The sequence below is a fragment of the Phyllostomus hastatus genome, unplaced genomic scaffold (assembly GCF_019186645.2).
Source record: "Phyllostomus hastatus isolate PE091 unplaced genomic scaffold, TTU_PhHast_1.1 phas_contig_159, whole genome shotgun sequence".
NCBI classification, from domain to species: Eukaryota; Metazoa; Chordata; class Mammalia; order Chiroptera; family Phyllostomidae; genus Phyllostomus; species Phyllostomus hastatus.
In genome coordinates, this window is record NW_025333640.1 from 7,691,205 (window position 1) to 7,816,854 (window position 125,650).

The window sequence follows — 125,650 nt, forward strand, 5'->3', positions numbered from 1 at the left end:
AAAAAATTAAAAGGCAAAAAATACGGTTCATATGTTAATGATTTAAGAAATATCATGTCCCCCTGGTTGGTGTGGCTCATGTGGTTGGAGTATCAGGGCATGTACCTAGGTTGTGGGTTCGATCCCCCAGTCAAGGAGTCTTTGAGAGTCAACCAATTAATGTTTCTCTCTCTGTAAACCCTTCCCCTCTTTCTAAAAAAGCAGTGAAAAAATGTCCTCAGGTGAGAGTAAAAAAAGAAAAAAGAAATATGTCTAAGAAATGAAACTTGGAAGTATATTTATTTTGTTGTTCTAACTCCCACTTAAATCCAAAAAACTCAGTGGCCTACAGAAGAGACACCTGGGAAAACAAAAGCAGCAGATTTCTAGTGAAGATTAAGCTGCCATGTCCTTCAAAGCAAATGGTCACACTGTCTGCTCTTTGCTGGGCACGTACTTTTTTCTCAAGCTACCCTCATCTTCCTAATATCAGGAATTCTTTCTGCGGCCCATTAAAATAATAAAAATCACAGACTACAGGTTCTATTTAGCTGCACCTAAATAATCTTGCAGTGCTTCCCTGGTGCCTTGGAATCCCCAACTTCAAGAACTTCCCTCCAGCACCTCCCTACACTGGTCCTCCTAGCTGGCCCCTTGCCTCACCTGACCTATACCTCTTGCCTGCTTCCTAAACACTCACTTGCTTCCTTCTCCTGCACACAACTCGGTATATTCTCCTGGCTCTCACTTTGGTAAAAAAAAAAAAGTTGAAGTTAATAAAAGGCAAAAAAAGCCCAAACAAACCCCTATATATATCTACAACACACACACACACACATACACACACACACATACACATGGAGGGAGAGAGGGTGGGGAGAGAGGGAGAGGTTTCACACAATCCCACTGCCTTCTGGAACTCACTTCATATACAAGACAGAACAAGCAGAAGTGACTCGGGCATGTGACTTTTAAAATCTTTGGTGCTCTATTAGACTGGACCTTAGCCTCAGATTCCAAATTCTGGGGGCCTTGATAAAACTCAGGTACTAGGCCTCTGGCTCTGAATTTGTAAGAATTTTCTCTATGGGTTGTATGTGTGATTTTTAAAACAATTCACACCTTTAGAACTCTTAAGAGACTAAAATCAAACATTCTTAATATATTTCTCAATTCTAAGAGGCTTTGGGGCCACGCTTCATATCTATTGTCTGATTCTCCCCACCCCGCCCAGTTAAAACCAGGGCAAAAGGTCATCAGATTGTGTGTGTGTTATCCAGTGCGATCTATAAACCAGTGGAAAAGAGCACCCGCCTGCCACGCCCCCGCAGCTACTGCGGCACGTCCCGCAGAGGCAGGCCAGCCTTCAAGACTGCAGGGCAGGATGGGGAGCGGGCAGCTAGAGAGGGGTTAGAAGACCACTGGAATTGAAAAATAAGGGTGGGGGGCAAGGATGAGGGAATAAATGGACAAAAAGATGGAGAAGAAAAGAAGGAAGAGATAAAGAGAACAAAGAAAGGAAGAGAGGAGAAACGGGCAGAGAGAACAATAGGGCTGGACCTCTAAGTTGTAAGCACACATTTTCTTTCTCGTTCTGTGTCCCAAAGAGGGTGTGAGGGGATCCGGGCAAACAGCACACAGGGAGACGCCAGGGTGTGGCCGAACGCAGCATGAACCCAGTGAGGAGACAGCCTTTGGTTAGAGCAGGGCTGAACCGCATCTTTTACGTTTATGTACTGTTAACATTTTAAAGAACTTTCATGAGTTCCAATCTAGAGAGTGACTCATTTCCAAATACAATTAATTTCCTGACCCTAGACTCCCAATTTTCCTAACCTTCCGAGGACCTTGTGATTGTTATAAAAAAGGCAGAGCCCACTACAGCGGATCTGTGCTCCAGCACCACCAAACTGACAGCCCACTCTCCCTGAGAGCTGGAAGGTTCGACTGTCCGGAGTCAGTTCACGTACACGTCGCAGTCTTGGGGAGAAGGCCTCAGATCATGTGGCTGCCACTGCTTAGTGGAAGAGAGGGCATCAAAACAATTTCCCCATCAAAACGACACCAAACTAAACCAAACCAAACCAACTCTCTGATTTGGAAACGTAATCATATAATACCTACTTGGCAAAAATGTATGGTTGGCTATAGAACAAAAAGAACTATCTGAATCTAAACTATTACCCTTAATCCTTTAATTAGACTAAGTTCTTCAGAAGGAAGTGTACTTCACTGTTATGGAAGGAAACCAAACGCAAATGTAGACTGTGATATACCCACACACACCAGCGCACGCACACGTCACTTGGCGTGTGCACACGGATATGAATGAACACTCGTGGCGAGGGAGTGGGAATCTACAAAGAAATCTGTTTGTGAGAGCCATGATTTGGAACATAGAGAAGCTCTTCTGGGAATACGGTTTGGGAACGCGCGGTGCGAGGGCGAGACCCAGCAGTCCGAGGGCATGTTGAAGGTGTGCACAGGCTCTGCGGGTGAACTCTGCTCTGACTGCGGGCCAAGTGTGTGCCTGGCAGCGCCGACACCTGAGTGGCTGGGAGGCCCTGGCTCGAGAGGCTTTATTTGGAACCTTTCTTCTTTTTCTTCTTCTTTTTCACTGGTGTTTCATCTAGTGTAGCATCCACTGCTGCCTCAACTCGCTTTTGTAGGTTTTTCTTTTCTCTCTTTTTGGGCTTTGGTGGTAAGTCCTGGCCATCCAGCGGGCGCACACAATTCTCCCCACCCTCAGCAGAAACGTCAGAGTTCTCGGCCCACTGAGGGTCCTCGAGCTGCTGTTCAACTTGGTCTCGCTTTTTCTTGATCTTGGGTTGCGTGTAAGTCTCCACGTTTGTATCTCTTGCTTCTTTCTTTCTTTTCCTCCCCCCTTTCCTTTCCATCTGGGTCTCTGGAGGGTCAGGCCCTGAAGCCATGGCCTGTGGCTTGTTCTTCAGCTCTGCCATCCGCTTGGCAAAGTACTCCTGGATGGTGAAGGCACTGGTGGTCGTGGTGGAGGTGTCAATCCCATCTGCAGTAGCGGGGCTGGAATCATCCTAAGGTGTGGGAAAAGAGATAAAATTGGTTAGGCACCAGCTGTTTACTTCTCAGGGCACCCAGAGGACTCCAGCTGGAGCCATTAGCACTCGGCAGTTAGAGACCAGGCTCAGTACCCGGTTTCTGTCAATCCTGTCCCCCCGCCTCCCTGCCCCCTGTAGAGCTGAACTGCAAAGCATAGAACAAGGCAGACACTTTGGTTGAACACTATACGGGGTGGAAGGTTGAAGAGACTGAGCTACCTTCAGAAGTCAGCTGGAAAGTCATCTGAATGGAATTCTGGGCCAACAGCACCTTAGCAGCAATGCTACGAATAGCGATTAAGTTCCCAGAGCATCCCGTGAAGAAGGGGGACACTGAAGTCCTTGTGCTTTGTGATGGTATTAGATACCCATGTCAGCTCAGTTATGGATCACACGGGTCTTTGGGTAATGATGTGGAAACTGAGATGCCGCGTGTATATGTTAATCCTTCTTGTACCAGGAGCCAAATGCCGACCTGGAACCTGGAGTGATGGGAACACCTTCTTTCTCCTCCAAAGGCAAGGCGTGGGCCCTGGCTGCCACTCCAGGAGAGAAGGCACCAGGGCTGGAAATGCACATGCTCCGCCTTCCCCCCAGAAAGAACAGGTTGGCTTGGGAGCCCTCCTCCCCTCAGCTGGGGATGAGGAGAAGGGAGATGCCTCCAGCCCTGCTGACATGGACTGGAGACTCACGGCTATGTTGGTGTTGTTTCTAAACACGAGGAATTACTCACATTTAGTAACAGGGCTCACTCACATTTAGTTACGAGGGCTCACTTGCAACAGCTGGGATTAAGTAAGGTTTACATTTTAATTTTAAATAAATTCATTCCCACTGTAAGGCCTAAGAAGTGAGAGAAAATTTCTACCTTAATAGGCTGGGATAAAAAAGTGAAATCCTGGTATCACTCTATGGGTTGTAGTTGGCTGGCAGTAGGGGGTGAACTTGAGGGTAGAAGGGGAGTCCCTTCCTGCTGAAGAATAGAAGGGCTATGCTTTAAGGAAAGTCACTGTCTAGAATAACTTTGCCCTCATAGACTTTTAAATAATCAACCACTAAACAATAATGCTAAAGTCATAAATACCTGGCTTCTTCCTTCATATTCATGTACGCGCACAGGAAGAGAGGTTGTTGGACCCTCTCACATTGGGAGCGTGGGAAAGAAGTTTTCTGAATGACCCCGTCTCCAAATTAAGACTCTACAAATAGTTCTGAACTTGGCGGGAAAAGCTCTAACTTATTACAAACCAACCCATGTAAATGGCCTGACCACGCATTTTCTTGACAGACCAGCACCTAAACACCGGCTCAGTAGAACCAAAGAGCATCACACTTGAAATTCTGGCAGAATCAACATTATACAGGCGGACGACTGGGTTTTGAGTGGCTGCTGCCCCAGAAAACTCTCACGAAAGGGCACCTTACCATCAACATCACACCTTATCCAATCGACTCACACCGTACTTTACCCAGGCCCCCCAAGAAAAATATCTGTGGTCGAATGTTAAATTTCAAAATGTAAAATGTGGAAAATGTGGAATAAGCCAACTGAGCTCTAGGAAGAAGTTTAAATGTTACCTATTAGCATTCAATTTTGGCTGGATTCCCACCAGGTAATTCTGAGAAAAATATAAAAAGAGCTGTCCCAGGAGACAAAAACACGGTCACTTTTTTTGTTCCTCAGATGTTGAAAAAGGGCTGAAATTTTGCGCAGAAGGATGGAAAATCTTCCCAGGCTGTGCTGGTGCGCTGATCTCAGTTTACTGGACAAGAAAGGTCTTGCCTCCCATTTCAGGGCACGCAGCCACACACAGTCTCTGTGACGGTGGCCTGTTTATGTAAAACAGGGCTCGTTTGGTTTCATGGGATTAAAAGGAGTTTGTCTTCCGTGGGTTAACTCTTCTGGAGTATATCTGTGTCTTAGGAACTCACATTCAAGTGATATCCTGTGGCTCCTAACCTTGCTCACCTATTATTACCTTCTGAATTCCTGCTTTTCAGAAATCATGGGAACTAATTGCTGGTGTTAATCACACTTTAATTATTAGGAAATAATAAGACCATTTGTGAGTCACTTGTTGAATTCAGAAGGCCTCTCTAATCCCAGAAAATAACTACGCTCATAAGCAACTCCTCCGGTGGTAAAGATTTAATAACCATGGACCACTGCACACCGAGCTTAGCAGGGCATGGCGACAAGCAAGAGAGGTGCCAGCACCCGAATCCGATGCACTCCGAGGGAAGAGTAGGCAGAACAATGACTTGCTGGGGAGAGCCCTTTTCTTGGTGGCTTGCCAGGGCGGCCGCCCTCTGACACTGCAGGCCTGTATCTGGGTTAAGAACCACAGAAACGGAGGGGGAACAGCTTGCAAATCCAACAATGCCTGGGACTTACATTTTACAAGCTCATAATTTATGAATTTATAAATCATAAACCCAGTTTCACTACAGCAATTATAATTCCTGTTTCTATATTCTTGGCCATGAATATGAAAACATGTATACCTTTTCAAGAAAACTAATATTTTTTGTATCTGGTCTCAACTTCAAAGTGAATAAGCCTTGAGAAAATCACCAGTTACTTTTTAGTATTTTGAAACAGACAACTTGCATCTTCCCATGTTTTCATTCAACCCATAATACAACCTCAAAAAAATCCATAATACCAAACATGATTTTTACTACTTCATAAGCTTTGAGACTGTTCTAATTTGCTAACGGTGTTTTAAAAACAAGTAAAATAAATTTACAATTATATGTCCAGGACCAAGCAGTATACCTAAGATGAAGCTTTTCAAAGAGAGAGTTCAGTGGATGAGGGGAAATGGTTAGAGAAATTAGTGAAACAGTTTTAAAGATCTCCCCCTGGATTTGTAATAATTCACTGTTCTACCTCCCCTATCATTAATTAATGATTAATTATTAGACTCTTGAAATATTTTCAATGTACTAGAGAAGCTACTCTTTTAAACATACAGACAGAACCAGTTTCTTGTGTTATAAAAAATGGTTTCACAGGTTCATCTTGTCTGTTCTCAGCAACCCCTGCTATCTGCTCATTTCTTCCAGAGTTGATGAGTGTAACATATGCATTAAAAATTTTTTTTGATACTCGATTTTCCCGAACGATAGCTAGGGCCTTAATTTCTACCCCATCAGTAAACGTTCTGTGCAGCAGTGCTCAGGAGGACCTGGTCCCCACTTCGCAGAACCTCAGGTTGAAAGTGCTCAGAGCCCTGCAAGATTGGCCCACTCATCACAGGAGGAAACTTCGCCCCAAGTGGCCGCAGCTGTCACTTCTTAGATGTCTTCCACATGCCAGCCACTTACCACGCGTCATCTCACGCGGCCCCCACAGCAGCCATCTGAGCAGAGGCATGCTGTCCCTTTCCCAGAGACAGAAGCAGAGACAAGGCCTCCCTTCCTCGGTTACAGCGTCCGAGCTCCTGGCCTGCGGCGCGCAGACTCACCCGTCCCTGTGTCTCTGTGTAATTGGTCCTGTAGTCCAGGGACAGGTCTGCATTCTACATTATGAGAGCACAAGTTAAAGCTTCATGTAGAAGAAAAAATGTCACCAGAAATTGATACTATTTTCTAAACAGAACAGCCTCTATTACCTAGCTTGTAGTTCATATAAATAAAAAATAGTCTAAAGTCAGGATTAAGAGTTTTATAATTTGCCAAATTAGCATGTAAATCCCTTAGCATGCCAAAGTGTGAGTGTTTTAAAGCAGGAAGTAAAACCCAAGGCTGACCATCCACCTAAGGACTCTGCGGGACAGATGCTGGGCAGCTTCCACCTGGACACTTCCACTACAGACAGTGGTTACATGGTGTGGCAGGCAGTTCACTCCACCGTGAACTTGCCTGGTCTGCTTCCTCCTTTGTAATAGGCAGACCCAAGTGGTTTATGACAGTATACTGTATGCTGTGAATAGAGCTGGAAAATCTGAAAGCCTAACCCTATCTCTGGCCACACCGAATCACCACTGGGCAGGGCTGTGGGAAGAGTGGATGCAAAGGACGCAAGACCTGGCAGAGAGACATCCTTAAGATATTAATTATAATCACTACAATCATGCCGGGTGCCTGAAAGATGCCCCAAACTATGCATGGCAGCTTTTCTCAAGTGTCTACAGAATTATGAGTTTGTTCTTTGTTTCGATGAGGAATTCTCCATAGAGGCTCTGCAGCTCAATGAGCTATCTGCTCAACCTGTTCTTGGGTTCCTCCATGTCATTCAAACACATGTACTGAGATGGATTAATAGTAAAACACCCAAATAAAGAGGACTCCTTTTTTTGTTATTCTCATTAGAATGCTGTTAGTATCTTTTGGAGAGAGAATTGAGTGAGCTGTTGGGGCACACGCAGCGTAACTATAAAAGCTCCCTACTTATGATAAGCATACCAGTCCAGGGATGGGGTTCAAAGGCAAAACCTTTCATCTCAAAGCCTTTATCATCTGTCACTGCTGATCTTAAGTGACAAGATGATTGAAGCCTTTTGATTTTCATGTTAAGTCACAGAGATCATGTTGCAAAAGTAATTCTTCAATGAACTTTTCTCATCAAAACAAAACAAAACAAAACTCCAGAGTAATAGATTTAGCAACTGGGGTTATTAGCTCTGCTAGCTCTCGCTTGTGATGAACAAACACGCACCCATCCCAGCCTGTCTGTTGTCAGCTTGTATTAGATCAATCCGCGAACAGTTAAGAAAGCTTGGCAACTGAGTTAGTTTGAAAGAATGTTTTGTGTTTTTTCCAAACTTTATAGCAGGATGGTTATGTCCTGACATATTCCTGGGAGATAGAACTTATTACACCCATCCACTTTGGACGGAGGTAAATTCAGGAACAGAGTGACTTCACGACCCATCACGATGAAGCGAGTGTTGCACTAAACCCTGTGCCAACAGAGGGAACAGAACAGGCCGAAGCATTCACCCCTGTGCTACACTGTGGTGTTCTTCCGGACCCTTCATATGTAGTCATGCGCATCACCTTTTTTAAAAATTTAATCTTTATTGTAGTTTTTTCCATTACCATTTAGTCGCCTTATACTCCCCTTGCCCACATAACCTTCTGGAAGATCAAGTACAAAACTGTCTCAGTCAACAAGTCTGATCCCCTGCGGAACATCCTCATGTTCACTTCCTATGGCTGGCAATTAGTTACGTCTCTTTTCTGATTTTGTATAATTTGCTTTTTTGTAAGCATCTTCCCAAAGAGATTTTAAGTTCCTTGAGGACAGAGATCATTTCTGTTTCATTTGTATCAAGCACATCCTCTCTACTGAGGGACAGACATACGGTGAATGCTCGGGGACAGGACAGAAGACACCAGGCCCAACAGATCAAGGCTGGGAAGTGCTCCCCTGGAATGATAAGCCTTGCATTTGCTGGCGTAGGCTGGTCTGCACGCCAGGCAGGACTAATGACTAGAAGGGGTTTGGAAGTGTAGGAAGGAAAGAGAGAGTCAGCATTTTACAGTCTATATTCTTCCCATCCAGATAAAACCATTCCCTTCTAATCAGATGCCTCCTTCCTTATGGTGCCAACTGTTTAACTCCTGCCAGTACATCGGAGTGCCTTTTAGTGTTATCAGCCAATTATAGTTCCCTGTGGCTTTAGTGGTGCACAGGAACCCAGGCAGACACTTCATCCATTTCTTCTCTATTATTCCATGTTACCACAGTTACCTTCTGGGAGGTAAGCAAACAGAAACAAGTGAGGTGCTGTGATGTGTGGGAACTGCCACACTCCTCCTGTGGCGCTGGCTGAGCATGGCAGTAAAATAGCCTGCATGGGGTGGACTGCTCTTGCCATCAAGAGGAAAGGCTGGGAAGCGAGAGGGTCCTAGGGCACATCAGAGGCAAAGGCAGGAGCTCACGGTGAGAAACAGGGGGGATGAGAGTTCTGCCAGAAGCTCCCAGTAGCAAGTTGTTAAGGTGCAGTGGACATTGGGTCCTGAGCTGAAAATATACCTGGGAAAGCTTCTGAGTCTAAGGAGCCACTAGATGGGTTTGCCTCCAAAGCTGGGCTAAAGCAGGGATCTACACTGTCAGCTAGAAAGCAGGAACTGTGCCACTTATGTGGGCATTTCTTCCCCTGCCTTCTATGGCACCTTTTTGGGTTCCAAATAATTGAAAACATTTGGTGTTTTACTGACAGGGAGCTATTTTTGCACTCATAAAAACTTTATGCAAGTGTTAAATCTTATGTGGTTTTCTTTTCTAAGATATCTATCACTCACATCTGGAGTTAGACTAAACACTCTCAGTAATGACCAGCTTTAGACAATCTCCCTGGAAAACACAATCACTGCTAGTAACAGTAAGCATCAAGAGTTAAAAACAAATACAAAACTCTACTGAAGGAAATTTTGATTTGAAGTGGGAGGGAAAATAAAAAATATAGTAACAGAACTAGAATTGTGCAGCCACTCAGATGGAAAATACCTACAGGAACTGTGTGGATATGTGATGTGTGGATGCTTTTGCAAGCAGGTTCGAGGAACCCACGTTACACACAGAAGCCCAGTTGGCTGGCATTCCCGGAAGGTTCGCTCTAGAACAAGGTCGGTAAACTATGGTCCACAGGCCATGTCCCCCCATCTTTGTGTGACTCCTTGTCAGCTAAGAATGGTTTTTACATTTAAATGGCTGGGGGGGAAATCAGAAGAATATTTCATGACATGTGAAAGTCATGTGAATTTCAAATATCAATGTTCATAAATAAAGTTGAATTCATCAGTAAAAATGTATGGAAATCTGGTTTTTTTTTTGGTCTAGTATGTAAGTAAGCATAAAAGGTGTAAAGTAAATATTTGCTGGATGACTAAATTTATTATGAAATGTGATTTCTTTTTTGGAAATGCTAGGGTGCACATACAGAACTGGAGCACTTGGGGTTTCGATGAAGTTTTCTAGCTCAGCGTCTCAGTATCTTAACGAGCTATGCTAGTAAATGGCAGAAAGGCCGCTAACTGCTGCCTGTTTTCAAGCAGGGAAGGATGACAGACAAGCACGAAGTTTGGTTATGAAGCGATCTGGCATCGAAGAGAACTCCCAACACCCTGTAAGCCTGCAGAGACACCTTTCTGATGATTTGGCATTAGAACTCGGTTTGGAATTTCTGAACTCCAATGAACTGGACACCTCAAGAGATGATAAAGGGGAAGGGACAGGATATCTTGTTTTTCACTGGACACTAGTAGAAAAATACAAATAATGCCAAATTCCTTATATGAGGGCCAATGCTAACAAAGCTCTCCATTTTTTTTCCCACTTGCCTAGTCAGCTGCTCAAACTAGCACTCGTTAAGAAAAGCCAACGTAAACATGTTTTAGGAGGATGGTTCTCTACGGCAACAACTTCTCAAGTAACTGCCATCAGAACTACAGGCAAGAGCCACACAGCCTCTGGGGGAAGGGGGGGTAGTGGAAAGGAGCTGGTTTCCTGCCCTCTTGAAAGGCCCCACCACTTGGAAAGATGCAGTGGCTCGTGTGACAACATTTCACAACGCACTGGCCATTGTAAGATAAACGAGGCTCCTCCAAAGCTAGAAATGATCAATGTGACATAGGTACCAACTTCTCTGAATGAAGTCTAAAAATAATCCAAATTGACTACACTTTATAATTCTAGGTCAACTGGTTCCCGCCCCCGCTATCTGGAGGCAGCACAAATAGCTTTCCTAAGTAGCTGAAGGCTAGTATCAAATCTCGAAAAACAGAGAGGGGCTAATGGAGGTCTGTCTCTTCCATCTCACTCCACGGGAGGACTTGAAAATTGCTTAAGAATCCTGACGAGTCCAATTTAGGCTCCTTATTATATAAAGCATAGCACTTTTGGAAGATTTTAAGAACTTTGTATTGTGAAACTAGGAATAGAGTATGAATCACTTAGAATCATTTGTAAGAGAAAAATATATTAATTTAGGCAAATAAAGTAATAAACAAAAAGTCCCCTCTCTCAGTTACTGTATATTATATAAGATTAATCTTTACATACTTAAAAAATAAAATTATTCACATATTTTTAGAGACAGGGAAAGGGAGGGAGAAAGAGAGGGTGAGAAACATCACTGTGAGAGGGAAACATCGTATCGGTTGCCTCTCGTATGTGCCCCAACCGGGAACCAAATCCACAATCCAGCATGTGCCCTGACCAGGGATCGAACCTGCGACCTTTTGCTTTGCGGGACGATGCCCAACCCACCAATTAGGGCTAGACTCTTTTTAATTGAGTAGAAATCAAAGTAGTAAATAAAGTACTTCAAAAATATTTTTAAGAGTAAAATTGATAGGGCAAAATATTTCTATGTTAAAGGATATGCCAGTTGGTAAGAATAAATTAAATTCTGAACTCATTGAGTCATTAATTAAAGTAAATTATATAATAATAAGATCTTGCGATGGCTGAGGTCCAAAAAGATTTGGCCATCTAGTCCTTCATTAACATCCCCTGAGCAGTTACTGTTTTACTGACTGGGGCGGGGGCCCAGACAAAAACTCCCATCCTGGGAGAGACAGACTATACAGAATACAATCAAAAATAAGATCTGGGTGGATCTCATGTAAGTGTTCTTACCACAGTAAGAAAATTAAAGTACACTGGGCAAATTTATTTTTGAATAGATAGAAACTAAACAAGATAACCAACTATAAAACAACTCCATTCAACGGAACCCCTAACCAATTAAATTGAGATTACAATTCCAAAGAGCTCATAAAAAGAACATTATTACCACTATTAAATATATAATCCTGCTTATATATTATTATATATTAAATACATAACCTCTTAGTTTTACAGAGCTATAATTTTTTTATTTTATAAGAAAGATATTAAAAGCAAAAAAGAACAAGTAATACCCCTCTATGTGCTCAGAATCCAAAAGGTCCCTTAAAGCAAGACCTGCCTCTTGTCTGTAGACCCTCACCGGCTCATCCTCTGCGGAAACTCAATGCCCGACATCACAGTGCTTCTCTGACTACCAGGGATTAAGTGCCAAATTTTTTCTTTTGAAAATCTATAATCCACTGGGGGCAAGATTTTTACAAAATACAATTTTTTTAATTACTAGGAAAATAAAATTTAAAACGACATAAAATACAAGTTTCCATTTATAAAAATTACTATCAAACTACTATAAAAGTTTCTAAATGCTTACCATCCATTTCTGTCCTGGTGTGTGGACCATACCTTGAGTGGTACTGGCATAAAATATTAGCTACTCAGGGAAAGTGAGAAAGGTACTAAAGGAAAGTGAGAAAGGTGTGGTAGAAGTGACAATGACCTGGGTGTCAAAGAAATCCAACTCACACTTGACAGAATGTATGATCTTAGATAAGCTACTGGTCTTTCTGAGCCTCAAAATATGGTGGGAAAGTCTCAAGCTTGGTTGCCTCAACACTGTAAAGTCTTAGCTTGCAAACTGGGTCCTCACTGATCCAGGTGACTGAGGGTGATATCGAGGTTGGCTGACTCTTCTAGCTTTGCCTGCTGGGGCTCTGAGGAGGACCTAGACAGGAGATGGTAACACCCAAACCCATGTCACAGGTTCTGCACCACGTCTCGGCCCCTTCGAGCTGCAGCACAAGAAACAGAGCATTGCCTTCTGACCAACGTGGCTGTGCTCTCCCCTAAGGGAAGGCTCCTCTTCATCCTATTTCATTACGTCACAGGGTGGACATCTGGGAGAGAATGTTATTTTTGCTTTCCTGGCAGGACAGCGGGGCAGAAGGAAAAATGAGCCAGTATTTCACTCTTCTCCTCCAACACTGGGTCATTTGTGTATCAATTTCTTATTATCACAGAAGCTGTTAAAACCATTTGCTTGATCTGTCAACAAACAAAAAGCCAAATCTAATCCTTTCAGGCCAAACCTACGTGCTGGCAAAAGTCTAACCAAACAGAACAGCCCACTGAGTTCGAACTCGTGGGTTGTTTCGGTTGTCCTCCCCACCCCTCTTTTTTCCTTCTTTTTAAATGAGTGTCTTATTATGAGGTCAGGCTTGCTGATCTAGAAGACAAGACATTTTTACTGGTACTAAAACAAAAATGCAATGACCCACTTTCTCCTTTTTGGCTCTTACAGAAAGTAGAGGTGGGCGCCCGAACCCTGTTTAGAGTCCTTGCTGCCAGGAGATGGTCGGTTTATGTCTCTCGTCCCAGGACAGGAAAAGGATGCACTCTCGGCACCGCGTGCGAGGGAGAGATAAGGCCAGAGATTTCTGTCCTCAGTGCCTTATCGGCTTTTCCTGCTACTTTCCAGAGCAGACAGCACCATGACTGGCAATAAACTAAACTAGCCAAAGGGGGGCTGCATGTGTGAGCAGCTTGGCGATTGGAGGGACTGAGGTCAGGAGGGGTGCAGAATGAGGAAAAGAGATGAGGCTTTTAACGTATCTTAAAATGGTCTGCCCCAAATAAAACTGCCTTTAAAAAGAAAACACATTTTATATCTCCTTTTGTTACAACTGCAGCAACAAGGATAGAAGTTTTTATAAGAACTTCCTTTCTGGTTGGAATGCACCACCACTTTCCTCTCTTTGGGCCCTGCCCCTAACTGCCTTGTGCTACTGGCTCCTGAGCACGTAGCCCAAGACCAATCTGCTGTGGGTGCTCCAACGGGAGGCCTATAAGCCACAGAATGCAGAGGGAATGCTTTCTATGGGCACATGCGCCTCCATTCAGACAGCCAGTGTCTGGGGGGGCCAGGACACTCACAATCCCACTTCCACACTGTACAGGAATGAGCAAGGCTAGGAGATACTCCTCCGAATAGAAAGGATGTCACCGATGACCTCTCACTCTGCAACAAACCACACCCGTGAGTCCAATTAGAATTATACTCATACACTGTAGAAATCTGGTCTTGGGGAGGTGAGGAACACAGCTGCTGAAGAATCTAGCCTAAGCAGGACAATTTTAAATTAATTATGGCCTCAGTTACTCTAATGAATTCATGTGAAAGCAATACAAATTTGGCAGTCCTCCTTAAAACTTTTATCATGAAACATTTCAAACAAACAAACAAAAAGCAGAGAAAATAATACAATGAACCCAATGTACCCTTACCCAGCTTCAACAATTATCAACACATACTCCTTACCAACTCTACTCCCATTCATTTAAAGCAAATCAAAGACACCATGTACTTTCATCTTAGTATTCCAGTATGTATCTCTACAAAGATAACAGTTCTAAGGAAAATCCATAACTATAGTAACATTACCACATGAAAAGATTAACAGAAATTTCTTAACATCGCTAAACTATAATAACATCTAGACTCTGTTCACATTGCCTATATTGTTTTTTAAGTTATTTCTTATTATAATTTATTGGAATCAGGTGCAAATACTGTGAATAATCACTTATATCTCTTGCTCCTTTTGGGGTACAGGTTTCCATCCCCTCTCTCTCTTATTTCAATTTCCTGTTGATGTAACCAAGCCATTTGACCTACAGAGTTCTCTCAGGATCTGAGTTCTGCTGAATGGATGGATCCTTGTAATCAGGGCTAACACGTTCCTCTGTCCCACGTATGTTCTGTAAAGTGTAACCTAGAGGCAGCCTTATCTCCTAGTGCAGTACTTTTCCAATGCAGTATATCACTTTATGAAAAATTGGGATGGGTTCATGGTTAAGTATGCTTGGGAAATACACCTGTGCTCTTCCTCCCTTTGATTTATAAGATATATGACCATCTGAGAGAACTGGTAGTTGTTACACTTCAGAAACATTTTTTGGTATAACATCCATTGACATGGAAATAGCGTTCTGTTGAACCTACTTTGAGGACTATTCATACAGATATTTCCATGACCTGGATAAAACAAGCAACTTTCTTAATTAAGTCTTGCAGCTAAACCTTTGATTGACCTTGATCTTTCTAAGTGGATGGGCTTTTACCAATGGACCACGCATTTTATGCAACAATAGCAGATACCTGGTAGGGAACTGAAAAGAGGGCCAGGCAAGTACTCGGTTATGAACAACCTTGCTGGGTGGCTTTGAGAGAAGAGGCCAGCTCTTCCCTAGATCTCCCACTATCGACAGGGGAGTATCTGTTTGCAGGCTTAGTCAGAAAAATCACTCTTCCACCTTGGAAGGGAAGGTGGCAGCAGATAACATATCCTAAATCATGTCAAGTGCGTATGGCTCACGTTTTAAGACTTCCTACAACCTGACCACATTTTCTTTTTAGGGTGCATGCAAGCAGGAAGGGCCTTGCAGTCTGACCAGTCAGACAACCGCGGTGAAGAAGGAAGATCTTGATGCTGAGTTCCCCTTAGAAGTCTGTAAAAGTTTCAAACTACAGAATAGTGAGTAATTTGAAACATAATCAAGTGAACAAAAACAGAGAACATAATCAGGAATCAATGGACATATAACAACATTAAAATTAAAGAAGTCAATTCATAAAAATAAAAAGACACTAATAAATCTGATTGTGTGACCAACTGGTTGAATACCTACATAGAATGAAATTGCCAATTCCTGTAAAACATTGTACTTTGCACATAACCTGATCGACAGACCCTATGGACAAAAAGAAATGGCCAACCCCTACCCACCAGACTCACTCTCTTTTTTTGATTATTAAGTTAGTGGTGTTATTCTGTGACAATTAGGTATATAGTAGAGAATAAGCAAATGAGTAATGTGATATTTTAATGCTTTTAGTATGAGTCAAGAAAAAGATTCATGAGGTTAAGTCCTTGTAGTTCTGAATTCTAATTGGCAATATGCATATAAACTTGTATTTTTAAAAAAATATTTTATTTATTTTTACAGAGGGAAGAGAGGGAGATAGAGAGAGAGAGAGAAACATCAATGTGTAGTTGCTGGGGGTCATGGCCTGCAACCCAGGCAGGTACCCTGACTGGGAATCGAACCTGCGACACTTTGGTTTGCAGCCCACGCTCAATCCACTGAGCTACACCAGCCAGGGCCATATAAACTCATATTTTATCATTAAAAAAATTATAGTTCTCTCCACAGAGCAAGGCCTAGAAACAAAAAGCAACCTGGTGACAATAAGTAACTCTACTGCCCAGACTGTGGTCCCTAAACACCATCTACCACCAAAGGAATCAGGGAGAAGTTGGAGACGTGGAGTCTGGGTGGCGAGTGTCAAAGGTGGGCCTGGAAAATCTTACACCTGGTAGGACGGAGGGATCAAAAACCACTTAGCGTCATATCAGAAGAATTCAGGAACCAGCTTCAAGAAGCTTCTATTGGGCAAAGGTGGAAAATTTGATCATCGATAAAGACAATAAACACAACACACTGAAACAAAGCAAATATATTTCAACCCATTAGTGATTTAAAAAAAAAGGAAAACTCATTAGTCTCTTTCAAAGAATGCTAGATAACCTCCTCCATTTGAAAACTGGTAAATAAACGAAACAAATAAAACATTTATTATTTATGTATTACCACCTTAGGGTAATCAAATAGTAGATATGTGGAAATTTCTATTCTAAATTTCATTCTAAAAATAAAAAAAGAAAAGAAAGAAATATGGAAAGGAAACCCATAGATTGAAAGAAACTTAAAAAGATGTATCAACCAATCGTTATGTGTGACCCTTATGTGAATCCTCATTCAAACAAAGATACAGTAAAGAAAACCAACATTTAGGACACTCATAAGAACTGAGACACTGAACACGTACTGAGATGACAGTATGTAATAATTACCCATCTGTATACAATAATGGTCTTGGAGTTATACACTTAAAAACAACCCTTTAACTTTACAGGATGTACACGAAAGTACCAAAATATTTATGGATAAAAAGTTATGATTTCTGGAATTTATTTCAAAGTAACACAAAGGGGAGAAGTGTCCGGGGCACTTGCCCCTCTCTATCCACCTTTATGGTCTAACAACATCCCCAAAAGGCCCTTGGCTTCTTCAAGGATTTGTGACTTTTCCTTGTAAGGCCTTCGCACCTGGCTGAGTGCTACTCCTCTGAGGCGCTGCACCTCTGCCACCACCTCCTTTACTCTCCTCCGTCAGCTGAATTCATGAGTACATCCTAATGACCCAGACCTCCAGCCCAGCATGGGAGGCCTTGGCCCCATTGACTGTGTACATCTCTGACCTTTCAACTAGATTGCAAGTAGTGAATGTTCATTTGTCATGCAATGATGCTACGGGATGACAAGGACACACATCAAAATTGAGTAGAAAAAGGATTGGAAGGGTCTGGATTAGGGAACTAGACAGAAAGAAATGATTACAATGATACTACTTAGAAGAAGAATGACGAAATAAGAGATCCCACTGAACGGAGTCCCGACCGAGACTCTGGCCTCGTGAAAACACCGACCCAGCCCAGCCGGGCCCTGTGGTTCCAGCCCTCCTTCAGATGACAGATGACGACAGAGCAGGCTCGGTTCTGGCTCACCTAGAACTTCAGTTCACAGGCAGCTGGATTTACCCACTAATTTCAAGAACCTAGGTATCAGCTCTCAATTCTAGATCTGCATAGGACAGGAGTCTAAAGGAAACTGTGACTTATGATGATAATGTGTCAGGCATCATGATTAATCCACTTTTGAGTGACTGGGGTCCATTTTAAAACAAAATAGTGAACGCTATGCTTTTGTTTCTCTAATAATGTATTTATCATCTTACTAGGGAGAAAGGGATGGGATGAGTTGTGAGGATGATAAGCTAAAATGACTGATTTAACTGAATGAATGTCACTGTTTGACTTTATAAACTGTATCATAAATGGTTTTTTTAGAAGATTTTCTTAGGATCATAAAGTAGGCAGAAACATAATTTTCAATCTGGAACTTTTATAATTTTGGAATATGAGATAAATATCTAAAGCTGCTATTCTACTTACAGATTTCAATCATACATAGAAACAAAACTAAGTCTACTGATTTCCAGAGTCTACTCAACAATTCCCTGTGGAAGCTAGCTTCCTTTAAGAAAGGGTGCTGCCATGAATGTTCAGATTTTACTTAGGTAAAGTAGCTTCCCCAGGTCAGCTTTTCTGTTGAAAGGAGGGGAAACTCCACCCAATCTAGATTACTGAAATCAAGACGTAAACTAAGTTAAGCCCTTGAAGCTATCTGGAGTGCAGGCTCACAGAACGCTTCAAAACCAGGCAAGTAAAACTTAGAGCCTCCATATCATTCAAGAGTCAGAACGAGAATTACAAAAGGGTCCTGGACAAATGTCAGGGGACCAGAGTGACTGGAGGCTGCTCGTCATAATTGCTATTTTGCTGAAAACAACTCGTCCTGATACAGAAAAGATAAACTTGTCAACAGAACAGAAGACAAATAAAATTCCAACCACTTCAGCCGCGTGCTGTTTGCAGAGACTGAGAGCTGTCTGAGGGAATCAAACTCTGAGTGAACCTCCTTGAGTCTCAGCTGGTCCCAGATAAGGATCAACAGAACCTTGAGAAACAGAATGATGTACCAGCACTCTGATGCCTAACAAACACAGGACATATGTTTTAAATCTTATGGAAGAAAAAAAAATTTTGTAAAATTCTTGTAAAGTTTTAGGTTAAAGATTGAGGTTTAAAAATGTTTTTGTTGTTATAAGGTAGTTCAATGGAATTACATAAAATTATAATTTAATGACTGATAAGCATCAAAAAAGTATATTAAACTACACTTAGAGATATTAGTGAAATTCTACTAATCTAGGGGTGGGTTTAAACTATTTCTCACATTACTTCTATAGAAGGATTAAACTAGCAAATTAACAGATCAGAATTCTCAACACTTCACTTTAGAACCAGTCTACAAAAGACAAAATTCTTAAATTCCATCTAATAGTGTTCTGGTGATCCAAATGACTTAATTATAAAATAGTTTGAATTATGAAGAACTGCTAAGGTTAAGGAAAGTACTTATTTAAATTACTTAAGTAATTCAGTCAGGTAGCTTGAAGCAATTTAGCAATGCTCATTTATATACAAACATTTGCTGTACTAATCACAATTAGTTCTTATCAAAGCAATCCCATTGTGACAGCTTAAAGAATAAGCTGCGGTTGAAGCTGTTCTTCTCTGTGCAACAAAGGTTCTTAAACCCCAATCTTAAATGAGAAATGAAAGAAAATCTTGAATTCAAATAACTTTCATAGCACTGAACACATAAGTGTTGAAAGAGCAATTCTGAAGTACAGTGATCCCTCACTTATCGCAGGAGTTATGTTCCAGAGACCCCCGAGATAGATGAAAATCCGAAAAGTAGCGGCGTTATAGTTATTTTATTATTTATATATGTACTTTAAGGCTTTATAAACCCTTCCCACACTCCTATAAACCTTTCCCACACTCTTATAAACAAACACTTCATATGCTCTTAAACACTTTCTACACTCTTAAACCTATGTAATTTTAACAACATATAAAATTCTATGTGGGTACTCACCCACGAAGTATACAGTCGTCCCTGGCTATATCGAGGTTCACTCATTGCGACTTCACTGTATCTCGGGTTTTAAGCCACAATTAGTGAACCACGATACAGCGGGGGATGACTGTACCCACTTTATAAATGTGTTTGCTTGTATTTGTTTATCTACATCTATCTGTCTATCTATCTATCTATCTATCTATCTACAGTGGTGGGCAAAAATAGGTTTATAATTGTTAGTATAGGAAACACAGAGTTGACTCCTGTATTATTTATTAATTATTCTATTATTTTCCCTAGGAACAATAGTAAGCCTACTTTGGCTCACTCCTGGATCTATCCATGAGTACACACTCTCTGTGTTAGGATGAAGTAATGCATACTATAAAGGAACACACACAATGTACTGGTGAGTAGTTCTTTCCTCTCTAGCTAGATAAACCTTTAGATTTGTTGCCAGGCAAATCAAATTAATGATGGTAGGATTAGTTACCTACAGATTCTGGGCTGGGTAGATCACTAGGAGATTAAGGGATTTTATATTGCTATTATGGCAGAACTAGGACTCGGGGAGTAGCGAGATGAGACTATCCATTTTATCACTGAAGGTGCACAGATTCTGTGTGACATGAAATGTTTCGATTTGACTTAGGCAAAGTAGCTTCACAGGTCAACTTCTCTGTTGTAGAAATAGAAACGACAGCAAATTGAGGTTACTAAAGTCAAGACACACGCAGCTTGAGTAATTGTTCAAAAGCCATTTGGAGTTCACGATCCTAGTCACTTTTTTCACATTTTCATTAATCAACACTGCCTGGAAGATTACCCTTCAACATTTGCTTGTTTCCTTGTCAATACACTTAAAGTGGTTAAAAGGAATTAGCCAGCTGAGTTTTCTGACAGCCAGAGAAATCTATTATTTTCGTGGGTTCTCTGTTGTTTTGTGGTCTATAACCGTGTGACTGTGTGACAGTGTGGTGAGAGAGGAGGAATAAGTTAGAGGAGGAGTAAGTGCCATCATGGGAAAGCCTTACATTTTAGGTGAGTTTCTTATGGACAACTACACCCGATAATTAACTGCCAAGGCCAAGTCTGGGAGTGGCTTCACCAGTCTGAAGTCAGCGAAAGAGGCCCTGTGAAGGGCCCAGTGAAGAGGCCCCGATGTTACTCCTCACTCATCTCTCCCAGTTTGTTCTGTGCCAACCTCTGTTTCTGCAACACCAAGCAGCTCACCTGTCACTGGTAGAGAGGGGAGCAGTGACAGTCGAGTGTGGAAGTTGTGTGATTTTCCCAGGCCAAGGGAGCCAGGAAGCTAAGAAAAAACACCCCAAACCTCTCAGCTTGGCTACTGCTCAGGCAGGACACTTTTGCTCTATTTCCAGACAATTAAAATGAGCGGTGGTAACACTTCATCCCCATTCACTGTGCATTCACTTGCCCAGATTTCATGGCCATTACTGTTAACTAAACTACTTTTTTATCATTTCACCTGATGCTGTGAAGTCCTTACTTAACCTTTTCCATGGACCTATCCATGTCTGCCAAAGCCCCTTTGCTTAGTCTTGGGCAAAAAGAGAATGCTGTGCTGCAGCCCCAGATGCGCCCTTCTGAACCAAAGGGTCTGCTCCCGCAGGGGCTAACAGCCCTCAGTTCTCAGTTCCTCTCTGGGAATAGCCATCTGCCTAAGGTCACCCTCCCATTCCTGGGGAACAGGGGACTGGCCCAGTGACTGGTCAATGCAGCTTCCTAAAGGCCCGCCCCCTCCAAAGGTCTGGGGCAGTTCTGAAGAGGTCCTGCGGAGTCCGCTGAGGACATGTGACTACATCACGGCAGCCCAGCTTCTGCCCAATCCTGCTTCATCTCCTTACGTCCCCCTCCCAGCCAGCAACCCCGAGAGCACCTCCGATGCACTTCCTACATGCCACTTGGTGTCCCTCTTAGAGTCTGCTTCCCGAGGAACCCAAAAGCAACAGCGTTTTCATCGGGGCTCCTTCCCCACAGAGCTCTCAGCTGGCACAGACTGCATGCCCTGTGTTCACCTTAGGTGGCCCCGCAGCTCAGGGGTCTGTCTACTCTGGTCCTCAGGAACTCAGCACCTGCAAGCCAGTGGGTTCACTCCATCGTTTTTGAGCATTTTTAAGATCCCCTAAGTAGTCTCCCTGGTATGAGTGAATTATATCATGAGCAACAAGTGTAGGGGTGTATGTGTTCATGGTTGCAAACATGCATAGATTTTAGCGATGTACCTCTTACCTGGTTTCCCCCACAAGCTCTGTTATTTTTAACAGGAATTCTGAAAAAATGTAACATTTTTCATGAACACATATATTCTGTTACAGCAGGAATACCCATATTTGACATATTTTATTATATTTATATTCTGTATTTGATATTAATACTTCAGAAGAGCTGAAAATAGGAACTACTGTCTTGTTCCGATTATGCTGTAAGTTCCAGGAACTATTTACATGGTAAAGAGCCTTGCAAGGAAAAGTAATGATCAAAGGGAACCCGGCAGGGGCAGTAACTACGTTATAAAAAGATTCTGTCTAGGGTTTCTTTAAAAAGTGAGTGCACTAAAGGACGCTACGAAGACGAACTCAACAAAATTCAGAATATGAAAAATTCAAGGTTCCTTCAACGATAACACGTGGGGGAAAAAGGAAGACAGAATTGGAACCTATAGGTTGAGAGTCTAAAACACATGACAATTAACTGCAGTACGCAGACCACGCTGGATTCTGACTCAGACAAACATACAGGCAAACTATGAGACGACTGGGGCAATCTGAACACGGACTAGGTTTGACGATTTTGTGTAAGAAGTTGTGTTTCACTTTTTTAGGTGTGATCATGGTACTGTGATTTTGTGTTTTAAGAGTCCTTATCTTCTAGAGACATATAATGAAATGCTAAATAAGATAAAAAATATGTGAGAGCTAGGAATTGCTTTAATGATTGGGGCGAGCATGGGTGGAGTAGAGTTAACACAAGCATTGACCACTGTTAAGCTGGGAATGAGTGGCCAGGGACTCTTATTATTCTCTCTACTTATATCACATTTTAAGCTTTCCTAATAAAAAGTTTTAAAAAGTGAGTGAACATCTGCTACTATATAGTTTTCCTGGAGAGCAGTAACTAACCCAAGGCATCTGTGCACAAGTGAAAGTGACCATGAACTGGCCTAACCAAAGCTGACGTTCCATTATCATAAGAAAAACCACCCTGGACTCCCACAAAAGAAATAAGGCGGAGGAGAACCCAGCCGAGACAGAAAGGTAATCCCATCTGTGCGCTGACTCAGACGGGAACAGGGCAGCCAGCAAAGCGGTGTGTTTCCCATATGAGATCATGGATTGGCCACCAGCAGCTGCTACTAATGTTAGAACAGGGATTTTCCCTGAAAGGGTCACAATTCCTCTCGATAGCAAAACAGGAACTGATCCTAACGGGAGTATTATGTAATACCAGGGAACTGGAGGTTGGGAAAAGCAGGATGAGGGGTAAGGAGAGCTCCAGGATGACAGGATGACTGTGGGGGCAGGAATGGAAAAGTCGCCCACAGGCCCTTAAAGGGACCAAGCCCAGGACAACTTCCTGCTAGCCTCACCCCTTCCCGCCAGTTTTCTTTCTTTCCCTCGATTACCAGGCAGCTCTTAGGCCATCAGAACATGACTAGGGAATAAAAACTCATCTTCTCCATAGTTACCAAGCAGAACTGAGGGGACCCCAGGTCAAAGGAAAAAGGGGCCAACGAGACGGGAGGCACCCCGGACTGCCGAGAGCAGTGGTCAGGCAAGGAAACACTGTCCATTGGCACAAGGTCCGTAAGCAGCAACTTCACAGGCTCAGTGGCGGGGCCGAAAATGCTAGCTCCTAAAGAGACAGGGTGTGTGAATTTTTCAGAAGTTACAACACAGCATGTACATTGGGATCCTGCTTTTGAGGCTGCCAGGAAACAGAAGACACCAACAACCACTTCTAACACACCCACAGGCCGCCACATGCCATGGCTTTAATTACGGTTCCCTCTAGGTGTCTGGAGCATGGGTATTTTTTTCTTCATGCATGTCCACAGACAATAATTTTTCTACCATGAGTATTTACTGCTTTCATAATAAAAAATCATTTGAAATGAAAACACACACAGAAAAACCCCGAGCTGGAGGCAGAGTGCCCCTCTTCCAGGATAACAATCACCTTTAGGTCAGATTGCTGCTGTGCCAAGCTACAGGTGCTGGCCTTTGTCACTGAGCTAATCACGGGATGTGGCATTTCTCAGTTCCCTCTACCACTCACTCCACACTCCTTCCCTCATCTTTTCCAATGCAAGACAGTCCCGATGTCTCTCTCAGGTTCTTCCTCCCATTAAACAGCACTGGCTGGTGTCTGGAGGGACCCGAGCAAGGCAGACTGAAAAGATCTGTCACGTGGGAGTGACAGGACAAAGCAGTCCCGTTAGAATGACTGAGGCTTATCAGGAAGGCACGACCCCAAGGGAAAGGGACTTTGGCAGATGTGGATGAGTCCATGACACAAATAAGAACTTCATAGCATCAGATGAAATGTGAAAAAAAAAAAAGTTAACAGTAAATAGAAATGGCAATAAAATGACAGGAAAGTAAATGCACAATGAGTGGGAAGGAAGTGATAGGGCTGCGTGGAAGCCTTGGATGACCCTCCCACTTTAACAGTTCACCACTGAACTGATCGGCACCCACAGGTCTGCTCCTCCGTGTACTCCTCACCCCCGTGACCACGCCGTCATGCACCCCGGCAGCTGCCTCAGCCAAGTCAGGACCTCGGCGCTTCCATCTCCAGTTCGACCCCAAGTCCGGGGGCATCTACCACATCACTCGGAGCTGTTCCTTCCTCTCCAGCTCTCTGCCACAGCATTGGCTCAGAATCTCCATGGTTCTCTGGATAATTCTCTGGGACAACGGCCTCTTAACTAGTTCCTAAGTAGGATCGAGTACTTAGTCCTGTCCCCTTCCACCCTCATCCTTATTTTCTTATCCCCAGTAGCCAAAAGGATCGTTCTAAATTGCAAAAATAATCATGCCTCCTCTCCTGGGTTTCAAATCCCTCAGTTGCTCCCAAAGGCAGGCAGAGATCACCATCTAAACTCCTAGCATGTGTCTTAACAGAGCTTTCTGGGAAACCACACCTCCCTCCCCCCACCGCTTTGGGAGTAAATGGGTGGGTGGGTGTTAGGCCCCTCTCTAACACCAACCCCAAAAGTCAAAACTAATTTGTAACAAGACTTTCTTTTCTTTTGATAGCAAACTGCCCCTAAAGTTTGTGAAGCCTCTAGTGGTCTCGAACCCTTTCCAGTGAAGCACACATAGCAAATAATACATGTGCAGCATCCAGGGGTGAATGTCTTGTTGGTAACAGCTGCAGGTGACTAGCTCAGGGACATCAGTTGCCCCAGCCCCGACCTGGTCATTCCAAGGGCTGAGGGATGAATACATTAGCACACCAGCAATCCCTTCATGGTACACGGCTGCTAAACCAACTTTAGAAATGAAGAGGCTGGTCAAACTACGCTTGAATTTAGGCTTTAATGCGGAGCTGGAAACACACTATATTTCATTAGAAGGACAGGTAGGATATTTTTGTGTGGGGAGTCCCGGCCTGCATGTGTGGCTGCCCTTGCTGCCCTTGGGCAATCTCGTGGCTGAATGTGATCTTCTACTATGAGTTGGAGTATGCAGCTGTAAGGAAGGCAAAATGGTGATGGCCCCTCTCCAGTCCTGGCTGAGACAGAAGGACTGGGCACTGGCCTGGGTGCTGCTGTCGTACTTGCTGGGGAACCTGGTGGAAGTGCTCTTCTAGCCTGGCCAGAAAGAATCTAGCTCTTGGAAGTCTTGTGGCTCCCAGGACGACCTCATCCAACCTCAATCTTTGCACAGAGGTGTCCCTAGCCCCATGCCTGTTGTGGTGAGGAACTCTCAACTCCCTGTCTGGCCAGGCTTCCCCTTCCTTCCCTTCTGCCACACTGAGTCTGAGGTTTGGACCGCAGTCTGAGTCTGAGTCTCCTGACTGAGGTCTGGTTATTCACAGACCTAGATGATCAGAGGCTCTAATCACAGCAGTGCAGACCCTGCACAACGACGACATGGATCCCACGTCATTTCCTTACACCCGCTGGGCACACTGTGCCTTCCCAAGCTCTTTCGACTTCATATTTGCACGTGATGCTCCTTTGGCTGCAAAAACTCTCCCTCTTCTCTTTCCTTACTAACTCATTTGTCCTTTATGTTAGGACACCTCCTCCAGGAAGATGAGAGCCCATGTGAGGGGCAGGTGTCCCATCCGGGCTCCCACGGGGCCATGTGCCCACCTCCAGTACTGCGTTACCCAACCACACTGAAGCGATGGGCCATGTCTCTCTTCCATGGCCCTGAGAGTCCCCGGGGGCGGGGCCATGCCCTGTCTTCCCAGCCCGCTGCCTTGAAGAGTGCCTGGCTCACACACACCAGATACTAAACAACCATTCATGGGACTCATGAATGAAATAAAGCAAATTTACAATAAAAAGAAATAATCTTGGTGATTGAATTCATGAGAGATTTCCAAATGGCATGCCATGTGCAGACCACAGGGCTCAGGTAAGGTTTAATGATATACTTAGGATCTTTAGACTAATGGTTGTATTGACAGGTGAATGTAAGAGAAAAAAAGAATGAAAGGAAAGGACTGCTTTACTGTTGCAATGTATGGTGCACTGTCTATGTGACTCTGAATTAGTTACAGAATATATTCCATGTGTGTGCATGTACGGGGGGAGAGGGGCAAAAGTAGGTTTACAGTTGTTTGTATGAAAAATAACACAATAATTGATAAATAATAGCACATGAATAAACTCTGTTTTGTGTACTCACAGCTGTAACCCTATTTTTCCCGACCCTGCGTGTGTATGTATATATGGTCTTGCTACAACCTGTCTAATTACTTACAGCTTAAGGTGCATTATATAGAGTTATAATATATAGAATGTGTGATGATCAAAATAGGCCATTTTATCGTTTGAGACTGTCATCTTAAGCCTAGTCTAGGTCACCGCTCAACCTTTTCCCATTCAGGTGACTCTCATTCCCACGTGGAAGCCGACTCTCCACACCACTACCCTCCCAGCCATGCTCCACACAGACTTCTTCCCACTCCCACGTAGGTGCCAAATCAGCTCCCCAAGTGGGCTTCTTAGTACTCTATTCCGACCCTTGTCAACATCTGTTGAGTGCCTACTATGCACCAATACTTTGCTAGGGGTGGACAGCTTGCCCTTGAGGAGCTTTTAGAAGCACAAGCCTGAGTAGTAGTTCCTGCCCTTACATCTGTATCTACTAGTGTTTGCATTCCCTAAACTATTTTAATGAGCATATTATCTATACAATCCTCTAGTAGTAGGTCTACCCAAAAAAAATCCTCCAACAAAATTATTATTTACGGCACAAAAGTTCTCTGAGCAAAGAGTTGTGTTCCTGAGCTCATTTGTTCAAATGTTTTGACTTAATTATTTCCCTACCCAAGAACTTCAAGCAGGCAGATGCTCACGGAGGAACACACTTGTCCAGTGTGATGCAGGCACTTGTTTTTAAGTTTTACTGGGAAAGCTCATTATTTTCAATAACCAGACAAAAAGGACTCTGTATTCAAAAATAAAAGTACAGTGAGTTTACAAGTCATTTGGCCTCAGGGATCTGTCGGAGCCGCAACCGAATACAGTGAATGAATATTGTTGTAACAGATCATGATAACATGAGTCAGAGCATTTTAGCATATTCCTTATTACCTATCCAGATTTAACTTAAGATAAACTCAAAACAAATATTATTGCAATGAGTATCTATTAACAAATTGAAACAAGAGGCAAAATAAGTTACTTGGGTATATGAAAGCTGTGCCGCCCAGTGTGGCTTTTACATAAGAGGACAACTGCATTCAAAGGTTTAGAAATGGCTTTTGAAATGTTAAAAACAGATCTGGTAATTATTTAGCAGTTATATGCCATTAACATAACTCTGCATTGATTTTTCTCCTCAAAAATGAGAATGTTATGGAAAGGCAATGAAGGGGTATTTCTAGGAATGAGCTAGTAAGAACCAAAGCATTCATGCTCACTCATTGGTAATTTATCACCACTTAAAATTTATCACTACAAATATATCTTAAAATATACAGATCCTATAAAAACATTCACACAAACATGTGCTTTGACCTACAAAGAAAAGTAACTTTTGTTTTCTCACAAAAAGCAGCTTTATTACACATGGTTATTTGCTTAAGGCCAAAACAACATTACAGAAGAAAAAGGTTATTCCTTCTAAAAGAGTGGGAGGAAAATCTATGCCTTCCAATTAGATTTTTGGGACTGGAAACTAGAATCCGAGTGCCTAAGTATTTTTAAGATGGTGTTTTGTTAGTGACATCACATACGAGAAGCGCTGTGAGTGCTTCCCAGGAACAGAAAGACCGTTTATCTCTTGCACACACTCGGGGCAAGCTTCCTCGTCCGTGTCAGACTGGGACACTGAACATCACTAAGGAAGAGAAACAGCAGTACAGTCAGTGGCAGTCAGAAATGAGCAGAACACACACTTCTAAATCATGAAAAAGAGATGAAGTATTATGCCCATCTAGAAAGTGGCTATTTAGAAAATCAGAAAATAAAATTCAAAAGCTTCATGATTTATACGCACACAATTCTGAGATTAATTTACATACATGACGGCAACAACAGAAATCGCTCGGGCTGGATGAAAGTGCTAATATCAAAGAAAGAAAGTTCACCAAACCTACATGGCTACGGGTTATCAGACATCCACTGCGGCCAAGGAAGTTCACAGAATTTCTCTGCCCCGCCACGGACCAAAGACCTGGCTCACTCCCGTGCTCTTTCTTAGCTGCTATAATCAATGGAGCAGAAAGGTCCTTTCTAAAGGTGCCAACAAAAATGTTCAACAATCAATGTCACCTTAAATTATAAAATTATAAGTTATAAAAGCTCAGTCTTTATCTTGTAGCATCGTGACTTACTTTATAGTCACTGTTTATATGGAAAAAAAAACCTCGAGACTCTCAAAGCATACTATGTTGCCTAAAATAGGTGAAGATAAAATGACAGTGATCTCACATTTTTTAAACTAAAATCTACCCTGTGGTAGGTAATTCCAAGTACTATGATAGTCACTCCAAGCAACAAAAAGGCCCTTACTCACGAACATTGTCTGAATCTTTCTCATGCAGCCCCAGTGTCCTTCCCTTTCAACTGAACACAGAAAAATGGAGCTCCTGCTCCAAGTGCTGGAGCTGGTTTAAGAAAAACTCACAGCCCTGACCTGGTGTGGCTGTTTGTTGATCTGTCATCCTGCAAAGAGAAGGGTCCCCGGTTCAATTCCCGGTCAGGGCACATGCCTGGGTTGCGGGCCTGGTCCCCAGATGAGGTATGTGCGAGAGGCAACTGATCCATTTCTCTCACGCATCGAGGTTTCTCTCCCTCTCTTTCTCCCTCTTTTCCCTTCTCCCCCAAAATAAAATTAAAAATTTAAGAAAAACTCACAGGAGAAAGGTAAAGGTATTTCTTAGAGGGAATTGGCTGAAGACTTCAGATGCCAAGTGGTGAAAGTGCCCGGAGGCTTGGGGAGCAGTGGGCTCCGATGAGAACGAGACGGAGGATTTCTGGGGCTGCAGACAACAGCGGGGAGAAGAGCACACCCAGTAACTGCTGCACGCATGGAGGTAGCGTGTCTGCTGGGATAAGAACAGCTGCTAAGGAACTGAGGGCAAAAACTGGGGAGCTGGGTGGCCGGGGGTGGAGTCAAAGACCCCAGGCAGGTGGAAGGCACAGATGTACCTGGGGCCAAATGGAGCTCAGAGAAACTTTAATTCATTTAACTTCAACCAAAATGGAAAGAATCTATAAGCATCTGCTGAGCTGTGTCTTTTTCACCTTGTATTTCAGCCTCCCTCAGAATATTCACTTGGGTATCAGATCACGTTTCCGAGAGTAGAATGGAAAATGGAATGAGAATGATTATCTATTATACTGATGACCCAGCTAGCTAGACACGCCTTCCACATTGCTGTTCTATTTGCTTAGTTTTATTCTGGTAATATATTTTCATCAAAATATAAAATTTTTAGGTCACAGTAAGTCCTTGAAAGCTAGCTTATTGACTTAAGAGGGGTCCACAGTCAAGTAAGTAACAAGCTCTGGAAATATACCATGTTCATTACCACATAAAAGGCTCTAAGAAGCATGCAGTAAATGAAACAAAAACCTCGCGTTATATTATTACTACGTTTTACCTGGTGTTTGTCAGATGTGTTTGAACACAAACACGTGACATGACACCCATCAGCCCCCTCCCATGCCTTTCCCCCAACACCTACCGGCACCACCGATCGTGCCAGGAAGCACTCGTGAGAAGCCTGCGCTGCAGCAATGCTGACAGTGAGAGCTAACCAGAAGGAACCGCACCGTAGCTTGAGCTGAAGCTTATCTGGTCCCTGTCCCCATCCTGGCACAGCTTCCTGCATCAACCTGTGCATGACAGAGCAGTGTGACAGCGAGAGTGCCACTCAGCTGAAGTCAAAAGACCTGGTCTGTGAGCACAGGTAGTGACATTACTAGTGTGAATCTTCAACCAAGTTACTTACTTCACCCTCTCTCAGTCCTCCTCATTTGATACCTGCCTTGCCGACCTCTCAGATGTGTAGTGTCTAATGACCTAGGATGAAACAATGTTGAGACTGTGCTCTCTAAAGGCTTCATAAAAAATAAGGCATTATTATTATTGTTGGACCACTCCGTGTGTAATAAAAAGATTCCAGTTTAACAGTATGGACTTTCTGCATTCCGCTCAAATCTGCCAGGTAGAGCTTTGGACCAGTAAATAGCAATGCTCTACAAATCTCAACTGAAGTTTTGAACACATGGTTATAGAAGGCAATATAGGCCCTGGCCGGGTGATCAGGTGGTTGGAGTGTTGTCCTGTACGTCAAAAGGTTGCAGGTTCGATTCCTGGTTGGGGCATGTATGGGAAGCAACTGATCACTGTTTCTCTCTCACATTGATGTTTCTCTCTCCCTCCCTCCCTCAAATCAATAAAGAAAAAAAGAAAGGCAATATAGTTGTTACAAAAAATAAAACCAAGCAAAACTCTCTAAAGACAAACAGGGTCTAAGTCATGTCTATTACTGATTTTGGGAAGTATTGGTAAATTATTATTATTTTTTTAAAGATTTTACTTATTTTTAGAGAGAGGGGGAAGGAAGGAGAAAGAGCGGGAGAGCAACATGGATGTGAGAGAAACACTGACTGGCTGCCGCTCGTGCCTCAGCTGCGGACCAAACTAATGACCCAGGTGTGTGACCTGACCAGGAACAGAACCAGAGAACTTTTGCTTTGCGAGACCAAACCAGCTACACCAGTCAGGGCAGTGAACCATAATTTTATTTAAAATAAAAAGAGAACTTCTGAATTGAAGATTTAGAAAAAATATCTAGGCATAGATGCCTGGGACCAAGGACACCTGAAATTCACTAGTATTTCTAGTGCTTCCTCCCCATGACAAAAGTTTCCAAGCTGTATTTGGGAATTTTCTAATAATTTGAAGGGGGAAAAACATAATAGCATACTTTGTTACAGAGAGAAATTCATAATTTCTTTAGATATCTGATAATTAGGAAATTGTGCAATAGCAACAAATGCCCTTTCAGTTTCTGAGGAAGAGAAGAAAACTGCACAAATGCAGCAACGTCAGAAGAATCCATCACCGTCCCACTGCACTGAAGGATAAAGTCCTAAAGGGTGAATGAAGTCAAAACAATAACCATGACTTTAATCAGAAATAAAAGCAAGCGTTTTTAAGTCATAGAAATGTAAAGTATGTACCTTGATTTTCCTGGAGTGAGAGCTACACTAGCAATAAGACAGATGATGAGATGGAGTCCATTCTGGGTTTGTCCCATCAACACCTGTGCTTCTGGGATGACCACATGACATGAGCAGGCTTGCTGTGAATAAACGGGTCAGCCGAGCTTCTGGAAAACTTAACTGAACTTTTCTAGAGCGCATCTTACTCAGGTAAAGCTTGCTACATGCCCGCTCAAGTGTGCATGTTGTTGAAATACTGCCTCAAGGAGTCCTGTAGCTGCCTTCCACGCTCTCCCGCATCCATTTGCCTTAAACCTAACTGGAAATGACTCAAAATGAGGTATTGTAGCCATACATTACCAGTTTTTAACTAGAGTATTGTTAAAAAAGAAAGTCAATATAACAGCATACTTGCACTTGATATATACATAAAAGAAAGCCTAAAATGGAAATTATCAAAGAGAAAAAACATAATTTCTTGTTATCACTTATGCTTGCAGTAGAACTCCTGATTAATAAAGTCAACCACATAATTCAAAAGCTATACTGGTGGGCATTTAGGCAAAGTCCTTTGGCAGTAATCTGGTTAAACCTAAATCCTTCCATATCCTTATCAATTGCTTTTGTATTTCTTGAGAAAGGGGAAAGCCATGCTTCCTAACTTCGGAAGAGGTGAATTCTTACAGGCCTAACAGCCTGGTCAGTGTTTCTAAAACTGCATATCACAGTTGTCTGAAGCCTTGTTAAAAACACTTATTTCTAGAGTCCAGCCAGAGCCTACAATATGCATTTTTAACAAACTTACCCAGTCACCTGGTGACTCCTTGGCCTGATAAGAACTGGGGCTGAGAACTGGAGGCAGTGAATAAATTCCTGCTCAGCAGCGCCTCCTAGTGCAGCTTTTCAGAAAATACTGTTTTCCCAAACTGCACAAGCAGCAATTACTTCCTAATAAAACAACCATCACCGCCCAAATCTTCAGTACGGTGGTCAGAGAAGAGGCTCTCTGCTTGCTCCAATGGGGAAAATCCCTTCCCCTCCTCTCAGTTACGTGGTTAGGGATTATTTATGATGTTTGAGTTACATGTTTTGCCTACACATTTTCTGCTCTAGGAAAAGTCCCTTCCATCACATGAATTATAAGAAAGTAAGAGCTTACATCCAAACACACTTTTACAGAAAAGAAATGAGAGATGAGGACCCTTCCTACTTTCTTACAAAACTGATAAATGCAGCATGATATCTTACAATTCCAATAAAATGCAACATTTAGAGAAAGATCTTCTGTTTAAATTTTTTTTATTTCAATGCACTTGGAATCTATTCAACCATATTTGTACAAAAGAAAAAAAAAACTACAGAAAATGGTAGGCTCAGGTAAACGTATGGCAAACCTGCACTTATGTTTTATGCTATTAACTGTATGTGTATCGATATCAATGTATGGCAGTCTTAGTAAATCTGACGAGGCTTTCTCAGGTGTGTTCACACCTGAGTGAAGTGTTTCGGCAGGGCTGATCTTACATCACGAGATAAATGGTCCCCTCCAGGCCCCAGAGGCCTGACAGAGATGACGAACAGTCATGTCTGCTCCTGTTTCATTTTCTCCAGCTTGACTCTCATTCACCTTACTCTGCCTTCTAGAGCTGCCATAAAGAGAGTCCAGTTCATTCCCACTATCCTTCATAGGGTCTGAAATATGCAAGGGAGTGGCCTACCTGGAGAAAGCATGCAGGGAACAGCGCAGCCACTCAGGCCAAAGCCCAGTGGGCAACACCCCACAGGGTCTAAGACCACGTGCTGCCTCGCTCTCAGGTGATGTCTGCATGCCTCTGGGGGAGGGGGCATGGCACGTGAGCAAGTAGCCATGGGCCGTGAGGTAAGGGTAAGCTGTCAGGCGATGGGGACAATGTTTAAGGGTTATGGATTTGAACTTGGATCTTAGGGATTTTAGAAGTAGGAAAAGTAGGCTTTTCCTAAGTTACGGTGATTTACAATGAAGCTAAGCAAGGAACCTGCCCTAGGTTAGTCCTTGTTAGACTATTTGTCAGTAGCGGACTCCCAGGGCTCAAAAAGGTTAAATCCTGCCTCAGGTTGTATGCCTTGTAAGGACCAAATCAAGACTGAGACCCAGGTCTACACAAAGCCTGCACTGTTCCCATTATCCTACACCATTTTTACATTTGTTACTTCTATTCTTTAAAATGTTTGTCCTTCTTAGTTTTGGTTTAAATTACATTTTCTTTTTCTATCTACATTGTCACTTTCACAAAGCGAGATCCTAGATGCAGGGATATTACCTAATGAGAATCTGTTATACAGAACGTGGTGCAAGCCTTAGGGTTTATTCAATGCTGTGTGTGTATAATCACATCAGTCCAATTCAGGGGTGACCCTGTTGCTACACTGCACTGATGCAAGCAGGTGCTGGTACAGGGCTTTGTACAATGTCAATGATAGTCATTCTGTGGTTTTTTTACTGTAAATGCTGTTATAGCTAAATTGGTTTTCTCTTGATCATGGTTAACTAAAACAATAGAATGGACTTTATCTACGTGATTTGGCTGAGACTAAAATACAAATTCATAATGTTACACTAGCCTTAGAAGAAAAAGCATACCACTCTCTTCTCTTTGCGTTTCCATAGCCTTCAGCCAAAGCAATCCACCAAGGCACTTAGTTAGCAGGACCCACGTAACTAAGTGTGCGGACGACAAGTCTGGCCCAAGTCTCCTTTCTGCACGAGCAGACTCTCAATTCATATAGATAGTCACCACCTTGCTGAATCTTTTGCGTAGGTATCACGAGTTCAGCAAGATGGAGACAAAAACATTTTACGTACATATTGCTACTAAAAAACAGAATCCTAAAACATATAAACAGTTAAGTGATTTCTTCCTTGTATGACAGATTAATCATGCCTCATCCTGCAGAGAGAAAGTGAGAATAAATACAGCAATGGGATGGATTTCCATTGATGGCTTGCAAAATTGCACTTCAAACTCTATTTCTTAAATATTAAAGTAGGAAAAAAAAATATGATCCTGGTATTTGCTTGTACTGACTTCCTATCATTTCATGACACTTTTTACATTTGTTTTATGCCTTAAGGAGTCTCAAAGTGCTTTCCCCTGCATCATTTCAGCCATACTTCCCACATGAGGAAGCAGAAGCACAGAGGAGCTGAATGGCCAGACAAGTGGTATGGTGCCCTTGTCCAGAAGTTAAAGACTGGAACTCTCTCAGTCCAGCCCTGTGGTGCTCAACTCAACCTCCACAGACCTCTGCTTTCCTCTTCCGGAGGGAAAGTCAAAGGAAGAACTAGATGGTCTCTTTCAGCTCTAAAATTCTACAACTTTCCCAAAGTCACACTTTGGGTTAAGTGATGGAAACTAGGACTTGTACATAAGTTTTCTGACTTTTAAAACAATTAGTACTCACTGAACTATGCCAAACCAATTCTAATAAAATAGAATTCCTGTTGTCATTCCGGCCTGAGTCCCGGACTCTGTGGCCTTATGATCAGTATTTCAAGAATCCTAACTATTCAGCGAATAAGTTTACCTAAAAGATAGAGGCATGTCTATCACGGACCATCACAGGCCCCCAAGAGACTGCTTGTAGTGGACTGGAGGTGGTAAAGAAAACACACATCACACATAAAAGCCACTGAAACGTGGTCGACTTATAGCTAGTTGTCCCTCCAATGTGAAAGGTAAGTAAAGACATACTCTATGCCTTACGAGTCATGACTGTGTCCTACTGATAAACTAAAAAATGTACAATGAAGATAAAGAAAAGGACCTAAAGAGTTCAAAGAAACAAATAAAAAGACAGCTAGGGGGATGGAGGAACAGAGGAACAAGATAAATCTCATAACATACATCTCCGAGGAACTCCCTACTCCTGAACATACAGAATAACTTCAGGAAGAAGCTCACGGAAATGACAACCTGGGTCACAGTGGCTGGTGAGACAAGCCTCTGTGACTCAGACCCAGGGAGATACTCACACACTAAAAACAATTCCTTCAGAATGCTGCTCTCTACATACGAACTCGAACTTCACTCTAGGAAAACAACTTTCACTCCTGGACCACCAGTCAGATTTGCATATTCCAGATGAAACAGCTTTGCATTCCCTTCCATCATCCCATGATAAACAACCACTTTCTGAGCCTGCTCCCATTCTGGGACTGCTGTCTCTTTGCCAGAACGAAATGATGACAAAAACCTACTGGTTACCCTCCATTCGTAAACCTTCCTTCCTGCTTGCTACTCCAGATCCAGGCTTCCCAGGCTGGGAGGGGTAGACAGGTGACAGTGGGACCGGGAAGGCTCTGGTCCTCTGTTGTTTCTATGCCTCGTGTCTGTCTCATGTGGCCAGGACGGTGAATCATAAGGCATGTGTAGACTTCTAGGTACAGGGGGATTACATCCTGCGAAAGAATCAAAATATCTATTCTCTCATAGCAATTAATTTCATCCACCTTTATCCTTTCTCTCTACAGGCTTCCATCCCTGATTCTGTTAATACTAATGCAGATGACAAGAAAACTCATTGAAAGGATCTAAGAAAAAAATAAACTAGAACATATTAGGACAAAAATAAACTGGGAACTAACAGCTTTTCACTTGAAGGATGCCCATGACATTTTGAACCTACCACATGAAATAATTCAACCATTCTTTTTGAGCAGAGATAATTAATAAAAGAATATTATAATCAGTAGACTCTTTTAACAAATTTTGTATTATGAAAACTTACAAATATATACAAAATTACTGAACCCCCAGCATTCCTATCAATAATTAAGAAGGTTCTGGCACATTATCGCATCATTCCTTGGCTCTTTGCTCATGCATTTTAAGGCAAATTGCAAATATAAATCATTTTACTTTTACTTCATTCAGTACAGACCTCTAAAAATAAGAAAATTTTCATACACAATCACAATGCCATTAGCACAACAACACTGACAATAATTACTTGACAGACACAATCCATAATCAGATTCTTTAACTACCTTAAGTATATCTTCTTATGGTTCAAATCCAGTCTCAAACTCAGACCCATTTAGTATGTGCAGTTTCTTGTATCTCTTAAGGTCTTTCCATCTACAGTTCCCGCCACCCCCCCCGCTGCCCCCGAAATCCGCACCCCCTGCTCTTTTTCATGCCACTGACTTATCGTAGGAATTGGGTTAGGTGTCTTAAACAATGTTTCACATTTGGATTTTTACTTGAGGTCCTTAAGCTGGTATCTATATACCTGTGAATGGAAATTACTTCTAGAGACTTGATTAGATTTAGGTTCAGCTTACAGCAAGAACACTTCACAAGTTCACACTGCACGTGTCTGGTAGGTATATACCATGTCTACTTTCAGCAATGACTAAGGCTGATCTGTGGGATAGCAGGTTCTCTATTAACACTGAAAAATACTTTTTCCTGTTGAAATAGATTTCTATAGATTACCATGAAAGTAAATTTCAGGTAACTCTTAAAAAGTGAGTAATATATATGGTCAGTTGTAGTAATCATAAACTTAAGATTTCTTATACATAGTTATCAATAAAGAAGCTGGGAAATTAACCTGTAGTTAAGACAATACATTTGATTTCCAAGAGCATTAAAAAACAAAATTCAATCTCTCTGTCCACTTAATTCTACCGAATAACCCACAGCTGCCTAGCTTCCCAGTGAGCAGCTATTAAAGACACTGAGCCAGGAAGGGCCTGTGAAGGGATAGTCACTCACCGCCTCTGTCTTATGGGTAGAGTAGTAAGACATACACTATTAAAAGGGTAAAAAAACAGCTCACAAGCTAAGGCAGCACACAGTGATAGCAAGTTCAACACATGCAGAGTCTGGTGAAGGGGAAGACTGCAGCGAGGACTTTCATGAAGGTGTCGCTACGATGCAGGCTCCCTATGGGCAGTGACTCTTGTCCGTTTTGCTCACTGCTCATCACTAGTGCCTAGAACAGTGCCTGGCACAGCGGCATTTTATAAAATGAATGAACCAGGGCTTTAATTAGCAATGCTTGTTCCGTAGAACAACTATGCATTCCTTCTCTTCCTTTCTCAATGGTGGCAAGCAGGACTCGAGCTGCGCTGGAAAGACACAGGCGGCCAGAGCGGATGAGGCGAGGGCAGTGAAAGTGGGGGCAATGCTGTGGGGAACCGATGCTGTGGGAAGACAAGACGTGTGGAGGGGTGAGTCAGCCCCGGTGGAGAGCTGGGTTATGGACCGGTGGGCATGAGCACCTGGGACAGGAGTGTGCGTGTGCGCTTGTTAGACGAAGGGAACTACTAAGGCAGGACGGACTACTACAAAGGAATTTGAGAAAGGAGATAGTAAGGGGATGCTCCAAAGGAGGGAAAAACTGGAGTCAGGAAGACTAGTTAGGAGAGTAATTCAGGGGTAGTAACAATTGGGAGTAACAATGATTTGGGATATCGGTAAAAATGGCAAAGCAGGATGAATGCTGTAAATGTGAAAAATATAAAATCAATAGGAATTGGTAAGGTTTTACTGCATATGATGGCCAAAAAAGAGATTCAAAATCCCACTCAAGTTCATTATCCAACTGCGCTGAGTAAATAAGATACACAGTGAGGAAAAGGCTGCTTAGTGTTTTCACTCCTTTTCCCCACTCCTCTGGGCTGTGTTTAATCCTCACCTCATCTCATTCCCACAGACAGGCCACTTCACCCTGCAAACCAGGGCCGGAGAAGTTAGGGCTGGGCTCGGGGTCAGGAGGGTAGCTACCAACAGATCTGAAATGGAGACCCTCCTGTCACTCAGTGAATCACTCTTTCCACTCCAACATCCTAAGTAGTTTCCATCAATCTCTCCCAACAATGCCACTACAACATCTAAGAAGGGCAAACCTGCAGCAGGTGAGGCCCGTCTCTCCTGGCGGAACACCCTGCATTCTTTCCGTGGGAGAGGAAAATAGGAGCCGGGATAAAACATCTGACCCAGGGTCTCCCGCCACACGTGCTCCAACAAAACCCACAACCGACGCAGCTTGCTGGCTACGGGAATCACACCCCAAAGGCTTCCTTATCAGGGTAACAACAACATCATTCCGGAGGCTCAGAGCATTTTCTGCAATCTACTCACAAATGTCTATAAAATGAATTAAGAATTGTATACTTCCCTGGCTGGCGTAGCTCAGTGGATTGAGCGCGGGCTGCGAACCAAAGTGTCGCAGGTTCCATTCCCAGTCAGGGCACATGCCTAGGTTGCAGGCCACGACCCCCAGCAACCGCACATTGATGTTTCTCTCTCTATCTCCCTCCCTTCTCTCTCTAAAAATAAATAAAATCTAAAAAAAATTTTTTTAAATATAAAAAAAGAGAATAGTATATTTCCATGATATTTCAGACCACTGAGGGCCTTAGCAGGTTACTTGTGCTTAACTCACAGGAGGAATGAACATGAGGGCTAAGGGAGAGAAAGGGTACTGATAAATATATATTCCAGAGATCTGAGTAGGGAAGAGTCATGAGGGTGAGAAGGGGAAAAAGAAAATATGCATGTGTACCAGCAATAATTGAAAATTTAGATGGTTTCTAGGGCAATCCTGTATAAGTACACCTTTTGGGGGAGTAAAGCTGAGTAGCATATAGGGCAAGTTTATATTTTTGTTTTAAAATGGGAATAACACTAGGGCCAGGATTTGAAAACAACAGCTCTCCTCACCCTCAAGACTTTTGAAATAAAACTTACATTGTGGCATCATTGTGGCAATGGATGAGAAAAAGGGTTGTTAAATGTTTAAGTAACAATTTCTTTTGATGTGAAAGGGTTTTATCTTAGTGTTCCATCTAAAATAAAACTGCGGGAGGAGACAAAAGGTTTAATCTCTGGAAAGACTGAATTTGAGAGGCTCTGCTGGGTAAGACCTAAGCTGCAGCTGGCGGGCGGGCGAGATGCCGCCTGAGAAGAGGGAGCCAGCCCAGGCCAGGGTAATGACCTCCCCACCCCATCCTTTACCAGAGTCTAGGCTACATTCCCCAAGCAAGAGTGCCTTTCCGGAGAAAGGGAGCCCTACTGAAGACAAGACTTGCAAATTCCGACATCTGAGGGGTTTCCCAGAGAAAAGCCACCTCACTCAGAACATGCGATCACAAAGCTCACCAGAGGAGCCGTGCCACCCATGCGCCCAACGCTTCTGATCAGGTGTTCACTGATTGACTCTTAAATCCAAAAGAAAGAAGGAGCTCAGACGAAAAAGACAGAAAACAGCCTGTAAATCTCCTAACAATGCATTCAGAGATAAAAGAATATATTGTATTCACAACACAAGAACAAGATGCTACTTTAAAACAGAATGAAGAAACACTTAGATAATGAGAAGTAGCTCTTGGAAATTAAATGAGAGCAAAATTAAAAATTTTAATACAAACTTTAGAAGATAAACTCAAGAAAATCTTCCCCAATGCAGAACAAAGATACAGAAAAATAAAACAAAAAATTTTTTTAAATCTGAGGAATAATCCAAGAAGTCCATCATGTGACTAAGGACTTCCAGAGAAAACAGAGGGGAAAACATTATCAAAGAATGAATAAAAGGTAACTTTCCAGAACTCATGAAAGGCCATGAATCTTCACACTGGAAAGCCGATCAAGTGCCTGGTGAATAAAAACCCAACCAACTCACATTTCCACAAGATTTTAGAAACCCAAAGATAAAAGGTCTTAAAAACTCTTAAAGAAAAGACAAAGAAAACAGATATGTGTAAAGGATCGAAATAAGAACAGCAACAACCAATATCAGAAGACACTAGTGTAACACCTTTAAAATTCTGAAAGAAAATAATTTCCAAGCAGAATTCCCTGCCCACACAATCTGCCATGACATCAGGACAGAGGTTCTCAGACCTGCACCCCGTCCCTGAAAGCTGCTGAGATGAGTGCGGTGACACAGGGTCCAGGCCAGAGGAGGGAACTGGGTGAGGTGGAGGGAAACGTCTAGGAGGACAGGAGTGGAGCGAACCAAACAGCCCGTGTAGAGTGAGCAGGAGGAAGGGGGTCCTAGGAGGGCAGTCTCCCAGGGAAAGACTGATGTGACAGAGCACCCAATGTGTTTGACACTTCAGAAAGCTTTACACCGAGGCTGGTAGAGAAAGTATGGGGAAAATTACACGGCTACACCTCTCATTCCCCACCAGAAAACACAAGTATATGAAAGGAAATGTAATTACAGTTCACTACTTGGCTTAACAGGGAATGGTATGGACATAAAAATATAAACACCAAATACCAAATTAACTAATAATTATAATACATCAGTATGTTGAATGGTAAAAGGCCCAAATCCTGATCTACCAAAAAATATAGGTAATGTTAAAAATGAACACATCGAGAAAGTCAATGTAAGATAACATAAGAAGTCAGAAAAAGTAAAGAATCATATGATTTCACTCATGTGGGATATAAAACTGAAAGCAACAAATGAATAAATAAGAAAAACAAACATCTGGCTGGTGTGGCTCAGTGGATTGAGTGCCAGCCTGTGAACCCAAGTGTCTCTGGTTCGATTCCCAGTCAGGGCACATGCCTGGGTGGCAGGCCAGGTCCCCAGTAGGGTGTGTGTGAGAGGCAACCACACATTGATGTTTCCTCTCCCTCTTTCTCCTTCCCTTCTGCTCTCTCTAGAAATAAATAAATAAAATATTTTTTTAAAGAAAAGAAAAACAAACAAAAACTCATAGACACAGATGACAGAGAGAAGGTGAGTAGGGAGGTGGTCAAGGGAGTCAAATACATGGTGGCGGAAGATAATCCGACTTTGGTTGGTAGGTACACAATATACAGATGATACATCATAGAAATGTACACTTCAAACCTATTTAATCTTGTTAACCAATGTCACCCCAATACATTTAATTTAGAAAAGGAAACAAGAGAAGAAAATACAAATATCACATAATTTAAAGAGAAATGGAGGTGCTATAGGGGACAGCTTGGGAGGTGAAGAGACAAGGGGTATGACTGAAGAATGCCATTTTTCATGCTGTTTAGCAGTTCAATTTTTTAAATCTATGTGCATTTATTACTTTAATTAAAAATAACAATGAGTATTTTTAAAAGTAATCATATGTACCAGGCACTGTTCCAAATGCTAGACTTATGACAATCATTTAATTTTCATGACCACCCTATTAGATGACACCACTGTTACCCCCTTTTAAAGGTGAGGCAGTGACAGCACAGAGAGGCTGAGAGATTTGCCCGGTACCATCCCACTGGGAACTGAAGGGGCCGAGACCCGAACTCAGGCAGTACGGGCCAGAATCCGGGGGTCTTAACTCTAAAGGAAGCCAGGACACTTTAATAATTCATAAATTACTTTGGGAAGAGCTGTTTGAATTCACCTACCGATAAATGCAGACAGTCAAAACCAAACTAACAGACATGAATAAGTAGAAAGCATTTATTCTCTCATATCTAAAATCCTATATTTTTCTATCAACAACAAAAACGCAGCCTAAACAGCAAGAGCAGCAGAAAAGAAAAAGTTGGAAAAAAACTGCAGTCACACAAACTATAGTTAAAAAATGACTAAGTTTCCTTGATATATGAATTTGTTGGAAAACCATTTATCAACAGCCTGTTTCTCTCTAGCAAAGTCCCTCAAGCCTAGAGCCATGTCATTCCCCTTTGACTGATTAATTAGCCAATCAGGGGACATTTTTCATTGTGAGGCATGATGGTTTATTCCAGCTAATGTTTGGTCTCTAATGGCGACATATTAAAGCCAACTCGGCTATTTTAGCCCTGTGGAGTGACCAAAAGGAAAGGATAGAAGATAAATCAAAAGAGCTCCCTTCAGTTTCCCTTCATTCCTTAACAAAACCCCCAAGGAGCAAATGGCTGGAGGAAAGATCCTCTACCAATAAAAAGAAAAAACAAAGAAAAGAAAGGGAGAAATGCCTTCAAGCCAAGGGGATCCCTTCCTGTTTCTGAAGAGCAATAATTTATCCTCTGTTGATTAACAGACCACTGATAGAACAGGCACCAAAAAGTCAATATCCAGCTCTTCTTCCTTTTATCAAAAGCTGTGCTCAATAAAAAATCTAGCTCTGTAATGCTTCTTACTCACTTGGAATGATTTCACCCGCACCCTGGATTAGACAGGCCAGCCAGTAACCTGATCTCGGCACTGTTTACACACCCACCCACCTCACTCCATCAGGGAGTTAGTTGCCCACATGGCACACATTCTCTAAGCCTCTTATCCATCCCTATGCCTTTGACAGCTACCAGAGCACAAGGTGGCAGAAGCTCAAATCTCAGAGGATTGCAAGTTCCTATAGAGGAAAGATGTGGATATTCACATGGCCAGGAGATATAAAGCACATCTTAAATATGTTTCGTATGCTGCCTAGCACACTCAACAAGATGGTTCTAAGCAGCCGGTCTTTGCGGTGCAGTTCCACACAAGAAGATAAAACTACCCAGCTTTCTCACTGTCACGTCAGCCAAAGACGGCAAACCAGCAGTCTGAGTCAGATGAGGCCACAAACATGACTCACTTGCCCTGAAGAGGATTTACCAGCACCAGCATCCTTGTTACTTATGAATCTTGGATACTTTCAGGCAGGAATATCAGTTTCCTGATTCCCTGTTGTCTTCAAGTCAGGCTATTTACACATTTATAGTCACATGCCTGGACCCCATTGGCATTTGAATTTGAGACCTTGGATAAGCTGTTGTTCGTGTTACATCTTCTTTCCTATGGCTGATCCACCCTGAGGCTTCTGCCCTTGGGGCCTAGACCAATGAACGATTCCAGTCTGTAACTTTCCCTCACATCCCCACTGAGAATTACTGGCTCCCTGGGCTGTGTTCCCACAGCATTCAAAGCATTCTTCAACAACTGAATTCAGTTCGACAAAAACTTCACTGAGAATCTGCTAGATGCCAGGCATGATCCCAAATGCTATCAGTACAAGAGAACAAAAATTCCTGCCCACACGAGGGTTCCATTCTGAGGAAGACAGCAAACGAGTAAACTGTTCGGTACATCAGATGGTGGTAACTAGCATAGAGAAAAATAAAGCAACGAAGAGGATACAAAAGGACGGGGTTTACTGTCGTTACAGTTCGCACCTTCCATTATAAACAGGGTGATGGAGGAAGACCAGCTGAGAGGACAACATGGAGGAGGGACGAGCACAACTTCTCACGCAGAGGGGACACCAAGGACCGAGACTTGAGGAGGGAGCAATCCTGAAGCACTGGAGGCACAGCAAGGAATCAGGGTGACCAGAAGGGCAAGACAAAAACAGAAGGTGAGTAAGGGCAGTAACTGTGTGTGTGCGCCTGTGTGAGAGAGAGCAGGAGAGAAAACTGCATGTGATGGGGGTGGGGGTGCAGGAAAGGACCGTGTAGGACTTCAGGCCACTGGAGGAATCGGCCTTTTCTCTGAGCGTGACAGGAAAACTTGGGAGGGTTTGAACAAAGTAGTGGCGTGATTTCAATTACATTTTCAAAAGATCACTCAAGCTGCTGTGGGAAAAATACACCGTTAGACTCTCAGCGAATGTATTACATCATGTTCAGTGTGTTCACATTTCCAGCTTCTCTAGCAGAGGACCGTGAGCTCCGTGAAAGGGGCCAAGGCCTGCTGTCTTTACAGTCTCGGCAATTAGAGTGATAACCGGGACATACTAGGTACTCAACAAACACAGGATGCTTACGTTTTTACAACCTTTGAAGCTTTCCCTGCTTTTCCATTATGACACACGTACAAACAAACTATGCTTACTGAGGAGAAGAAGAAAACAGGACCGTATGCAACCCATGAGAGAGCGTCTTTTAGGTCTGGCTTCAAGGATATTAGTAGAAGTGAAGACTGTACTAGGTACAAAGAGTCATCCTGGTTCGAATTCAGTATCTTTGGTAAACTATTTACTATTTTGTCTCAGTTTTCTTACCTCCAAGGATGTCATGGTGTACAGATGAATTTCAGTGAAAGGAAAGGGCAGAATAATGGCCCTTCTGGTGCCTCCTGAATGAACTGTCCCTCAGTCTCTTAGACGACATTGGATTCTGCTGGTAAATGTCTCCAAAAGTTAACATTTCTGTGACTTCTCTAGGTAATTTGTATTGTCTCCTTCCTCTTTAAATGGGAACATTCTTTATATCTAGCTTCATCCCTGAAGCTCACAGTAAAATCTGTTTTCCCTTCCTACTGACATTTAAATCAGACTAATTTCCAGAATGAGGACAAAAATAGTTTTAGTCCAGTACAGGGCCATAAACTAGGGGCATGTCATTGGGACCCTATTACCTTAATGTAAACAAACAGGCTCTAAGGTTATTAAAACATTGTAAATCTGTCTAGGATTACAGATGGCATAAATTTTATTAAATTCAGTACCATCATCTCCACAGGTACTCAGTAAATGTCGATGATGACAAAGAGCTTCTATCTCAGTTTTCTTTCATTTTTTTTAAAGCAATGAGTTCTTTAAACTCTAAACAAATGCATATACCTCTACACAAGATTGTACAAATGTTGTATTAGAAGGGAGAGCACTGCCTTCATTATTACTAATCTTAAGTATCAAGTAAAACAAATCTGATATGCTAAGGAGTACTGTATCACTGCTCTGAAGGCAATATGAAAAGCCTCTTTACTAGAAGACTTTTGAGAACAGAGAGACCTCACTGGCAATGAGTGAATTCAGTTAGTGTATTTGTGTTGCATTTTGTTCAGCATGTGACTGTGCACACATGGATTAAAGTTTTCTAATGTCTAATCTTCAGCGGAAGTTATTACTCACCACCTTAAACTTGAGTGTGTTAACAATTAGGACAGCGATCTTGGCGGCAACTAAGAGGGATCGGGCAGTTATTACACGCTAGGGACTGTGCTGAGATTCATCTGGCTTATTACTTATCCTAGATATCTTATCATTCCCATTTTATTTTATCATCCCCATTTTATGAATAAAAAAGCTGAGGTTCATAGAGGTTAAATAATTTGCCTCAAATCACATAAACTTCAGACTACTCACGGCCTCAGATGCAGACTCTAAACAACCTCATCAAACTCTGAAGTGCCTGTTCTCAATACTGTATTCCACCAGATGAGCCTCCCAGTAGAAGAAACCAGAGAAATAGGACGTTTCACTAGATGACATCATTTCTTCGACATACCGATTAAGATAGTGACATACACCATGTTCACCATCAGTGTATAAACAGAGAACCATAGAGTGATGGATCCTAGAGAGACATTCAGTGATCTAGGTAACAAGCCACCCCAAAATGTAGTGGCTTAAAGCATTAACAATAATTTCATTATTACTCACTATTTCTATGGCCAGCAAGTCAAAGAAGAGCTGGGTTGAGCAGTTCTGGCTCAGGGTCCCTGTAATGTGCCTGTGGTCAAGAAGTAGTTAGAGCTGCCCTGGCCATTGTCTCATAGACCAAAAGGTCATGGGTTTGATTCCTGGTCAGGCCACATACCCAGATTGCAGGGTTTGGTCCCTGGTCTGGGCGTGTGTGAGGAGACAACCAATTGATGTTTCTCTCTCATATCAATGTTTCTTTACGCCCCTTCCTCTCATTCTAAAAGCAATGAAAAAATGTCCTCCAGTGAGGATTAAAAAAAAAAGTGGTTAGAGTTGGCACAGCAGGGGGCCAGCCAGACATCTGTGTCTCTTCCTGTAGTCTTGAGGCAGCTGCACAACTCTCCGAGTCACGGTCTGTGAACTACTTTGGTCTTTCTCACCACCTGGAGGCCTCAGGCAGCTAGACCGCTAGACCACTTACACGGGCCGGAAGCTTCATGAGCAAGTATTTTAGCCTACTAGGCCCCAGGAGTCTCGGAGCATCCCCACCACTAGATTCTAGTGGCTACAAGCAAGTCATAAACCTGCCCAGATGAAAGGGGAAAGGAATGGGCTCCACCTTCTGATGGAGAAGGGGCAAGGGTCACGCTGGAAGAATATGCAAAGAGGGAGATAACTGAGGCTCTTTGGAAAACAGAATCTGCTACCAGAACATGTAAGTCAACACTCTCACTTTATAGCTAGGAAAACTGAGTTTACATGAACATCCAAGAAAGCTCATTTCACTTTGATACTCAAAATTTCTAGCAACTATTTTAAGTCTTAAATTGTTAAGGCAATTTGCTATTTTACCTCAGGGTTATTAGACTTCTTGTTTGAGCATACCAAAGACTTTTCCCATTCATCTCCTGAATAAGTAACTAAGTAGATAATACAAAACTTCAAGTCAAGTAGCATTTTAAATGTGAGTTTTTCATGTGTTCTCTTTATAGAATTAAAGAGCCTTAGACTTAAAAGAACTCGCATGCATTAGTTCAGACTCCTACCTCTTACAAGAATTCCCTCAAGAAACTAACTACGAGACACTACAGCTGTCCAGCTTCACCATCCCACATTGCTTTCTCTCTGAGTAGAAATAGACACTCTCTGAGTGTCCATTAGTATTCGTTCTTCCTTATGAAGCATACCAAACAAAGCTGTTCTTTTCTATAGGACCATGGAAAGCATCTCAGCCTCAAAGTGAGGATCTCACTGTAGTCCAGGCAGAATGTCCTAACCATCTGTCTGCTAGTTCCTCTGCATAACATTCTTTCTAGGTACCTATGTCCTAAATGCCATTCTCTGAATGCACTCTTTTAAAATAGGGCACCTGGCAATGAACAGAACAGTTTAAATACAGTCACCAGTGCAGAAAACAAGCAAAAATCCTGTTGCTTTCAGCATGTAGGCACAACCCTTCCAAAGCAGCCCAAGACTGTATTCAGGATAGTTGGTATTCTTCATATTTTGGAATAGGTTGAACTCATGGTCAGGTTACAGGCCCTAGCCTCTAATTTAATTCTCATCTAGCTACCATCATATTAGACTTCTTCCTAGGATTAAATGAGACTTTACATATCGTCATAAAATTTTATTTATTTAGTTTTGGTTAAATGTCCCAACTTAGATGATTTGAATCTTGATTCTGTTATCAATGGTCAAAATGATGACAAGAATTATTGAAGACATCATTGTTGACAAAAAATAAACTGTAGACATTAAATGTATTACCTGGCTTGGTTATGAACTTAGCTTCAATTATCTGAAACTAAAAGTTTCTTCACTTGCCCTGACCAGTGTGGCTCAGTTGCTTGGGCATCATACCGCAGAGCGAAAGGTCACAGGTTCAATTCCAAGTCAGGGCACATGCCTGGGTTGCGAGTTCAGTCCCCTTTTGGGGCAAGTGCAAGAGGCAACCAATCGATGTTTCTCTCCCCCATCGATATTTCTCTCTCTTTCTCCCTCCCTTACCCTCTCTTTAAAAGTAAGTAATAAAATAAAATAAAAACATAAAATAAGGCCCTGACTGGCGTGGCTCAGTGGACTGAGTGTCAGTCTGCGAACCAAAGGGTCACTGGTTCGATTCCCAGTCAGGGCACGTGCCTGGGTTGTAGGCCAGGTCCCCAGTGAAGGGGCACATGAGAGACAATCATACACTGATGTTTCTCTCCCCCTCTTTCTCTCTCTCTTCCCTTCTCTCTAAAAAATAAGTAACTAAAATCTTTTAAAAGATAAAAGTTTCATCACTAGAAGACTACTTTAGCCAAAACCAGATTGGAAAACCTACCTGACTGTTGAGGCCCAGATCTGGGGGAGTTCGGGGGGTGGGCAGAGGCAGAGTGATAGGAGCTGCAGGAATGGGGGAGACTCAAATCTGAGACTCTATACCCCATAAGCCATTTACAAAAGCCAACCTGATTCATTAAAAGTCATTAACACAAAAATTCAGAAGGAGAAATAACAGTGTTTGATTCCAAGATTCCAAGACATTTTAAGTAAAAATTAAAATGGCTCTTCTTTTCCCAGTGATCTTCCCTATGATCCACTTAGGGTGCTTTATAAAACTAGAACAAAGAATGGTCCAAAATACCCTATGAATTCAACCAACCTAAAAGGAGGGTCTGCTTAAAGTTAGTTTTCAGATTTGACAATCACCAAGAAATGGAAAAGGGGTTTCATGGTAACTGATGAGCAAGGGACGCAAACCACAAAGAAGTCGTGCTTTGGTTCAAAGAGCAAAGGTCATCAGAAGAATTCAAGGAAAGTGATCATTAATCAGGTGTCCTGGGGCGGGGTATAAGGAATATTCACAAGGTTTCTAACTCAATCAGATCAAGAAATCGACAATTACTTTGCCAGAAGACTAGGCAGGCAACATATTCTTACAAGAAACAAAGTAAAAATGCTGGTAATACATTCTAATTCCTTGATACGGTTCAGAAGTATTTTCTCTAGTGATAAGGCTGAATCAGGAAACAAGCTGGATAGAGGAAGGAAACTGGTAAGGTGGGGGAGGGAAAAAATGAGAGAAGAAAAAAAAATAAGGAACATCAGGAAGTTCAACCAGATAGGAACTAATGGAATTTGTTTTTCAATGTCTCCTTTTCTAACTTGCAAACCAAGTGAGAAAACACACACAAACACACACACACACACACACACACACACACACACACACACACACAAACTTCTGGCAGGCACTGGCCAGCACCAGTACCTGCTGCAGGTCTCAAGGGGCCCTAGTAATTTCAATTCAATACATTCGATCATTTCTTTGTCTCCGTAGAAAGTGCATACATCTCTAATTTAGGTGCACTCCAATCCAGAGTCATTGTCTTCTAATTAATATAGTACAAAGACGGAGGAGAAAAGGACTTGAAAATTAAAAAATGTACAGAAATATATAACCAGTCATTCTTACACTGAAGAGTCTATTAAAAGCATTTGGAGTAATTGACAGTTTGTGATGATCCTTCATTGTTTAAGCAATTAGTTCTGAGTGGCCGGTTTCGGCCAGGGGAACAGTGCCCCGGACGACCTCGCGGCTTAAGGGACACTGGGCGCCACGCAAGTCCGGCACAGCCCCTGCAGGTAGGAAGCCTCCGACTTCTGTAGCCATGGAAAATGCTCGAGCCTACAAAAAGCTATTCAAGAGGGAAATGCAATGTCTGAAAGCTCATTTCTGGCAAATGGGTCTGACTTTTAAAAACATAAAATGGCACAGCACATGTTCATTCAACAATCCTCTCGAAAATCTACTATGTACACCAGTGGGGTTGTGCTTGGCATGGGACTGGAAATTAATTGGTGAACATTTTGTGCTCTCGGGGAAGATAGTTATTTATCGATTGAAACATTTCAAAAGGAAAAGATATTTCAAGTATCAACTTTGAAACTATACAGACCATGAGTAAAAATCAGGTCCATTTTAAAAGAGAAAAACAATGAGATTTTAATTTGCTGAAGCCCTACCATGTACTGAGCACTGAATTTATCACAAGCTGGGGGCCCGGAAATGAGTACAACATAAATCCTCTCCCAGTAGCTCACTGTCCAATGCATGTGGTGGGTGGAAAAGTCCACGTGTAAAAAAAAAAAAATAGAGGATGCAGCTCCCCATTAGACACATAAAGGTCAGAGAGGATAGAAAGTGTAATTTAAATTTCACAAATGTGTCCTAGACATCTTAGGTTTAGCTTGGATTGTTTTGTTTTAATGTTATTTTCTCTTTATTTCTATATATTATACAGTAAGTAAGAAGTCAGATTCGTGGCTTGGCAGTTTGTTCTACCACACGATACAAGGCTTACTATATTACCCTCACGATGAAAATTTTCATTTGAAGTAATTTTTTTTTTACTAGGAAGAGATTTTTCATGCATAGGCCTGGATTTTAAAACTGCTTTTTGTATCAAAAATCTGATATCCTTTAGAAAGATATCCTTTATCAGATTTCCTTTAGAAATCTGATAAAAAGCACTGAACTTTATACACATTCATGCACATATGCCCACACACGAATCTCCACACGCAATGTAGCGGCACTCACCAACCTCACTACAGGGAGTGCACCCTGAGGTACTGCCCCCTGAGGTAACTGCCCAAGGAGCTCTCCTATGCCAACATGTTGCAGATGACAAAATGGTCACACATTAGTGATACCACTTTGCACTTACATATCAGTTTACAGTTTGATACATTTCCAAAATTAGTAAAGTGAGTGACTTAATTGACAGGTTTGGACTTCTTAAAGACATTGAACCATCTGATTTCTACAAGGCTTTCTCTAAAGATTCATAAGATAGAACACATAAAATCTAGCGTAAGTAAGAGTTGGGGGGCAGGCAATGGGAACTACAGTCGGCCCTTAAAACCTGTGTATTGATCATTATTGAGATGAGCAGACTTGGCATCAAGCTGAGAGATCAGATTGTTCACACGTATTTCACTGCAAATGAGACAGTTCCGTTGGCAGCAGGGGTTGCTGGGGTGGGGGGGGGAATGGGGGTGTGGCTGCAGTGGAGGGCGTATGAGGGAAACGTCTGTGGTGGGAGAACAGTCTGCACCCACAAGTGGGATTCAGAGGCACAGAAGGACACACAAAGGTGCACTGTTGGGAATTTCCTAGTCTTCATCCGCACTATAGTTACGTAAGCGGTAATCCCTGGGATAACTGGGTGAAGGGCACACAGAACCCCTGAACCTCTGAACTAGCTTCGAAACTCCCAATGTGTCTGCAGTTATTTCAAAATAAAAAGTTAAAAAAAAACCCAAAACCTCATGACTATTATTAATCTAGGGCTGTTGATAGTGCTTTTTTGAATAAAAATATGTTCAGATCATTCATTTCATTTGAGAGACCAGAAAATGCACAAGTAACACCTGCTCAGAAACTTAAGCCAGCTCTGTCTGAATTCAGCCCACAGCTCCAGCGACAAGGTGAAGCCGTCCCCAGCGTCCCCAGCACCCCCAGCGTCCCCAGTGTCCACCCAGCACTGGTAACACACTTCCAGCCAAAACCTGCAACTCTGACTGCTGGCAGGGCAGACGTTTTAAAGTCAAACATTGTTTTCAGCAGAATGAGAACAGCCAATCATTTTCCCAAGAAGTCATGACAAAGTATTAACTACTTATATCTTTGATAAAATCTAAAAGGACACTTCTAAAGCAGAACTAAAATCATTTAAATGGAGATTTGTTTTAACAATCGAAAAGAAGTTAAGTGACACCGGCAGGACTGTGGTACAAGGACAGGACACACTTCAGGGTCAGAGGAGCCTGGGTTTAAGTCCCATCTGTGCCACTCGGGAGTTCTGTGACAAATATTCTGGAGCCGTGGTCCCCTCATTGCTGGAAAGGTGCTAACCATGCCCACTTCACGGAGTTGTTATGAGAGTGAAGTCAGATACTCTCACAAGTGTCTACCCTAGTGTCAGGCACACAGACGGTTAGTTAACAAAGTTGTGATTTCTGCTGCTCTATCAGTCAGGGGTGCGGAGACCAGTGGGCTGGGGTCACTGTGAGAGAAGACATGAGGTCACCCCAACCCAGACGTGGCCAACATCCAGCGCTCTTTAGATCCAGAGGCAATGAAGACGTCCACCTCAGCACCTTATCCAGGGCCCCAGAGAGGTCTCGCTGCCTCCACGTTCAATGCTGCCGTGGTTTCTGAGGTTCTTCAGCTGTCTGGCCTCCAGCAGCACCCTCGCCTTGGCAGTGCCAAGTATAAAGTCAGGCCAATGTTGCTATGGGGGTCAAGGGAGCAAAAACAAAGCAATATTCTTTCCAGCTGCAAACAGGAGCCAAAAGAGGTTGTATGTTCAAACACATCTGATCAAAGGCCTCCCGCCCTTGGCTATAAGGGCTGTTGTAACTAACAGGTCAGGTTTCTTAGCAACAGTTTATTCAGGTGTGCCTCAGTGAAAACAAAGTCTACATAGGAAAGTCCTTATGTGTGTGAAATTTAAATTTAAAAGTGACTCTGCATTAAGACTTTTTATTCTGTGTCTGAAGATGTACTGAGACGGAGATACGCTCTACCTTATACATACATACAGGCATATGTCAAACGTGAACTACGGCGTCGATCCCGCCTGCGCAGTGTTAGGTGCGCAGCACAGCTTGGCCGCCAGTGGCAGAAGCAGCAGCTGGGAGCTCCCACCCCACCCCCGAGAGCCAGGATTTGCAGTTTCACAAAATCCCCAGATGATTCATGGGCATATTAAGATTGGAGAAGCCCTGTTCTAGGCAGTACTTGTGACCCTAAAGCCAGACACTACAAATACAGGGTGGGCAAAAGAAGGTTTACAGTTCTGAGCACGCAAAACATAGAGTTGGGCTATTGTTTATTAATCGTTGTATTACTTTCCATACAAAATAACTGTAAAACCACTTTGGCCCCATCCTGTGTAGTTACATATCAAGGCTTCTACTGGTGGTTCTCAATCCTTTCTCCTTACTGCACATCAGAACAATCACCTCAGTCATCTGGGTAGGCTTTTTTTCCCTTAAATTTTTCTTCTTTTTTTAAACGCTTATGCATGACCTGAACCCAGGCTGTGGATTTGCTTGGTCTGGGGCGGAACCCTGGCACTGGCATTTTTTAAAGCTCCTGAGGCGACCTGAGCACAAGTGTTGTTGAGCACCACTGAGAAGGCCAAGGGCTGCACCACGATGCCCACCCACCCGCCAGACAACTGGGCTTTACATGCCTCATCGGAAGAGGACAGTGAACTGGAACAAGGGACTGGGATGCACCTGGGTGTGAATCTTGCACAAAACACAGTGTTATTATGTCAAGGTGGGTCTTCTTACATCAGCTGCATCAAAATAGATTATATCAAGGTTGTTAAATAGCATTACTTAACAATTCTACATACTATTATATATTACTATATATAATATATGATCATATACATTATTAAATATGCTTAATGATATATTATTAAATAGTATTATTATATAAGGGTAGGTCTTCTCCACATCAACTGCACCAAAACAGACTTTCCCTGGGCTAGCAGTGGGCAACTGTCTCCTCCAATACAGGCTCACTTTAACATGGTCACAAATGGTGACACCATCAAAAAGTCAAGTAACACCACACAGTATAGAGAACCTCCTGGCATCGTGGCATCAAACATCAGTAAGTCCTCAGGTAGATGTCTGCTGAGGATCAGAACCCTCTAATCCCCTATAACAACACATGTCCTCATGCTTACCACATAAATGCTTTTAGAGTTCTACCAGAACCCCTTCAAAAGTGTCTCCTTCCTTGACCTGTTCAACTATAAAATTTCAAAGACAGTGCCAGGGAGGAGGAGGGTTGGGGGCCAGTGCTTCAGTGCATTCCCGAAGCACTGGCAGCAAGGAGAAAAGGGAGGACCCAGGGACCCAAGTACACACGGGTGTGGAAAAGCCAGTGCTGCGGGAATGCTAGTCCGGGAGAGTGGGGACAGGAAGTTCGCGTCAGGGCTCCAGAGGGGGATGTGGGGCTAATGCAAAGGTGCAGGATGTTGCCCTGGGAGGGACTGTTGGGGCAGAGCAGAGCATCTCCCTGGGGATCCTGAAATTACTGACGATGGTCAAACGCAGGGTTCGAGAGGAGAGTGAGAGAAGGCAGATACAAAGTCCTTGGTGAAGAGGGGCCTAACCCAGGTCACACACACTAACCACCCAGGGGTAGAGGTGTGACCAGGAGCTGCCCAATGACCTCAGCTTTTCCCGCAGCCTCAAGAACAGTCAGTGTGACTGATACCGGAACGCCTCCTCCCTAATGACCACCTGTGTTTGACACAACCCAGCATCCTGCAGGCGCCACCCCTCGGAAGCCAGGGGGCCCAGGTTCTCTCTCTGGGCCTGCTTCCCCTGTCCCCACTGATAACGGTATAGGGTCACAAAAGTGCTAAAAGATCAAAAATGTAGTCCCAGCCTACAAAGGCAACTGCCAAACAAAATTTCTAGTAACTAACTGGTCATTCCAGAGTCTTTGAAAATAATATCAAGTAACAAACAGCTATCACCCAGGAAACATTTGTCAGTCTGGAGAAATATAAGAAATAAATGAAACAAGTCTTTTTGGTTCTCTAGTCACCAAGGGCTTTGGCCGAGAACCAACACAGCAACACAAGCATGACACAGCAGACTAACTGGGTACCAGCTGCAGCATCCACATAGTCCAGATTTTCACAGACAACATCAATTTTAAGTGTTTTGGTCCCATTAGCTCTAAAAATCCATGTTTTAAAAAATCTAATGTTGACATCCAAACTATATCCAGGGCTGCCTCTTACCACCGGGACAGGCGCACATGCACACACACACACACACACACACACACACACACACAAGTGGTGCTACACTGCACAGCCCTGTCTAACAAATAGGTTATGGAGTACAGATTTGTCTCATTCAGGGTGTAGTTTGGTCACCCAGTTCTTGTCTTCTGGTTCTGAAACAAACAGTGCTGTGCAATGGAAGAAACACTACACATCTAAGTCCCTTCCTAACTCTCAATGCTGATCAATCCAAAATGTTTCAGAATGTTTTTAAAATGGAATAGACCAGAACTGGAGACACGTATGATAGCCCTCCTCCCCAAGCCAGATTCCACACAGAGGGGTGTGGACTGAGCACAGCAAACAAATTGCAGGGTGCAACCCCCCTCTCCTGAAGGTGGGAGAGGGCCTTGCCCCTCCTACGGATCAGCCGTGGGATTCGCCCCCAGGTCAGTCTAGTCCTCACACAACCACCAAACCCAGAGAGCACGCACCCTTTTCAAAGGGTTCTTATAACATATCATCTCCCAACGATGAAGAGGATCACATTTAGCCCTTGTAAGAAGCTCTAAAAGATTTTTGGTAACTTTGCCTGAAAACTACTATTCATACTAAACAGTTCCACATGCAGCTGGAAGTCAAACTGGGGAAACAGACATATATTATCAGATATACGTGGTTAATACCTCAGGAGTCTTCTTGCTCTGTCTTTTCCCAAAAATGCAGTCAAGATCTGTTTTGCTCCGAGATGATAAGTCCTTCCCTAGAAAAACAATACGATGCCTTTTAGTAACACCGATCATGGAAAATACAGGGCACAAATATAAGCTGTGAACCTCCTAAAAGCAAACTGCTCTCCACTGCACAGACGAAAATCCTTTAATTAACTAATGAAATTACCGTTTAAAATCACTTAAAAGTCAAATAAGTGTTTGAGATCCAGCAGCACCGACGGTCTCTTAGTGGTAAAAACCACCGAGAACATGCAGACTGAGAGAGGAACAATTCTAAAGCCACTCCACTACCGGCACACCTTCCGGGTATATAACTTTTGTGTCTCTGGCTTCCCCACTTACAAAACAGACCTTATTCACTTCAAGGAGACATGAGCCACTTAGGATTACAGAAAGCAGAACAGAAAATGCTGCTGGGTCTGTGTCCTCGAAACCCCACTCGTGCACATGAATGAGAAAGTACTGCATCTGACACACAGGCGTTCAATAACTAAGTGAATAAACGAAATTTCAAAAGAGAAAATGCAAATAAAAATACCGGATTACGGTGAAAGAGTTTACTATGTCAGCTTTAAATAATGGGTACACGATAAGAGCAGGAAATTAAAAGCCTTCTTACAAAAGCAGTGGCCGAAGGACCCATGGTTCTTATTAAAAACACTAAACTTTTTAACTTAAGTTCAAACCCACAAACCAAGTGATTTAATATTCAATTCTTTGGAATTTCCACTTCTACCAAAAATACTCTGTGAGCAGTAGACCAAATCTACTCCCACTTGTCAACTTCATGGTTAATTCTTTTTAAAATGCAACTACCACACGTTGAGTCTTGAGGCTCGGGGGGAGCAAGGCTCTGGGTTAGACACCAGAATCTTTGTTCTGGGCTGTGAGTTCACTGTTGCAGACTCCCTTCTTGGTTTCCTGTAGCAAAACTGACTTGGCAAAGTAATGTCCTGACCCAGAAGGTTCTAGTTCACTGACTATCAGTGGGGCATTCAAATATGATATTGCTCAGCAACTCCATGAAATTAAAAAACAAAACACCCTTCGACTTAATGCAGAGCCAGGTGCCAAAACCAGTTTCACGGGCGGCAGCTTCAACAGCCCCATCAGTACAGCCTGTTCTTATCAAGAGGGACGGGCTCCTCTGTGGCCCTGCGCCGCTCTCTCCCTTCTCCCTGAGCTAGAACCAGTCACTCAGTGCACTGCACAGCACACTTGGGTGGCGGCTTCTACCGCAGAAAAAGGAGTCACACTAGTTCAAAATGTGCAGTTATCGATCCTCAACTACCTTCTGAAACGGAACAGATAGGCTAACAGGAGAGCAAATAAAGATCCCTCTTATAGCGAGTCAACTAAAAGGAATGCAGGAGGGATTAAGAAAAACAGGGCACATGCGAATTGCAATTTTAAAACAGGATGCCAAAATATGACCACACAGAGATCAAAAGCAAATCTAAAAATCAAAGGGAAAACTGCCAGGCTGATAGCGAGTGAGCTATACCAATGAAGGTGCAAGTATTTCTACGGTTTTGGCGATGGGTTCTTGTATCAGAAACTTTTATCCTTTAGCAAAGTTCACTTAAGTAAAGGCAGAGACCAGGGTTGTTACAGGCCTGCCTTGGGGTTTGGTCTGGAAAACAAAACAGAAGAAGAAAGTCAGAGACCCCTGGAAAGGAGCGCCGAGGTGGGTAACAATGGAGATGGAGGTAGAACTGAAATAGCCATTAGTTAACGGTCCTGGCTGAACAGTTTATAAATGTTATAAAATCATGTATGGCCACTTTTAAATAAAATATACATGTCTAAAAAGAGTTTAAAAGTTTATTGGTCTCAGTTCTGAATGACAGTCAACAGCAAATATTACCGATAAACTTAGGTCTTAGAGGAAATGGCAATAAAAAAAATGAACAGACTAGGAAGTACGTTGTCTGTCTGGACTTGGTTCATGTATCTGTTAATCTTTAACTGGCCACAACATTTCAAGAACCAGGATGAGCTGATAAAAAAGCTCTGTACTACCACCTCAGCGGTCTCCCTGGCAATCGTGAGCGTTGGGACTTCCAGCTACCCAAGTGGAAGGCTGGAGGGAGAATGTCCCCGCTACAGGCAGGCACATGCACGACACAGGAAGTCCCCATGGGAAGCAAAGGAAACCTAGGAAACATAAGAGTGTAAGAACTACAGAGATCTGGAGCCTTCTAGTTTACGGGCAAAAGTCATATAGAACCCAACAAGTTCTAAAGAGAAAACTGTATTGCAGCACTGTATTATAACTGAGGCTCAAAAAAACTGAGTTTTTCTACTCAGAGTAAAAGGATAAGGGCAAGAAATGCAGATTTGAGAAACATATTTGTTATAATAAAAAGTTCAGACTTACGTAGGTAGCTTCATTTGCTGAGAGAATTCATTTGCACTCCCAAATCAGGAGGATAAAAAAGTCGTATTTCGATGGAAGAAAATGAGCGCCTGTAGGGCAGACAAGCCCAGGACGGAAGGTGGTGCCACCTTCATGGCAAGGGCACGGTGTCAGAACCCGGGGGACGGGCAAGAGTCGGGGCAGGAGGGGAAATAATAACAAGATAGTGGAATTTTTAAAAAGCCTGCAGCGGGGCCACTTTATAGTCTAATGCCAATAGAACCGGAGGAGGAAACTTAATGTCCATCGCTGGCAGAGTCCCACAGCGGGGAGGACTCGGCCGGGGGAGATGCATTGCAGCCTGGGTCTCCAGACCGGCAAGCCCACTACCGGGACATGTGGTGTGTGGGCCGTTTCCTTGTTTAAGAAGCAAAATACTGCAAACTGTCACAGGGATAAGAAGTATGGGTAAATTACCGTGATGGAGTTGCACAACTATAGTGTCAGCAACTTTTTATCCACCACTGCACAACTGGGGGGAAAAGGCAATGCTCTCGACAACTTCTCACTGTAAACAGAAAATCATTTGGCAGAAATTGATATTTTCCCTATGATTTCCTCTCTGCAGATATGACACTGCTGAACCATTTTCGAATTAAAAGAAACCACATCAAAGTCAGGCTTTTAAAACAAATATGGGTGAAATTAACTTTTGAAATTATCTAATAAATTACTTAAAATTAAAATTCTGGACTAAAAAAAGAAATAATTATGTATCAGAACTAAAATGGTAGTCAATATTTAGGCAGCAGCAAATTTCACAATGCTACCTCACTAAAATAAACGTGTATCTTCACTCTTCACACTAAGCTACACAAATGCCATATTCCCCTGTTCTAACTATGTGGACCACAGAGGAAGTTACAGCATGAACCATCCTGATCCAATGGGTGAATCAGTTACTTTCACTACGAGCACACCCACAGGCTGAAATCCTCACTATCCAGAATGTCAAACAATCGAAATTCCATATAATGGGGACACTTCTGATGTCATAAAACAGGAACTATTTTAGAGCTCAGTGGTGTTTTAAAAATCTTTCCTCACGTTACACAAGAGGAAGCTGAGTCCGAGAGAAGGGGAGTGGCTGAGTGACCCGTCTAAGGGAGAGAAGGCCAGTGCCCAGTCTCCTGCCACCCAAGGCGGTCCACCTTAGTGGGGACAGAGTCCCCGTTCACACACAGTGACAACAGGGGCTCCACAAGGGAAAAGTTCCTTTAGTCAATTAAAGAACTTTAAACTCTCTTCCCTGTACACCAGTGGCCCCCAGGCAAGGCAAACAAGCAGTCGTCATTTTAAAAGATAAAAAACAAAGGTGCAACACACCAAGCAATTTGACAGGGTCACTTGGAGTGGCTTAGCTAGAAAGAGAAAGCAGATACTTCCAGCATCCATTAGATTAAAGAGGTTTATCCTGGCTTCAGATGAACTCACGCAAGGAGTTAGGTATTAAAAGAAAACGAGAATATCTTAGTTGCAAAAGCGAAAGTCTAAAAGGATGCCATGCCATCCAAAAGTTACAGGCCTCTTCTAATGTTATTAGCTTGCTCAGTACCCTTCTGCTATATCCCTTTTTTTCTAGAGTGACTAAATGAGAAAAGGAGGGACATTTAACGGCTTGGGTATGATGTGACCGTGTAGCCTCTCCTCCAAAGGACTGAGGGCCAACAAGGACTGTCTTGTGTTCTGCACAGGTCGGGGGTGGAGAGAAACCCTGATCGGAAGTCATACAGAAAAACGACAAAGAAGGTCCTCGCCCGAGAGAAAGAGGAATGACACGAAGGGCCAGGCAGCTACACCTGCCAGGACAGGCATGAGGGAAGCACCAGTCTCTCCTGGCACATCCCAAAGCTATTCAGTTCCCCACTCCATTCAGCTCTGCTGTGGGCTCTCATTTAAACCAAACTCCTTCCTACCTTCTAGGGTCCTGTGCCCCATGAGAACCACCATTAATAGTTTAAAGAAGTGGGAATTTCAGAGGTTCTAGGAGTTAGGGAATTCCCAATAATGCCAACAAGGCTAAAGCAAAGAGTTGGGTGCGTATATCCAATCTCCCATAGAAGAACCATCAAATGATACCTATATATCACAACATGAATTATCATCATACTTATACTTTAAGTATAGTATGCAATAAATAGGCTTCTGTGCCTGGAAAGTGCACTTAATGTATAATGCTGTTCCAAGGGAAAAAGTTTGGGGAGTTGAGTTCTAGTTAAACTGCTTCTTACCAGTACAACACCGCCACCTAGTGATTAAAGAGGACAGCTGCAATCACAATGGCTTTCACGTACTGGGAAGGCAGGCAGTGGGGAGGTGGTGAAAGAAAGGGTAGGATTTCCCACCCAGTTCTCAAACATGTTTTCTAACACGGTCTTCCCAATGGCCATGGAATCATGAAATGAAGAAATGGTGTGCAACAATATAAAGATCAATTGGGGAGTGAGATTTCTCACACTGGAGATCTCAATACAGAACATAATTCTGTAAACTGAAAAATTTTAAGAGCTACCCAACACCAACATTACACTCTGAAAAACAGGAAAATGTAACTTAAAATGTTGAGCAATCAATTGGAATTATTTCCTGGCCTGGCCACACAAAATCCCGTTTCTCCTCCACATAGCACCTGGCCTTGTGCCTCCAGCTTCACCCACGGCAGAGACAGTGACTCTGAACCGCCTCCGAGGAGGTGCCTGCAGGGTAACAGGAAGTGCTGGAGCTGCGGCACCACGCTGCACCTGTCCAGTCAGGCCACCCATAACTCCCCTTCTCAGTGGGAAACAAAACGCAATGCCAGTGAAGAGCCAAAAGAGTTTCAAGAAACCCAATGCGAACACAGAGGTATCAACGACATGTTAAGAAAATACTTAATTCTACCTTTTGTGAATTTCTTATAATGAACACGGTTTTTGGAGGTTTTGGACTTTTCTTCAAGGCTGAAAGATTTCTTTTCCTTGTTGTCTGAGGTAGAATCTTAAAAAAAAAAAAACAACAACAGAAAGCCTTCCATTAAACTCTGTAATCGATTCTCATTTATTCTTGTACAGTGACATGATCTTATTTAAATAAAACCTTTGGGAACCTTATCAATTATTATTGAACACTAATCAAATGATTAGAAATATTCTTCTTAAACTGTATACCTCAAATTAGGCAAGCCTGTTTTCCAGAAATTTATACAATCTTTGAGAAAGAGAAATGAAAACTTGTGTTCACATAAAAATTTACAAAACCAATATACATAACAGCCTTATTCATTATAGTAAAATACTGAAAATAACCCCAAATCCCTTCAATGGGTGAACGGCTGAGCAAATTCTGGCACACCTTTATTCTGGAACACCACTCCACAAGGAAGAGCAATAAGCTATTGACACACCCAACATCCTGGACGGACCTCAAGGGCATGATGCCCAGTGAGAAAGGTCCATCTACATGCTAAATGACTCAGTTCAGGTAACATTCCTGAAATGACAAAACTCCAGAGAGGGGAACTACTGAAGGGTCTCCAGGGTACAGAGCTGGAAGTGAGGCGTTGGAGGTTGGTTAGAGGGGCGGGAGTGGGAGTGAATACAGAGAGAGGCGTGAGTGAGGCCGCTCTTTGGCGGTGATGAAGCAGCCCTGTCTCCTGACTGTGGCAGTGGTTACATGAATGTACACATGCGATAAAAATGCTTGCACACGCGTGCACACACACACACACGAGGCATGAAATACAGTGAAAACCAAGTGACACCCATTGGTCTAGTTAACAGCCCGCAGTGGCGTGAGCTCCCTGGTTCTGAGCTCGCACTGCAGTTCTACCAGACGTCACCACCGGGGAAACTGGACAACAGTGCTCAGGGCTCTTCACAGAACTGTTTCCGCAACTCCCTGTAAGTCTTTAAGTGTTTCAACAGAAAAAGTTATTTTAAAAAGCAAACAAAGGCAAGACCGGTTAACAATAATCAGAAACCAGATCAGAGATGATAACCAGACAGAGTGTGCACGCGCAGAGCCGGCACTGAGTGGCTGCCTGACACACCAGGTTTTCCCGGTGGCGCACCTCAAAGGGCAAAAACAACAAGAAGAAATGACTGAGGATCAAACTCATGTGATTATTTCTTTGACACAGCAGGAAAAATGTGAGCCCTAAACTAGTGCCTCAGTTGAAATATCAGATCAAGTAGCTCTGGGGTTGGAGTCAATTACAGGATAGTGAAAACCTGCCTGTATGTGTTCCCTCAGCTTTACCTGTTGGTCAAGTTCGTCAAGTTCAGGTAGTAGAGGAACCAAAACAGAACATCACAGGTAGAAGAGGGACTGAGTTTTCCTATAGTTACATCAATAGGAAATAAAATCATAAAGTTAGGCATGGGGGGAAAAAAGAAACTTTTTGCCTTACTACCGGAGCAAAACAAGCTCAGTCCATCGAACAACGCGGTAGTCCCAATCCCTTCCGGAACCTGGTCATTCCAAAAGGAAAGTTAGAGCGCTTACAGATAAAGGCTCTAACAACAGAAAGATGGATGTGTCAAGCTTTCAGACAATGCCTCACGTGGGTTAATTATTGGGCTGGCCAAAATGTTCATTTAGTTTTTTCTGTACGATGGCTCTAGTAGTGCTTAGTTGTCTTTAACTTCATTTGAAACAATTTTGTTAGATTATATAGTATGGCAGCTGTCATATCAGCGTGCATTTAAACAAAATCTTATCAAAACTGGTGAATTTCTGTGCAGCCATTTTAATATTGAAGATGGAAAAAAATATGTAACATTCTTGGCTTATTATGCTTTATTATTTCAAGAAAGGTAAAAATGCAACTGAAATGCAAAAAACTATATGTGCAGTGTATGGAGAAGGTACTATCACTGATCAAATGTGTCAAAAGTGGTTTGCGATGTTTCTTGGTATTATTGACATTTTGGCCAAATAATTCTTTGCTGTGGGCTGTCTTATGCATTGGAGGATGTTTAGCAGCACCCTTGATCTCTACCCACTAGAAGCCAATAGCAGGAGACAGCCGACATACTCAAGATATCCAAATCAGTAGTTATTGGTGAAAATGAAAAATGTGTCTTTTATTTAATGGAAAAAAACATAAAGACTTTTTGGCTAACTCAATATATAAACAACTTGAAACACTCTCTTCTGCAGTCACTTCCCAAGAATAGCTTGTGATTTTTAAAAAATATTCTTCACCCAAGGAGGACATGCTTATTGATTATAGAGAGAGAGGAAGGGAGGGAGAGAGAGAGGGAGAGAAACATCAATCTGTTGCCTCTCAAATGCACCCAACCAGGGATTGAACTCATACCCCAGGCATGTGCCCTGACTGGAAATCACACCTGTAACCCTTCAGTCTAGGGGACAACACTGCAACTGAGTCACACGAGCCAGGGCTGGTGTGCGAGTTTTTGAAAAGACTTCCCACAAGTTCAGGTAGCAGAGTAACAAAAACAGAACATCATAGATGAATAATTCTCCTCTTTTTAGGGCCAAACACTTCATATGGCACATAACACTCTCACCTGTGATGTTCCAGACAGAAATCACCTAGCGAGTTATCAGCTTCAAGCAGCCACCATCGACTGAAGGCATATGGAGTACCAGGCACTAGACTAGGAGCTCTCGATGCATTTCTGTATTTCATTTTACAACCACCCCATTAGGTAGCTGCTATGATTATTCATAGAAGGGCAGTGAAGCACGGATGGGTTGAATAAGGCACATCTAGGAAGGGGCTATGCTGAGATTCCAACCCAGGCAGATGTGAGTGAGGATGTACATTCAGAACCCCTACACTGCCCCCAACAGAGCTGCTTTTCCACGTAGGAATCGCTGGCGATTTATCGTCTCCATCTTCCCAGTATGGACTTTCCAAAGCATATCTGAGCAGGGACAGACCTTGGGGGAACTTCTATCTACTTGTTCATGTGCCCTCTGTCCTGTAACCGCTCTCGTTCTGGGGATGCATCAGTCTGTCCCTCCTTCCCCACTTCTCCCACACAGCCTCCACCTGCTTTACAAAACAAAGGCACAACTCTCCTCTCACCAGAGAGAAACAGGAACAAGCCAAAGCACCGGTGTGAGGGAAGCACCCTTTACTCAGAACAGCAGAGGCAGCCCCCTCCCCACACAGCCCTACCGCACGGAGAGACGCTTCCAAAGAGATTTTACTGTCCTAATAGTTGTTCATCAGAGTTTAGCACGTATTTTTGGTTTTAGTAACTGTAATCTACTAATCAGAATAACAACCCAAAGGAAAAATGTTTACACTTAAAGCCTTGAGTGTACTAGAAACAAATAAAAAAATTCTATGTATTTGCTTTGTGGCAGGGAAATATGATAGGATGATGAATTTTTTAAAGTTTAAGCAAAAAATATATTAACGTAGCATACTCTGGGACACATACAAGCAAAGTGTCATTTCAGAGGAAAAGGAACTGTGGAGTGTAGTACTTCTGACTGTTAAAGGGCTTGTTGGTGTATTTCTAAATCAAGTGGCAGTCGGTTTCAAATTACTCTGACATTTAGCTACTGGGTATATTTGGGACTAATGTAATAGTTTTATTTCAAAATGCCAATATTTCCCAATAGGCCAGAAATTATAGTACTTTGCAACTATTTAAAGCTATGATTAAAAACTTTATAGAGATTGACATAAAAATGTGAGATAGGGTATACAGCTTTTCAAAGTTCCCTTAGAGGATGTGTGAGCAAAAAATCTGAGGAACCGGCCCTGAACCACACCTCTGTAGGTGACAGGGTCTCAGTACCCCAGTTTATTTCCAAAAATATTTAAAATCGTAACGAACAAAATATCTGATGGAAGTAACAGACATTTTCTAGAACAATGAGATTAAGTCCACCAAAAAAGCTAAACTGAGTCTGGTAGAGAGTAACTGAGATAAAATTAATTTTTATAAAAATGAAATTTTAAAAAATATACTGATTTTTCTGTCCCACAAGGAGATAAGGGTTATTTCTAGAATCTTTGCAAGATTCTATGAAGAGGACAGTATAGAATCTGTTTAATTAAAAGGCAAACTGTATGAATTTGGTAAGCAATCTTAAGGAAATAAATATATTACAGAAAAAAAAATTGTTCTTGGGTTATATTGTATCATCTGCTCTTCAGCTTTAATACAGTAATTTCAGCTTTACTGTGACCAAATATTCACTTGCATAAAGATGACATGGTAACAAGATAATCTATTAGATCTCCAGGTCCACTCCTTGGGCAGGTTTTCCCTAAAAGGAATATTCTAAAGGTTTTTCAGCACCGGGGCTGGCAGTTAGCAACAGAACTGGGCTGGACTGTACTAAGCTAGACAGGGAGCAGGCCACCAACTGCCCAGTCCCTATCACAGGGCTACCAGCACCCTCTAGTGGTCTTGAGGTGGAACGTAACCTACAGATGGGTACCTAACTCCTGCTGCCAATGATATAAGATGCTTCTCTGTCTCACACAGAAAAAAAAGCAGCCCGCACAGATGAACCTGTGGATGGGGCCTCCCAAGGACAAAGCACCACTGCTTGGAATCTGTCATGCACTTAGCACCTTCCTGACAAATAACCAAGTCCCTGGGTCACTTGAAACATTTCACTGACTGCCCTTCAGTAATGCATCTCAGAAGCATGCTGAGGAAAAGCAGCCAGGTAGCACAGAAAACACAAACCTACATCTAGTGACTTTAACTGTGATCCTGAATGTGAAGATGTTTCTGTTTACAGTTGGTAAGGCTTAATGTCCTTGAATTTTCCTCCTGCATAGATCCCGCATTTCCTGATGCCGGTCCAGTCAGTGTGTTCACAAAACACTTTTCTTATGTTTTTCTTTGGCTAACAAATTGCCATCTTTTGTCAGGACAACACACAGGGCAGTTTTAACAGTTACCTCATGGATAATAAAAACTGTACAAGTTACAGATTTCAACAAGAAGTCCAATCTCATAAGCAAAAACACAAAGTACCTTTGCTTTGAAGCTTGTGGGCTCCCCCGCACACAGAGCAGAGCGCTCCATCTCCCAAGGTTTGGGGCGCGCTGTAATGTCACCTGTTACTAGCACATCCTGTCGCTGCTTCCCAAGCAGGGGTTATGTCTCACGCACCTGCCTGTCCTCACGTCTAACCTCACATCCAGCACAGAGCTCAACAAATGTTTGCTGGACTCAAGTCTAAATTTGTAACTTTATTCCACAAAGTTCTTCCTCCTTCAGCTTGACAAACATGTTTTGAAGCTCACTATGTGTCAAACATTGCACACAGGGAATACAAAGAAATTCCCTATGACAATGTTTGCAGAATCCAACTCAAAAGTAAATAAATAAATAGGACTGATTCAAAAATGGGCAAAAGACTCGAAAAGACATTTCTCCAAAGAAGACACACAAGTGGCCAGCAGTACATGGGAAGTGCTCGAGCGGACTAGTCACAAGGGGAATGCATATTGAAAGCATAATGAGGTATCGCCCCACACCCCACAGGAGGGCTGCTATCAGAAACACAGAAAATAACAAGTGTTGGTGAGGATGTGGAGAAATTGGAACCTTTGTGCACTGTGGGTGGGAATGTGAAATGACACAGTCACTGTGGAAAACACGGCAGCTTCTCAAAAACTTAAAAACAGAACTATCGTATGATCCAGCAATTCCACTTCTGGGCATGTACTCCAAAAAATTGAAAACAGGGACCTGAAGAGACATTTACACACCCATGTTCGCAGCACTGTTCACGAGAGCCACGAAGTGAGAAGAGGTGCGACCCCAGCATCTTGTCAATGGACAAATGGATAAGCAGAATGGGGCACCCACTCTGTCCTCCCCACCCTGCCGACAGCAGCACCCTTCTGCTAACTTGACAGGGAAAGCCCAACGGTCAATTGTTTCACCTCTATTGCCTACAGCTTAGGAATACAATTTCTGATGGTGAGCCCCTTGCAACAAATTTCACTATACCCCAGAAACCCAAATCTCTTACACACAGTAAAAGATAAAACAACTTCATTAAGCAAAATCAACACAAAAAAGGTTTTTCTATTAAGCCTTCGCTGGCTACTAATTTATGGTCCCAATTGATATTTCTTGCTTTATATATTAAAAATATATTTTTAAACACACTCAAAGATCCCTGGAAAGATCACTTTACTATTTGAGGTTGTAAATTGAATGGATTTACCTTGCTATTCTCTTGATTTAGAAAAAAACGTTTGCTTTCTTCATGCAATGAAATAGAGTCACACAATAAAAGCACTATTAAAAAAAAACAGAAAAAAACTATTTCTAATAACTTCAATAAATTAATTTGCAGACAGGTGATGCTTACAATAAAAATAGTTGGTAAAAATATTTTAAATTGAGAGATTATCTCCTCTATAAATCAAATAAATAACGAAGCAAAGACTTCCCCTACCTGCTGTTTCCGGTCCATGGCAGGTGTTCAGTTCAGCCAGCAGCTGGTTAAAATCATCCTGATGAGCAATCCAGTTGTCCTGAAAATCCAAAAAAAAAAAAAAAAAAAATCATTAGAGGCATGTCTGTACTTTACCTACACTGATTGGTTGAGAAAAGATATATTTTGGAAGCAAGGAAATCCGGTGGTTAATGTGAAATTTTAAGTGTTTCATCAAAATATGAATGAAACAATATTGATTGATATAAATTTGAAGTGCAATTTACTTATTTTAGTATTAAAAATGGGCTTCTTGAAAGCTTCAGTCCTGACTTCAAATGTGGACAACTTATCAACAGTCAATTTATAATCAAATAATCAATAGGAAACCTGGTGCTACATAGTCAAGTAAAGCAGTATAAAAGTTTTTTCTAAGGGAAAATTAAGTAAGTCAAAGGAAAAAAGCAGTGATAGACTTGGGACTCTCTTCTTTGCTCATTTGAGCTTCAAATGTTTTGCCCAATTCTATTTGCTGGCATAGAACCCTATTTTACAAAATAACACTGAGGAAGGGAGGAGGAAGGTCTCAAGTTCCCTGAAACAATTGGCACCCATTTTTAAGGCGATAAGCTAATCAGTTTGTTACCAGGCTTTAAGAGAGAATGAGTATCTCCAAGACAACCTAACCCAGTGGGAAGCAAGGTATCTATTTGCTTCATAGGCACCACTTTAAGACCTTGTGAGGTCAAGTCTTATCAAAGAGGTTTACGGAGCAATGCTTCTCCTAAAAAATTAAGCACCTCTGTATATGTATCTCTCAACTACCTTCGAAATCAACCTCCATCTACAGTTATTTAAAAGTCTAGTTTGTAGTCCAGAAAATTTTAGCTGACTTAGTCTACTACTCAGGGCTGCTGAACTAATCAAAGTAATTTGGTTTACCTAGAGTAATTCTCCAGGTTCTCTGCCAGGTTCTATTGGTTGTAAAAGTTTAAGATCAGAGCTTTCAGCTTAGACACTTTCCAAAGCAAATAACAATACTGAAAATGAAAAGCACCACAGGGCAGGCCATTAATTTTTAGTTACAGTGTTACCTTTTCAAAGTGTCAGTGCCTAAGGGGAAGTAAGAATAAATTTAACTGCTGTACACCAACAGTCAGAAACAGACAATGGTACAAGAAAAGAACACCACTTTCTTGCAGGAGAATCTTTTCATTTTTTTCTAAAACTAAATGCCAGCAACTTTTAATAAGATAAGCTAATATTAGAACATAGGAAAAGATACAAATTCTTGTCTGTCCTGAAATGAGTACTTCTATAAAAAGAATACTTTTTGCAAAGTTTAGCAATAAAACCAGTTTGCATCTTTTACACACAAGCAAGTAAAGAACCCCACGGAGACAGACAGGAAAAGTGAGGCCATGACACACAACGAAGAGCCAGCTGAGCCACGGGCTTTTCACTTAAACAAAACATGGAGGATGCACACTTGAATAGTTAAAAACTGATCAATCTGACTGACTTAAAACTTATATATTTACAGAAGTCAATTATACAAGGAAAACCCTCAGCAGGCAAACTGTTGCTCACTTCATTATTGATCGTGGCTCCAAGTCCCAAGTGGTTGTTTTTAACTTGAACTTTAATATGATCTGTGGCTCCTTGCTCTTGAGCCCCTAAACCCTGTGGAGAGTAAACACAAAGAGAGTTAGCTTTTCTATCAGGTATAAAGAGTGACTATATCTATCTTCCCTTGTCAACCATTCAGTTAATTACTGAACATCTAGGAATAAGGCACTATGTGGGCTCTCAAAGAGAATACAGTCTAATGGATTCTTACAGGACATGTCTGTAATAAGAAAAATGCACTTACAATAATGAACACTGGTTCTTCAACTTAATTTAAGACCTTCATGTAAAAACTTTGAAGAACATGCCTTTTCTAAGGCTCCAAATCAGAGTTCTGCCACAAAACTGCTAGAAGCCAATCGAGTTCTTACCAATCTATGGCTCTGTCCATCAAATAATCTTACAAACAACACTGAGAAAGGAGGAGGGGGGACGCCGAGTCCCCTGTATCAGTTAACACTCATCTGTGAGGTGTCCCAGAGAGCGTGGTGTGTGGCAGCACCTAAAAGGCGCCCACCAGGGTGGCTTTGGCAGAGTGAACGGAGAGGAAATCAGATGATAAAAAGGGGCTTGACCTCACAGGACCTTGGAAATTACAGTAGAAAGTTGGATCTTATTTTTTAAAACAATGGAAATCACAGAATGTTTAAGCAAAGGAATGACAGGATCTAACTTCTGTACTTTTAAAGGCTCACTGTGGTTGTTGTCTGGCAAATGACTCAGGGCAGGGAAAGGAGGGAAGCAGAAAGGAGGCTGCTGCAGCAGTGAGAGCAGGCAACGGTGGCAGTGGTGGCAGGGGGATGACACCCTGGGTGGAGGGTGTAGCGACTGGGACGCAGAGAGATGGAGGGACCAAGCGTGCCTCCCAGGTCTCTGTCTTGAGTACTCAGGCAGACAGACGGGGCACAGTGTGCAAAAATGGGGCAACTCGAGAAGAAAAATATCTGAGGCGATCAAGGTAAACTTGACTAATTTATAAACTTGGAGCTCAGAGGACAGATTTGGGCTAGATACAGAAAACTAAAACAATCAGATAATCTCAGAATGTATATAATTTAAAGCAGGGTTTGACGCAAAGGAGTTCATCTGAGCAGAGTACAGAGTGGGGCCTGGGGCTCCAAAGCTCAACAGCCTGGAGGACACAGAGCCAGCGGCAAAAGCAGGCATGGCTGGTGAGGCAGGGGGAAAAAGACAGAGGAAGCAGAACTGTGGGAGTGGGGGCAGAGTGTGTTGCAGGAAGGAAGTAGTCAGTCACGTCCAGTGCTGCTAAGGGATTAAGTGACTGAGGACAAAAAAGGGTCCATTGGATATGCCAACAAGATCATCACTTAAAGACCTGGACAAGAACCATTGAAGTGTAGAGGACATCAGTAGAAGTCCTATCTGAGTCAGGAATAAGTGGCATGTGAGGGAAAGAAGAAAATGTGTAGTCTAGCTATAAAAGGGAATAAAATATTACTCTTGGCAACATAAAACTATGATGGTTAGGTGTAACTAATTAAAAGGCCTGTCTATGAAAGATGCTACTCATGCAATTTGAATGATAAACAAAGAGAGCTGACATGTATGTTCAACTCTAACTTGCTCATCACAAGCTCACTACAGTTTAGTTACTCCTCCATAACCACTTATTGATCCAAATCATACATATCTCTCAGTCCCTAAGAAAGATGCATTCTCCTGACTTGTAATCTCCTTGCATGGCTCTGATTTCTTTTGCTCTTCTCCAAAATACCTTTCCTTTAGACCACCCCATCTTCTCCAGCATTCTCTGGCCAAACTTGGAATCATCATTACTCCATGTGGTGTTTCTTGGATCCACAGCCCACTTCTGCTTCCGTCGACCTGCAAAATGACAAAGTATCTCCTTAGCAACTTATCTTTCAAACCTGGAAAACACCACACAAATACATATGTACCTAATACATACACACACACTTGCATAAAATATGACATATGTTATGTTTTATTAGATACAGGTATCAGGTTCAGCATCGGATAGGATCATTTACTCTGGATTCCCCAATAACTATATATTCACAACATACAAACTGACTTTCACTTTATAAGACAAAAATAAAGATACTCCTATTCCCTCCGAAGGTGAAAAATCGAAATAGCTCGATATACCATCGATTGGGCTTCCCATAGCCAGCTGAAGGCAGCAACTTACTAAAGCACCTGTCAACAGCAGCAGCAGCAGGTCAGTCACATCGGCAGCCGCCCCCAGTACAGCTTTCGGTGCCATGCATTATGTGCCAAATGCTGCCCGCACATTATCAGATTCAATTTTCCCAGTAACCAATGAAGGTAGATATTCTTATCTCCACTTTTCAGATGATAAAATCTGAGGCTTAGAGACAGAACGTGTCTAACTTCCCAAGCAAAATCCAGAGCCTTTATACAAACAAAGGTCCTACTGACGTCAGAGCTTACAGTCTCATGGCCCCGGGGAGAAAGTTGACTGTGCCTTCCACACATGATCTACAGGTACTAACGATGCCTTCCTGTTTCTCACTGAAATACCCTGAAGTAATACGACTCCTATAAATTTCCAGAATAAATTACCTGCTTATTTTTTGTTATTTAATTAACATTTTCCTATATTATGGTTCTTTGTATCCATCTTTTATGTTTCCTATTAGACCATAATCTCCTATGGTTTTATTTGTATCTTATTCTTTCTTATGATTTGTTGCAAGAAGTAAAAAGCACTGCCCATGATAGGCACTCCATAAATATATGAATGAATGTACAATTGCATAAAAAAAAATCCTAGGAATAAATTTAACCACAGCTGTAAAAGACCCGTACTCAGAAAATTACAAGAAACTGAAAAAAGACATTGAGGTGATACAAATAAGTGGAAGCGTATATTGTGTTCATGGATAGGAAAAATCAACACCCTTAAAATGCCCATACTACCCAAAGCAATCTATAGATTCAATGTAATTCCTATCAAGATACATACCAATATTTTTTCACAGAACTAGAAAAATTATTCCAAAAATTTATATGGAACCACAAAAGACCACAAATAACCTCAGCAATCTTGAGAAAGAAGAACAAAGTTGGAGCAATCACACCACCTGATATCAAATTATACAAGGCCATAGTAATTAAAAAGCACAGTACTGGCATAAAAACAGGCAGATGGATCAATGGAACAGAACAGGGAGCCCAAAATAAAGCCACAGCTTTATGGTCAGTTAATATTTGACAAAGGAGACAAGAACAAACCATTGGGTAAAGACAGTCTATTCAATTAATGGTGTTAAAAACTGGACAGATATATGCAAAAAATGAAACTAAACCACCTTCTTACATTATACACAAGAATAAACTCAAAATGGATTAAAGACTTAAATGTAAGACTCAAAACCATAAAAATCCTAGAATAAAACATGGGCAGTGAAATCTCAGACATTTCTCATAGCAATATTTTTTTTCTGCTATATCTCCTCAGGCAAGGAAAACAAAAGAAAAAAAATAAACAAATGGGACTATAGCAAAGTAAAAGGTTTTTGCGCAGCCAAGGAAACCATCAACAAATGAAAAAGACAACCCAAGGAATGGGAGAACATATTCACCATATTTGCCTTATGACCCAACAATTCCACTTCTGGGAATATATCTTAAGAAACTTGAAACACTAATTTGAAAAAATATATGCACCCCTATGTTCACTGCAGCATTATTTACAATAGCCAAGATTTGGAAGTAGCCCAAGTGCTCATCAGTAGATAAATGGATAAAAAAGCTGTGGTAATTTCCACAATGGAATACTAGTTGGCCATGAAAAAAGAAAATCTTACCTTTTGTGGCATGATGGACCTGGGGACTATTATGCTAAGTGAAATATGCCAGTCAGAGAAAGACAAACACCATATAATTTCACTTACATGTAGAATCTAATGAACAAAAGAAACCAACAAACAAAATAGAAACAGACTCATAGATACACAGAACAGACTGACAGATGTCAGAGGGATGGGGGTTAGAAGTCTGGGTGTAAATGTGAAGGAATTAAACAAACAAACAAACAAAAACACCACACAGACACAGAGAACAGTATGATGATTACCAAAGGAAATGGGGGGTCAGGGGAGGTAGAAGAAGACAGTAAAGGAGGTATAAATGGTGACTGAAGGAGACTTGACCTTGGGTGGTATATAGATGATGTACTGTAGAACTGTACACTGAAACCTATATAATTTTATTAACCAAAGTCACCCCAATAAATTCTGTAAAATTTTAAAAATAAATTAAAAAAGAACTTTGTTATGCTTTCATATTCTCATATTTAAAATAAGAACAGTAGCCCAAAAGATCTAATCACAAGGAATGTCAGACATTAATTTTGCAAAACTTTTAAAAAGACAACATAAAATATTATATATTATCATGACAAAGATTTGAAAGTTTGGAGTTATGGCACAGAGAGAATTGAAAGTACTCCCTTAAAATCATGCAATTTGAATTACTGATATCTGCGAATAGACTTTACATCTGTATACTACTTCATACTTTGAACTACTTTCACATTCACATTTCATTGACTTTTTAAATCATCCTAGTGATGAAGATAATAAATAAAGGTTCCTTTAAAAAGACCATAGAAAACTGATCACGGAAAGAGATATAAAGGAATAGCAGAGCCTGGGACAATGTTCCCCAGTGCCTACTGAATTAAGCCCATACCAAAGAATACTAAAACTAAAAGAGACCTCAGAGATCTAGGCTCTAAGGTCACCATCTAACTAAAACATATTCCTTTCTATGAGTCCCTATTTGAAAACAGTAGAAAACTGCTGGTACTAGTGGCAATAATGTAAAGATATAGAGCTAACGAGACCAATATTGTCAATCTCTAGCTTAATGACTTGGGGTGATTTTTTTTTTCCTCTAAGCGTTCATTTTTGCTCCTACAATCTGGAATGGAGCCTAACCCATTTCGTTCTGTGCTCACATCCTCCGTCCCCTTAGATAAGAGGATGTTGACAACATTTATTTCACAAAATCCCAGGGTATTTGTTGGTCTATTAAGTAAGTTGTTTCTCTTCATCGCTCACCACATACTTGCAAAGTAATGACCAAAGCACGACCGCCCTCTGGTGGCAGGCAATCTTAGCTACAGGGACCATTAAGAAGTTATCCAGCCGCTCCAGAAAGGGAGTTAATGAACTTCACAAAGTGTCAAAAGTCAAACGGAGACAAGATGAGGCATCTCGGCCAACACTAGTGTCACAGAGGAGTGGCAATTCCAACAAAGTAAAAACCGCCACAGTCTTTTAGCCCTGCACCTCCGAAAACAGGCTACTTCTAGTCTTTGATGCTTCTCATCCCTTTGCATTTCTATTTCTAGGTTCAATGTATCTTTGAGAATGAGATTTCAATGCCAAAGGAGATTCTGCAGGCCTAACCTCCTCTTTCTAACCTAACCTGCTCTAACTAGCCCAGGGAAGTGAAAAGAATCATTTCGGGTTCCCAAGACTGGTATCCTGGTTCTCATTCAAATCCGCCGCGCGCGTGCTCAGCTCTGAACTCGAAGTTTCTTTCACTAGCAAACCCGTAGCTAACGTTTGAGGAAGGCTGGACTGGGAAAGCTCCGTGGCAGGCAGGGCGAACCGAAGCCAGCTTCCCAGTGTCCGGCCCGCGGCATCCTCCAACACACTGAGCGCCAGGGACCCGCACTCTTTGCTACTAGGTCCGGTCGGGGGTGTAACCCGGAACCTTCGCCCTCCCGCCCTGGTTGGGCCTCAGCGCTCAACACTCACGCTCAGCCAACATGGACATGTCGCAGAGCCTGTGACGCCGGGGCCCTCCGGATCTGAGCAACTGGAGCTACGGGATGGACAGGTAGGGTGGAAGTTAGAACCACCTAACACGCACGCCGCTAGAAATGCAATGGCAGAGGGCGCGCGCCAGTGACGTCATGATGTGCGACCGGTTTCTGGCTGCTTGGCGGCGAGTGGGCGGGGCGTGGGACTTTTGGCTGGTAGGTGAAGGCCGACGGCGGGTAGGTGAGGTCACGGATCACCGGATGGAAGGGCAGTGGAGAGGATCGATTCCTTCGCTCGAACAAGTTCGTGTACTAAATGATTGGAAATACGTAAAGCGTTTTTAAGAGTTTGCCGCCCAGCAAGCTCTCTCATCATTAATTACTAAATGTCAAGCAGGGGTCTTTCTGGGAAGAAGAAATGAATTCTGCCCTCAAGTAGCTCACAGTCTAATGTGGAAAAGAAATATGTAAACAACAGCCCTTAGGACTCTCAGCATTATTTAAAATGGGGCTTGAGAAAATCGTTTGGAGGGGAAGAATGCACTGCACTGTGGTGTCCCATATCTTAATGTCCTACCTCTGCTCGCGGGTGCGGGGAGCGGGGAGGAGGGAGGAGAGAGCTAAGGAATCCCAAGTTAAGCAGATAAGTAAATCTGGGGAAAATGTTCACTTTAAATAACATGATGCCTTCAACAAGATAAAGTTGTTTTTATTTTTCTCCATTACAACGTGCACTCTGGAACTTTGCTTTTATCTCATATCTCTCTATATCCATACCAGCACCTAGCAAAATTATTTGAGGATGGTAAGAACTCGATGGATGTTTGTGAATTTTAACTACAGTGCCTCTGTCTCCAAAGGCATTCTAATGAGATTCTGACAATGAGAATCTCAGACAGTAAGAGCACGTTTTTGGACAGGTGACTGACTCTCCAGTGAACTTTGGGTGATAGTACAGACAGAGAAGCCTGCCCCTCACAAGAAGAGCATAAAGAGGGCAGCCAGGTGCCAAAAGAGGCTTTGTAGAGGACTAGATTCCTGTTCCAGATGAATTTGTCCTTTAACTAGGAGTCAAGGCAAACTTCTCCGCTTTCACAAAAATCAGAGAAAAGAAACACAAAAGGATAGTTGCTGCTATCAGTGAATATCCAGGAACTGGGGAGATGAGGAGAAGCAAAAATGAGTGGAATTTCCACAGCCAAAGCCGAGAGCAGGTGAGTTGCGACAGAGGGAACAGGACTGAAGCAGGGAGTTGGGCTGGCACAAAACTCAGATCACCCTGCTCTTGTGATAATTAGCTGATCTGTTCGATTAGACCAGAGAAAGTGAAAGATGGTTATGTAGAGTGGACAATTGCAAACTGATCTGGAAGTCAGCCTTTTTTTCAAGTATCACATATGTTGGTATATGATTTGAGGAAGATAATTTTGTCTCTACGATGGTCAGAAAGATTGAGACAGAAGTTTACAACACTGTTGCCATGGTCCAGGTGAGAGAACTAAACTAGGACATCAAGTGTGACAGTGAACAGAAAAGAATGATAGTGTCTTGTGATTTGGTGAGCTTTCTTTCTTGGAAGAGTTCAGTCAGAGGCCACAAAGGAATGTTGTAGATTAGAAGGAGGGGTTCTGCATTTGGGTGAATGCAGTTTAGACTAATGGTTTCCAAGGTTTGTTCCAACTCCAGCATCTCTTGTGTCTATGAAACATCTATGAGGATTATCTACTGAAAAAAATACTTGAAGTTTGGGGTTTAAAAAAATTACAGAATCTATATTTTATATTTTAAAATTATCATCTGGGAGTGGATACTGCACTTTTTAAAAGGAGGTGATTCAATACAAGACATTCAGTTTTACTCCTCAGTCTGTTGGCAGACCCTCTTAGATCAGGGCCCCTCAGCCTCTAATGTGTGTGTGAATCCCCTGGGGATATTGTTAAAACGCAGTTTCTAGTTCAGTGGACCTGGAGTGGGACCAGAGATTCTGCATTTCTAACAGACTTTCAAAAATGTGGGTGCTCACGATCCACAGACCTTTACATAGCAGGCAATCAAAGTAAGCATTAACTCAGGGTTAAAAATACTTTTTCCTGTTCAGGAAAATGCTTTCTGAAGAACATGTCTTGGTGACAGTGACAAATGCTTTCAAAATACTTCAAAGAACTGAACCTAGAAAGTACTTGGATAAGTCATCTGAGCTAGTCACCTGCCTTCAAGAGAGTAAAGATCAATAGCAGGGATGGGTAATTGCTACTTCTTTCCTGTATCTCTGGTGAATCTCAATCTATTTCTCAGTATCTATTTCTATGTCTCTCTACACACATACATAATTATAAAAGCTAGTTACACATTATGTGCAATGATAAAAAAGAATTCTCAAGTTGCATTTTTATATTGTATTTCAGATATATCACTAAAATTTTATCTGTAAAAGACATAGAGTTGAATCTTGCTAGTTAAATTTAGCTCATTCCTAAAAAGCACGAGTTTGATACAGTGTGGAAGGGGAAAACAGTCAGAAAACATAACAGAGCCTCAATTGCACTACCAGCTTGGAGCATGACTTCGAGCAAGGCATTTCACCTCTGTTGACATCAGTGTTTGCATCTATGAAAAAAGGATGATCTCTGAAAGCATCAGTGGGTGATATGAGCATTAAAGGGAGCATTCGATGATATGGAGGGAAAAGGGCACGCTTGAATCACAAATCTGGCATTAACCGAAATGAATAAAAAGCAGGAAAAGTGAAATGGGAGTTGATCTAACGTAGGAAAGAAATGGAAGGAAAAAGACAAAACCATATCACAAATGAGGACCAAACTGCAAGGTACCCAAAAGGATAGATTCAAATTAAAATTTAATAGATAGTAAATACAACCAAGAGAACAATTAAGGAAATGAAAATAAAAGAAGTAAAAGGGTGTCAGAAAGTGGTCGAAATGGAGGAGAGGCAAAGAGGGTTATATATAAATATATATTTATATATAGTTATAGAGGCAAAGAGGAATATATAAATATGAAATATATATATAATTGTCCCTGAAGAAAAATAAACCAATTAAACAACACTAACATTTAAAACTATAATCTAAGAAAACTTTCCAGAAACAAGAGAAGATTAAATTATATATATATTAATAAGGCTCTTCAAGTACCTGGAAAAACCAACCTACAGTGCTCAACTACAAGACATACCTCCTAGTACAATTAATAGGACTTATCAAAGAGAAAGTCCTTAGGTAAAATAATTAAATGTAAATGAATTAATGAATGGCAAAACATTAGGGCAATATCAGACTTTTCAATATCAATGTAGAAAGAAAGGCAACCATGGAGTACTATTTTTTAAAAACTGAAGGAAAGAAAATAGGACTCAAGAATTTTGTATCCAGCCAAGCTGTCCTGCAAGTAGCAGGTCCATAGCAAACTGGTTTTAAACATGCCAGAACTCAGGGAACACTACACTCACAAGCCTTTTCTTGAGGAATTTGCCAGAGGGCAAGCTTTATCCTACCAGGAGGTGGCTGGGAATGCTTTGTCAAGAGGACCCATGGTAAGCATTTCATGTATGTAATTGCAAACAAGTACTTTCCTTGGGACGTTGATCTTATGCCAAACAAAATCTTGAAAACAGGTTGTGGATTCTGTTTTAGGTAAGACATGTTGGTTGAAGAAGGAGACCGTTGATTCAGGTGAAATAAACCAGAGTGAAAGAATCTCACCCAACGATGTTCGGAGAACGTGAGGGCCAGTTCACTCATAATCTCTTACTCTGTTAACGTTGGGAGTGAAAATGCCTCAAATCTGAGTCAAAAGGGCCTTTCTGGCTTCTGTGATAGATTCATGAGGGGCTCTCCTAACTTCAGCCTAAATGTTCTAAGTTTATACATTTTTAGTCTCTTCATTTTCATATGAGTGTCTAATTTTTGTCATTGGAATATGATGGAAATAAAGTTGGGAAAGTTAGTTTTTAAGTGTTTTCCTTTCCTAGGTTTTCACATTAATAATTCCATAAGTTAGATAAGGGTTTATTACTTTCTAGGTCCTTTCACAAACATCTCGTTCTGATTTTGATTTCAAGCTTGCTAATGGTAAAATTAATTTTAAGATCTAGGCTTAAGCCTTTGTGGCACTGTTTAAATTAAGCCAGCCCATCCTATCTTCCCCAACAATCTCCTTCCATCGTCATCCAACCCAAGGACAATTTAGATCAAGAATAGTTGATGACACGACAAAGTATAAAATCCAGACATGAAAAAGTTGCTGCTATTCCTTAAAAAGTGAAGCAAAGTTGAGTGGCAACAACTTTTCAGTGTCTGCAAATAATAAAGATGAGGGAACATGGAGAAGCATTAATACAACAAAGGAGAGACTAACAAGGGAATTAGGCAACAGATTATGTAACATGCTTTTTTTTGAAATACACTTTCCCTGCTTAGCACTTTAGTAAAAAGATAAATGAAACAGCAGCAACTTCACAGAGCTCCTGTTCTGAGGGGGGGGGATGAATACATGCCATCTTAATTCTAACACAAGGCAGATTGTGTTAAATGTTCTAAAGAGGCACCAATTGCTATGGAAGCATTAGAAGGAGAGAAATCCCTCTCCCAGTGTCAGCCTTGCCTAGAAATGTGTTAGGAATGCAATCCTCGGGCCCCACACTAGACCCACTGAATCCGATGCTGTGGGGATGGGTCGCAGCTCTGTGTGTTCCACTGAGTCCTGCAAGCAGTGCTGATGCATGCTGAAGTTTGACAATCACTTATGTCACATATTCATAACCAGTAGTATGACTGCTAGGGGGTCTAAGGAAACATTATCAATTTTATACAAATATTCATGTTCCAAAGTGTCTTTCACAGCCTAAGATGTGAAATGAAAAGTTGAATACAACCTGTGTCCAACAACAAGGGAATTACTAAGTGAATCCTGATGTAGTTATATGTCAGGATGCCAGCCTCGTCTACCATCTCTTGTACGGGAAACCGCTCAGCTCACAGTCTCGGCCAAGAGTGGCAGCCCTGTGTCACTTCACATGCAAAAGTCCCATCTCTACCATGGGAACCTCTTTGCCAGGCCACAGATGACTGGACGAGGTGTGCAGCTGGTTCATGGCAGCCAACCGACACTGATGTGTGCCAGTGTGAAGGCAGGGCAAGCTTGGGATGATGTGATCAGCTTCACTGATCAGACTCTGCCTCTGGGCAATTTGAGCTGGGCAGGAGGGAGAAGCAGGCAGTTAGCAGAGAGGGGTGTATAAAGTGTGTTTTCAAAGTTCTGATTGTGATCATCTCACTTGGAGAGTGAGGAAGAGGCAGGGGGGAGAGAGGTTGCGTAGAGAGAAGGAATTCCCACAGAATGTTGTTGCCAATCTCTCTCCCTGGAGAAAGAGAAGTAAAAATAACACCAGTGTCTGGAAGATTCTTTTCAATTTTTACACCTATTTTTTATTTAAAATAAAAATAAAAACAAACCTACATGTCACCCAGGAATCCCACTCCTGGGTATTTTTGCCCAAGAGAAAAGAAACCAGATTTTAACAAAAATCTGTGTACAATGCATGGCAGCTTTATTCACTGTAGCCAAAAACTGGAAGCAGCCCTGGCGATTGCCAACTGGCAAACGGATACACCAATCTATGTATTCCTGCAAAGGAATACTGGTGGGCAATGGAGACGGTGCACCAAGGGAAGGACTACTGAGGGGGTGGGTGGTGAGTCTCCTCAAGGTGGGGCACAGGAAGGGGCAGTCACAGCTCCTGCCCGGGTGCTGGGGCTGCTCTGGGTCTCAGTGAACTTGCTTTCATCCCTGACCGCAGCCTCCACCCTCCGCTTCTGGGGATGTCCGTTCATTTGTTTCCCTTCCCCCATGGTCTCAGCCAAGATTCCTATTTCCTTATTGCGGGCGGTCTCCTTATTATACACTTCCTATTATTTGAGGTAACTCAAGCGAGCATGGGTTCTCATAAACAAAAAAGTGGAATAAAGCACACGGGAAAGTGCTTAAAATTGTAAAGGCAGAAAATCAGAATACCAAGTTGTACCTAAGTTCGGTTATCCATAATTAATGTAATTTTTTAAAAAAATGTATTGAATAAAAAATGTATTTTATCACTAACTAAGGTCATTCTGGTTGGTAAGGTTATGGTTATTTTTAAGTCTTCCTAATGTTTTTAAAAAGCTCCCCCGATTCTGGTTCACATGTTCCTGCTTCTTTACACACCTGGTAACTGTTTACGCCATGCCACGCATTCTGTGCTACACCGCTGGGTGCTGGGGGCTTTTTGTTCCTTTAAATATTTTGCTCTGGGAGCCAGTTAAGTCCCTCGGGATCAATTCAATCTTTTTAGGACTTTCTTTTAAGCTCTGTGGTTAGGTGGGCCCCCAACAGTGTTTTAATTTAGGCATAATTTGCTCCCGCTACTGCGGCGGCACTCCACTGAGGATCCTGTGTGGTGCTCCATGTGTTCCAGTTCTTTCTGCTCAGGAGACACGAGTTATTCGAGTTATCCTTTTAAAAATTACACACACACACACACACACACACACACACACGGGGTTCGGCAGAAGTAATGCCTGCTTGAGTGTGGTTGGTAGAGTAATAGTATGGGTGTAATAATTTATAGTTTTAATTTGAACATTTCACGTAAAATGTCATATGGTGTGCTTGAGTGTGATGTTATGTTACAAAATTACATGCTTATGTTTTTGTAATAAAAGATTTTATAATAAAAAAGGGGCATTATTTGTGCTGGACCCTGTATGTATTGATCCAGAGAGAGAGGTGGGGGGGGGGGGGTGAGGAAGAGAGAGAGAAAGAGAGAAACATTGATTGGTTACCCCCACTTGGGACCAAACCTGTAACCTAAGTATGTACCCGATCGGGAATTGAACCCTCATCCTTTCAGTGCATGGGATGATGCTCCAGCCAACCAAACCCCACCGGCCAGGAGACACAAATTATTCTTGGCCCTGCATGTGAGCTCTGCGGGGGTTTTTTTCCCTTCTGTTTTTCTCAGGTGGTTCTTTCCCAACAGTTTCTGTACACGTGTCCCTTACTCAGCAATCCCTGGAAGATTGGAGGGGACCCTATGTGGGTATGGAGGGGACTCCCTCGCTGTAGTTCTCTTCTGCCTGAGTCACAGCCCTGCAGGTCCTAGCTACATTTATCTTGGTCTTCTGCACTGATGGAGACCTCTGGGTTCCATTCACACTCCTCTTCCTGGTGCTTCCCCCTCTTCCCCTTGGAAACTCTCTCCAGGAAGAAAAAAGACAATAAGAGTTCATCTCATTTATGCCCCACCTCTCAGGGGGTCACCGTTCTTCATGGCCTACTGCCAAATGTTGGAAAACCACTGTTTTCTATATTTTGTCCACTTTCATAGTTGTTTAAGATGGTTGGGAAAATCCAGTCCATTATTCCAGCATGGCCAGAAGCAGATGTTCCTAATACTTTCTGAATGTTTCCAATTTTCTACTATTCGTACACCAGCTGTGTATGTCTACAGAAGTCCAGTCTGTACAAAGTAACATTGTCCTGTACGGTAACTCACGAGTTACAAACATGAAAGCTTTAAGCCAACAAATCAGGTTTTACCATCAAATGAAGTTTTCACCAGCGAAGACAGATAAACCTGAAATGACATAAAGTAGGGGAAAAAAACCCACCACCACCACTGCCAGAAACAACAATGAACATTCGAAAGAGCATTTTGAATTTCCGTAGAACTGTGTGGTGGCTGGGGGCGGGGAGCCCAGGAACAGGCTGAGGGAAAAGGAGAGCTTTGCTTTCTCATTTGTTTAAAGCTAATTCTGCTGTGGATGTTTGCTGTGGGCTTCTGTTACACCCTTCACCACTGCTCTTTGACAACATTTCTCTAATATGCCTATGGAGGAGCGACATGACCCTTGGTGTCTGCTTTTGCCAGCTCTCGGGGGACCTGTGTCCATCATAAACTCCCCAAATGTGCCAACCTAGTGGCTGTTCCTGAAAGAGTGGAAAGCTCATCACTCCCTGGAGGATCTCCCTGCATTCCTCACGGACGCCTTTGTCAGGCCCCATGAGGAACACGAGCTGAGAAGCACCTGCCCACTCTGAGATCCAATACACTAGAAATGCATGTTTGATAAGATGTCTTGCTGTGATTTATTTACCCATTCCCTGGGGGGAAAGTATCAGGTTTTTCTAAGTTGCTTTCCCTCAACCTGCTTTAAACTTGACTTGGTTCCTGTTGCTGATGTCTCTGAGTCAGAAGAATGTATCGGTGATACCTTTGTTTTTTTTAGGTTGACATGCCCAGTTAATAACATCTCAGGACTCTCATCTTCCAGGCCTCCTGTAATAGTTTTTCTTGTTATGGAAGCTCGAAAAGGAAGACAAAACCTAGCCAAGAGCAGTGTGCAGAGCTGCTCTCTACCGACTGCAGCACAGAAATGCCTTCTGGTTTTCCCACCGCGGGTCTGGTCCGAGTCTCTGCCTCTGTTTACACTGCCTATCTGAATGGTGTGACTTCGTGCTTTTACAAAATCTCTAAAGATTGATGGAAAATCACATCTAGAGATCAAATTCACATAATGACATCAAAGGAAAAAATCCAATTTCTTCACTGCCTTACAGCTGTTTTATTGCCTTAGATTATTAGCCTTCTCTAGCTTTTGAGCAAGGTGATGACACTTCAGTTTCTTATATCTTGAGATGTTTTCATGGTGGCAGGTGGTAGAGGGAAGGGTAGAGGGGAACGGGGGCAGGGAAGTGCCTGCATAAGGAATGAATGAAAACGGGGTGGGAGTTGGGGTGATGGAAGGAGGACAGGGTGGTGGCTGACTTAGGCACGCACTTGCGAGACCAGAGCTGCCGGCTGAGGACCCCTGTCCTGAGAGTGGGAAAACATCATGTCACGCGGGGACTCTACCTCGGCGGTTATGAGTGGACATTCAGTTATCACCTAAGGAGGTTTCCCAGCCTTCACTGTGGGCTCTCCCTGGCCCCTCTACAATCTCCTTTCCTGCTTCTGCTGCTCTCTGGGTAAGCAGTCCACAGCCCATGGATCTGTGGTGATGCAGCCTCTCCTCCCTGTGGTGGTCTTCCTTGGTGCAGTGAGCTCCACAGTTAGGGAGTTCGAAGCTGGCCCCGACACCTGCAAGTTATGGCCCCTCTCTGATTCCTCCCTGCTGTCCCAGGGGGTTGCTGTGAGGATTAAGCAGAAAAACTTGGGGACACATAGTGTAATAGCTCTAGTGCTATAAAATTGTGAGTAGCTACTCATGTTTGGCTTGGGAATTAGGGGCAGCTCTTGAGGCCCAATCTGCCCCATCTACATTCTTCATGCCCCTCTTTCATCTTCTCCTGCTGCTCACCAGCTGCTGACCTTGGGCAGGTTACTAAATGTTCTATGCCTCACGGTCCACATCTGCCTGATGAGGATAATCATAGTACCCGCTTCAGAGGGCTGCAATGTTGGTTAAAGGAAGCCATTTAATGAATGTCCTGAAAGAAGGCCTAGAGTATTTTAGGACAATGCCTGGCATGGAGAAGGAACTAAAAAAAAAATGGTTGTCTCTATTTGAATGCATTTAGTTTTGTTTTTTAACTGCACTGTGGCCACCATCTTGCTCTGCCCAGGACAGAGCTTCCTGGAGCAGGGAGGTGGTCTTCGGACATAGCACCTCTCATAACCGCGGCCCGGTAAGCCACTAGCTTGGGTCATTACTGATCAAAGAGGTAGCGAGGAGGGGGCCATGATCATGGAGCACAGATGCTCACATCGAGGGGTATTTCAAGGAAATCTCTCTAAGTCTTTTAGGACATTTTTGACTTACATATAGTTCATTCACATTTAGTCCCTTTAAAAAAACTTTGTTATGAGAGATATTGTTAAGTAAATAATACCATTTGCAAAACTGTAGGTATCTCATTTTTAAATCCCACTTGTAAAAATAAAATAAGTATATATAATAGTCTATATATATGAGGTCTGTCCAGAAAAAGTCCAGCCATTATTAATATAATGAGAACAGTTTGTGCGGCATCAGTGTAACCTGGCAGCCAAGGAGAGTGACTGGAATGTGCACGTGTGAGCAGTGACGATTTCACTGTACCAGTCAGTGGGGGCGGTAGATGCCATTGAGTGAGCATGTGCACTGTGCGGCTGTCACATTCAAAATGACTGAGTGAGTAGAGCAATGAATATGCATCAAATTTTGTGTTAAGCTTGAACATTTATCTGCAGAAACTATTTTGATAATTCAGAAGGCTGCAGCTATGGGCAACTGGTGATTGGCAGCTTCATCATGACAATAGGCCCACTTATGCATCATGTCTTGTGCAGAGTATTTTGGCAAAACATTAAATCACCCAGGTAACTCAGTCCCCCTGCAGCCCAGATTTGGTACCCTGAGACTTCTGGTTTTCCCCAAAACTAAAATCACCTTTGAAAGGGAAGAGATTTCAGACCATAGAAGAGATTCAGGAAAACACAACAAAGCAGATGATTGCAATTGGGAGAACTGTGTGAGGTCCCAGGGTGCCTACTTTGAAGGAAGCTGAGGTGTCATTGTCCTATGTACAGTGTTTCTTGTATATTGTATCTTCTTCAATACATGTCTCTATTTTTCATATTACATGGCAGGTTACCATCTGGACAGACCTCATATATACATATGCAGTTAGCATATGCATGGGAAAACTTGGGAAGACTATATTCCAAATTGTGAATACTGGCACTTTCAGAAGATTGGGGAGAGAAATTAGAAAAGACTTAATTTTCTGCAATATATATTTCTATATTTTCAGAACTTTAAAATCATAATAATGTTACTTATTTATTATACCAGAATATCTTAAATATATATATTCATTTATTAGTATGTGAAAGGGAGCGTGCATGCCCCCTTTAAAAGTATTGTCTGTATTCAGAGCAGATGTAAGTATCTGGCTTGAAATTTAACTCCGTCTTACCCACTCAATCCAGGGCTTGCTGGAGACCTGCTATAGGTGCAGATGACAGAAATCTGTGCACATTTCAGAAAACCCTTGGCGTTTTTAGCATGCACCTGTGGCAGAAACACATGAACGGGGAACCGGCTGACTACAGTCGGGGCCCCTGCAGACGCCCTGGCTCCCCACACATGCTGCCTGTGTGCGTGCGGCAGCTCTGCTCCACCATGAGTATGTGCAACTCCAGACTCCCCTCAGCTGTGATTCTCTCCGACTTTCCGGCTTCAACATCTGAATTTGTGTCTTTTAGGGGTCTTCAGCCTCCAAGCACCCACGTCTCGACCCTGGTTTGACTTTCTTTGGTATTCTGGCCCCCAATCTCTTCATTCTCTCTCCCGGCTGAGGTTCTCTGCACCACGACCACTTTTCTACTTCTGCCCAAGCAGCCCTGCCTGGCACTGCTTTCTGACACAACTCCATGGACATTTCTAGATATCCAAGAGGGGAGTGCTGAAGAAGTTCATATTATGGCTTAGAAACTCCCTTCTCATTAAAAGGACACCTGCAGTATTTGCAGGCAGGCCAGCCATCTCCAGCCTTGGTGATTGCAGGTCCATCCAAGCTATTGCATGCATCGACGGTCTGTACCTTCCTCCATAGCTGAGCAGTGTTCTAAGGTATAGATGTGCCACTGTTTAACCACTCATCTGTTGAAGGCTATCTGGGCTGTTTCCATTTTTTGACTACTACTACACATTCTTGTATAGGTTTTTGTGCGAAGATAAATATCCATTTCCTTGGGATAAATGTCCAAGAGTGCAATTGCTGAGTCATTAGGTAAGTACATTTTAGATTTGTAAGAAACTAAAGAAGTGTTTTCTAGAGCAGCTGTACCATTTCACTTTCCCTCCCACAATGCATGTGTGGTCTCGTTCCTATGCATCCTCTCTCGCACTTGGTACTGACAGAGTTTTTTAGTAGTATGGTGCTATGTGGTTTTAATTGGCATTTCCCTGATGGCTAATGATGTTGAGCACCTTGTCGTGTGTTTATTTGCCATCTGTATACAATGGTCCCCTATCATCCTTGGTTTCACTTTCCTCATGTCACTCATCCATGGCCAACTGTAGTGTGAAAATATTAAGTGCAAAATTCCAGAAAAAATTGGTAAGTTTTAAGTTGCATTCCATTCTGAGTAAAATGATGAAATCCTACATCATCCCACTCTGTTACATTTGGGATGCGAATCGTCACTTTGTCCAGTGTCTCCCCACTACGTGTGCTCCCTGTCTGTCAGCCACTCAGTAATGACTGAGGGTATCAGATCGACTGTCTCAGCATCACAGTGCCGGTCTCAAGGGACCCTTATTTTATTTAATAATGGCCCCAACATGCAAGAGTAGTGGTGCTAGCAATTCAGATGTGCCAAAGAAGCCATACGGTGCTTAAAGAATGAGAAGTTGAAAGTTTTTTACCTAATAAGGGAAGAGAAAAAATCATATGCTGAGGTTGCTAGGATCTACAGTGAGAAGCAAATCTTCTATACATGAAATTGCCTCAGTTATCAATTAAACTTTATCATAGGTATGTATGTATAGAAAACATAGTATATATAGGGTTCAGTACTATCCTCAGTTTCAAGCATCCCCTGGGGGGCCTTGAAACTTGTCCCCAGTGGATAAGTGAGAACTACTGTATCCCCTTTGGGGAAATGTCTGTTTAGGGCTTTTGTTCATACTTAACCATTTTTAAAAAGTTAACTATCTGCAGAAAGTTCAGCTATATGAATCACAAAGCCATAAAAAGCACTATCTTACATAAGTTAGCAGCTTGTCGCAGGGCAGGGGTGGGGATCAAAAGGAGTATCCTGTGCCCTACGCTCCAGCTTATTACTCCACCAGACAAAGACATACTCAACTGACAGGGTCCAGGTTTCAAGATACCCACTGGACCGCATTTTCTAGTGATCAAGGTCACTATGTGTGGTGAAAGTCATATGTCATACATTTGAATGTGACTTTCTAGCAGCAAAAGAAATGGGCTGAGCCAGGGCTGTCTCTTTGGGGTGGGCTTGCCTATCTTGCTTTTTCTGTCTTCTTCTCTGCATGTATCCAGGTGGCAGCCTTTCAGGTCTTTAGTGAACTGGGGAAGAAATTAGATTTCAGGCGGAGAAGAAGTCTCACTTAGATCACGAGCCTAAGGCATGGACTCCATTCAGTTTACCAGACACTGTGCACTGGGATAAACACCACGTGCCCAGGTAATAATAAAGTGCAATCAGGAGAAGAGCTTCATTTGTCGATATTAGGATCCTGCTTGGGGCTGCTTCCATTTTTCATGGAACTAATGATTGTTTGAAGTCAAATTCATCATGGGGAAGCCAAAACCAGCAGTAAAAGGATGTCTACCAACTCCAAGATTTGGCTCCAAATGGGGGACCAGGCCTGCAAAACCTTATTCCCTTTTGCACCCAAGTCTGACTAAGACCTGACACTTTCATAGTCTTCACAGGGTCAGGATGTCATGTTGTGGGTCCTCCCAAAGTCATCAGTAACCTTCTTCTGAACCCTGAAGCCTTCCCAGTTCTTGCCATCCTTGCTCTCTGTCACTGCCTGACATTCATTCAGTGTTTTCTTTGTCGTATTCTGCTTTCCTTACATTTTATTTTCTGCCCCTTTGCTATCATTTCTTCCTCCTCCAGATGTCTAATCTAGCGATCACCTACGCTCCTTGTTTAGTCTTCTTGTCCCCTTAAGCCTCACTCCCTTCTAGGGCTCATTCTTTGGTGATTTCAGCCACCTGTCCTTGCAGGTGTCTCCCAAGAGGACTTTCCTCCTGAACTTCTGGGCTGGGACTGCGGCTTCTTCCACATCTGCTGCGGTTGTTTGTCTTGCCATCAAAAATGCTTCATTGCTCCTTCTGCCTCAGAGCTCTTCTTCCTGATTTCCTATTCCTAGCAGTAATGGCAAATCCATCATTAACTAGACCCAGCAGGGTTTCACTTAGACCCCCATTACAGTCAATGAGCCCCTCTTTTATTCCCTGCTGGAGGATGTGGGATTGTTGTTAGGACTGAAGGTTGGTGTTAGGAAGTAGTATATGCCCACAACTGACAAAGTGACGAAGTAGTATAGGACAGTGGGAGGAGCACTGGTTTGGGAGCTGACAGTCCTGGAAATGAGGCATGGCTCTGCCACCTTCCGGGCAGGGAGGTCAACAGGCCTCTCTGAGGCTTGGTTCCTGTATCTATAAAACGGAGAAGGTGACAATACCTAGCCAAAGGGGACAGCATGCCTAAGAGTGAATCAGAAATGATAAAGAAGTACTTGTGGGCATAACAGCTGTGATAATAATTCTGTTTTTAACCAAGTCATTCACCAGAACACTGTTGGCTACAATCCACGTATTTTTCCTCTTAAACATTCCTGTTCCCTGGACTAGGGATCCTTGTGGATCCTTCTCTGTATAAGAAATCACAGGTGAATGTTGAGTTTCAAAACAAGAGGCCCATGTGGGAGTTTTCTATTTGGGCCAGACCTGCTTTTGGCATATTTCCAAGCACTGTCCCCAGCTTTTAAACAATAAAGGCTAAGGGTGGTGTCCAGAGGCTGCACAGGGGCTGGTGCTGGGGTGTCAGGAAACCCAGTCTGAGTGGAATCGGTGGGCTTGATGTTTCTAAATCATCAGTTATTTAACCTTGCCGAGTCAATTCCATTATCTCTAAAATGGGATGATAATATTTACTTTGGGGTTGGGTGAATGATTGTTAACTGAGATAATACACATTAAACAATCTAGTGCTGAGCCAGGTATATTTTTACACTCAAATAATGCAGGGAAGAGGACTGGATGGTAGGGAAGGGGGTTGAGCAAGAAATCTCCATGGTAGGAGAGATGCCAGCCAACATAGGTGCTCCGTTGTTCGTACTTTTTATAAATTTTCAGTACCCTGACTCTGCTGAGCCTCCGCTCACTCCCCTCCCTATTCTTTCATTCTCCCTTTAAAATCCCCTCACCCAACTCCAGCTGCCAGGGAGCCCAACCAAGGCAGACTGAACTTCTCTGTGAGTTACAGAGAAAAGAGGGTCCAGCATCGCAAACCCCCAAATGTAAATACACAGGAAAAGAACCTGAAATGCTGGACTCATATTGCCCAAGAACAAACTCTCCATATAAGGGTCTTCATTGCCTTTGATGAAACCACTTAACAAAGCAGATAAACTTAATTTAGGAAGGATGTTAGTTTAAGATAATTAGAGCCTTCCACACGCTTTCCTCAAAATCCGAACTCTCTTTAAACAGCTGAACTCTGTGAAAGCTAAAGACTACCCATCAGTTTCATATGAGTTTTGGAAAAGACATCTGGAAAGGGGTGGTGGAAGGGGGCTTTCTCCATCTTTCCTGATAGATGAGACTTCAGACTTGCCCCTTCATAGGGCTGAAGAGCCATTTACTTGACAGAATGGGCTGCTGATTTGCTTCTAAAGCATTGGTTTAGGACTTGAAAGAATCCATGAATCAGCCTCCTGTCCAGAGCACACAATGTTCTCAGAAGAAGAGACCGGAGATGGGGTGGGAGTGATTGAAGAAGCAAAGGGAGGCCCCTTGACTCCCCCTCCAGAGCTGCCATCCTGTGATGTGCTGCCCTTGCTGGCTGAGACAAGCCTACATTTCAGGGGCCTAGGGCCAGAGGGGAGGTGCCTGAGGAGGGCAGGTGTAGCAAGTTCGGTTCAAAGTTTGGGAGGAGGAAAGAGAAGGGAATAGAGAAAAGGGGGATGTTGAAGGAGATCAATCAAATGACTGATTGTTGAGAACGTGCCATCTGTCTTCCCAGAGTCTTAGATACGCCCCCACTTGACACAATCTCACTCTCAATCTCTCTCTCTCCCCCCTCTCCTCCTACCAAGAGAAATCTCACATTGGGCTAAACTTCTACTGGGAAGAAAGGGCTGATGGATTCTTTGCAAGTAGTGATCCTCTCTCTCCTCCCAGATAACAACTCTTAAAAAATGGATTACGTCCAAACATGCCGAAAAGAGCAGAGATTAACGCTGTGGGGCTTGTGGAATCACCACCAGGTTTGCCAAACATGTTTGGAAAATTTTCCATAAAACCCTCCCATGCAGCTGCCGCTGATACCTCTTGCCTCTTTCTCCAGGTTCCCCCTCTCCTGCTTCTACCTGTGCCCACCCTGCCCACCTTCCTGCCCACCCTCCAGTAAAGAGCCTGGATGAGTGTGACTGTATTTCATTTTGTGTGTATCCCAGTACAGCAATAAGAAATTATCCTATGGAGCAATTTAAAAACAAAATCTTTTGTGCTGGTTGTCAGTGGGCTTCCTTTGAAGGCGACTTGCCCCAGGAATTTATTTGCAGAATTTCTAGCATAAGGTATTGGGGAAGAAAGTTTTGTATCTAGAAAAGGCAATCCAGAAGTTTTTTTGTCTTTCCTTTCCCCCTGCCCCATTTTTAAAACTGAGTTTTCCCTCTAGCTTCTCCTCACCTTATCTGCTTTGGGTTTTCCCCTACTGGCCCCTGTCCCCACCTTTGATTGCCAGCCTGCATTCAGGGGCCATGAGGACATAGCCTGCTCTCCATGGCTGTTCCTGCCTGCAGTGCCAGTACATCAGGAGGCAGTTGATGCCTGGAGGGCCCACCCACTTACCTCCTCATTTCCCCTGTCCCATCTCTTCCTCTCCTGGGGGGTCACCAGCTGCCTCTGAAAAGCCTTTGGCCATGCTCTGCTCACATGGATGCCAAGAATTTTCCACTGTAGGATTATATGCCCCGACCCCACCACGTTCAAGGAAAAGGCACACACACACACATGTTATTAAAATGAACTGTTTATATTATCTCAGTTGAGTCAATACATTATAATGTATTAAAATGGAAAGGTACAAAATTGAAATAAATACTTTCTGATTCATGTATAAATCTTTTTTTTGTCAAGATGACTTTTATCGTCAGTACATGTCACAAGAAAACATTTAAAATGACACTGAAACAATCATTGAAATCATGGTGCATGGAGGAAAAAGGTAAAGAAAATACCTTTTGGCTTGTTTTGGCATGAGACCTTGATACGATTTGGGTTCCCCAAAACCATGTGAAGGGTGGTAAAATAGAAATGCTCACAACTGACTAAAAAAATAAACAGGCTTTACAAAAACCCTCTTTGTGATTAACCCAGCCACTTCTCTACACGGTCTGCGCTTACAGTAGATACATTCATTATTGTCCATGGGAAGACAGCAACTGCCTTGCGTTTTAAAGAGCTTGGTGGAGAGGCTGAAGAAATGTGCTGCAGCTGAAGGTGGGTAGAATGCTCAGGAGAACAGAAAGTCTGCATGGTCCTCAGGAACGGCCCCGAGCATGGTGGGTGTGCAGGGTCTCCAGAACGAGAGGTGGAAGGGAGGGGGCGTGAGGAGTCCAGATCTGAAGCAAAGCAAGTTGGAAGGATGGAAGGGGTTGCCAGTAGTGACAACGTGGCGTGGGGATCTCTCCGCCTGAGCAGTTCTGGGTTTGTCCTCAGCCTGAGAACGTTTCCGTTTCAGCAAGAGGCGAACCCAGCGCTATGGAGATGGGGCTGGGACTCTTTGCAGGCACAGCAGCTTTGGGGAGACGGGGACAGGAATGGGGCTTCACAATGAACGCCACTGAAGGGGCTCTCTCTTCTGGTTCTGACTGCTTGTTAGGTGGTTGTTAAGGCAATAAGGACTTTAGCAAACTAGAAGTTAAGGGCAGCTAAATTCAGCCAGATTGAAGGTAAACAAAAGGTGAGAAGGAGTCCCTTTCTCCTCAGCTACCTATCTCCCCAAGCACAGGAGGCCTCAGCTCCCGAAGCTCTGAATTTACAGTACGCAGTAGCAGAGGGCTTGCCCTTTGGAAGGCTCCATGGAAAAGAAGGCTCGTCCCTGACTTGGGGCAACTTGACCAAAGTTTCTACTCTCCAGACTCTCTTTCCTGAGGTCCTCTCAGGCTGTGGGCACCCAGCTGTCCAGTGAAAAGTGGAAGCACCAAGGTTTGGGCAGAGTTGGGACAAGTCCTTTGCTACAGACTGTCTGGCCCATCTCAACAGCCTTGAGCACCATGTGTCCTGGAAAGCCAGGCCTGATGCTCACATGTCCCAATGAGACCTGTGCTCAGCTGGAGACAGGACTAGCTCTTCAGGATTCAAGAATGTTCCCCCTGCATCAGACACAATGACAGCTGCAAAGGCCACAAGAGTGTGAACTCCTTGCAACGCTTGTGAGCCCCTGGGTGGGTCCTTAAGGGAGTGAAAGGAGCTCCTTGGACTTGAATCCACTCACAGGAGATACAGAAGACTGAACAGAACAGATGGAAGAAACTTTTCCTTGCTCCTAGTTCTGGAGTGAAGGAGAAAAATCTTGAAATGCTATGGAAAGGATAAACCTGGAGAGCTGCCTGCTATTCTGGATAGACTTCTGGCAAGATCCTTGGAGACATGACTGCATTGAAGAACTGGCTCTGAGGCAGTTGCTAAAAGGTACAACTCCTTATCCCAGCAAATGAACCCCATGTGAACTCAATAAATAGGACAGATGTCCCCTCCACCCTACAGCACCAGATTGCAGTCTAATGCAAGCACTTTCCACACAAGGCCGGGCACCTGAGGATGCAATGGCTCCGCTCTGATTACTCAAGATCACCTCAAAGGGGCATCTATGGGGACAATATGTGCCAAAGCAGAAACACCAGTTGTAACGGCCAGCTGTCTGGGGACCAGTGCCCTGCCTGACCTTTCTCTGGAAGAAGCTGTCTTGTTTTGGCCCTAAGAAAAGTGGGCATTTCATCCAGGAACCCAAGGAGTATGATAATAAATTCATAATGAGGCAAATACGACCCTCAAGCTGTGGTGTATGGATGACACAGGGCAGGCCATGAGCTGAAGTCGATTGGTAGGTCTGTGGGACTTCGGTGTACAGTGATGCTTTGCTATGTGTTGACATGTATGCTTTGAAATCATTCATGGTACAAAACAAGGTCCCTTGGACATTATGTAGCTTAATCCTTCATTTTACAGATGGAACCCAGTGGTTAAGTGCCCAAAGTCACACAGCGAGTTAATGCAGAGCCAGTATTGGAACACAGAACTCTTTCTGCAGGGATTAGGATATTCTGGTTGCATTTACATTTTTAAATCAATGTTAAATACCTCAGCCCTACTCTTTCCCTCAGAAAGCTGGTGGCTGTTTTTAAAAAGCCTGCCAAGGAGCCTTAGGAGTGTAATAGTGACAAGTACTCATAAAGCCACCAGGGGGCGCTTTCTTCCAGGGTTCTCACCAACCTCAACATTTCAAAGAGGCCACCCCACCCAATGCTCTCTACCCTAAGGGTTAATAGAACAAAAGGACAAAGCAGTCACTGTAGCCCTTCTTCAGGGCAACCACCACCAGGAAAGGCATTCAGTGTCCTTCCTGAGGCCCTGGCAATGCTCAGTTTTCTCTGGAGCCTAATCGAGGGCCTAGTGTGAGGAAGAGGGCATCACATTTATGATGTGGATAGGTGTGAAAAGGTCTGGAAGTGCAGCCATCTAAGGGAATACAGCCCTTTAAAAACCTTCAACTGAGGTTACTTGATCTCTTTAGAGAAATGGCCTTCTAATCTAACTGGAATCAAAGACTTTTTTCTATTAAATAAGAAAAAGACATTAAGAACTGGAGGCTGAGGGAAAAGGATGCAGGAATCATTGGGTCCTTCTCAGTGGTGGCTCCAATAGGGAACCAAGGGGCCTCGCTAGCCAACCACTGACTTTGTTTTGAAAATTAACATAAAAACATTTCAGATACATCCTTGCACGTTTCTGGGGATGAACCTCAAAGAGTGTGTCCAAAGCAAAACAAACCAGATAAGCCAGATGGCTCACAGTTCCCACAAGGGGAAGGTGAGGTCAGGAGGCCTGGGCGGTGTGCAGAAGAAGAACACCCACAGAGGTTCCTGGGGCCACCATTTTGCATGAGGAAAACACACCTTGAGTTCTGGTGGCTCAGGTGAGATAACAGCAGAGACAGATGCATTAAAAGGGGGGGGGGGAAGGAAAAGGGAAAAGGAGAAGGAGAAAAAGGAGACATTTCTCGTAAAAATTATGATTGCCTTGATTAAAAAGGTATGGGCTCCCTGAAACAGTTAAAAGGAACTGTGGAATGTTATTCTGGAGAAATCAGATGCTTTGGGAATGGAAGACACCCAAAAAAGTTGCAATGGCCAAATGAGAGATGAGGTGGCCGTGTGATGGACAGACCACACACGTTATTTAGAAAAACCTTTCCTAGCCAGAGACTTGGTAAGGGCAGGTTACAGATTTAGATTTTGCTGCTTTTTATTCTAATTATTTTTTCCTGTTCCTAAAAAAATATAAGTAAATAAGATATCATCTCATTTCTTATTCAAAACCCCAAACCCAGAGAGCTGGATCTGGAGGGGGGGAGTATATATGTGTGTGTTCATGTTGCCTACATTCACTGAGAAAATAAACTCTTCTCTTTCCCAGGGGCTTATGTCAAACATGGCAGTTTGGGAAATACCTGAATTTCACAAATTAAAAGAGGGACTCTGAGCTCCTGGTCCCGTCAGGAGAGGGAGAACAAACACAGCATGGAGTTGTGGGATCTGATTCTGGCTCTGCTCATTTCTAGCTGTGTTTCTTTTGGAAAAATACTTCATCTCTCTCTGGGCTTCGGTTTCCTCATCTGTAAAGGGAGGAGATTGGGCCACATGAACTGAAGATCCTCTCTGACATTCATAATCTGTGGCTCTGGGGAACTGACTATCCATCTGGAACAGGCATGAGGTAGGGGCTGAATTCTAGAGCATGGTCTCTACGAGCCTTGCATCCAAAGTGAATAAACCTTGCATCTGGGGATGGTGAGTAAATTTTCTAACAGGTTCTTAGGGACTCCTGACTAATGTCATTGTGGGAAGGGTAAGAGAGAGACTCCCTGCCTCCCTGCCCACAAGGTCATGTTCATGCTGCTCATCTGCTAAGTTGTGGCCTTGGGAGAAGAGCCAGGCAGGAGAGAAGCAGCCTGGGCCACGTCCCTGGAATCCTGCCCCACTGCAGGCAATCCTGACTCTGCAGAAAAGTAGCAAGTGCTATTCAAACCTAATGAAGATGTCAATATATTTTGAAAGATGTCTACTAGCAATGGTCAGCAGTGAGATCAAGGCTCATGGCCATATATGTTTCAGCAGGATGAAGTGCCCATGGCAAGGTGCTTGTGAAGTGTTTGAGCTCCAAGGTCTTCAGCAGGATGAAGTGCCCATGGCAAGGTGCTTGTGAAGTGTTTGAGCTCCAAGGTCTTCTCTCAGAAGAGTGAGAAGGGCAGTACTTGTGTTCACCTGGCTGGTGGTCAGGATTGACCTTTCACTGCAGCACCCAGAAGCCCAATGACCTGGAAGGACTGCCCCTGTCTCCAGATTTGAGGAGGGTGAGAAGACCTATTTGGAGACAGGTACACTTTTCTGTCAAAAGACCATTGTCTGCAAAACCACAAATACTGGGCATACAGCTGCTTCTAAGACCAACTGTGTATGTTGGTTCCCAGCAATGGGGGTGGGGAGGCACCTATCAGAGAGTTTTTGGTGGGTAAACATAAAATGGACAACTCCCTTCTCCAGGCCCACGGATTCTGACTGCAGGGGACAGAAGCTCAATTCCATTCGCCAGAGATGTTGCTTGCCAATCCTACCTCCTTCCCAGCTGAGCAGAAGCTACTTGGCTGCAGAGACAACTTTGGAGGCCAGGGGGATCCCACACCAGAATAGCTCGAGCCTTTTCAGGTCCGTCTTTCCCTGGGCAGGCCCAGATGTCCTGAGGAGGAGGGGCATGCTGCCAGCACGCTCTCCCAGCACGCTCTCCCAGCACACAGCAACGGAATCCCTCAGGGGTTAAAGGCCTGGTCTTGCTCTAAGTGCACTGGAGCCTCAAGAAAGTGTAGCTGCCCCTGCCCCCAATACAACATTTGACTTCCTCATCTTACATACAGGGAAACTGAGGCACAGAGCAGGAAGAACCATTTTTCTGCAGCTCTCATACTGATCTGATGATGCGCCTGGAGGAACACTCAGGATCTCTCTCTCTCTCTGTCTCTCTCTGAGTCCTTCAATGTCTTCCTTTGCCTTTCTGCTTAATTCATAGTTCAAGTCTGTCTGTATATCTATATTATATGTACTACTATGTAAAAAATATAAATAATTCTTAGATTCCTGCTTCACTTCCTGTCCTTTTCTCCTCCTGTATATAACTATGTTTGAAAAATAAAAATGCTCCATGGCGAGGGAAAACCACAGAACTGCTCAAAGGCATGGACCTCTGGGGGTGGGAGGAGATGGCAGCCTCTGTCTGTGGGGTGGGGGCGCTTCAGATCTGGACCGCACAGCCAGTTCCATGGAACACAACTCAGCAGAACTTGGCAATGGAGGCATCTGTGCCAGACGAGGTGAACTTCCACAACCTGGTTTTAAGGAACAGTAAGTACAATAGAGATAGATAGATACACGATGCTGAATCTTGAGTAATCAAACAAGTTATAAACAGAAGTATGCTAACTTAAAGACGGACATCATAGGGAATAGTCTGGTCAAGAACCAATCACCATTAGAATCAAAAAGTAAACCGGCCTTTTCACTGAGCACCTCCACAACATTTGTCAGCACACTAAGTACATTTGAACCATGCAAAAATACACAAACATCTTAACTAGGTTGTTTTTTTTTTGTAAAAAAAAATCAAACACCAACATTATGCATTTTTGTTAATTATATTGGTTAAAGTAACAGCCAGTGGCTGCCAAATATCAGATACATCATATACATATTTTTATACAGAATCTGGACAACACAACATTACACATCAGAGAGAGAAAGAGAGAAAAAGAGAGAGTATTTGTTCCTTTGTGGGTTTGTTGTTCTTGCTGTTCAGTAAAAAAATAAAATATGAGAAGCAATGCTAAGAAGAAAAACACTTCAACAAGTTAGGAACACACAAGGAGAACTGCCACCCAAAAGTGTGGGAGGAGAAGAGTTCATAGTCAGGTCTGTGTCTAGAATTCTCTCCACTAAGCAACAAAAGAGCACAACAGGTGCACTGGTTTGGAAAAGCAGAGAGAGCGGTAACACCATGCTGTCGGTTCCCAGCATGTTTCCAGCAAGAAGGAAAAAAAAATCATAATCACAAATTAATTTCACAAGTTTTGTTTTCAAAAATGTCCTCCCTTACCCAGGAAGCTGGGTAGTACAGGGTGGGGGCAGCTCAGTTTTGAGAGTCCTTGGCAAAGGTGTGGCCGAAACCAGTGGCCTCAGATTAGTTGGAGACATGAGCTGTCTGTGGGAATTCACACAATGAAATGGGACGTTGGCTTGCTCCGGTCTAGGCAAGTTTTTCCGTCGCCAGCCAGGGATCTGGTGGAGGGAGGACGCAACCCCATGACAGGATCTGCTAGCCAGGCCCCAGTCCTGCCCCTTACACATCTGGCATCAACACAATGCTAAGAATTCAACCTGGAAAGAAACAAGACCTTGAACACAAGCTATGGAAGCACTACTGTGGTCACGGTTAGATACAAAAACGTGAAAATTCAGATGTAATCAAAAATACAAAATCAGTTTCGATAAGATTTGCTTTTTTTTTAACCATTACAGTGCAAGGTTTTTCAAATTACAGTAAAAGTTATGTGTCTGCTTACAGTAACTAGAGTAAGTAGCTGATTTTGTTCTGCTAGAATCAGAGGTCCCTGATAAGTGAGAATGCACCAGTCTGAAATCAACCCAGCACAAGGAATGGATATTTGAACATAAACACAGTTCACTATGGTCTTTGTCCCTTCAAATAGCAACAAAATAATGGTGTCATTTGTACAACTCATTAACATGAAGTTCTTACTCCATTAAAAAAATAGTAAATGGATGGCATTAAAATTCCAACAAAGACTGGAAATCTGGGGCTGAAGGGTAGAGTATCTGAAGGGAGTTTTCCCACATCACTGAGCTTCCCCGTTGTTCCTCAACAGAAAAGGACGTGTTTCACTGTGAGCCACTTTGGGCAATGCTGCCCTGCCGTTCTGCGGCCTGGTCCCAGGTAGCTGGGAAAGGGAGTGGCACCGCCCCCACCCCCCATCAAAGGAAACCATGCCGAGGGGCACGCCCCATTGTGCCATCAAGAATCACCCCTGGGGAGAGGAAAACAGAACTGTTAAACCAGAGATGGGGGCCCAGAGCGGGTGGGGACTGGGGAGCCCACATCTGGCAAAAGGATGGCCCGTGTCAAAGCCATTGTGCTTCTCAGAGCCTCGGGTTCTGGAAAGGATGTAGAGAGCAGAGTCCAGACCCCCAAACTACATCTGAGAAAAAGAGCCATCATTCCCCCAGAGCCTTTCCTCTGGGTGTGGGTGGGCAAGGAGCTGAAAGAAAGGGTGATGGAGGACTCATCCTCTTTCGAGATTTGTAAAGCCTGCCAGGATGGGTTAGGAGGTGGGCAAGAGGCACTGGCAAGCCTCAAAGAGTCCTTCTCTCTGTATATGGGGTGGGGGGTGGCAACCTTGACATCAGGCCAGAAGCCGGTGGAGGCCACATAGAGCCCCTGCTCCTCAAACAGCCCCTCCAGCCTCCTCCTGGTACCCAAACCCACGAAAACCACTCTGACCCATTGGTCTGCCGCCTTATTTAGTCCCTCTCAGTTCCTCGGAGTGGTGAGGGGCAAACTCTTCCTGGGTTTGCTGAAACTGAAAGGGGACTATTTTAGACAGTCCCAGGTTGTTGTCTAGGGCCTGGGACCTGCAGTCCTACATAAGTGTGGGGAGCACCCTCTCTCGTTCCCCTGGGAGTGGCCAGGCAGTTGGATCCACCGGCCTCACACGAGGGACCTAAGTGAACAAACCCTTTACTCACACCTACATTCTGAGAAAGGGAAGAAGCACAAATTCCTCTGCCATGTTAGAAAGTTTTCCTACCTTTGAAATAAAGTGAGGTGCAGTGAGCCCAGGAAGCACTCAATCGGGCCACCAGAGGAAATTGGGGCTTCCTCTACGAATGTTGCAGCACACACCATAAGAAGAAAAGAAAGCTCCACCAGACCCTGCAGGCTTGGTGCTTCCACGCTGCTCTGGGTCCTGCTCTGTGGGTAGAGGTGGCAGCCATGCTCAGTTGCAGCAAGCGTCTTATGGTTTGTCCTGTCCCTAGGGGTTGTGGATTCAGGTAGAATCTGTGTGCACATCCTTTGCTTTTTGCACAAAGTGCTCACACTTCCTCATCATTTTGGCTGTAAGACATCCTGCACCAACCTCATTTCCTACCTAGGTTTCCTAGAGTCAGTACCCAACCCCACCCTATTATAGCAAAGTGGTTGCCCTAGAAAAATTCTCTGTTCTCCTCACTCAGCTCTGACTCAAAACACAGCTCAAGACCTGGTCCTCTGGGGTACAGAGGTGGTGGGAGCCCCAAATAAGCCCTCTCTTTATTGCTGTGGGTGCCACTAAGTGGTTAGTCACTTCTGAGCCAGCTGAGATCTACAGGGACTGCTCCCATAGGTCTTCCCTCAAACAGAGGAATTTTAAAAGGTGCAAGCAAGCTGCCTTGCCTGAGCAGCCTTAGCAAACGACTATGTTCTTCCTGAGATAAATCCCCAAAGCTCTGCCTAGCTTGATGTGCTCTCTACAGATGATGTGTTTCTGATCTGGCGGTTGATGATTGAAATAACATTTGATGATTGGTGATCACAAATGTATTCACATGAGCAAAAGGACAGAATGAAGTTAGGAATGAATTGTGATGCGTCTTGAAGGCTAAAGAAACACTCCAAGATTCCTCTGTGCTAAGGTCTTATTGTTGTCCCCAGGCCAATGTGAACCCTGGTGAAAATGCCCCAGAACTGGGCTGTGCTGCCCCACTTTTGGTCCATGGGACTATTTAGAGCTGTTTACTATTAATTATGAATCTGTCTCTGCCTGAAAGAGATTCCTAGGAATGGTGTTGTGGAGAATAGACACTGTCAGTGCAGGGACATTGGTGGGAAGTGGACTGTCTTCTACCAACCAGGAGGATAGGAATTGGATACCACTGGCTAGAGTGTCAGGTTCTCAGGTTAGACCCATACTCCCTTGGAACCATGTGACTTCAGGCAGAGCCTTAGTTTCCTCATTTGTATGTTGGTTGTGATGCCACTTTACTCAGAGCTGTTGAGAAAACCAAATGGGATACTACCCATGAAAGCAGGAGATGCTGATAGACAACTCATTCACCTCTGTGGAAAGGACCACACCTTCCTCATGAACCAAAGTTAGATAATTGTCTGCATCCAAAGCCTGTAGCCTGCTCTAAGTGGAGCTCCAAAAGAGAGTAGGGCTTTTGAGGGCATTATTTTTTTTGCTTTTTTTTTGGTCAAAAATCTCTGTATATCCCATAGGGTTGACTCTCACCTTATGATGAGCAGATGCTATGATCTTTACCCCAATACACTTAAGCTGCTTGACACAGATGACCAAAAAAGGATTAGAAAAAGCAAAAAAAAATTTATCTTTAAGATACATATTTTGAGTATGCTTATTAGGATAGTGAGAAGTTGGCTTCATCTTTTCTTTTAGGGCAAGAGAAAAATAGAGTTGATTTAGGAGATGTTCACCTTTGATTTCAGGAAGATCGCCCTGGTTTCTTATGCTCATAAACATTAGGATGTGTTAAAAGGAGAGAAGGTAAGGTTTTTTTTGTTTTTTTCTCCGAGGGTTTCTTAGAAAAAGTTCCCAGTCTGGAGACAATTCAGAGCTCATAGACATTTTGTTGGATGAGTGGGTATACTACTGATAGATAGAGTTTTAGGATAGGAAGGGACCTTGGGGATTGTCATCTTCACATTGCAGAAGACTTAACTGTGCTTGAGCTAGTAGTGGATGAGTTGGTGATATATCCTGCTACCGCACCCGCGTTTCAGGGGGACACGACTTTGCTTAGAGGGAAGGCTGGGCTGGAGGACAGCTCTCCCTGGCCCTGTGATGTAACAGCACAGCTTCCTAAACCTGCTCTCACCCAGTCATGACTAGAGAATTTGCTGGATAAACTACTGATGAACTTTTAGTGGTCCAGTTTGATGTACTGAACTAGGAGATTAAGGAATTAACTATAACTGTCTCTTTAAGGTTTAAAAAACCTGCTGTATCTCATCAGTGTTAAACAGTGAGGATTTTTAAAAATATCACCTATTGATGTAATCTGTAGCTTTAAAATGGACTTACTTGGAGACTAATATGTAGTATTTTAGAAAATGTCCCTGTTAAGTGATGAACACAATAGATATGATATGTCTTGACTTCAGAAGCTCTTTTGATAATGCACTTCAAGACATATCTCGACATTCACCATGAGATTAGAATAGTGCCGAAGAAAATAGTTATTAAGTAGAATTAAAATTTCATTTTTGGCCTACAGGGGCATTGTGGGAGTGTTCTGCAGGGACTGGTATAGGAATTCTCATTTCATAGGGAACATTTGAAGGTTTGTTGTCTGATACAAGGCTTGTGTTTACCCCATGTCATACCACCACGCCCTGTTTCTCTCTTGGCTGTTCCTGAGCAAATATTTTTATCTCTTATTCTCTATAACCTATGTACATGTTCACAACTTACTGCTTAACCTAAACTCTGTAAGTCTATAAACTGAGGATGGAGGTATATGTTCTGTGGACATAAAGAAATGATGGCTAAAAGCAATACCTACAGAGGTTGCAGGGCTGCTGGGTTTCAGGTCTGTCATATCTTCTGGAGGCAAGGCAGTAAAGGGGTCTGCAATGTTTGTATCCCCCAAATCCATATGTTGAAGCCCCAGTCCCCAATGTGATGCTTGTAGAGGTGAGGCCCTTGAGAGATAATTGAGTTTAGATAAGGTCCTGCAGGTATAGTCCCCATGATGGGATTAGTGCCCTTCTAAGAAGAAAAGACCAGAGCTCTCTCTCTTCATCTTGGGAGGATTCAGCAAGAAGGCAACCATCTCCAAACCAGAAAGAGACCTCTCACTAGACACCAAATCTGGTGACACCTTCATCTTGGACTTCCCAGCCTTCAGAACTGTGAGAAATAAGTGTTTCCTGTTTAAGTCATTCAGCCTATGGTATTTTGTTATAGAAGCCTGAACTGACTAAGACAGAGTCCATTCCTAAATTCCTGATCTGCATCATTTTAAGTCTCCAGATCAAGGCCACCATGCTTTCTTTCTAGAGCGAGCTATCTAAAAGAAGGAGGAATATTTTCATTACTGTCCTTCCTCTCTGTCCCTTCTTTCCGGTTAAGCCACTTTTCCTAAGGAGCATTGCTTTTGAGAAGGGCTCCTGGTGATCTTGCAGGAAGCACCTACTAAAAATGGCTGTTGAGAGAGCTAATATATCTGTGTACACTAGGGGTTACTTTTAGGGAAAAGAGGGGACACTCTTACAGGGGACATACTGTGTTAAGGTCTTAAACTGAGAGCATGCCATCCTTCTGAAAGACAGGTAGAGCAGAGAGCTCACAACGCCCACACCATCTCCTCTTCTTTTGAGCTCAAAGACTTGGATTTGAATTCATCACTTCCAGCCTTACCATTCGGCCCTTGATGTACAGGTTTAGCTCCCCTGCCAGACTGTGAATTGCTTGAGGACAGGGTCTAGTCTGGTGCCTGGGAGATTTTCTGGGTGAGTGATGAGTAAGTAAGAAAACTAAACTAACTAACAGAATGACTAGACTGGGCATGAGATCAAGAGTCTGACTGAGCCTTGGGTTCTTGAGGGAGGAGGTCTCCTTTAAACTGGCAGAGATTGCCTCAGTTTTGACACCTGGCAGGAGGCAAAGCAAAGGCTTTACGAGCTTTGGGGGGCAAAGTTAGAGCCAAGGTTATCCCAGTTCTTTAGGTAAGTCAATGTAGAGTCTGCAACTCTTGTTAGATAGAGGTTTGCTTTGCTGTTTGGTTTCTTTTCAGCACCTTGGGTTCCAGAAAATAATGGTGTCAATCATTGCCCTGATTTCTCCTCTACAACATGGATGGATCTTACCCAAAGAACCTCCTGGGAGAAATCAGAGAAACACCAATTGACTTAAAAATTACATTCTTGTACGATACATTTTAGGATATTTCTTTTTCAGAGAAAATCACTGGAACTCAGGGAAAGGGTTTCTTTTCCATTTGTCAAACTCAGGCTGACGCCCCAGGGCTGCTGCTCCTAGGCCATCTCAATGTGAGTAGTCTGTACCCAGGTCAGGCCATTTGGGGCTACTGCAGGGCTAGATAAATGTACCAGTTGTAGGAATGAAGTCCCAATTAGGCAGTAGGAAGAAAAGAAAGGTAAGGTGCCCCCACCAACTTAAGCGAGGGGAGGTTGCATGGTCAGGTGTGATGGCAAAGACAGGGAACTTTCAATCAAGACACCCCAGCGCACATCATGGTTTTGTCTTTCATTAATCATGGGAAGTTGGGCAAATCATTCAACCCCCTAAGTCTCATTTTTGTCCTCTACAAAATAAAGCTCTATGTTAAATCCCCAAAGAAAAAGTCACTGTAAAGAATAAGCTGGATGATATAAATAAGAAAATATACAGCAAAACACTGAGAAAAGTGCATGGCATGATACAAATGTTGAGTAATTATGAACTAAATCTGAGATGAATGACAATTTGAGCAACACATCCTTGAGCTGACAAGGTGGAGTATGAGGTACACGGGAGCCAGTGAGTGTCTCGGTGTCACCGTCAGCCTGGGGTGCACAGGCGGTCAGGCTCAGTAGAGTCACAGATGGTGGGAGGTAAAGGGAATGCTCAAAATTCAATAACTTGAAGCTTGGAATTAAAAATAACTTGTGCAAAATAGAAGTCCACCTTCTCTGAATGGATGCTAGGCTGATCTGGTTAATGCTGGCATCTGAGATGCAGGTGATCACCATCCTTCCCATTCTGAAAAAACTCCATGCCGTGAATTGGCAACAACAGACTCATTTTATGGAGGTTAAAGAGAGAATGACTATAACGAAAGAGATCAAGGTAACTGGGGGATTCCAATTGGGAGGCCAAGACTGTTTGTTGTATTAATAGGTTCTAATGCTCAGAACTGCTACTCTCTGCATTTCTACTTAGACTAATGCTGAGAATCTGAGTATATATCAAAGTTCAGGCCACACTTTGAATGGGAAATACGAATTCTAGGAATGGACCCACCTGTGGGTAGGTTCTCATGCTTGCCCTGCTTCTTTGTGCCTTACATGAAATTAAGTTGAACAAATTGTAGGAAGATGTGTGTGTAGGGCTGAGGGAATGGGGAAGGAGGGCATTGGGGAAAGGGTCAGAAAAAAATCTGTGGCCTCCTTTTCTACATATTCTATTCATGGTATTTGGAAAGCCCAGGACCACTGACTGTACTAATTGTAGGAGAAACCTGGACTTTCCCCAGATCCCAAAGACTCAGTGCCCATAGCACCAGCTTCGAGGCTGCTATAGTGAGCGCACATAGCTGACTGGGATCTGCAGGGCTTGACTTGCTCTGGGAGGCTGCAGTGGTCCCAAATATTCATGAAAGTTGGCCTGGCCAGGGTTAGATTAAACTTATTGAGAAACAGAAATCAGACTCCTTGTGTCTCATCGGCAGCTTTGGGCTTTAAGAAATTCCATGCTTTATTAAAGACTTCCTCCCCTTTGGCCTGGAAAATTCAGTGGTTCCAGAAATCAAACCTGGAATGGTCAGTTGACACGTTCCAATCCTCTGATGTACCCTCACTGATGGAGATATGCAAACCACGCCTACTTTGAGTCCTCCTTCCTCCTGGCTTCCACAATGCAGGGAGGACCAGGGGAATAGGAGTGAGGCACACCAAAGCCTCAGGGACCTAAACTTTGAGCCAAGCCATGCACATGAACCCATGAGTGTCTAAAAGCCTAGCTGTGCTAGTTTGAGAAGCCTCAGATAAGGGAGAGTTGTTATCCACAAGGAGGAGGCCTTCTCTGGATCATTTTACCAAAGGAAGAGAAACTGGTTGTGGCTTGAGAGATTCTTTTTTTCCACAAGGACAGGCTAATGTTAACAGACAGTGAAAGACACAGTATGGTTTCACTCTGTGTTACTGGAAATTGCCTTGCTTTCTTATCAGGAAGCAATCAACATCTTAAGTGAATAAAAGATGTAACATGACTATAGGCACGGTCAACCCAATTGACCCATCCTCATGCACCCTGTGGATCCTTCCAAACTCGACATAAATGCCAGTCTTTTTAAATACTTCCTTCATATCTCCACTTAACAGTATTGCTTCCTGTTTTGGATACCCAGAGCATCTTGCACCTCTCCTAGGGCTCTATTTCTCATAGTATTATAGTTATTTAGGTACATTTCTCATCTCTCATATTAAATTCTTTGAGGTTTGTATCATCTTTAGAGCCTCTACAGTTTTAGCCATGCACTTGACATAGTAGGTGTTCAATAAATATTTGACAGCGAAGCAACTGACTGAATTTGAAGTGGGAATACTGTTCTGGCAGGTAAACTCAAGTAGGGTAAATATAATTCATTATCTGACACCTTGTTCTTGCAAGGAAGGTCAGTGCATGGCAGACCTGGCCTGAGAAGTCCAAGGTCAAAAGTCTCTACAATGGCTGTACCACACCTCGAATTCAGGGTAAGGGAAATTCTTGTATCATTTGCCACATCTTATTGAAAATATCTTCTGCCTCTGATCTCAAAGCTCCTTAGGCACAGAAGTTCTTGTCTTGAAGCAGGGCACCCAGAGAACAGGGAGTCAAAAATAGATTCCAAGTCAGAGATTTCCCCAGAAGTTCAAGAGCAATTAACAACCATGAACAGGGCTGAAAGCATCTTTATCTAGAATGATAGCATCCCAGGGGAGGAACAATAAAAGAAATCCCATAGCTTCCTCACAGCAGTGCAAAAACTCCCCATTATGACCCAACAATGGTCAAGCCCTAAGACCAGCCCACTCTGTGTAGACATGGTCTCCAGACAGAAAAGGAAGAAGACGGGAAAAAAAAAGACCTTATTGCAATGAGATGAGGCTCAACATGCTTTCCCCTGTCTCCCTGCTTGCTCTGACATGTCACTAATTCCTCCTCAATCAAGGCAGCTTTGCTTGTGAGCCAGCAGCAGGTCACTACATGGACAAAACTGACTGGTCTGTTGTGTCACACTTTTCACTAGGATTCACACACATCAGTCCATTCGGATTTAGAAATCGGTCCATTTGGATCCTTCCAGTATAAGAAACAGTTTCAACCTAGTGCTTGGGGCTACTCACACATACACCTAAAATGTCTCTACCAAAGATGCAGCAAGAAGTTCCTTCTGTTCACGTGAAAGCTCCTAGTTATCTATGCCCTGGTGAGTTGGGGGTACAGTGGGAATGGGCATCCAGAAAGTTTGGTACCCAGCATGGAAATGGCCCAGAACCTGCACGGAGAGAGAAGTCAGCCCAGCAGTTAAACTTCAGAACGGCCTCCAGTAAATGAAACCTCCCCTGTGGGAAAACTGGGGGCCTGTGACGAAAGGAAAGATGAAGCAAAGGCATGACAGTGTAGATGGCTCTGTAGCTAATGTTCTCTTCACATTGGGTGGCTGGAAGGTGGTGGTGCAAGAAAGGAAAGAATCCCACAAAAACCCACCTAAAGACAGGCTCCTCTGGGTCTACAACAGTTATGTCACCCAGAGAACAGGGAATAATAAGAATTGTGCTTTCCAGTTCCTAAAAAACAAAGTGAAACATTTCTTAAAGATGTAATTATTTCAAAAGAAACCTTGGGATCTGGGGAAGCTCAGTGAGGTGGCAAATCCCTCAGGTGGCAAAACCAACTTTGGAAGCATGTTGTCATTGTGCCTCTGTGTGAGTTTGAATTGATCATTTATTCCCTCTCACTTACTTATAGGTCTCCATATAAATAAGTTATATTTATCATTAGATTTCCCCCCCTTCAAAACAACACCAGTGTGTTCCACCTTCAGTATACATTTTATCTTCATTTCAGTTCATAGACAGACCATTATACCATAAAAAGAGAGAAAAAGCTGAGAACAGGCAAAGTATAACCTATCCAGAGCTGTTTTAAATGCTGGTTCGGCATAGGTAAAGAGCAAGCAAACCTCCCAAATACAAGTTAAAATGTCTGTTATTAATACACACTAGCAATTCTTTATAACCATCAGGAGAAAAAAAGGAGAAAAAAATGGACATATTATGAAATTGAATCGTAAGCATTTTTCTTTTTTGTAGTCATGGTAGGTATTTTAAGGGAAAACTTGCCATTTGGAGAAGTGCTTCTCCCCCCTTTGAGTACGGCTTCCCCCCAGTTCTCTGGAGCTGGAAAGTGTTAACACACATACAGAATTTCTCTAAAGTATCATTTTCAAGGATCTTTAACTCATAGACCTTTTAAAATCCTATTTAAGACATAGTTAATGAGTTTGAGAAATGTCTTACATATTTTGGCAAAAGACACAGTAAAATCAGGATTGTTGAATCATACAATATTTCTAGGAGTCATGGCTGACATGTGCTTAGCAGAAGGAAAGCAATTCCATTCAAACACATAGGAACAAAAAGGAATCAGTTGCCAAATAATCCACCTTGTAATTTCCATCCAAGATTCCCTTCACCAGATACTGCAATCAGTCAGGATTCTTTTGAAAAACTTGAGTCTTTACGGCATTGCTGTCTTGTAGACTACAAATTTTTCCAAATCACCATCCCTCTTATCACATGGTATGGGAGAGAGTTCCAGAAGGTTTAGAGAAGATGTGGGAGCTGGGCACAGGGTAGTTCACCACCAAACAGCACAACACATAAACTCAACCCAGAGAAAACGGCTAAGTCAGAAAGTCGGAAGCAGCCCAAATCAGACGAGAAGGCTAGGGAGTCCGTGAGTACCATATTCCATGCCAAGACATTGAAATTGAAAAAAGAACACAGGCTGGACATAAATCAATATCAGAAGCTTCAAAAAAGTCAAAGCCAAACCAATGTTTCCTTTTTCCCCCTATGCACAAACCTTTTTTGTTCTAAACCCAAAGCCCAAAGGCTTTGAGATCAATCATTTTATCTGGAAGATTCAAGTCTGCAGAGACACTTCCCTTCCACTTGATCACTTGAGTCCACAGAAATAAAGCACCTTTGGAACCAAATGTTGTTCAAGAATCCTAGTGTCTTATTCAATGTGTTGAAAAAGTACAGTTAAAATAATTAGAAGAATTCATCAAATGACAAACACAATAATATTGACTCTAGTGAACAGGCAAAAGGGCTCCCCAGGGCAATTCACAACTAAAGAGATAGAGCACAATAAAAGGCTATGACATTTCATGAATATTCTGTGTTATAGCTTTGAACTTTATTGCAAAGCAAAAATATATATTTTATATATATATTTTTTATCTACATTTCACCTCTGACATTGTACACAACACGAAAGCACAGGAAACCAAAAAAACCATAATGAGGTAGATACATAACACTTACAGATGGAGGAGACTAAAGAGTTTAAATTTGGCTTAATACTGTGGTCACCAACGTGTGCGTTTCCAACACAGCAGCAAGCGTCGATTCACGGGGCAAGAAGCCCAGTGATCTCAAATCCAAAAATAAGCCCCATTAAAAAAATACCTGCTTCAAAATGAAAAATAAAATTGTTTTCCTTGGGAAAGTCAGGAATCAGATGTGTTCAATTGAAACCCCTGGTGAAATAAAGGTTTTGTTTTTGCTTTTGCACCCAGGGGAAAATCTTCACCTATATCTAATTAGGAGTAACCTGCCCCATAGGGTTCTTCTGTGTATTCCTGCTGGTGGGGGTGGGGCAGCCTTAGGAGCTCTGCGGCCAGATGTCGACAGGAAAGGGGTACGGTTTCTTCATTTTCCCTACAGTAGCTTTCACCTTTGCAGCCCCTGTAGCAGGGACCACCAGCCTCGGGGGCCCTTGAAACATACCTGGAAATGGCTGGAAATCATTTTAGCTGTGAGGTCCCTGGCACGGCTTTACTTGTCTAGGGCCATCTGCTCTCCCAGCGGGTGAGGCAAGGAGCACCTACTGGTTTGGGACCCTGGGATCATCCCTTTCCCCTTGTCAGTTCTGCTTATAGCCTTTCCAATAGAGAGCTGAAAAGGCCACTGAGACAGCCATCTTCAGCCTTGATTTTAACCATACATGCAGCGTCAGGCAGTGGTAGCTGCCACAGAGGCCAACGTCCCCCTCCGCCTGATGTCTTAGATGAAAGGAGAATGAGATAAGAAGGGACTAGGGGAGCCATCTGGCTGGTGGAGGCAGCAGCTGGGAGAACAGAGCCATAAAATGACCAACCAAGGAAGGGTCAGTCCGGCCAGCGCAGATGGCCCTTGGGGACCTATGGGACTTCAACTAGAAAGCCAAGGAGTAACTTGGGTTTGTCACCAGTGACTAGAAGACCCTGGAAATCCAAGAGAAAAGGTGGAGGAAACCAGGCTCAGAGACACTGGTGGAGCTGAAAGAAGAACAGAATCTGCTCCCTTGGACTGTTCAGTAGTTACTGTGGTCCTGCTTCTGGCAGGATTGGCTCTAGTGGGCTGGGATCAGCTGCTGGCCAGGTCATTCTCAGGCAGGAGGAAGACAGAGGGGTCCTGGGGGAATGCTTGGTGAGTCTGGGATAATGGCAGGATAGGAGAGAGAACTGACAGGCAACCAGCTGGGTGAGAAGACTGGTACACGAGCAAAGTGCCACTCAGGGAAGCTTGAAGCAGGCCTGTGCTGGGCGGGGCCACACCCCGTTTTCCAGAGCCAGACTGCTGGCTACACTGTTTGTGCACTGTCTCCCCTGTGGGCCTACAGATGCTCTAGGGGAACACCTTTCCTCTTTATCTTCCTAAGGCCTAGCAGAATGCCTGGCATGTGAACGCCATCCTGGGCGGGGGTGAGGGGTGGTGGTGGTGAATTGTATTTTCAGAAAATGCAACAAGAGCATGGTTTGGGGAAGAAGGGAAGGTGTCCACAGTATATAAGAGCTTTGAAGACCCTATATCCCCACCACCACCAAAAGCAATACTCAGAGGCTGCCTCCTGCCTTCCTAGATGTATCTCCAGTGAAGACTCCCATTCGAATTTTGAGCATAAGCCATTAGAGTGAGAGGGAATACAGAGCAGCAGGGTCCAGAAGGAAAGGAACAAAAACCAATGCATCTAAGTATGTATAAAAACTGAGGTCACAGCAAAGCTGGGAAGCTGCCTCCAGCCTGTCTGGCCCAGAAGGTCAGGGTCAGGGTTGTGATCTGTCATGAGCACTTAATTTCAGGAAGCAAAGACAGTGAGCTTGTGACCACCACTCTCAAGTGATTTCCACTCTTGCCTGGAGTTCCTGGACAAGGCAAGGCCAAGTGCACTTCCAAGGGTATCCCAAAGCTCACTAATGCAAAGACTAGGTCTCTGTCCCCTCAGAGACCCACAGCCAAAGGAATGGTCTGGACTGCAATGGGCGGCATTCGAATAATGATCAGGGAGGGCTCTCTCCTGCAAAGCTTTGAACAGTGAGTGCAGGCAAGGTGGTTTTTTTCCTTGGAGGCCTTCGAGAATAAGTGTGACACCTTTTCGTCTGTGACTGTGGGAATGAGCAGGACTTAGGTGGTGTCTGAGTCTCCCTCAAGCCCTGAGATTCCACTGTTCCATGTGCTCTGAAGAGGCCCCCTCTCTGCCCCAGGCCTGAGGGGCATTCTCGGAGGATAACTGCTGTGACTGCGGGCAGGGAGGCCTGAGACGGCTGCCCAGGAGGCATCCAGCTGACATCATTGTTGTAAACATGTAAAGTGTGAGGCTGACTATGGAGAAAGAATGTAGAGGGTGCCACATGGCCCTGCCCCCACGTCTCTCTAACCTGCCCTTTCCAGGTGTTCTCCTTCTCTCATTTATACTGGGGTTTTTCTTTTTCCCTTAACCAGTTCACATAATGGTGAATATCACTTTCTTAAGCCTTATATTTCAATGTTGGTCATCTCATCTCCTGACTGAGGAATTTTTCAGGGGCTCCCAATGGTTTATCATCCCAAATTCAAATTTATCAGTTCAGTTGTCAAGACTTTCATCAGATGCATTTTCCTGTCTGGCAATTTTATTGCCTTTCTGGCATGGGTCAGTCACAGAGGTCACTAGGCTCAGCCCTCTGTTTTAGAAATGGGGAAACTGAGGCTCACAGAGACACGTGACTGGCCCAGGAATGGTGGAGACAGGAGCAGGATGCAGGTTCCCAGGTCACCTCTCCCTCCAGCCCTGCCTAGAGTTACTCCTTCCCTCTACCATGTCAGAGCCATTAACTTTGACATCCTACTCAAAATTTACCCTGTGAAGGATCCATTTCTGAATTTGCCCGGATGCCAACTGTCAACTCTTTTAGTGGATCCTTAGAGAAATAATCCACTTATTTAAAGTCACCTCACCTTTCAAGGTCACACACCACAACAGCCACAGGCCTGCAGGAGAAGACAGAGTTCTCAGCACAACCAAAAGAGACATTTTGAAAGTGCTTACAGAAAGGTTCCACTGAGCTCTCCCAGGGCTCATGCCGAAGAGGCCCTGCTCAGGGTGACCTGTGGGGAACAGGTGTCCTTTTCCATGGGGACACCTTATTTCATAAATGGCCACCAAGTTTCGAGTCCCCTACAACATCCCCACTTAGCCTCCATGGGCATCGACAAGGAAACAAATATGCTAAGGCTTCCGTAGCCCGAGCAGTCCTTGCCAGGCCCTCCGAACCACCTGAGCTACCTGGTCAGTGTGAGCCTTTGGGAGAGAGTGTGGGAAGAGCCTTGACCTTGAAGAAGAGTGAGAGCAGACACCCAGGTCTGGCCCCAGCTGGACCCGACTGACCGCAGGACCCTGTGCAATCACAGAGGCTCCCTGCGCCTTAGTCTCCTCCTTTGTAAAATGGAGCGAGATTTCTCATCTTGCAAGATCACAGAAATGATTTAGATGAGCTAATTTGCAGGAAGGCAGCTGGAACAGAGCCTCCCACATCACTGGTACTCAACTGATGTCAGCTGAATCTGAGTTCGCCTGTGCTCCCAAAAGATAGGACATTATCAGCCTCATCACGGCTGATGTCACCTGCTCAGGTCATGTTGGACTTACTCTGACACTCAATGTTCCTGAAACTCTAGTGATCCTGAACACTTCTTTCCTCTAAAGGAGCTGCCCCTTCCATCCACAGAAGGAAACACAACATTTCTGGTGGGACTCCTCCCTCAGAAGCAGCCAGCCTGGGGGAGCTATAGGATGTACCTGACTTCTCTGGCCCTGGTGTTCATAGCTCCACACCTATGGGCCCTACAGGGTCTCAGGTGCCAATTGATGGCAAGAAGTCACCTACCAAAGCCACCGCAACAAGATTTGTCCTCAGCAAAGGCTCTATTTGTGCTGCTGATGAATTGTCAGGCCTTGAGACAGGTACCTTCCCTAGGGCTAGATTTGTGGTGGGACTCAATAATGCCACAGCCCCCATAGCTGGCCACGTCCCTTCCCAGAGAAGCAGGTTGTCACAGCCCCCACATTAGTATCGGACACTCTGATTTGGTCCTGGTGGAAAAGCAAAGAATCTAGACCACTTCTACCCTGTGGTACCTCTTCATTTTGCCCCAAACTCTAAGCCCAACAGAAGACCCAGAGACCCTGGGTCCCCAAGGCTGTCTGAGGGCCAGAGCACCGGATGGGCAGTCCAGAGAAGAGTGGGGTCCTGGGGCTGGACCTTGGGAACTTCTAAGAGGATACCTCTAGCTCTCCAGCCACTTTTTATGGAAGGCCAGGAGTTGGGAGGTGTCATGGTGTCTTGGAACGGATTCCCTTGGCATTCTCTGAGCTGGAAAGACAAGCTGACTTCTGGAAAAGAGCCCTGGGGTTGTGTATGCAGGACCAGGCCCCATGAATGCCTAAAATCTCCAAAACACTACCTCCAAAGGCAAGAGGACCCCCTGTACAGGAGGAGAAAGAAATAATGAGCGATAAATTCCTGGATGGGTCTTGGCAGGCGTGACTTCTGGAACAGGACCAAAAGCAAATGAACAGCACTTCATTAAGATCCCCTGAGTAGCAAGAGTATGTGCAGGATGGGGGAAGCGGGAATGAGGCCCACAGAGAAAAAGCTTCTAGTCCAAGGACTACTTCCTTTTTCACCCCAAAGGAATTCCATCTAAGCTCCCCCCCAGCCTCGGGGTGGAAGCATATTGTGCTGGAGCAGTCTGGCAGTGTCTGAATTTATCTTTTAAAAGCTGTCTTGGGTGGCTCAGCCATGTTGTGCAAGATTTGGACGCCATGTGCAAAACCCAGACTTGTGCAGACGACCAGAGAAGTTGAGAAGCTGCCTTCGGCGTGCAGGGCTTCCCCTGCCTGGTTTGTGCTTTGTCTAACCCCATGATCTCTCTTCTCCCTGGCAATTATGTTTTCAAACCTCGTGAAGGTGTGCTCAGCCGGAGTGGCTCCAGGGTAGTTGATGAATGCACTAGAATTCGGTGTTCTGCTCTAGAGCTAAGAGTGTATTTCAAATACCTCCAAATGGAGTGCACCCTAAATCCTGATGTTCTGAGCACTTTTGATGTCAGGCTCTTGAAGATTCTCTTTCTATCCAACTTTAAAAATAAAAGCAGATGCAGTAACCCCACTCAGGCATGCAGCCATTGGCAGCTGGCGTATTAGCAGGAAGGGACTAGGATTTGGCACTGGGCAGAGCAGACAGAATGGGGGGAAGCACTTGGCGTAAAGCTAAGGTAGAAAGTATGAGTTGACCCTCTGGGGATAGGTTACTCCATATAGGTGACCGAGAATAAGGGAATAAACACCTGGGCCCAGTCCCCCCACCCAGAGGACACCAGGTCCCCACCTGGGTCTTTCCTCAGGACCAAGGTGGGGTGCTAATTTAGGGGCCGGTCTCCATGCTTTCCCAACCCCTGACCCCAGAGGCCACATGCTCATTGTTCCACTTAAGCCAAATTTTTTTGTCCTTGCCTTAAGTCAACATATCGCCAAAACATATCCTCTGAAAGTAAGCTTTATAAAGAAAACAAGTATTTTGAATCGAAAAGATGAAAACAAGCTGTAAACATGTAACTGAAACGTAAAAATACACATCAGTTCACTTAGGGAACCAAACAGGCTTACATTGAATCAATTTCGTTAACATGAAAAAAAAAAGCTTTTCTCGGGAGCTCTTACATTTAGGAGAAGAATCACTGTAGCATGCTCACCTTGAACCAGGGGCTGGAGACTGCGGTCTCCTACAAAGGAAAATCTGCGGGGGAGCTGGGGCTTGGCGCGGGGGGTGGGGTGGGGGGGAGGGGACCTGGGAGATTGCATAGTCGTGAAACAGTGGCTTCTCATCAAGGTGAACAAGTGCGTCATCTGATAAAATAGCATTTGAGATATATATATATATATATTTCTTCTGTTCATTTCTGTTTACGCCTTTTTCTCTGTCCACCACACACCTCAGACACTGGAGCGTATTTACAGTAAACACACACACACATACACGCTAGCACGGAACACCGGAACGGCACAGCCATACTTTGAAACAACCCCTCCCCGCTCGTTTCGGGCAAAGTTTGGATTCGCCAATACACGTTTGCTACAGCCTAGCCCCATTTTTGTCGAAACCCATGCCTTGGATCAGTTCCTTCTTTCACCAAGAACAGGGGCAGGGGAGAAGGGGGGCGTGGAGGGAAGCACCGGAATGGTCCTGCTTGCTCATTGACCGTCCGTGGAAATGCCTCACGCTTTAGTTAGGGCTTCCCTATTTTTGAAGGGATGTGAAAAAACAACCACCTTTTTTTAGCTTTCTTGAGGTAAACAGTATTTGTCAACACCTTAGGTAGCAGGCACACTTGACAGTGCTGTTGAGAAACCTTGGACTGAGGAGGAACAACAACCAAATGCAACGTCAGTGCTCGGGACATGTAGAAAACGCGTCTATGTTTTAATGTATTTCCCTTTCCTCTCATCCAGCCAACCCCTTTGAACCGCAGAGAACAGAACAGAAATGTGAATAATTTCCTGTGTCATCCTGGGCACCCCTTTTCCCATCCTGCCCTATCACCTGAACCTCTCGTGCTCACATACTAAAAGTTGTGAACCAACTAAAAATTAAAATAAAGATGGACATTCTTCACATTTTTCCATTCTTTCTATCTGCCTCAAGTACATATACCTATATATGATATATACACATATATATCATATATATGATAGTTTACATTAATATAGGAAATAGCAAAGGTCTTTTAAGTTACATCTATACAGAATCACTGCATCTTATTACCTTTATTTTCTATTCTCTCTCTCTTTTTGGATAGACAATTGGCTATAACAATCTATAGTAAGGCTTCACAGAAAGAATTCTGCATGTTTTGTTTTTCTCTAAGAACCAAAGTTTAGAAAATGAGGTTTGATTCTAGCACCTTATACAGTATTAGTGATGTTGTTCCCTCGGGAGAAGCCGGCACTGCCCAGCGTTGGGCGACTCTTGTCCTGCTCTGCAGCGTTCAAAGGCATTGCCAAGGGAGGACACACGGTGCGGTGGAGACAGGGCCGCGAGGGGAGCACGACAGACCCCAGCATTGAACTCTTAGCGACGATGTACACACAAAATCCTAAGGACATGTCAAGTTGCTGTCTCCAAATGAGGAACGATTCAGTGTTCCAGTTCTGCCAATGAACCCTTCTGAGTTACCCTTCCCCATGAGGTAAGGAAATAGCAGGATGCCCATTTTAGATGGGGAAACTGAGGCTGGGAGATGGATGCAGGTGAGCAGGTCACAGAAGAAACAGTTTGGGTTAAGACACAGAGTCAGGGCTGCCCAACTGCTAGCCGCTTAGTCCCAAACTGTCCTTTGTCACCTTGGATGGGTGAGCTGAGATTTTGGAAAAGCACTTTATCGGCCGCTGATGAGGAAGCAATACAAACAAATAGTTGTTAAAAAGATAAGCACCAAAAGAAGTTCAAAAGAAGCTGCTCTTTGCTCCCTTATCAAACATTCTACGGAGACAGCAACTTTCACAAAAAAGGAGAAGAAAAGGTGTCGCAGGGGTAACATCTCACGGGTCGGGCCCTTCCCGGAAGTCACAACTCGCCACAGAGCAGTTGGTTCCCGTCGAGTAGCATCTGTGTTTGCAGGGGAATGATCACCTCCCACCAAAGCTGCATCAGAACCTCAATTATATAATTATGTAACTATAGTGACATCTCTATCTCTATATCTATTTATATATGTTTACATTAAAGTCTTTGACCGCACTGGCACGTGACACCAAGGAAAAGTACTGGCGCTGCTGTTTGCTGCAAGTGGCCGCCTTGACTGGAGTTACACGAGAGGGAAGCACCACGAGAAAAGGCACCACAAGGTTTCGAGAAGTTAAATTGTTTGTTGTTGCCGCCCTGGCCTCACCATGGGCGGGGGGGGGGGCGGGGGACAGAAAAGCCTTCTATCTTTAGCAAGGCCCCTGGAGCAACTGGTTCAGAAAGGATCCCAGCCCACGTTCCTCTGTCCATTTGCACCCAACATGGAGAGAGGGGAGGAAAGAGGCTGATGTGGTTCTTTTCTCGGCCATGTCTTTTTGGCCACCAGAAAAGGAACACATATCCATTCTTAAAAAGAAAAGGTTGGCAGGGGAGACTCAGACACTGGCAACCGAGCCTTCCTAAAGGAAAAAAAAAAAGTGAGAACATGAACAAAGGTCTTGTGCTAAGGCAAGTTCTACATGGAAGTCTGTCATTCTCGTCCGACTCCTTGGAGGCCATGTGTTAGGGGAAAACAGAGAGAAGGTGCAGGAGTGGCGTCTGCAGGCACCATTAGCCACAAGTAGCACCAGGTCTAGATGAATGAGGACAGATCGATGTCCGCATCTGTCCGCATAGCAGAGAACCATAGGTGTTGGCTGAGAATCAACAGCACTCCATCCTTACAGTCTGGCCACAAGGAGTCGGAAGTCCTCGGCCGTTCGAGCACCAAGAATGACGCGTGCCACTGACAAAGCAGAGAAGGGCAGGGGGCAGCGAGGACCGCACAGGGGGTGCTCAATGGCATTTCAACGTTTCCTAGTTATTTGCCAGCCTTGAAATAGCCCTTCTTATGTTTCTCGTTCCAGGCGGGGGGCCACGCTCCACGTGGGAATGGGGAGCTTGTATTGGTTGCAGGGAAGTCTGAGCGTGGGGTGAGGGGCACAGAGTTCTCCCCACCAGACACTTCCCTTCCCTCACTCCTGGTCTGGCTGGAAGAAGGGAAGTCCACGGGCTATGCTGGTGTGACCTGCAAGGCTCCCTGTACATGCCGTCTGACCCCGTGGTGACAGGGTGGGGAGGCCTGAGACCAGGGTCAAAGTGGCCACTGCAGGGACCTCTCTTTGAAAATGCTGGTCCGGCTCCACCCGGACACAGGCGCTGGTCATAGGGCGAGTCCGAACAAGCAGTTTCTGTGGCATACTCACTTAAACTATTTCTTGTCTTTCTGCTTCTTTGAGCTGTCCTTTTTTTTAAAAAAAAAGTTTAAGTTGGTTTTCAAATTCTGGTGCTCATCAATACCAAAAATGACAGGGTGAGCAAAAGTGAATTATCCCTACTTCTCTCCATCAATCTGAATTATGCATCCGAGCCTACCGTGGGGACGTGGACAACAGGGGCAAACAGAAGACTTCTGTCAGAAGAGTCCTCCGTTTGCACAGGGTCTTGTTAGCACCTTCATGGGACCGAGAAAAGCCCCAGGGACACCCCATCTGCCCCCATCCCTTCCCCCAGGTCTCCTTTTACGTTAGCTCCCACCTATGTGCCTCCTGTCCTGACAGACCTGGGCGTTCAGGGGTCTCTGTCTCCCCACGGTTTTAGGAGAACGGCCTCTGCCCATTTGTCCCTTCTAGGACTTCCTAGAGTTTCCTCCTGGATGGGGGATGTGCTACCGGCCTCGAAGCCCCTGCCTCTCTGTTGACCCGAGGTCACAGGGGTCCTGACTGCAGTCCCAGCAACTGCAGCGGAGTCTAGATGGGCAAGTGCCGTTCTGAGCTGCTGGGACAGGAGCGCTGGCTCCCCCAGCCTTCCTCTTCAGCTCCTCTTTCAGCTGCTGACAAGGGATATGGCAGAGCGAAGGGAGATCCAAATGTATCATTGTTACCGCTCCCTAAATAAGATCAAGTGGACAGTTCAATCCAGGACAACCAGGAGCATTGGTTTGTAGCACTGGAGAAGGGAAAGAATTGCCAGGCTCAGCCCAGAGTCAGCCTCCTGCGAAGGTTCTCCCTTATTTTCAGAGCCAAGCGCTCCCTCTGCTGGACTCCTGCAGCATGGGCTTTGTGTCTCCATGTTGAATGTTTACCTAGTGCTGACTTCCACTAGTGTTCTTGGAGATTTTAGCTGAGTCGTGGTGGTCAGAGTGTTAGAATGAAAGGGACACTTTGGAAATAGAGAGACTGATGACTAGAGAGGCTAAATAATTGCTCCACGGTCACAGAGCATTGGGCAAGAACTCAGATTTCCTACCAGAAGTCTTTACCCTCTCCTGCTGTGACAGCTGGGGACATCATTCTTAGCCTGTCTGCCTTCATATTTTCATTCAATATGCTTCCTCCCTCACTGCATCACCCATGGCAAGAGCTGTGTTCTGCACATAGTAAGTGCTCAGTTAAATGAAAGTATGTTTTAAAAGTAAGAGCTTCTCTTTTCATTCAAAGCGGTTTCTCAGTTATGCAGTTTATCTCCTCAGCCAAACGCACAAGGGCTGTCCTTACCTGTAACACAGGTTTCACATAAGCAGTGCCTGTGTGGGTCAGGTGTGATAAGGGGCAAGTGTCCTTCTAGCCTTCCTCCCAACCTCTTCGGCTACACCACTTCCCATAGACCTGCTCTGTAGAGATGGGGCTAGAAATAGGCTCGTTTCTGTTCCCTTAGCTTAAGAATTTGGTCCATGGCTGGTAGCCATAAACCTACATGCTCAGGAGGACTCAGCCTATAGTTCACTCTAAGTTATTTTTTAACACCAATGAACTTTGGAAACTATATTCTACTCATACAACTGCTGCTCAGAACAGAAGGACTGATGACAAAGATCAGATACACAGAGGAAACCAGAAGAAAAAATTCCCTGGGTTTGCTCTACAGCAAATGGCCCATCTCATGGAAAGGGTAGAGAGGGACCAGGGCACACACCGTCAGCTTGGAATTGCCAAGTTCTAGAACTTTCCTTTGAAGAATGCATACCCGATCATTTTATACAGTCCCCCGACTGGAGGGATTGCTGGAATCTCAAAATGAATGGTGTTTATGACTGTGCTTCTTTTAAACCCTCAAATCTACAAACAAGCTGGTTTCTCAGACACAGCTAATGCTCAGAGTAGATAGAAGCAACAAGAATACTTTGTTAGCCCTTTAGGGAAAATTACAAATTTTATGCACTCAAGACTGAATTACCTGAGAATTTCAACTAGTTTTGCTCTATAAAGAGTCAGTTAGCAGTGTCACATCGGTTTCACTGGGTTAAGATGGGAAGAATGACTGGTGGAAAAAGTATCCCAGAAAAACTAAATGAAGGTAAGAGAATGTCTTTAAACATAGGCATCATTTTGAGAAGAGAGATTGGATTCCAGCCTCCACTGACCCCTGCAGGCTGCCTGTCCTCCCCAGGCAGCCAGGTTGGGAGGGACAGTGACCAGGTGAGCACACGGGAAGACTCCACACACCCCTGCAGGGCGGAGTCAGTGGCCTGCCCCTGGGAAGACATGTTAAGAAATGCTGGAAGCTCTGCCCAGCTGCAGGGGGAAATCTGCTGCTCTGAGCAGCAAACCACAGTGTAACAACCCACAGGCACCAAGAAATGACAGTGAACTTTCAGGGGATTCCCTTCCTCTTTCTTTCTCTCGTTTCCCCTTCTCCTTTTGCCTTCTCCTGCCTCTCTCCCTCTCCCTCTTCCTCCTTTCCTTCCTTCTTTCCTCCTTTCCTTTCCTGCTTGTATATTTTCTTCTGTAATAAATCTGTAATTTTTAAAGCAAAAGAAAAAAGCCACCTAGGAGGGCAGGGGTGCACTATTAGCCCCTCCAGGATCGTACTCTCATCTTCCCATGTTCTACCTCCAGATTCCCCTCCTTGAACCTCAAGGAGATGCTTTTCTGTAACATCCATAGAAAAATGGGTTTCTAGAAAACATGTCTTGTCACAAAAGAGTCCTTGCAAGGGAAAAGAAAACAGAACTATATTCACTGGGGATTGGAGCTGGGGATCAGCAAAGATAAAGGTAGGGGAGGAGGTGGGTGTCCCTCATGCTCCTGCATGACAGTCCAGCAGCTGGCTGCATGCCACGCCACTGGGGTTGGAGACACTGACATGCACAGGTGACAGGTTAGGAAAGGGACCCCAAAGGCTGCTCCTGTGGAGTGGGGCTTGGAAAGGTTTCTAGGGCCTTTTCCAGACTCTGTGGTTGTCTCCCACCTAACACAGTGGCTACCCTACCGGCACCTGCCCAGATCCCATACGCTTTAGGGTGTGGCTCACATCACTGCAGGGGGCTTCCCTTGCCCTTCTAGTCAAAGCAGGCGCCTCCTGATGGGCTGCAGGTCAGGAAAGAAGGCTTGTGGCTCAAAGCACTGAGCTGCCTTAGCGCCTCCCCCCGCCCCCAGGTAGCCTGAAACACTCTTTTCTCAACTGTGCTAGCAGAAGCGAACACCCTGGCTCTTCGGCTCATGTGCATGCTGTCACCAGGCAGGAGGAATTCGACTGTACACCTGTTTCTTCTCAGGTCTGCCTGACAGACTTGTCATGGCCGTCCATCACTGCAAGAGGGAGGCTCGTGGCACAGCTCTAAAACTGGTTCTGCCTCCTGCAAAGTGACTGCTCTGAAATGGCTCCCATCTGTCAGCGTCACCAGAAGGGGGTCACACGTCCTTTCTCAGGACCAGCCTCCCAGCACCTGCAGACACGCAGGGTGGACGCAGCGGGTTCAGCCTTCCCTGGCCACAGGTCCTGGCAGCTGGAGGACACCTAACGCAGACCCGGCCCCCGGCAGTGACTTCCCACCCTCCTTTTGTGTCCTTCTTTCTCTCCCTGCTCCAGTGACAGCCCTGTGGTTGGAGCTCTAGCAAGTGGGAGCCATTTAGAAAGCTGCTGCCAAAGTCTCCAGATTGCCCTGTGAACCTGCTGAGAAAACTGGGAGCAGGTGGAGAGTCTCAAAATCCCAGCACACCCCTCCACTGGCTTCCCGCCCCAGGTGGAAGAGGCAAAGGCATCTCCCCGCCCAGGGGAGCCTTTAAGGCCTGAGCGTGGGAGGAGGAGACGCCTGGCTGGACTAGGGCTATTTCAAGTCTGGCAAGAGCCCTGAACATCAGAATTCTCTGTTCCATCAACTTTGTAAGCCCTTTAAGAAAAAAGATACATACATATATACATACATGTGTGTATATATACAGTATACGTATCTATAAATGTATATACACACACACATATATGACCAAGATTGGCACACTTATGTATCTAGCTGTGATGAATAAGCTCAGAATGTAATTATACGGTCATGTACTTCGACGAGGCTCCCAGTTCTACACAACTCCTGATAGTCTCGAAATCTCAGCTCGCCTCATAGCTTGTGTGGTTTTCACCGTTCCCTCTCTCTCCCTCTCTCTCTCTCTCTCTCTCTCTCTCTCTCTCTCTCTCTCACTTGTTTCACAATCGCTCTAATGTCAGAGCAGGAGACATGAAGCCCTCGACCATGAGGAGGGGCCACAGGCCGGAGAGGTCACCACTGCGCGGCGAGCCGTCACCCTGTGCGGGGGCTTCGTGTGTGCTGACGGCAGAAGGCCTTAGGTAGCCAGGGGCGGTGGGAATTTGGCATTTTCACTTGGAGGCCCACGTTGGCCTCATAAGTTATCAGTGAGTGTCCCCCACCACCTAAGCTAACACAATCTGCCCCTCTCTCCTGCCCTCCATCCCTGTAGGTCTCCCTCGGGGCCCAGAGCCACACCTTTTGAAGGCATGTGTATTCAATAAGGGAAGAAAGGGAGCCGGTCCTTGACCTCGGGTAGGCTGGACCAGTGGAGAGGCTGAGGCCACCGCTCAGAGGAACTCGAAATGACAGTTTCTGTGCGGTTGATGACCTACTTGGTGGAAGCGTGTAGCAACAGTGGCATCGAGGCCAGTGAAAAGGCAAAAGGGGTTGAATGTGACAAATGTTCCCAACCTGAAGCCATGCACCTATAGGGGCCAGGCTAAGGAAGTAGGTCTCTTGGAATCAACACCAAGGTTGGGAGCTGTGGCGAGCACAGACTAGTGAGGGGCAGAGACGCGGCTGAGAAGCACAGAATGATCGGCGGCCAGGCAGCACCAAAGCTGAAGACATCCCTCCTCAGGTTCTGGGTTCAAGGGGAAGGGCAGAAAACCTCTGTACTTACTACCTTGGGTGCCTAAAGAAACTCATGTGGGGCCTCCAAGTCCTATGTCTAAGGTAGAGGAGGCCACTGTGAACCACTGAGTCCCATGCCTTCTCTCAGCAGCAGAAGAGCCATATTCACACTGAATAACTCTCCCTTTCTCTTTGTTCCTTCTTCCCTCTGAAAGGAAAAGAAAGTCACTCTCTTCTTTCCCTGAAGGCTGGCATCCTATTTTCAAGATAACAAGTGGTTTCACTCTGGTTCTAAAACACAGAGGAAGCCCCCGCTGAGCTCCGTGGCTCTCCGTGGCTGTTCTTTCTGTGGCATGGAGATTCCCAAGGATTCGGGAAGACAGCCTCATAATACTGAAAGAGCATTGCTAAAGCTACAAGGCTCTGGGGACACTTCCAGGAAGCTTTGATTTGGGGCTGGAATTCCCACCTGCTTAGCTCAGTGGGTGGTTTGGCTCTTTGTAGAAACTAGTGAACCTTGGGCACAGCACTTGACAAATAATTTGAGATGTGCTATATTTTAGAGTATTTTAGAATCCAGACTCGATTCCTTGAATGTGTTTGGGAAGGCAAGAACTTTGCACATAGAAAAACAAATGAGAAATTTAAAAAGGCTTTGTTTGAAGTTAGGCAGCTAAGAGATCGAAAGCTCCACCACCACCACACATACAAAAAAAGTCAAATGTTTTGATTTGTTTTCTAGTCAAGATCATTGTCTTTGGAAGCCAAGACTTTCCAGCAAACAACAGTGGACCAGACTCTCCGAGGACACAGACCAACCAAGAAGTACCCAGCTACCCCAGAACAGCCTGAGCAAACCATTCTCCGGGTCTGGAGAGAGAAGATGAAGGCCAAGGCGAAGCTGAAGCTGAGCCCAGGAGGAATGACAGAAACAACAGAACCACATCCTCTGGTCACAGGCCACGCTCACTGACATTTGCCTTCGTTTTCCCTCAAAGGAAGAAGAGCAACCAACATTTGTTTGCTTCTCAGAATAACATTCTCCATTGGGAGCCAAAGCATCTAAAGCTCTTCCTTCTTGCCCAAATATTTGGGAAGGGAGACAGAGAACATCCTTCTGGGACAGAAAGACAGACAACATCTTTCTTGACCCACATGAAGATAACTGTTATTCTGTCCTCTTGTAGTCATTTAAAAATATCTATTAATCAAAAAGGAGAAGAGGAATTAGATCACCTTCCTCTTCCTGCAGAGCACCTAGCATAGTGCCTTGCACACAGCAGGTGCTCAGCTGATGTTTAAAAGGATTTTAATTAGGAAGCAAACTTGATAACCATAATACTTTTATCTCCAAAGGACTTTTCCAGAATTCATCACCTTATCCTCACAACACCCCTGTGAGGTAAGTAAGCAATACTCTTTCCCTCTTTACAAAAAGGAGAAATTGGTTTCAGGAGTGGCTTGACTTCGGTCTGTGCAAGTCTAGAGTCCTGAATTTTTTACTTCCAATAAGATGATCACTTCATGAGAACGTGCCTTTCCTTTCTTTAGATGCTTTCTCTGGCCCTTTAGTAAAACAATAATGCTTAAATAGGTCACTCAGTAAAATCAATTTCCTCTGTTTGAAAAGAAGATGCTTCACTATGTCTGCCCCACAGGGTGTAGGAAGTAACAATTAGATGGTTACACATATTTTTTTCCACATACTTCTGGAAGCCCTCCTCTTCTTAATCACTCTTCCTACCCATCTACTGAGTCATTTTGTCCTCGGTGGCTCCGTGTGTCCATCTTCTCATTCATAAACGCTGCACAGTTCATTCACCATCCATCCCAGTCAAAAAAGAGGTGCCGATAAGAATGGAGAGTCAAGTCTGAGGTCTCGTTTATTCCGTCCTTCTGGTTACCATCAGAAATACCTAGTGGGAATAAATAAGCCAAGCAGGATCTGGCCGATCCACAGAACGATCAGAGATACAAGATCAAACAGAAGTCATTATTGAGTTCCAAACTATAATCTGGTCCCTTGTGCTGTCGAAACAATAATATTAATCTTGGCGAGCAGAGTCAGAACAGGTGGGAAAGGAGCTCTGGTCAGGGCCCGCAGTCAAGGAGCAGAAGGATTTGTAGCAACACCTGGGACCTGCGTGGGCGAGTTACCTGTTCCTTTGGGACAGTCTCAGGAGGTCCCCTTTTGTGTGCGTGTGTGTGAGAGAGAGAATTTTTACATTGGAATGCACCTGAACTCCCAGGAAAGGGTCAGAGTCAGAGCCAGGTTGACTGACCTAGAAGCACTGAAGCTTCTAGAATTTTCTTCTCCAAGAAGGTTCTCAGAGCCAATAGCAAATCAGCGTTGCAGCTGGCCCTCCTGGAGTGCTAGTGTTCTTCTCCTCTGCTCCCACCTGCCCTCACTCTGGTTTAAGTCCTAAGAAGACCATGAAGTTTCTTAGGACAGGTCTGTTTTCTCCCTCAGAGGGTATCCTGGTAGTTGAATTGAAAACAGTCAAACCATAGGAAAAAGAAAAAAAAGGAAAAAGAAACTCAACGAAACTTTTCCAATTCAAATAATGACGGAAAAAATACCCTGATGGAAATAAAACCCCCTAGTGATATTCCCCAGCCCCTGTTTGTCTCCGGATCTTCGCCTGCAGGCTCCACTCAAAGCACACCGAGGAGTGATGAAGGCCCAACACCGGGGCCCACAGTTTGGCTGACAAGATGTTTTTTTAAAAAACAAAGTTTTACTTCTGTACTCTGCAGAGAGGCAAAGAGAAGGCTAGACCATTGGATGAGGTGAGCCGCAAGGTTGAGAAAGATTGTAAGGAAGAACAAATTGATAGAGATTTCCTGAAGAGCTTTCAACCACCTGAAAAACAATCTCCAAATCCTTCCCATTCACCCATTCTCTTGTCTGCCCAAAGTTCAACAAAGATCGGTTTTCAAATGGATCCTTCCATATATTCT

General features: G+C 43.6%; 1 protein-coding gene across 1 annotated transcript; it reads right to left on the minus strand.

Annotated features, from left to right (window-relative positions):
• Nucleotides 1–294: 294 nt before the first annotated feature.
• Nucleotides 295–74,553, minus strand: PINX1 (PIN2 (TERF1) interacting telomerase inhibitor 1). Its single transcript, XM_045831140.1, has 7 exons — nt 74,418–74,553; nt 70,376–70,485; nt 68,602–68,694; nt 67,033–67,111; nt 60,517–60,612; nt 55,170–55,246; nt 295–3,029 (listed from the first exon to the last, which is right to left on the minus strand). The coding sequence occupies exons 1-7, from the start codon at nt 74,434–74,436 to the stop codon at nt 2,559–2,561; spliced, it is 945 nt and encodes a 314-aa protein (XP_045687096.1). The 5' UTR covers nt 74,437–74,553; the 3' UTR covers nt 295–2,558.
• Nucleotides 74,554–125,650: the final 51,097 nt, after the last annotated feature.

What these genes read in the sequence shown, in the direction of transcription:
- PINX1 (XM_045831140.1), bottom strand. An exon ending in CCATGGACCGGAAACAGCAG is followed by an intron (nt 60,613 to 67,032) that starts GTAGGGGAAGTC and finishes TTTTTTTTTAAG; the next exon opens with ATTCTACCTCAGACAACAAG. An exon ending in AGAGCAAGAAGACTCCTGAG is followed by an intron (nt 3,030 to 55,169) that starts GTATTAACCACG and finishes CCCACACCTTAG; the next exon opens with GATGATTCCAGCCCCGCTAC.